The 138,335-nt window shown below is 37.9% G+C and overlaps 22 protein-coding genes and 1 long non-coding RNA gene across 32 annotated transcripts in view; 12 read left to right on the forward strand and 11 right to left on the reverse strand.

The window, feature by feature from the left end:
• The first annotated feature begins 325 nt into the window (after window positions 1-325).
• LOC126604299 (probable WRKY transcription factor 17) lies at window positions 326-2,266 on the forward strand. Its single transcript, XM_050271499.1, has 3 exons — window positions 326-1,173; window positions 1,579-1,704; window positions 1,822-2,266. Exons 1-3 carry the CDS (start codon window positions 434-436, stop codon window positions 1,970-1,972), a joined length of 1,017 nt encoding a protein of 338 aa, XP_050127456.1. The 5' UTR covers window positions 326-433; the 3' UTR covers window positions 1,973-2,266.
• Window positions 2,267-6,404: 4,138 nt separating this feature from the next.
• On the forward strand, window positions 6,405-8,004 carry LOC126601593 (putative receptor-like protein kinase At3g47110). Its single transcript, XM_050268320.1, has 2 exons — window positions 6,405-7,503; window positions 7,697-8,004. Exons 1-2 carry the CDS (start codon window positions 6,405-6,407, stop codon window positions 8,002-8,004), a joined length of 1,407 nt encoding a protein of 468 aa, XP_050124277.1.
• A 6,471-nt stretch (window positions 8,005-14,475) lies between these two features.
• LOC126604300 (uncharacterized) lies at window positions 14,476-16,974 on the reverse strand. The gene is made up of 6 exons (XR_007616557.1): window positions 16,874-16,974; window positions 16,693-16,790; window positions 16,331-16,428; window positions 16,150-16,247; window positions 15,051-15,974; window positions 14,476-14,965 (listed from the first exon to the last, which is right to left on the reverse strand). It is a non-coding gene; the product is annotated as an uncharacterized LOC126604300 (long non-coding RNA).
• Window positions 16,975-23,539: 6,565 nt separating this feature from the next.
• Window positions 23,540-27,078, forward strand: LOC126604301 (exocyst complex component EXO70A1-like). The gene is made up of 2 exons (XM_050271500.1): window positions 23,540-24,047; window positions 24,387-27,078. Exon 2 carries the CDS (start codon window positions 24,394-24,396, stop codon window positions 26,425-26,427), a length of 2,034 nt encoding a protein of 677 aa, XP_050127457.1. The 5' UTR covers window positions 23,540-24,047; window positions 24,387-24,393; the 3' UTR covers window positions 26,428-27,078.
• A 10,592-nt stretch (window positions 27,079-37,670) lies between these two features.
• LOC126604303 (protein OXIDATIVE STRESS 3 LIKE 4-like) lies at window positions 37,671-38,891 on the forward strand. The gene is made up of 2 exons (XM_050271502.1): window positions 37,671-38,207; window positions 38,317-38,891. The coding sequence occupies exons 1-2, from the start codon at window positions 37,909-37,911 to the stop codon at window positions 38,744-38,746; spliced, it is 729 nt and encodes a 242-aa protein (XP_050127459.1). The 5' UTR covers window positions 37,671-37,908; the 3' UTR covers window positions 38,747-38,891.
• Window positions 38,892-41,951: 3,060 nt separating this feature from the next.
• LOC126604304 (uncharacterized) lies at window positions 41,952-43,186 on the forward strand. The gene is made up of 2 exons (XM_050271503.1): window positions 41,952-42,338; window positions 42,830-43,186. Exons 1-2 carry the CDS (start codon window positions 41,991-41,993, stop codon window positions 43,010-43,012), a joined length of 531 nt encoding a protein of 176 aa, XP_050127460.1. The 5' UTR covers window positions 41,952-41,990; the 3' UTR covers window positions 43,013-43,186.
• A 17-nt stretch (window positions 43,187-43,203) lies between these two features.
• On the reverse strand, window positions 43,204-43,853 carry LOC126604305 (uncharacterized). The gene has a single exon (XM_050271504.1). The coding sequence runs from the start codon at window positions 43,582-43,584 to the stop codon at window positions 43,384-43,386; it is 201 nt and encodes a 66-aa protein (XP_050127461.1). The 5' UTR covers window positions 43,585-43,853; the 3' UTR covers window positions 43,204-43,383.
• A 1,136-nt stretch (window positions 43,854-44,989) lies between these two features.
• On the reverse strand, window positions 44,990-47,007 carry LOC126604302 (F-box protein AFR). Its single transcript, XM_050271501.1, has one exon. The coding sequence runs from the start codon at window positions 46,325-46,327 to the stop codon at window positions 45,182-45,184; it is 1,146 nt and encodes a 381-aa protein (XP_050127458.1). The 5' UTR covers window positions 46,328-47,007; the 3' UTR covers window positions 44,990-45,181.
• A 6,112-nt stretch (window positions 47,008-53,119) lies between these two features.
• Window positions 53,120-54,924, forward strand: LOC126604307 (54S ribosomal protein L24, mitochondrial-like). The gene is made up of 2 exons (XM_050271506.1): window positions 53,120-53,513; window positions 54,170-54,924. The coding sequence occupies exons 1-2, from the start codon at window positions 53,254-53,256 to the stop codon at window positions 54,624-54,626; spliced, it is 717 nt and encodes a 238-aa protein (XP_050127463.1). The 5' UTR covers window positions 53,120-53,253; the 3' UTR covers window positions 54,627-54,924.
• Window positions 54,925-55,761: 837 nt separating this feature from the next.
• LOC126604309 (uncharacterized) lies at window positions 55,762-56,533 on the forward strand. The gene has a single exon (XM_050271510.1). The coding sequence runs from the start codon at window positions 55,885-55,887 to the stop codon at window positions 56,296-56,298; it is 414 nt and encodes a 137-aa protein (XP_050127467.1). The 5' UTR covers window positions 55,762-55,884; the 3' UTR covers window positions 56,299-56,533.
• Window positions 56,534-56,778: 245 nt separating this feature from the next.
• LOC126604308 (uncharacterized) lies at window positions 56,779-60,110 on the reverse strand. Of its 2 annotated transcripts, none has more exons than XM_050271508.1 (2): window positions 59,889-60,110; window positions 56,779-58,416 (listed from the first exon to the last, which is right to left on the reverse strand). In XM_050271508.1, the coding sequence occupies exon 2, from the start codon at window positions 58,335-58,337 to the stop codon at window positions 57,018-57,020; it is 1,320 nt and encodes a 439-aa protein (XP_050127465.1). In that variant the 5' UTR covers window positions 58,338-58,416; window positions 59,889-60,110; the 3' UTR covers window positions 56,779-57,017. The 2 variants fall into 2 exon arrangements, with proteins under 2 accessions (XP_050127465.1, XP_050127464.1); XM_050271507.1 differs by having other exon boundaries at window positions 56,779-58,425.
• A 6,535-nt stretch (window positions 60,111-66,645) lies between these two features.
• Window positions 66,646-71,205, forward strand: LOC126604310 (E3 ubiquitin-protein ligase MBR2-like). Of its 2 annotated transcripts, none has more exons than XM_050271511.1 (6): window positions 66,646-66,810; window positions 68,520-69,722; window positions 69,853-69,903; window positions 69,984-70,082; window positions 70,330-70,494; window positions 70,836-71,205. In XM_050271511.1, exons 2-6 carry the CDS (start codon window positions 68,544-68,546, stop codon window positions 70,995-70,997), a joined length of 1,656 nt encoding a protein of 551 aa, XP_050127468.1. In that variant the 5' UTR covers window positions 66,646-66,810; window positions 68,520-68,543; the 3' UTR covers window positions 70,998-71,205. The 2 variants fall into 2 exon arrangements, with proteins under 2 accessions (XP_050127468.1, XP_050127469.1); XM_050271512.1 differs by lacking the exon at window positions 66,646-66,810 and adding an exon at window positions 67,162-67,491.
• Window positions 71,206-73,229: 2,024 nt separating this feature from the next.
• Window positions 73,230-76,039, reverse strand: LOC126604311 (uncharacterized). The gene has a single exon (XM_050271513.1). It carries the CDS (start codon window positions 75,030-75,032, stop codon window positions 73,776-73,778), a length of 1,257 nt encoding a protein of 418 aa, XP_050127470.1. The 5' UTR covers window positions 75,033-76,039; the 3' UTR covers window positions 73,230-73,775.
• A 1,138-nt stretch (window positions 76,040-77,177) lies between these two features.
• On the forward strand, window positions 77,178-82,793 carry LOC126604312 (uncharacterized). 4 transcript variants are annotated; one of them, XM_050271516.1, is made up of 13 exons: window positions 77,178-77,354; window positions 77,495-77,539; window positions 77,734-77,782; window positions 77,894-77,942; window positions 79,052-79,122; window positions 79,711-79,769; window positions 79,935-80,024; window positions 80,350-80,407; window positions 80,724-80,860; window positions 80,945-81,001; window positions 81,253-81,350; window positions 81,979-82,181; window positions 82,525-82,793. In XM_050271516.1, exons 1-13 carry the CDS (start codon window positions 77,274-77,276, stop codon window positions 82,581-82,583), a joined length of 1,056 nt encoding a protein of 351 aa, XP_050127473.1. In that variant the 5' UTR covers window positions 77,178-77,273; the 3' UTR covers window positions 82,584-82,793. The 4 variants fall into 4 exon arrangements, with proteins under 4 accessions (XP_050127473.1, XP_050127474.1, XP_050127472.1 ...); XM_050271515.1 differs by having other exon boundaries at window positions 77,180-77,354; window positions 77,498-77,539; window positions 82,516-82,793; XM_050271514.1 differs by having other exon boundaries at window positions 77,181-77,354; window positions 82,516-82,793.
• A 129-nt stretch (window positions 82,794-82,922) lies between these two features.
• Window positions 82,923-83,992, reverse strand: LOC126604313 (uncharacterized). Its single transcript, XM_050271518.1, has 3 exons — window positions 83,719-83,992; window positions 83,263-83,395; window positions 82,923-83,160 (listed from the first exon to the last, which is right to left on the reverse strand). Exons 1-3 carry the CDS (start codon window positions 83,880-83,882, stop codon window positions 83,104-83,106), a joined length of 354 nt encoding a protein of 117 aa, XP_050127475.1. The 5' UTR covers window positions 83,883-83,992; the 3' UTR covers window positions 82,923-83,103.
• Window positions 83,993-87,263: 3,271 nt separating this feature from the next.
• LOC126604316 (peroxidase 16-like) lies at window positions 87,264-89,451 on the forward strand. The gene is made up of 4 exons (XM_050271520.1): window positions 87,264-87,547; window positions 87,660-87,857; window positions 88,529-88,694; window positions 88,798-89,451. The coding sequence occupies exons 1-4, from the start codon at window positions 87,281-87,283 to the stop codon at window positions 89,202-89,204; spliced, it is 1,038 nt and encodes a 345-aa protein (XP_050127477.1). The 5' UTR covers window positions 87,264-87,280; the 3' UTR covers window positions 89,205-89,451.
• A 1,014-nt stretch (window positions 89,452-90,465) lies between these two features.
• Window positions 90,466-97,825, reverse strand: LOC126604315 (plasma membrane ATPase 4). The gene is made up of 17 exons (XM_050271519.1): window positions 97,685-97,825; window positions 97,444-97,538; window positions 95,218-95,337; window positions 94,894-95,130; window positions 94,039-94,800; window positions 93,823-93,945; window positions 93,628-93,732; window positions 93,399-93,543; window positions 93,115-93,279; window positions 92,488-92,726; window positions 92,303-92,335; window positions 92,133-92,214; window positions 91,891-92,051; window positions 91,602-91,775; window positions 91,260-91,442; window positions 90,980-91,161; window positions 90,466-90,801 (listed from the first exon to the last, which is right to left on the reverse strand). Exons 2-17 carry the CDS (start codon window positions 97,498-97,500, stop codon window positions 90,705-90,707), a joined length of 2,865 nt encoding a protein of 954 aa, XP_050127476.1. The 5' UTR covers window positions 97,501-97,538; window positions 97,685-97,825; the 3' UTR covers window positions 90,466-90,704.
• An 11,044-nt stretch (window positions 97,826-108,869) lies between these two features.
• On the reverse strand, window positions 108,870-111,940 carry LOC126604318 (COP9 signalosome complex subunit 5b-like). Its single transcript, XM_050271523.1, has 6 exons — window positions 111,442-111,940; window positions 110,739-111,020; window positions 110,507-110,654; window positions 110,323-110,405; window positions 109,395-109,472; window positions 108,870-109,285 (listed from the first exon to the last, which is right to left on the reverse strand). Exons 1-6 carry the CDS (start codon window positions 111,844-111,846, stop codon window positions 109,178-109,180), a joined length of 1,104 nt encoding a protein of 367 aa, XP_050127480.1. The 5' UTR covers window positions 111,847-111,940; the 3' UTR covers window positions 108,870-109,177.
• A 531-nt stretch (window positions 111,941-112,471) lies between these two features.
• On the reverse strand, window positions 112,472-126,064 carry LOC126604317 (protein KAKU4-like). The gene is made up of 13 exons (XM_050271521.1): window positions 125,668-126,064; window positions 125,211-125,278; window positions 124,350-124,465; window positions 123,766-123,851; window positions 123,542-123,660; window positions 122,976-123,158; window positions 121,522-121,741; window positions 120,838-120,887; window positions 120,622-120,664; window positions 120,419-120,497; window positions 119,751-119,836; window positions 113,245-113,344; window positions 112,472-113,166 (listed from the first exon to the last, which is right to left on the reverse strand). Exons 1-13 carry the CDS (start codon window positions 125,933-125,935, stop codon window positions 112,740-112,742), a joined length of 1,845 nt encoding a protein of 614 aa, XP_050127478.1. The 5' UTR covers window positions 125,936-126,064; the 3' UTR covers window positions 112,472-112,739.
• A 1,031-nt stretch (window positions 126,065-127,095) lies between these two features.
• LOC126604319 (uncharacterized) lies at window positions 127,096-128,190 on the forward strand. The gene has a single exon (XM_050271524.1). It carries the CDS (start codon window positions 127,415-127,417, stop codon window positions 127,871-127,873), a length of 459 nt encoding a protein of 152 aa, XP_050127481.1. The 5' UTR covers window positions 127,096-127,414; the 3' UTR covers window positions 127,874-128,190.
• Window positions 128,191-128,791: 601 nt separating this feature from the next.
• LOC126604320 (cytoplasmic 60S subunit biogenesis factor REI1 homolog 2-like) lies at window positions 128,792-131,433 on the forward strand. The gene is made up of 5 exons (XM_050271525.1): window positions 128,792-129,072; window positions 129,708-130,271; window positions 130,370-130,539; window positions 130,676-130,894; window positions 131,027-131,433. The coding sequence occupies exons 1-5, from the start codon at window positions 128,968-128,970 to the stop codon at window positions 131,184-131,186; spliced, it is 1,218 nt and encodes a 405-aa protein (XP_050127482.1). The 5' UTR covers window positions 128,792-128,967; the 3' UTR covers window positions 131,187-131,433.
• Window positions 131,434-131,878: 445 nt separating this feature from the next.
• LOC126604321 (uncharacterized) lies at window positions 131,879-135,187 on the reverse strand. 2 transcript variants are annotated; one of them, XM_050271527.1, is made up of 4 exons: window positions 134,950-135,187; window positions 132,783-133,827; window positions 132,393-132,429; window positions 131,879-132,280 (listed from the first exon to the last, which is right to left on the reverse strand). In XM_050271527.1, exons 2-3 carry the CDS (start codon window positions 133,676-133,678, stop codon window positions 132,393-132,395), a joined length of 933 nt encoding a protein of 310 aa, XP_050127484.1. In that variant the 5' UTR covers window positions 133,679-133,827; window positions 134,950-135,187; the 3' UTR covers window positions 131,879-132,280. The 2 variants fall into 2 exon arrangements, with proteins under 2 accessions (XP_050127484.1, XP_050127483.1); XM_050271526.1 differs by having other exon boundaries at window positions 131,879-132,185; window positions 134,950-135,185.
• Window positions 135,188-137,929: 2,742 nt separating this feature from the next.
• Window positions 137,930-138,335, reverse strand: part of LOC126604322 (uncharacterized) — a 6,289-nt gene continuing 5,883 nt past the window's right edge. For all 4 annotated transcript variants that reach the window (XM_050271532.1, XM_050271528.1, XM_050271529.1 and 1 more), the window contains one exon: window positions 137,930-138,305. In XM_050271532.1, coding sequence (XP_050127489.1) covers window positions 138,174-138,305 — 132 coding nt within the window. In that variant the 3' untranslated portion in view covers window positions 137,930-138,173. The remainder of the gene's footprint in view (window positions 138,306-138,335) is intronic.

Below are 138,335 nucleotides of genomic sequence, written 5' to 3' on the forward strand. Positions count from 1 at the left end.
TTAAAGCACGTGATGTACCATTTGTTTTTCCGTCACAACTAAAAATTTATCCTCTCTTCCCATCCTGGGTCCCAAGCGTGTAGAAAATTGTTTAGTTTATTCAGAAAAAGGTTATTAACACTCTAAAAATCTCATTCTACACTTCTTACTAGTGTATTTTTCTTTTTAAATTTAGAAAGTTTGGAATGTTTACAAAAATTTTGTAGTGTCAATAACAATTCCTTTTAACTAAATCCCATCCCTAAGAAATCTTCAAACCCCTCTCAGCCGTCCGATCTAAATCGTACTTTGACTCTCCCTCCCTCCCTCCGCCTTTTATATGATCCCCATACCCCTCAACACTCAACCGCCCTCACCCCAAATCTCAATTCCTCGCATGTCCTCTTGAGAGACCTCCCAACCTCGCCGGCCGGAGATTCTCGAAACCCAAACGATGGCGGTGGAGCTGATGAACTTCCCGAAGATGGAGGATCAGAAGGCCATACAGGAAGCGGCATCACAAGGATTGCAGAGCATGGAGCACCTGATCCGGTTCCTCTCTCATCAGCAGCAACAGTCAAACAACCAATCGGCCCGCGTCGACTGTACGGACATCACCGATCACACCGTCTCCAAGTTCAAGAAGGTCATCTCCCTCCTCAATCGGACCGGCCACGCCCGGTTCCGACGCGGTCCGGTTCAGCCGGTTCACTTCCCTACTTCTCACCCCTCGTCTTCACAAACACTCAACTTAGCTTCGGCTCTAAATCTTACTCCGACTCCGGCGCCGGCTCCAGTGACTACTCCGGCTATCGTCCCTTCGACTCCGATCGAGTTGAGTTTCGTCCAATCCCAGCCACACAGCATGACGCTCGACTTCACGAGGCCCAACGCCTTCACGTCGAACCCGAAGAGCGCGGAGATTGAGTTCGCGAAGGAGAGCTTCAGTGTCTCGTCGAGCTCGTCATTCATGTCGTCGGCGATCACCGGAGACGGCAGCGTTTCGAACGGGAAGCTCGGATCGTCGATCTTCTTGGCGCCCGCCCCGGCCGTTTCCGGTGCGAAGCCTCCCCTCTCTACGGCGCCGTATAAGAAGAGGTGCCACGAGCACGACCACTCCGACGACACGTCGTGCAAGTTTTCCGGCTCGGGATCTGCTTCCGGCTCCGGCAAGTGCCATTGCTCCAAGAGAAGGTACGTGTAATTCATTACCCGCGCATTTTAGTTTACACTTCCTGTTCCCAGCTAAAATACGCCTCTCGCACGATTACTGAGACGATAGGATTTGGCTGGTTTTTCCATTGTCTCACGAACCACGAGAAAATTAGTTGGACCATCCGAGGAAGCGAGTTGACTCGGACGACTCAACTCGGTTTTATTTAGTGGACCCGGCCCGTATCTGGGGTCAACGGTTTTGGTTGCTGGGCTTTAATGGTCGTAGCACGCGTTGACGCTGATACGTTAAGATGAGCCTGGCGTATTGTTTTTCTCCGCGCGTGGGATTATTTAATTTTGACCGACGACTAAAACCCCCTAAAATATTTTTTATATCCGCAATTTTAATTAATAAATTAATAGTTTTAATTTTTGGTAATTCAGGAAAAATCGGGTGAAGAAAACGATTCGTGTGCCGGCGATAAGTTCAAAAATCGCGGATATTCCAGCGGACGAGTACTCCTGGAGAAAGTACGGTCAGAAGCCGATCAAGGGCTCGCCTTACCCAAGGTACTTAATTTAAATCCCAGCCGTTGATTTGTAATCAAAATGAAAAATCGTGAGGTGATATATGATCGGACGGTGAGAATTGAATCCGACGTTTGCTTAATTGTTTTTGTTGAACAGGGGATATTACAAGTGCAGTACGGTAAGGGGGTGCCCGGCGAGGAAACACGTGGAGCGCGCTCCGGATGATCCGGCGATGCTGATCGTAACGTACGAAGGGGAGCACCGGCACGCGCCGGAGAACGTGGGGTTGGTGTCTGAGTCGACGTGAGTGAAAGTGGGTAGAAAGAAAAGAAAAGTGGGTAGAAAGATGGATTTGTTCCAGCAGTTTGAAGTAGTTGAGAGGAAGGTGGTGGAACTGGAATGGATGTAAATTTTTATTTTTATTTTTAAATCTTGTAGTTTAATTAAGTGGATAATGGGAAACAAATTGAGGGAAGAATCTCAATCTGTCTCAGCGGTGTTTAATTTAACTAATTTGACTTCTTTCCAAATTATTTAATTAATTTTATTGTATTTCATTAGGTGGGAAACTGGAAATAATATTTATTTTATTGGTTAATTACACTAATATTTCTTGAGGTTGAAGTTTAACGAGTTTTTACAAATCTTTTTTTACATTTAAAACATTACGCTAACATTTTTTCAAATTTTAATTCCTTTTATACAACGTTTTAGTAAAGTATATGCTCCTAAATTTATTAATTTATTCTTATTAATTACTGGAAACTAATTAAAAAACTTTATAATTATATATAAAGATTATAAAACACTAAACACTTAAAATATAATAATACGGAAGCGATCCAAACATCAACCCGAGGGTTTTGATATTGTAGTTTTAATTTTACTTTTGATTCATCGGGGCCGTCTCAAGACGATGAAGCTCTTGAGTTTGTGGTCCTCGTTTTTCATTTGAGCTGTCGTATTTTAATTTATGAAATGAAAGTAAAAAAAGTTGATACGTAATTAGGGGGAATCATGGTGACTTAATTGATATGGGGGACAGTTGGCGTTACAAGTCAAAAGCTCCCCCTACCTTCCAATGAAATTTTATTTTTGTGGGAGGTAGGCATGAAGGCACTAGACTTTCGGAATATGTAGAAGTATATGATGTGTTATTCAAGATTCATTTATTCCTTGATGTTCACCGTTTGAAATCATAGTTTGCTTTTTCCTTGATTGAGTTAGTACACAATGACGACTACATTGCCACGTAGTGTTAATGGATTGGTTTTTTTGCCTCTAGCGACTTTTCTGATCGGTTTGGTTTGAGCGATATTATCTTGGTTGTTTAGAGTTGAATGCAAAATTTTACCGTTCAACTATTTGAATCGTAAACTCATTAAATTCTGCTTGGACGCAGTGACTTGCCCTTGCCCACCACAAAGAGTTCAAGAAAGAAGTTTTGGATGACGAATCAGAGTAAAGTAAAGAGAGAGTTAAAGTTCATAATCACAAGTATATTCAGTTTGATTTCGTATAAGTGTTTAACCCTAATTTCAAAGGGACCAAATTGGCAACCGAATTGCCAAAGGTGGTTTGGTTTGGTTTCATAAACAAATTAATTTTGCCATGTGAAATATCAACCTAAATCATCTAATTGTTGCGATTGATTGATTGATTTTTTTTCGCGTTTTATTCAAAGGAAAACTAATGAAAATTGCTTGAAAACTTTGAGTTTTAATGATAAGGACAAAATAAAGGGTAAAGTGAATAGTACCATGATTGACTTTTTAGTGTAAAAATATGGTTTTTCGTTAAAGTGAACAGTATCGGGTGCTTTTCATTAAAGTTCCATTTATTCAATCTTTTGTCCACCCTAGGAGGTTTGAAGAGGCCATTTGAGAAGAATAGTGTCTATTTTTATTGACGATGGGTTAAATAGAAGTTGAAGCTTGTTACTGAAGCTGGGCTATATTCATGCTGGAAAAATAGCTGCACCGCAGACTACCAAATGGATGAAGATTAAGAAACATCTTGGGCATCATTTGGACTTAATCTAAATTAACATGAAAGGTGTCTTCTCAAGACGATGAGTAATGAAAGTTTGAAGCGAGGGTTAAACGGTGCGATTGTAACTTTGAAAATTGCAAGGGTGGATTGCCTGTGGTGAATAAGGCATTTATTTTCGACCTACTACACCTCAGGTTCAAACGTTCTCTCTCTCTTTCAAGTAGATTAGAATAGTAATAACGCAAGTAATTAAAAAAATAAAAATTACTGAGAAAATGTTTTTGAGGATGAGCTGATTCTGGATTCATGCCAATGGTGGAGCTTTTATTGCTTATATGTACTGAAATGAATGGTTTCTCCTATATATTTTCTTATATAATAATTAAATGTGGATCTTGAAACACAAAATCGAGTGGCTGAAGAAGCTGTCATATGAGCCCAGCCTTCTAACATGTGCTTGTAATTAAGCAAAGTATTAAAGTAATTAGTTGTATACAGGATTAAGTCAAGATGGTGAGAGATTTATTATCATCTCATACTAAACCCGAGCTCTCGGATAAGTACTAGTATGGCACACCTATCTTTGATAGGTGCATAGCAAACACAATTGTTGCTTAGATTAACAAAAAAAAAACAGTGTTTAAGCTTTTGCTAAATACGTTTAAGAACAAGTACATATATGATATACCCCGATTTTTTTTAAGTATTTAAGAAAGAACCTTGAAGGTGTAGAAGTAAATGTTGGAGCAATATTAGAAAATATGAAAGATAACAATATAATTAAATGATAATAATCATAAAGAAATTAATAACATCAATTATATATGAGATTAATATAAACAACTAGATAGAAAGTTAGAAAAACTAACAAACTCGGAATTTGACACACGAAATATAAGAGAAACAAAGTGGAGAAATCATATTTCTCAAAAGTAAAAACTAACTCTAATTTTCTCTCTTTCATGATGTTAAATAAAACTGAAGGCATTGATTGACGAAGATATGCATACATACCTCCTTTAGATGGCACCATTTAAAGTCCATACTCGATGTGACGCCACTTTGTATAAGATGGCACCCACTTAATGACAAATACGGTTTGATACAAACGGTTAAAGTATTTTTCATTCAAATATTGAATTAAATATTATAATTATTAATATTATAATATATAAATTCCAACAGTAAATGCTCGTAACAGTTTGAATTATACAACTTTTGTATCAATCAATTGCAACCATGCATTTCACCTTCAATTATACGGAAAAGGATACTCGCCCGATCATTTTTCTAGGAATTATATGATCGTGACCGTTTATCGTGTATCATACGGTCAGTTTTCGTTAAGTATCATATATATTTAATTTTAAATTTTAAATTTTGAAATGATTTTTAACCGCATGATATACCATGAATAGTCACAGTCATGATATTCCTAGGATCCAAAAAAAAAGAATCCGACGCGAATCTTTTTCCCAATTGTTCATCTATGTATCAATCAATCGCTACAAGAAAGTCAAAAATATTAGGTTGAGGACTTGATAGGTCAAGTCTATGCCTTGAAGACAACTTCTAGCTACACAAGTACAAGCAGCAATCCTTGACTGCGTCCTCATTTCTTACATTATAAATTGACCAGAGGTCAGTTTTTCATGCCTCAAAACGAAACTCACTACCCAATTTCACAACCCACTTCTCAGAAACTCTAATACCGGTTACCCCAAACAATTGGAAGCGATCGATCGTTGCCAATTCAACATACTCATTCTTCGTCCTCGAAGAAACACAATTGGAGGTACGTACCAGATCAAATTTTGTAACACATGTTGTGTTTTAACTAAACAGTAGATACGTGGTAGGGATATAGTTCAAACTCAAGTCTTTTCTCGAACTTGGGAGCTCAAAATATGGGAGTGTTGGCTGTGAGATTGATCTTAGCATATACAATTTTGAATGCATTTCTCTGCTGCTTGGAAGGAAATGAGAGAGATCGGCTTGCCTTACTAGCCATCAAAGCTCAAATAAAGCAAGACCCTCATCAAGTGTTGAGTTCTTGGAACGAATCCGTTCACTTTTGCAAGTGGTACGGTGTAACTTGCAGTCCAAGACATCGTGAGAGCGTCACCGTGCTCAACTTAGGGTCCCAAAACCTGGAGGGTTCCATATCTCCACACATTGGAAACCTGAGCTTCCTAAGGGAACTCCGCCTCGGAAACAATAGCTTTACACATCAAATCCCTGCTGAAATCGGGCGGTTGCGTAGGTTGCAAGTATTACTTCTGTACAACAACACACTCAGTGGCCCTATTCCGACCAACATATCCAATTGCTTCAACCTCGTCACTATTCATTTTGGTTACAACAACTTAGTGAGTAAAATTCCCTCAGAAATCGGCTCATTGTCCAAGCTTCAAACACTAGTTTTAGAGTTTAATTGCTTAACCGGAGAGATCCCTCCTTCCTTGGGAAACCCTTCTGCTCTTGAGATGCTTGCTGCATATAATAACAGCTTGTCCGGAAGCATCCCTAGTTCTTTAGGCCAATTGAAAAAATTAACCTTCTTTTCGTTGGATTTGAATCGATTGTCTGGCATGATCCCTCCTTCCATCTACAACCTCTCTAATATTGTTACGTTTTCTGTGTCGATAAACCAAATTCAAGGGAGTCTTCCCTCAAACTTGGGAATAACTCTTCCCAATCTCTAAAACTTTCACATTTTTACAAACCAATTTACCGGAGCAATTCCCATGTCAATATCCAACATCACAAGTCTGGCCAGATTCATTGTTGCAGAGAACCATCTATCCGGGCCAGTTTCGAGTTTGCGAAACCTTCATAACCTCCAACACTTCGCCATTAACCAAAACAATCTTGGAAGTCGTGGTTACGGTGACTTGAGTTTTATCTCAGACTTGATAAATGCCACAGAGTTAGGGCACTTGTTTTTAGGCACCAACAATTTTGGTGGGACTCTTCCCTCATCAATTTCCAATCTCACAACAAAGCTTCAAATGTTTGGGGTGCAAGAAAACCAACTAAATGGAAACATTCCATTCGGGTTTGGGAACCTGATCAGCTTGGAAGCATTGAGTTTGAGGAATAACCACTTCACAGGTAACATCCCCATTGACATTGGAAAGTTATCTAGTCTAGGGTTATTGGCTCTTGGGCGCAACGAATTATCCGGCAGCATTCCTTCCTCTCTAGGAAATTTAACCATGTTAACCACGCTCCAATTGCAAGGGAATAACCTTAATGGCAGCATCCCTCGGAGCCTAGGGGAATGCCGTCGGCTGGTCCAATTGAATCTTTCCCGGAATAACCTTGACGGTGTGAGACCTGATCAAGTTCTTGGCCTCCCTTCCTTGTCCAAATATTTAAACTTGTCTAAAAACCGCTTTTTTGGTTCCCTTCCCATGGAAGTTGGAAAGTTGAAAAGTCTAGGTGTGCTGGATGTTTCTGATAACATGCTATCCGGAGAACTTCCTAGCACTCTTGGTAGTTGTTTGGGTTTAGAAGTCCTACACTTGCAAGGTAACTACTTCAATGAGACAATACCTTCATCTATGGTTTCACTGAGAGGAGTACAAGATTTAGACCTTTCTCGCAACAATTTCTCGGGTGAAATTCCACAGTTTTTAGAAAGATTTGACTTCCTGAGGAATTTGAACCTGTCTTTCAATGATTTTTGGGGAGCGGTACCAACTCAAGGTGTTTTTAAGAATGCAAGTGCAAGTTCAGTTGTCGGAAACGCCAATCTCTGCGGCGGTGTTGCTGATTTCCATCTGCCCAAGTGCATCTTGAAAAAGTCCCAAGGGGAGAGGACTGTCTTTGAGATTGAAATTAGTACTCTCCATAGTCCCTGTCTTTATAGGAATAGCTATGGTGTTGTTCTTTCTAACTCTCCGTCTGTTAAGGAAGAGAAGCAAAAAAATTGCATTACCGAGCACCAACTTGACGAACTCTATTTTGCAAGTGTCATATAGTACCCTCCTCAAAGCTACCGATGGGTTTTCTTCAACGAATCTGATTGGTTCAGGTAGCTTTGGATCTGTGTACAAAGGAACTCTTGATGCTGCTGACGGATCACCTCAGCTTGTCGCCGTGAAGGTGTTTGACATGTTACACCAAGGAGCTTCTAAGAGCTTTCTAGCCGAATGTGAGGCACTAAAAAATATTAGGCATCGGAATCTTGTCAAGATTATAACAGCATGTTCAAGTGTTGATTTTCACGGTCATGATTTCAAGGCTTTGGTTTACGAGTTCATGGGCAATGGAAACTTGGATGAGTGGTTGCATCCAACTTCTGGAACACAAGAGGGTACACACTGTTTGTACCATACTTGACCAATCCCAAAACTACCGAGCACCGGCCAACGCTATACTGTCAAGGACCCAGAAGAGTTCCCCTCCGACCAGGAGGCCAATCACCACTCGACACGTGTCAAGATTAGAAGCCAATCAGAGCGCAGCACGTGTCAACATCAAGAACCAATCATAACATGACACATGTCAATGTGACAAAGCTACAAGTTTTTCTATAAATAGGGGTCATTCCCCCACAATATTGCCTAATGCCATTTTGTGTTAAATCATTCACAAGAACTCACTAAATTGAGAGCTTGATCCTTTGTACTTGTGTAAGCCCTTCACTACTAATAAGAACTCATTTACTCCGTGGACGTAGCCAATCTGGGTGAACCACGTACATCTTGTGTTTGCTTCTCTGTCTCTATTCATTTACGTACTTATCCTCACTAGTGACTGAAGCAACCAAGCAACCAAGCGAAGGTCACAAAACCTGACACTTTCTGTTGTTCCAAGACCTCCGATTTTGTGCATCAACATTTGGCGCCGTCTGTGGGAAGCGACACTTATTCCTACTCTCTTCAGCTGTGTCAAGCTGGTTTCTATCATTCGTACACTTTCTTTTGACCAGGCATCCCTCTCCAACATGGGAAGCGAAGGAAGCCACAGCACACAGAATGACACCCCCCTTGCACATAGTGCGAAACAACGAAAGAAGGAAGGAAAACGAGTTCTTCTTCAAGCTAAAGTCGATGAGTTGGAAGCTCAGAACAACAAGATAGCAATAAGGAATGAGGTCCTCCAGGAGCAATATGAGAAGCTCTTCGGGACACTCCACGAAGCTAGGCAAGCTCAGACACGCGAGCTTGTTGCCCCCGTGGAGGTCAACCATCAACTGGGTGCCCTCCAACATGGAGGGTCACATGCATTCGACATAGATATCCCTGATAGGGAACAGATTACCCCTCGACTTGATAATCAACATGAGGCTTCTCTTAACCCAGTTGCTTCGACCCGAACCATGAGAAGTGGAGGGAGACACCTCTTTACTGAAGGGGCAGAAGGATCGAAAGCAGTCTTTCGCGATTGTCGGGATTTCCTGAAGCAACGTCGAGAGAATTCCATCCATATAAGCTCAAAGATTAATGACCCAAGGATTTCTGAGAGACTCGGTCCCCTGCCACGGCCCAAGCCGGCCACCAATTTGGGGAAGGGGCAACAAGTCCCAGAGAGACATGAGGGTACAGGGGACTCAGAGGTGTTCCGACAGACATACCCTGGAAGCCAGTACAGCGAGTCCAGGGAAAAATCACATGCCCTTGATCAAACCTTCCTAATTCCAAGAGGAGATGGAGATTTACGAAAGAAAGCTCCAGTGACACATAACTCCGCTCAGGACCCCCTTGTCCTACAACTTCTTGAGGAAGTAAACAAGTTGAAGGCTGAACGTCAGGCTGAAATACCTGACTGGAACCAACCCAGGCCTGGCCCTCTTACAAGGAGGATCCTCAACACCCCCCTTCAAGCAAAGACAAAGCAAAAGCTTGGCTTGCAACTTTATACTGGAAAAGAGGACCCGATTGAGCACCTTAACCTCTTTGAGTCCACCATGGCATACCGGATGCACACCGACGAAGAGCGATGTCTTCTCTTCCCCTCCACCCTCTCTGGTGGAGCTCTAAATTGGTATTGTCGTCTTACACCTGAGACGGTAGACTCATTTGAGGAATTGAGGAAACTATTTGTTTCCCAACACATTTTCCAAACCGATCGCTTGCACTCTGCAGATGACTTGTACACTATCCGCCAGAAGCCAGACGAGTCATTACGTATGTATGCTGGCCGCTTCAGCCATGAATACTCCCGGTGTGCCGAGGCAGATGACAAGACTGCCCTCAAAGCCTTCACGGCAGGCCTACGTGATTGTTTCTTTAAATACATGATCAATGCCAATACTTGGAAGACTTACTCTGAGGTGATGGCGCAGGCTTATAACCATGCCTCCGCCGAGGCAAAGACATATCAGGGGAAACCCCCTACAACCATCCTTTATCAACAAGTGGGAGGTGGAAGCCAGACTCACCTAAATGAGAAGACCTCGACTTCCCAAACAGCAGTGGCACCTCCCCATGCCTTGCATAATGCTTCACCGAATCAACAGACATATCAATTTCAAGGCAAGAGGAAGGATTTCCATCCTCACCACTCTTCTTTCAGTAAAAAGAGTAAGGGACACTATCCCGATAACCAAGGGTATCGCCACAATAACGCTCGCCCCCAGGCAGTCAATGCAGTGGGTCAAACTCGCGTCAAGATACCCCCTACCCCAAGGTATGAGACATACACGCCCTTGAATGCCACATGCGCGGCCATTTACCCCAGCATAGCTCACCTGATACCAAAACCAAAGCCGAGGCACCCAGATTACACGCCCCCGAATAACGCGGGCACGTTTTGTTGCTACCATGAGCATAACGGCCATGATAGCGAGAAATGTATCATCCTCCGTGATCGTATTGAAGCTTTGGCACGAGAAGGAAAAATTGATCAATTCCTTCTTCACCCTCAAAGGGATAACCGTAACCAACGCCAGGTGAATGTCATATATTCCATAAGCGGCGGCACACCCATATCTGAATCTTCCAATAGGGCCATGAAAAACAGTGAACGAATTCTGAGGCCTGGTCACCAAGTGTTTCACGTGGAAGACATCAGGGGAGGGAAGTATCAAAAGCCTAACTGGGATCCGATATGTTTCTACCCTGAGGAAGAAAGAGGCATCATCTACCCTCATAACGACCCATTGATCGTGGAGGCTCACATAGCCAACTTTGATGTTCGACGAATCCTCGTAGACACAGGGGCTTCGGTCAATATCATGTTTGCCGAAGCTTTCAGGGCACTCAGTGTAGCTGAACACTTGCTCGATCGCTCGATTTCTCCTCTGATAAGCTTCTCCGGTGATATCGTGCAACCCTTAGGGAGCATACATTTACCCTTTACTATTGGTACAGGCCCTTACACGGCTACCATTACCACTAACTTCCTAGTGGTTGACTGCCCAACGGCATACAATGTCATATTTGGGCGCACAGGCATCAATGATCTCAAGGCTATGGTATCCACGCATATGCTGTTGATGAAATTTCCAACCCCCCATGGCAACGGCTACATCAGAGGAGATCAGCTTAGTGCACGATCATGTTACAACACTTCAGTTAAGCAACAACACTTGCCCGGACCCAAGGAAACCCTGTCTGTACATGACCAAGTCACAAAGACCAGCCTAGATGAAGCGAACTTGGATCTTCCTGATAGCAACAATCAACCCGATGATCCTCGAGATGACTCTTTCACCCAGCAAGCCCAACCTGCTGAAGAGTTGGAGAAGGTACCTATCTCAAGAGATTATCCAGATCGCATGGTGAAGATTGGCACCACATTGTCACCACCCCTTCGGTTAGCATTGATATCTTTTTTGAAAGAGAACACTGAAGTCTTCGCCTGGTCATACGAGGACATGCCAGGCATCTCTCCCGATGTCATCTGTCATCGTTTGAGTATTGACCCCAAGATCAAGCCGGTGAGACAGAAGCGAAGATCTTATGATGCTGAACGATACGAGGCAATGAAAGCAGAAGTTGAAAAACTCAAAGGCATAGGCTTTGTCCGCGAAGTCAATTACCCGACATGGGTAGCAAATGTGGTCCTTGTTAAGAAAAATCCGACCAAAGAAAGTCTTTTGCTTCAAAAGGTCTTGTGGAGAATGTGTGTTGACTACACCGACCTAAACAAAGGGTGTCCGAAAGATAGCTTCCCTCTTCCTCTTATTGACAGACTTATAGACTCTACGGCCGGGTGTGAACTCCTGAGCTTCATGGATGCTTACTCAGGATACAACCAAATCCTCATGAACCCTTCGGATCAAGAACACACAGCCTTCACTACCGACAGAGGACTATACTGCTACAAAGTCATGCCTTTCGGCCTAAAGAATGCAGGAGCGACTTATCAGAGACTAGTCAACTCAATGTTCACCGAGCAGATTGGGAAGAGCATGGAAGTTTACGTTGATGATATGTTAGTCAAGAGCAAACATGCTGACCAACACATCACCAACCTATATGAAACTTTCACTATTTTGAAGAGGTATCGAATGAGGTTAAACCCCAACAAATGTGCCTTCGGCGTAGGCTCTGGCAAATTCTTAGGTTTCATGATTAGCCAACGAGGCATTGAAGCTAATCCCGAGAAGATCAAAGCAATCCTCGACATGAAGGAACCGGTAACTTCAAAGGACATCCAGAGCCTTACTGGCAAGGTGGCAGCCTTAACCAGGTTCATTTCTAAGGCCACAGACAAATGTGCTCCCTTTTTTAAAGCACTTAAGGGAAGTAGGAAGTACATTACATGGACTGATGAATGTGCCGAGGCATTCAAAAACCTCAAGGAGTACATGAGTAAAGCCCATCTACTCTCCAAGCCCGAGGTAGGAGACATTCTCATTATCTACCTATCGGTATCAGCTTCAGCCGTAAGTTCCGTTCTCATTCGAAAGGATGGGAATATTGAGCGACCTGTCTACTACGCTAGCAAAGCCTTACAAGATGCGGAGACACGGTACTCTAACATTGAGAAATTGGCTCTGGCATTGGTCATGTCTGCTCGAAAACTCCGCCCTTACTTCCAAGCGCACTCCATCATCGTGCTTACCAATTATCCTCTTCGACAGATACTCCAAAGTCCTGACACTTCAGGGCGAATGATCAAATGGGCAATAGCGTTGGGTGAGTTTGACATCTCCTACCAACCAAAGCCAGCTGAGAAGGGCCAAGCAGTGGCAGACTTCATTGCCGACTTCACATATCCGGTTGACATTGCTTCTACACCTGAAGCAGTGGCTTCATTACCCCCGGAAGCTCAGAAGATAGAACCAACAACCCCAGCATGGAGTCTGTATGTTGATGGCTCATCCAACCAACAGGGCTGTGGAGCGGGACTAGTCTTGACTACGCCCGACAAAGTAGCAATGGAGTATGCTCTTCGTTTCAAATTCAAGGCATCAAACAATGAGGCCGAGTATGAAGCCCTTCTAGCAGGATTACGTTTGGCCAAACACCTCGGGGTTAAACAAATTGATATTTTCAGTGACTCCCAATTAGTGGTCAACCAGGTTACCAACAACTTTGATGCTAAGGACAGCTCCATGGCAGCATATCTTGCGCAAACACAACTTTTGCTCAAGCACTTCCACTACCAGATCACCCAAGTTCCTCGAGCGGCAAACAGTCATGCAGACGCCCTGGCTCGCCTCGCCTCGGCTGTGGAAGACAAGATTGGAAGAAAAATTCATGTCGAACTGTTGGCAACACCAAGCACCATGGCCGCAGAAGTATGCAACTTACAACAGGGGGATAGTTGGATCACCCCGATCTATAATTTCCTTGCTCATGGCACCCTCCCAAATGATAAAGTCCAGGCTAAGCAAATTCGATACAAGTCTACCCGCTACCTGATCATCAATGATCAACTCTATAAGCGAGGTTTTAGCCTGCCATACTTAAGGTGTCTTACGCCTGCCGAGGCGGAAATCGTCCTTCGGGAAATACATGAGGGAGTCTGTGGAGATCATGCTGGATCTCGGTCCCTAGCACACAAGACTTTTCGCCAAGGATATTACTGGCCAACACTCCACCAGGATGCCATCAAAGTATCCCGCTCATGTGACAAATGTCAACGATATGCGGCTATTCCTCATTCCCCTCCAGAGCCTCTTACTCCTATGATCAGCCCTTGGCCCTTCGCCCAGTGGGGACTTGATTTGATCGGCCCAATGCCGGCAGGGAAGGGCAAAGTCTGTTACGCAGTCGTTGCAGTGGACTACTTCACAAAGTGGGCCGAAGTAGAACCCTTGGCAACCATTACTGAGGCAAAGATAGAAGACTTCGTGTGGAAGAACATCCTTTGTAGATTCGGCATTCCCAATGCGATAGTCACTGACAATGGGCGACAGTTCGACAACAAGAAGTTCAGGTTGTTCTGCTCTAAGTTCAACATCAACTTATGCTTTGCCTCTCCAGCTCATCCCCAGTCTAATGGACAAGTTGAGGCCATCAACAAAATAATCAAGCGCACTTTGAAAACCAGCTTGGACAAAGCTAAAGGCTGTTGGCCAGAATTTGTACCCCAAGTTCTTTGGTCATATCGCACTTCATATCGGACTTCAACAGGAGAAACTCCATTCTCACTTGCCTTTGGCACAGAGGCGGTTGTCCCTGTTGAGCTCGAGCAAGCAACATTCCGAGTCCAGAACTACATTCAAAGTGAAAATGACAAACAACTCACCCTCAACTTGGATTTAGTCGAGGAACACAGAAACCAAGCTCACTTGAGGAATGTCGCCTACAAGCAGCGCATCTCCAACTATTATGACTCTAGGGTCAAGCCTCGTTCTTTCAAAATAGGAGACTGGGTCTTAAAGAAAAGATTACTCTGCGACAGAGTCCCGAGTGAAGGCACACTTAGTCCAAACTGGGATGGACCGTATGAAGTCATTGGCATCAGTCGCCCTGGCTCTTACACACTTAGAAGCTCCGATGGCAAGACCCTTGGCCATCCATGGAACGCTGATCACTTGAAGTACTACTACAAATAGACTCACGATGTACAAGTGTTGAGCTATAGCCGTTTGGCATCCTATGTAATGAAGGCCATTTGGCAATGAATTCAATAAAGAGGTAATTTAGCCAACTCAGCCCTCACTCTTTTACATTCATAGCAAGCGATGCCGGAACCCTTCTCAATCAGAAAGCAATCCGTCTTCCACAGTCACTACAAAACAAGCAAATGAAGACCGTGTCAAGCGCCAAAAAAAAAAAAAAAAAAAAAAAAAACAGCTTCATCCAAAAAGCTTCACCCGAAAAGCTTCACCTCCAAAGCTTCACCTAAAAAGCTTCACCCGAAAAGCTTCACCTCCAAAGCTTCACCCACAAAGCTTCACCTAAAAAGCTTCACCCACAAAGCTTCACCTAAAAAGCTTCACCCGAAAAGCTTCACTTAAAAAAGCTTCACCTACAAAGCTTCACCTAAAAAATCTTCACCTAGAAAGCTCCCTCTACATACTTTCACCATCAAAGCTTCACCCACAAAGCTTCACCCACAAAGCTTCACCTAAAAAGCTTCACCCAAAAAGCTTCACCATCAAAGCTTCACCTAAAAAGCTTCACCCAAAAAGCTTCACTTAAAAAGCTTCACCCAAAAAGCTTCACCATCAAAGCTTCACCTAAAAAGCTTCACCCAAAAAGCTTCACCCGAAAAGCTTCACCTAAAAAGCTTCACCCAAAAAGCTTCACCCGAAAAGCTTCACCTAAAAAGCTTCACCCACAAAGCTTCACCTAAAAAGCTTCACCCAACAAGCTTCACCCGAAAAGCTTCACCTCCAAAGCTTCACCCACAAAGCTTCAACACCAAAGCTTCACCTACAAAGCTTCAACACAAAACCTTGCTCCAAATAAACAAATTTTGTTCACAAAACCCAAGATGCCCTTGAACTTGTACAAAAACACTTGGGTAAACATAAACATTTTTTGTTTTACACCCACAAGGGCCCAAAATTTTCCTTCTTATTTATTCACTTATATATGTTCTCAAACATATTATAATAGATCCAACAACAAGCCAAAGTCCCAAATTTCATAATGGACAAAAGTACAAGCAATTCATCAATAATGAAGGTGCTACAAAAATTGGAATCTGCCCCAAAATAGAAATCCAACCCAAGAGACTTTTTCTCTCTCTCCCTCTTCCGCCTCCTTTCATCTATCAAATTTCTGCAACCTCTGCTCTTCTCCAATGGAGCTGAATTTTGGACACCCTATAGTTCTTGAGCATATGAACAACTTTCAAGAAGGAACCATTTCTGTTTGAGCGACGGAAATTAAAGTGTTGAAGCTCCAAACATGATAGTCGGCTTCTTGCAGATTTCGAAGCTGTTGTGATGTTTCGAAGATCTGGAAATATTTAACCGTTAGTTCATCCTGAATTTTTGATATGTTATGAAAGAGTCGATGAGGAACAACTTCAATGAAGAAAGCATACCGATCTGAACAAGAGAAAATGGAGTTTCGAAGCTCACAACAAATCTGACGGGTTGACAGACAAATAATAACCAGTCATTCATCATACCTGAATTTCTTGAGTTATACAGCTCCGAGGGATCTCAAATTTGGATATGTTGTAGTTAACAAGCTGAGGAACAACTTCAATGAAGAAAGCATACCGATCTGAACAAGAGAAAATGGAGTTTCGAAGCTCACAACAAATCTGACGGGTTGACAGAAAAATAATAACCAGTCATTCATCATACCTGAGTTTCTTGAGTTATACAGCTCCGAGGGATCTCAAATTTGGATATGTTGTAGTTCACAAGCTGAGGAACAACTTCAATGAAGAAAGCATACCGATCTGAACAAGAGAAAATGGAGTTTCGAAGCTCACAACAAATCTGACGGGTTGACAGAAAAATAATAACCAGTCATTCATCATACCTGAGTTTCTTGAGTTATACAGCTCCGAGGGATCTCAAATTTGGATATGTTGTAGTTCACAAGCTGAGGAACAACTTCAATGAAGAAAGCATACCGATCTGAACAAGAGAAAATGGAGTTTCGAAGCTCACAACAAATCTGACGGGTTGACAGAAAAATAATAACCAGTCATTCATCATACCTGAGTTTCTTGAGTTATACAGCTCCGAGGGATCTCAAATTTGGATATGTTGTAGTTCACAAGCTGAGGAACAACTTCAATGAAGAAAGCATGCTGATCTGAGCAAGAGAAAATAGAGTTTCAAAGCTCACAACAAATCTGACGGGTTGACAGACAAATGATAAACAGTCACTCATCATACCTGGATTTCTGGAGTTGTACTGCTCCGATGGCTCTCCAATTTGGATATGTTGTAGTTAAGGAATTAACGAACAACTTTCATGAAGACAACTTTGTGATTCGACCTACAGATGATGGTGTTATGTTGAAAAACAATTCCGGTTGTTAGGGGAAATGAAAAACAATTCCACCAAAGAAACATCATTATGATGTTTCATCATTATGGTGTTTTCATCATTATGATGCTTTCATCATTGTGATGCTTCCATCATTGTGATGCTTCCATTATGATGTTAATGCACCAACGGTTACACCTTCTGCAATTCCACTTATTCGGGCCTAGCAACCTTCATCAACAAAATCTATGAAGAAAAAGTCCGGGGCTACCACTTAGAAAACAAAAGAATGAAGTTTTGGTACTTACGACATGGACTATTAGCAAGACACCTCATTCGTCAACTCCCTCGACTAGAGACTTGGGGGACTCCCACCATATGCTACTACGCCTTGGTACTCAAAAGTTCGTGACTACTCAGTGACTTGGATTTTTCAAGTCTCCAACCGAGAAGTTTTCCTCACTCGGGAAATTAAGGGAACACTACCTCAAACTACATGCTTCACTCACAAAGCTTCAACAATACAGGTTTCAACAAAAGCAAAAATTCAAAGAACTTTATGAAGAAGGCTTTGGTGTATTTAACACAATATGTTGAAATGAAGCAAAGCTTATTTATTAATATTTTCGATAAGCCACAAATATGTACATATACATGAGTCAAAATAAACAAACAAAAGGGAGCATTCACAAAGGTTGCTTAGGGGAAGTCTCAGCAGTCGGTAGAGCCCCAGAAAGAGAAAGCACCGGAGGGTGGTTATCCGGAGCCTCAGTACTTGACAAAACCCCAGAAGGAGGAGGCATTGGAGGTTCATCATTTGAAGCTTCATTACCAGGTACAGCCCCAGAGGACGAAGGCAATAAATGCCTTTGGAACAAACCCACAAACCGCTGATGATCAAGTAAAACCTTACCATCAGATTCCTTCATCTGGTCAAGCTTCCTCTTCATGTTTGTAGCATAGTCATGGGCGAGCCGGTGCAACTGCTTATTCTCATGCTTGAGCCCTCTAATCTCCTGTTTGAGACTCATCACTTCAGCAGCCAATGATTCAACTTGGCGGGTTCTAGCAAATAGGCGTTGGGCCATATTAGACACAGAACCTGCACACTGAACACTAAGAGCCAGAGAGTCCTTAACAGCCAACTCATCAGACCGTTTGGAAAGTAGTCTATTATCTTTGGGAGTGAGAAGGTTCCTGGCCACCACTGCAGCGGTCATATCATTCTTCATCACAGAATCCCCAACGGTAAGAGGACCAGTAGGGGATATGAAGGATGGGCGCCATATGTTGTCTGGAGAAGGCGTGGCTGTCTCTTCTCCAAGGTTCAAGTCAAAACGACGGTCGGAGGGTCCAGACATTTTCAAATGTGTTGAAGAAGGAAGAGGTCAGACAAATCAAGATCTTAGAAGTGCAAGAAATGAGCTTCTACTGGTAGAGATTCAAGTGTGCTGTGGAACTTAATGCCAGCCTCTATAAAAATCTGCACTCGACGGAGCTTCAGAAATCGAAGAGGCGTTTGCTTTCTCAAAAGCTGGGCTGCTCAGAGACCACGAGGGCCGATCTCAGAAATCGAAGAGGCGTTTGCTTTCTCAAAAGCTGGGCTGCTCAGAGACCACGAGGGCCGATCTCAGAAATCGAAGAGGCGTTTGCTTTCTCAAAAGCTGGGCTGCTCAGAGACCACGAGGGCCGATCTCAGAAATCGAAGAAGCACCTGCTTTTTCAGCCTCGTCAGCACCTGTCACATGCACACTCAGCTTTGCGGAAATTACGGGCAATCTGTCGAAGATTTCTGGTGAAGTAGAAAGCACGTGAATCTTACTGTTCAATCACCGCTCTCCATATGCACCATCAACTCCTCGGGTACCACATATAACTTTGTCAAAAATCTCTGACAAAGTTTAGGCACGAGAATTTCGAAGTTCCAGCTACCCTACTATTACCCATAAGGGTAAAGGAACAGCACCACTGCTTGACAACTGGAAAGTCCCTATGTGTGTCGACCTCCGGGTTTTGCGGCAAGACAGGTTGGCAAGAACGTCCAACCTTTACTCACATTCGAGAAAAGACTCCCAACATAATTACTTTCTAAAAAACCGGAGTAGCACCGCTTTCCGAATCTCGAGAGTCAGATCCTCGACGGGATTGCTTGTTCGAAAACCGAAGAGGCACAACTCTCAGAACTTCGAGAGCCAGATTTCCTTAGATAAAGCTTGTCTGTAATCTTCACACGTAACATCAGCTTTCCAGATACCACATACCACTTTTTCAAAGTGCTCTGACAAAATTAAAACACGTGAAGCTGGCAGCTCCCACTACATTGCTGTGACCAAGAAGGGTAAAGGAATAACATTACTACTTGTTATTGGGAAATCCCTATATACATTGACCTCCCTCCTCAACGGACAGGCAAACCTGCAAAAATGCTCAACCCTTTCTCGCATTCGAAAAGGCACCCTCAACATAACCTCTCGAAATACTCAGCTTTATTTCCCCCCGATAATACCTCAGCAAATAAGCCACACCAAGAACAAGAGTATCTCATATCATCAGGGTCGAAAGCAAGAGTATCCCATATCATGCTTTCTCCCTATCTTTGTCTTTGTCCTTGTCCACACCTGCAGGATAAGGAGAAAGAGAGCAGTCAGTCGGAACCTGAAATCAAACCTCCAATTTGGAACTGACTGCCTGGAGCCTTTGCCTGGTTGCTTACTTAGCATTGCTCTCGAGTACTCATCCTCAACTGCTGTCAAGGTCACGAATTCCACCGGCAAATACCTCATGACAGTTGATCAGATATTGGCTCTTTACACTGAAGCTGCCAAGCGTGGATGAGTCACTATGAAGGAATGTTCTGAAGGACCATTTAAATGCAAAGGTTGCACACCACTTCTGCCATGCAAAAGATTGAAGCAGAAGGTTCAACGGTGATCTGAAACAGATCACTACAGCACGACACCTTTCCATACCACATTCATTATTCCGTCAACAGCAAAAGTATCCCATATCATCAAGGTCGAACGTACTCTAGATTTGATGGACTTGTTTTGACCCTCAAATTTTTGAGTCGGCCTTATACTCTGAAGGGCACCAGAAAACCCTCCAGCACAGTTCAAGAATAAGCCTGTGGAAAGTTACTTCTTCAAAAGCAAAAGTATCTCATATCATCTCTTATCCATTTGCTTCTCCTTATCCTGGCAGTTGAATGAGAGACAAGGAGAATGAGAACAATCAACCGGAAGCCGACGTCAAACCTCTGATCCTGGGTTGCTTACTTGGAAGTTTGACTGCTTACCTTGTCTGTCACCTCTTTCGGCAGATCTCCTAGCTCGGCGACTTGGGGGACTCCTACTATAGGGTTTGTATCACACTTGACTAAGCCCGAAACTACAACTAAGCTTCAAGTGAAATTGATACATTACCTTGTGCGTCAACATCAGCTAAGTACACCATTCCCGGATGGAGGAAAGGTACTTCCAGAGAAGGGCAGATGAAGATCAGACCACACTTCGGTACTTAGAAGTTTCGTGATTACTCAAGGGATTGGATCTTGCAAGTCCCCAACCGAGGAGTTTCCCTCACTCGGGAACTTAGGGGAGCACTGTTTGTACCATACTTGACCAATCCCAAAACTACCGAGCACCGGCCAACGCTATACTGTCAAGGACCCAGAAGAGTTCCCCTCCGACCAGGAGGCCAATCACCACTCGACACGTGTCAAGATTAGAAGCCAATCAGAGCGCAGCACGTGTCAACATCAAGAACCAATCATAACATGACACATGTCAATGTGACAAAGCTACAAGTTTTTCTATAAATAGGGGTCATTCCCCCACAATATTGCCTAATGCCATTTTGTGTTAAATCATTCACAAGAACTCACTAAATTGAGAGCTTGATCCTTTGTACTTGTGTAAGCCCTTCACTACTAATAAGAACTCATTTACTCCGTGGACGTAGCCAATCTGGGTGAACCACGTACATCTTGTGTTTGCTTCTCTGTCTCTATTCATTTACGTACTTATCCTCACTAGTGACTGAAGCAACCAAGCAACCAAGCGAAGGTCACAAAACCTGACACTTTCTGTTGTTCCAAGACCTCCGATTTTGTGCATCAACACACACACTCCCAAATATCTGAATCTTATTCAGAGGCTAGACGTTCCAATTGCGGTTGCTTGTGCGTTGGACTATCTTCACAATCACTGTGAGACGCCAATTGTTCATTGTGACCTCAAACCAAGTAATGTTCTGTTGGATAACGATTTGACTCGCATGTTTCGGACTTTGGACTAGCAAGATTTGTCTTAAAACCAACCGATAACGCACCAACAAATCATCAAACAAGTTCCATTGGGATAAGAGGATCAGTTGGTTATGCTGCTCCAGGTAAATATTCTCATCCCTTGTGCTTCACAGTTCCCTTCACTTCTTTCTTACTCTAAAGTAACTCAAAGAGAGCTATTCTATTTACATTTGAAGTGATAATTTGTGATGTCTAATTGAATTGTAGAGTATGGTATGGGAAGTGAGGTTTCGACATACGGAGATGTCTACAGCTTTGGCATTCTTTTATTAGAGATGTTCACCGGGAAGAGACCTACCGACAACATGTTTAGTGACGGCTTCAACCTTCATAACTTTGTGAAGACGGCTTACCTGGAGCGAGCTACAGAGATTGCAGATCTGCTACTTCTTCAAGGAGGTGACAAGGACACTCCCAACGATCAATGCAGCTCGAGAGCTCAAAAACTCGAGGAGTGCTTGAGTTTGACATTCGGAATTGGGATTGCTTGTTCTGCTGAATCCCCAACAGACCGAAAGGATATCAGTGGCGTCGCGTCTGAATTGCGCTCCATTATGAACAACCTTCCCGCATGAGAAGTTTTGTTTTATATGTTCTACATGAGATATGTTGCTAGATAGCTTATTCATATGGGGTCAAGCTGCTTGTACATATGTTGTGTTTCCTTTCATATGAGCTTAGTAAGTTTAATACTTTAAATTATGTATATAGCAAAGTTTCATTAACTGAGAATTAATTTAGTATTAGCTGGTTTTGACTTTGTTGCACAAGCAAGAAAAAGCATAAAAATGAGACGGTGCAATTATATGGTCTAGTAAGTTGGCCAGCTAACAGATGCTTGTGTTGAAGGCGGTTGATTGCTCTGGTGGTTAGAGTATTTCTCTTCAAACTATTGTGTTCCACATTCAAATCATTTCTTGATGTAGAACAAATGCCCGAGCGGATTGAACAAGAAATTGACTGTCAGAAGACAAAAGGATGCAGTGGGAATTTTGAGATTTGGGTCCGATCTCCGATTTGGGCCATGATACATTTTCGGAAAGAGAACAGCGCGGCGTTTTCAACACACAACTGCGTAGTGAAATATAATGGATTTTAGCGATCTGAGGTCGTTTAGGATTTCAAAAATGCATTTAAATTCTTGTGATAAAAATCAGACCTTTTGATTGTCCAAAGATGTTGTAAACAGCTTATTTAAGTCGTGGATGTTATCCATTGCACTCATCAATTAATCAAATTATCTTTTGAGATTTTTATCAAAATGGTGAACTCCAATAACTTTGGTTCTTCAAAGATTTAGGTTGGTAATCATTTTGTTTCGTGATGCGTTATTTCCTCTCTCTTTAGTCTAGATGACTAGTATAGAAAATATCGTTTGTAGTAATAATAATAATAATAATAAAAAGAATGTTAAAAATGAAAAATCTGTAATGTTTGTAAGTAAACAATACAATTGACGTGTATCACATTACCTGATCACATCTTGTGAAAAATAATCAAACAATAATTATTACACGAAAATGAATCTTGCAGGAATTTGGAAGTAGCATATTCTATAACAAACATATTGAACAATTTTTCATGTACTAACGTGACAAGAAAAAAAAGTTGATAAAAAAAGTAGAATATTCTTCATGCCTTCGCCCAGTACACTTTTCGTGGGTTCTCTCAATTATAAATTTATATCTACCATCCATGTGGTGTGGAGGTTGGGTTAAAAGTAACCATCCAACATTAAAACTTATTAAAAATGGTCATTTGAAAGTTTCAAAGATTATGACCACATGAAAAAATAACACAAACTTGCACCATAAGAAAAAGAAAATAAGAAAACAATACAACAGAAAGTTTGGACAAATTTCCCAATTTCCAACTTCCACCCACCCTTATTAAACAAATTTATTCATTTTTATTACATCTATGCCTTTTTAGAAACACGGTTTTCAGACACTATTTGATCACATACATATAAGAAACATTTTTCGTTGCATTCAAATTTTAGTCGCATCAAAAGTAAAAATCAAAAAATAAAATAAAAGAACAACTTATTAAGATTATAGAAAGAGGAGAATTTCTAGACACCCGTTAAATTGCCATTTGTCTTAATGGAGTATTTTTCCATGGGATTTGGATCCTCTCCTGGGCAGGGGATCCGAATCCTGCTGATCAGTTAATATGAACCATTAGATTTTGATCTTACGACTACAATTATCATAACTTTTAGATGAACTCTCTATTTATAACCGTTGAATTTCCCTTGTCATCTAGCCATGAGGATTCGAACCTCTGCTCAGGAGAGGATCCAAATCCTTTTCCATGGCATCCTATTTATAATTTCATGTTGCCCTACCCAACGGGCCAACTCTCCCAATAAATCAAGAATTAATGATTTCTCAAATCGTGTAGAAATTTGAACTTATGAATGAGTTTGATGCCCTTGGATTCTGTATTTGTGTGCAAAGTGAGCGGAAGAAGAGAAGAGGAGGCTGAAAAGAAAAAAAGTAAACAAATTGCAGAGGAGGGAGAGAGAGAGAGAGAGAGTGGCAAAAAAGCCTAAAACGAGTTTAACAACAAAGCAAAGAGAGAGCAGGGGGGTTTGCGGTTTTGCCTTACTGTCATGCACTTTGTCATCACTCTCGTCGGATGCGATTTATAGAACTCTGCAACTAGTGGTCTTTCTCTATCACTACATTCCTGATTAGGGCTTCTCTGCGTCCTGGGTTCACAAGCCGATTCGACTCGGCCGGGTGAACTGGATCTCTCTCCAACTTCAAGTGAGTTACCTTCTTTTTCGTTCCTTGTATGTCTTAACTCATGAAAATCTGGATTTGCTTTGCTTTTGCTTTTGCTTTTGTGGGTTCAGTGAGATTTCTCTGTTCTTTCTTGGCTTGTGGGTTTCGATTGGTAAGGACCCAGATGAGATTTTTTTTTTTTTTCGATAATTCCTAGAGAAATTGAGAAAATTTCACTTTATAAAGGAATATAAGAAAAGCCCAATTTCAATTTTATTGCATTTAGCTGCTTAAAGTTGTTGTTTTCTTTTTGCTCCCAATTTGTGTGAGACTTGTAGTTTTGCAGCTTTTGATTTTTGGGGTTTTTTTGTATGATATTAGGATTTGAATGGCGCATTCCGTGAATGATAATAGCATTGAGAGTTTGATATCTGCAAGCAAGGCATTGAGGCTAAGCTTACAGAAATCACAGGGCATAGGGTCGGCTCTGGAGAAAGCCGGAAACCGATTTGAAGAGATTAACCACAGGTTACCTTCTCTTGAAGCTGCAGTTCGACCCATTCGTGCAGACAAGGAAGCCCTTGCTGCTGTTGGTGGTCATATTAACCGCGCTGTTGGCCCTGCTGCAGCTGTGCTTAAAGTTTTTGATGCTGTTCATGGACTCGAGAAGTCTCTATTGTCAGATCCGCGTAGTGATCTGCCTGGTTACTTATCGGTGATGAAACGTCTGGAAGAGGCTCTGAGATTTCTGGGTGACAATTGTGGATTGGCAATTCAGTGGTTGGAGGATATAGTAGAGTACTTGGAGGATAATGCGGTTGCGGATGACAGGTACCTTTCAAATTTGAAGAAATCATTGAAAAGTCTCCGAGAATTGCAGAGTGAGGAGGAAAAGGCCGACCTCGATGGAGGGCTTCTGGAGGCTGCTTTGGAAAAATTAGAAAATGAGTTTAGGAGGCTCCTCACAGAAAATAGCGTGCCACTTCCAATGTCGTCATCATCTTCTCTTGGAGAACAAGCATGCATTGCGCCTTCACCGTTACCTGTTCTGGTAATCCAGAAGTTGCAAGCTATACTTGGAAGATTGATTGCTAATAACAGACTTGAGAAGTGTATATCTATTTATGTTGAAGTTCGAAGTTCGAATGTAAGGGCAAGTTTACAAGCTCTCAATTTGGATTACCTTGAGATATCAATTGCAGAGTTTAATGATGTGCTGAGCATAGAGGGATATATATCAAAGTGGGGAAAGCATTTGGAGTTTGCTGTGAAACACTTGTTTGAGGCGGAGTATAAGTTGTGTAATGATGTTTTTGAGAGGATTGGATTGGATGTGTGGATGGGTTGCTTTGCAAAGATAGCTGCTCAGGCTGGTATCCTTGCATTCCTACAATTTGGTAAGACTGTTACAGAGAGCAAAAAAGATCCGATAAAGCTTTTGAAGTTGTTGGATATATTTGCATCTTTAAACAAATTGAGGCTGGACTTCAACCGGCTTTTTGGTGGACCAGCATGTATTGAAATCCAAATCCTGACAAGGGATCTCATTAAGAGTGTCATTGATGGAGCAGCTGAAATTTTCTGGGAGCTACTGCTTCAGGTGAAACTGCAAAGGCAGAACCCGCCTCCTCAAGATGGGAGTGTTCCGAAATTGGTCAGTTTTATTACGGATTATTGTAATAAACTGCTTGGGGATGATTATAAGCCAATCTTAACTCAGGTTCTCATCATTTATCGAAGTTGGAAGCATGAGAAATTCCAAGAAGGGCTCCTTATAAATGAGGTTTTAGAAATTGTTAAAGCCATTGAACTAAATTTGGAGGCATGGATAAAGGCTTATGAGGATACCAGCTTGGCCAGCCTTTTTGCAATGAACAACCATTGGCATTTGTACAAGCACCTGAAGGGAACTAAACTGGGGGTTCTGCTGGGGGATGCTTGGTTACGAGAACATGAACAGTACAAAGACTATTATTTCACAGTTTTCTTGAGAGATAGCTGGGGGAAACTTCCAGGTCATTTAAGCAGAGAAGGTCTGATTCTGTTCTCAGGTGGTCGTGCCACTGCCCGTGATCTTGTCAAGAAGAGGTTAAAAAGCTTCAATGAAACGTTCGATGACATGTATAAGAAGCAATCGAGTTGGGTAATGTCAGATAAAGATCTAAGGGAGAAGACATGCCAGCTCATAGTGCAGGCTGTTGTGCCTGTTTACAGAAGTTACATGCAGAATTATGGGCCCTTGGTCGAGCAAGATGCAAGTTCAAGCAAGTATGCAAAGTACTCTGTGCAGACTTTTGAAAAAATGCTCATGTCTCTTTTTCAGCCAAAGCCTGTTAGATATGGCAGTTTCAAAGGTAGGCAAATGAGCGGGAAATTCAATGGAGTAGCAGATCTCCGCCGTACTACCTCTGCGGTTGTGTGATTGTCGAACTATGTGCATTGTGGAATCACATGGCAGGATTATCCTCCCCTTTACATGATTGGCCTTTCATCTTGTATATGACGACATTCTCAGGAGCCTGGAACTGAATACTGCTGTCCCATTGCCTGAGATTCCAAGATATGGCATCCCTGTAACTCATCTGAATGTTATGAAGAGTTGAACACTGTTTCCATTGCGCGCGAGTTCTAGGCCATGGGGTCTCCAATTCCATGCATGATGATGAACAATTATATAACCCAGTTGGACCCCGGCGTAGATAATATATTCAGGTATAGCTATCCATTTTTCGTTCTTCTCAGACTCATTGATTAAGTTATACTAGGTTAGGCAGCCGGAGAAACCTTATAGCTTTGCTAGATTCTGTGTACAATTCTTTCGTATAAAGTGCATCAAAGAGGTCTACCCAGGATTGAATTAATTACTTGTAAGAACATGGGAAAGCTTATAAGTTAGGGACCTTCATGAGATGCTAGTTTTTGTGCTCCGAAACGGCATTGTTGAGAACTTTCAAAATGCCTAAGAGCCAAGTGCTGTCGGAATGCTGTTGAGAATAAAGTACCTACTCGTTTTGATGGACCTGTGTACTTTAGCCTTCAGTAATTTGTCAATGGCGCTTCTCTTTTCGTTTCACTTTTCCGCCTTTGGTTCCAACTTTTCCTCTTTGACTCGAAACTTTTCTGCTTATGCTCGGTGTTTCTGTTCGTTCTTCTTATTAGACTTGCTGGGCAAGACATGAGTTGCTGTGTGCTCTACAAGTTTTAAGAAAAGAAGAGTAGGTTGCTTTGTAGGCGAACCTGAGGCCTTTGTGTTACAAACAAAGCCCTCTTCTGGATCACAAAACTGGCGTCATCGTCACTGCCATCTTTCTTGTTTTATTCCAGTTGATAAAATCTTGTTCATTGGGCCGGCTATGATGTAACACTTATACGTCTGTTAAATGAAAGTCTTAATTGTAGCAGTGATCCTGAACTCGCACGAATTATATTTGGTACCTCAACTCCACTTAGTGTCGCGTAATTGGTCCTTTCGTTAACTCTGTTAGTTTTTCTGTCAAATACGGGGAATGGGAGGGAGTTGGAGCTATTTATCAAGTTGAGGGACCAAAAAGTAACTCATGCAAAATATGAGGGACCTTTTCTATGATTATGGTAGGAGCGCAACGATCTAGCCCAATCGATTTCCTTTCTTTCAGTTATTGCCTTCTCGTTTCCTAGTCTATTGATAACAAAACTGATTCTTCACTTTTAACCCTTTTATCCATTCGAACTTCTTCTTTTCTTCGTACAAGCGTAAATGTTAAGAAATAAGAAAGGGTTTTGTGCTTTTGTACAAGAAGACTCCTCGTCTCTTCGTAGTAAGAAGGTATTGCTGACTTGTAAATCACAGTTTGATACGCATACATAAACGACTTACGTCTCGTAGCTTTTCAAACCGAATAATTCCATTAGGGACAAATCAGAAACTATTTCCATTCCAAAAATTCAAACATTTCTGCACAACTGTTTCTTATATGGAGACCAGACCAGGCCCACGGAAGAATTAAAATTTATCATCAATGGAAGTTTGTTCCCTTGGTTTATCTTCTTCCTATTTTTCTCTAATCTCTTGTCAACATAGCTAATCACTGAAATTACTCGACAGAAAAGAAGGGTAAAGTTTGTTAGGTTTTACACAGTGTCTTACGCTAAAGCAAGATCAGTGATGTTAACTACGCAAGTTTTCTTGTTTACTTTCTTTAATCTGGCCTGCATTATCTATAAACAATTGTCACCGGAAATTGGAAACCCTAATTTCCCAAAATCAAAGTTTGTGGTGAACACGATGGATGTATAGTAGTTTTCTTCCACTTTCTCTAACGTGATAGCAAGCTTGCAAATAGGGACCAGTTTGCAGGCACATTGGATTCACATAAGGACTAGTCAATGTCAACCCCATGGGAAGGAAGCCCTAAGCCACTTTGATATTTTGTGGTTGTGAACTTAGGGTTTGTAACGTGGGAACATTGGAAATTTCTTTTTAATATGTAAAATTTAGTAAAATATGGATGGTATTTTTAGGTCGTATGAAAATAACATTTTTGTTAAAAAGAAAAACGTGAATACCACGTTTAAAAGAAGAGTTACAGCGACTTTTAACACTTTTATCATCATTCACACTCCAATATATGTGAGAAAATGAAACGTGAATACCATGTATATCTTGTTGAAGTTGAGGCCCAAAACATTCTACACCTCCATTTCTCATATTTAGCATCAGCCTTTAAAAATGTTCTTAAAATAACATGTTACGTTTCGATATTGACCTAATTGTCAGGTGTTGATGTATGAAAATTTTGATTAATAAGTAAGTGACACATCACCAACACATGATTATTCAAAAAACAACCAATTAATCCTCTTTCATTTTGTCAAGGTTTAGGTTGCAGCATTCAATGGTCGGATATGGAGGAGGAAAAATAGATGATCATGATGGATGATGGATGATGAGGACCACAACAATAACGATAAGAGTTGCCAATAATGATTTGACACTGAAACACAGTGATGCATTGCATTGTTCCTTTTTTTGTTCCCTTACATCGGAGGAGGAGGGTGAGAATTGAGACATGTTTGTGCTGTGTTTCACTCAATCTGGTCATGCCTCGTTCCAACAACACTCGTTCTTCAAATATCTAGAAACATATGACAAGTTAAAAAGACACTGAAAATTACATTTTCTTTTTTACTTTTTCCAATCCGTAAAACTCTGAAAGTACTATTGTGAATAATGTTTTAACTGTCAATTAGTATTGCGGTTTGTGGTATTCTTTATAAGAAGTATTTTTGCTCATCACCATTTAGTGTGGTGTATACTTACCACCTTATTTATCACCGTTAGATGAGTTTAAATTTTGAGATTCGTGTAGTAGATAGGCACAAATCTCGAAATTTAAACTCATCTAATGGTGATAAATAAGGTGATAAGCATAAACTACACTAAATGGTGGTGAGCAAAAATGCAGTCATTTTCTTTGGAAGTAGGAGTGTTTTTCGGAAGCATCGCATTGGAAACAACGTTTCCATTTTCCGTTCTAAAATTTCAGAATCATATATCAGATTAGAAAAATAATATAATAAAAAATTCCCTGTGATTCTCATACAAGAAAAAAAACACTCATAAATCGAGGTAACACTACAAAGAAGAAGAGGAGAGGAGAGAGATGTATGATAAAGAAGTAGGAGAGAGAGGAAGACGAAGAAGGAGTGAGAGAGAAAGAAAGAGGTAGGCAGGAGGAGAAAGAAAAAGAAACGTAACGAAGAAAAAAAGATGAGAGAGAAATGAAGAGATAAAAACTCATCTTCAAACATAGAAATAATCATGACATCACTTGTCACAGGGATAAGTTTTGACAATCCATGAAAGAATAAAAAATGTTGTCTCTCTCCAAGTATAGTCTTACAATTTGGTTTTTTGTGTAATTTCTCTTCTTTCTTTTATCTAAATAAGTTTGGAACACTAAAAAATAAAAATAAAAAAATCAGTAAAATTCAGAATTCTCGAAATCTCTAAATGCATTCAAATTTTCATTTCGCTTTTCGAAAAAACTCAGATTCGAAAATTTTACCATTGTAATTGGAAACCCCGTTGCATTCCAACTTGCACCTCTAGTGAGAGATTTCAGATTAGAATATCATAATGACGAGTTTGAAACTAATTTATTTTTCATATGTTACTGTAGATAGATAATTGTATCACAAATTAATGCTTTGACTCACTTTAAATTTTGAATGGTATCTGAGATGTGAACCATATTGTTTTACCAACTGGGGGATATATGCTCTAGATATATTAACTTTGTCACTTACACGAATAAGCCATTATTATTAATTATTAATCATTATTAAAGGTTGGGGATCTTGCAAGGGATTTCTATACATGCGGTGGATATGCCCTTCTATGAATTTTAAAGGGGCTTTTAGATTTTAGTCTACTCAACGCAATAATTTTTAATTTTTTTTTTTAACAAACGATATTATCTCTATTGAGAGGATGAAGGGATCGACTAAGCTTACAATAGGCTAACAATAATGTGGATTCATGATTTAACGAACATTTTTTTAATCTCAGGGGTATATTTGGAATGAAAAATAATTGTATTAATGCATCAAACTGGGTCATCACACAAGAAAGAAAGGTTATCTCTACTTTTCTAAAATTAAAAATGCCTTGACCCAATTTATTAGTTCGATTTAATGGATGATAAAGTCTTTTTCTCTCCTTATGCGTGACAATATTTATTTATATAGGAAAAATTAGTATTCGGTCCCTAGTTCTTACTGTTCATTGACTAAGACCTTATTAGTTCTCAAATTTTGATTCAAGTCCCTAGCATTAATGTGATAATGAATTTACATGTTTATTATATAATTTTTTAATATAAAAATTAGTAATTAATTTAGGTTTAATATTCACACCTCTATTAAACTTCTAATTAATTTTCAATTCAAACATTTTCAAATAATAAAAAATTAAATTAAATTAAGTTTGTACCTATTAGTTATATATATATAAAGATTCTCAATTTTTTAATCTTAAATGTACCCATTCATATAATTTTTCAATTTTTTTAATCATCAATGTACCCATTCTCATATATATCAATTTGTTATATGTAAAATGTACCCTTTTTTAATATAAAATCCATTCAAATTTTTTAATCCATGTTTAAACTTATATGGGTACATTCTTTTTCATTGATTTGAGAATGTATCCATGTCTTGGTACAATAACTTTTTTTGTTAATTTTGGTTAATGTACCCATACATATATGTACACACACACACAATATAATAGAGAGTATAATTTATATTTTATTATTTTTAATCCCATAAATTATGGGTTTTATTTAAAATCTCATTAATATAAACAATTACAAATTTCCATTTTTTATTTTTAATTTAAAAAATATAGTAACTTACATTATTATATTAATGTCAGGGACCTCAATCAAAAACTAAAAACTAACAAGGTTTCAATCAAAGAATATTGATAGTTAGAGACCACATCCAAAGTATCCCATTTATATACAATGATTCTCTCTAGCCTTGCTCAAGCTTAAAGCAAAAAATAAACATGGTTGTGTATCGAGGAAAAAAAATGTGAAAATTACTTTTTGAAAAGAGTTATTACTACCATTCCGAAATAGTTATCTTACACTAAATATAGTTCAGATGACTATTTTAAAGTGAATATATATATATATATATATATATATATATATATATATATATATATATATATATTATGAGAAATGCCAAGTAGATTATCTCAAAAGTGAGGCTCTTTATCGCCTCATGTTTTTTGCACAATATTTTATAATGTAGGTACGAAAATTAATATTGAACGGTAAAATGTCAGAGAGCCCATGAAAGTTCCACTTTGAGAAATTAATTCACTTAGCATTTCTCTATTATTATACATCATATGGCATATCCCCAAAACCAAACTAGTTTACCATTATTGAATCTTTAATTAATAAACTAATTATTGTTTATGAAATTAATTAACTGGTTTATCTGAAGAGATAAGGTAGGCTTGCAAATGGCTAAACCATTGGTCATCCTCCTTACCTTGACCTCGTACCCTCCACTCAACTAATTTTCCATATATTAGATTAATAGATATGTTTATGGAAGACTAGGTTAGAATATCTGTCTGCCAATAAGGCAAAGTCCATCTTAATAACCAATTTCTTTATTTGCTTAAACAAATAAATAAAATCTTATATGCTTTTGAAAAATCCAGATCTCTCTACCTATATATTATTCAAGTAAATAATTAAGTTTCTAAATTTTGCAACTGGATCTGTATACCAACAACCTATATATTATTCAATTTACCCCCAAAAAAAAAGCTATATATTATTCTATTTAGCATGCATGGCTGGTCCAAGATAATTAGTGATGGTGCTCTTTTTATTGGTAATTATTTTTGCTCCAATCATTTATCATGTAACTATTTTTCAAGAAGCATTTGAATTTTTTAAGGCTCTCGACGTGTTTTCTAAAATAATCATTTATAGCAACAAAAGCTAATGAACATAAGTGTTGTTTTACACAATCAATCACTTTTAAACATGCCCTAAAGTTGATCGATCTTACATTGGTCATGATGTAACTAATGATGACATCTACATATTAACACCTGAAGTGAATATTTTCCTACCAATAACGCTATTAGAAACACAAAATTAATCATATTGCTCTCACCATTTCTAACAAACATTACCCGATTACTGTAGATAAAATCCACCTATATTAGAAAGCGAGTTAAACATTATTCTTTTCGTAATGATCAAAGCAAAAAAAAAAATACTCCAACAACCACAAAAATGGACAGTTGGGTCGTGACCCCTTCCCAATTAAAGTATAGCTAGTGTGTCCTGTCAATAGTCTCTTTGCCTAATCAAAGTTTTCTCAAATATTCGGACCGTACTGATATTTTTTGATAAAATATGGCCCTCCCAACTTTAAATTCAATTTTTTACCCTTAAATCAAATTCTACTTTTTCCAATACTTACTTGGAACAAAATGTATTGCGTGTGCCTTATTGGTTCATCCAAATTTTGACAAGATTTGAGTGAAATGATTATGTTGGTAATATTGCTAACTACCTTATCATCAATGTTGACCATCCATAACCATAAGTTATGACGTGTTTGAGATTACTTTTTGAAGGGTTAAAATTTTATGACATTGTAAAATCTTTATAACAATGTTGGGCATAAAAATCCAACAAGAGTTAAAGATCATCTATGTGTTTATTTTTCTTAAAAAAAACAACCATTACCGACATTGTTAACCAAAATAAACTGAATTCATGTGCTTTTTTTTTTAATCACTTACAACTTAAACATATTTACCAAAGTCCCAATCAAACTCTTAGACATATAAGTCATTGTTCATTATTGAAATTTAAGATTTGGGACAGGTTAAGATGGACCCAAATCCCTTGGGTTTTTCAAAATCTTATCTTGCTTTAAATATTCCCTCCTCGGCATTATTTTAAGCTAATCCAAAAACTAACCGATGGGTGGTGCTCTGCTCCCAACGCACTAGTTTTATGTTTAATGTTAGAGTGGCGACTCGATCTAGTTGTACAATTATTGGGACACCATCCGAGATATTGATATGACTTTTGAGGTGGAGGGCAAAATCGCAATAGAAGGATACAAATTTTGGGTGTAAAATATTTATGCTTTTTTTTATTTTTTTATTTCACACATCACGTCAATTAAAAGGTTGAGGGTAAGAGGTTGTTATCCTATATTATTATCGAGAAATGATCATCGTTGGATCTTCTTTGTACATCTATTTATCGTAAATCGTGCGATTAATTTTTGTTAAATACTGTTTATATTCAATTTTAAATAAAAAAAATTTACAATGATTTCTAACGCATGATGTACGATAGACGGATATGATTGAAGGATCCCTAAGATCCTCATAAAGAGGATCTGGCGAGGATCCTCCTGGATTATCACCATTAGAAATAAATCATTAGATATAATTGCTTCACATTGGAAAGTTGATTATTCGTATTTGAGGTGCATATCCTAGCACTTCATAATGTTGTCTGTGCGATAAGAACAGAGGAGTAGAACACATGAGATTAAGTAAGGTTTTCCCCAACGAGGTCACTAACAAATTTAGAACTTGTGTTATAAATGTATAATCTCACATAGTAGATAGTTTAGTAACGTTATTCTTCATTTGTAAGTGAAAGATTTTAATTTCAATTCTCATAAATGATGTGTTTGATACAATTTATTATATTACTTAACCTATATCTAGAACTCCAACCCTTGGGTTAAAACCTTTTTTTTTAACTCATAAAATTTAGGTTTTAACCCAGAAACAGTTTTTTTGTTTAAACCCTTATGGGTTAAATTTTTGGTCCGAGATTATTATAGAATAAATTTGGGATAATTTTATTCTTAAAGTAACTTGTTTTAAGAAAAAAATTATGTAGATTATTCTAATTTAATTTTATGAAAATTTTAACCTACAAATATTTAGATTCTGATAAATATTTAAAAATCACCAAACTGACACCATGAAACTCGTGGAATACTATAAAAGAATATGAAACACATGAAATTTTTTAATTACTTTAGCCATTGGATTTAAATTTGGACCATCATATCTTCATTTTTACCGTTAGATTTAATCATATTAGATTTTAGCTGCTGAATTTAAGGAATTTGTAAATATAAAACTAAAAAAAATCACAAATATGGTGGGCCAACCCATTAACCCATAGGGAATCTTGGGCTAAATTTGCACCATAAATGAGTTTTGGGTTAAAACTCATATTTACCCCGAGGGTTGTAGCAAGTTGGAAGAGGTTTAGAATTAAACCTACAATTTGTGTTTTACCTAAAGAGTTGGTGCAGGTCTTACATAAATATATTTGTTTATATATAAAAATGCATAAGTGGTCCAAATTCTATGTTTTGCAAAATGTAATCTTATCCACAAAGACTCAGTATTCATCTACCAATCAGAATATGAACAAATATATTTCCATGCATCGATGAGAGCAAAACTGTTTAAATCAGTAAAAAAAATTAATCAGTAAATATTTCTAACGATTTATTTATTAGAGGACTAAATCAGGAAGAAAAATAAAAATAATAAGAGAAATATCCGCGACGACAATTATTGTATATACGTAAGGGGCAATAAAAGATTAATTTGTTTTATTATAATATTTTGACACAAGAAAGTTTTGTGTCTAAATACAAATGATGTATTAAAGTATGTGGCTTGGTCGGCAGAAAAGAATGAAAGAGATATTACGATATAATCATTCTTCAGGTAAAATGGATAGGGATGCATTTAATCCACACTCACCGCCTCAGTTGCTGATGTATTCACAATATATTAGATAGGATTTTCTATTACTTTTTTTTATTTGACTTTTTTTATTGTTTGTTATTTTAATTTTAATTGATTAAATATGTTGTATCCAGAAGACTAGAAGTAATCTTATATACTCTAAAATACGGATTCGATCTTTGCCAATTTTCTTCTCTCTATCAACTAACTATTTAACACGCTAATAATTTTATTGTACTAAATAAATATTTGTTCTTCTATAAACGGAATAATGTACTTTGAATAATATCGTATTTGTTTGGTAAAACATATAATTTCTCTCTTCAATAAGACGACACTATTTTTTTTTTTTTGAAGGTGAAAAGAATTTATCAAGACACGATCAAAAGGTCACACACGCTAAAAGAAGCAGCACCACATAGTTTCACAATAAACTTAAAGAACACTTATTTTATGTTATTCTTACACAAACTCTTTTTTTATTATTTAGAGATGATGTGAACTATTATTATTCACGAGAAAATAAGAGGATTCGACTTGCTTATTTATAAGAGAGGATATATGCACTTTGTTGTAGTTGACTGACATAATTTATGTATTCATTTTTTGGCTATAATATTAAACATTATTATTATTTTTCTTTAAGGTTACAAACTCACATAGGAGGAAAAGAGGATTAAAACTCGCTCAAGTGTGTATATAGTAGAAATGCTCTCTACTACTACATCTACAAACCTCACTTATTATTTTTTTAAACATAACGAAGTATTTATACTATGAGGTGAAGGATTTAACCTAAACGAAAAAAATGTGCATAATTATGAGCTATTGACATTCTACCAAGAGTTTATAAACCCTAAAGTTGGCCATAAAAAAAGAAAAGTTCGGCCATTGTCTACTCATAACTTATTTATTTACACGAAAGATAATGTAGAAGATACATTTGTCAAATAATAGGACTACTCTTCTATAAGGTGGGAAGTATCCAATTAGGAGGTACCTATCTCAATAGACGTATCGTTACATTTGATCGAACTTTTTTGTCTATTTGTGATTGATTAATCGTTTTTGCAAACGTCAATCACCAGATAACTGTCAATCACAAGATAACGTTCTCTTATTGGTAAAAAATTAGCCAATTAGAAAGTCTGGTCGGAAGTTACCAATTAAAAAGTTAGTTCGGAAGCGACCAATCATAATATTATGTATCACGTGGACATTCTGTTCTAGTTATCCCACTTAAACTAGACATGTCATCTTACGACGCGCCCAAACTACATAAAAGGATAGCTTATTACGTAATAAAGAAAAATGTGAGATACAAAAAAAAAAGTCATAATTTAAAATGTCAGCGAAATTCAATTCAAATTAAATAATTGCATGGTTAAGGCATTCTCTTCACATCTCGAGTTCAAACATCCTCCATCCTCTTAATAAAAGAGAAAATTACTAATCAAATTTGAATTTGTTCAGAAACCGAAAGAAACACAAAAACCCAGTGCGTTTTGTATAGATCGAGACTTGTAGTTTTATTCTTTACTCATTCCATACTGGGCAGGAAATCGTTCGATAACACTTCCCCGATTTTGTTCTTAGACTAGAAAGTTCTTAATTAAGATATTATCTATACTAAAAGAGCGGGGGAGTGGGCTTGGTCTCATAATGGACTAACAATAATGTGGTTCAAATTCGTCTTTAGTTAGAATCATGCCTAAGACCTATCACATATAAACGAAGATGAATACCACTAAACTGTAATATTAAGTGGCAGAATAATTAGTAACTAGTACAAAAATATTAGCACTTCCGCTTGCTAACAACAATCTCACTTGAATCTCATTGTTTTATCTTCTCGACTCTCATTTGCATTCTACAACGTTGCTTAGTCATCATAACCAATTTATTATGAAAATATCAACTAATTTAAAAATTGTTTAACAGTTTATTATTATTTAATTTTCAACGTTAACATAAAAAATATGATTCGTTTATTTATTAAATAATCATTGATCGGTAAACGATTAAATGTTTGTTTTGACCAATAAAAAATAAATAAAAGACCAAAAATAAAGGATTTGTAATGCATATAAATACATATTATCTTCTCTTAAAAAGCGTGGGAACTAGGAAGAGTGTAGAGATATTGTATTGACATAAATAAGATAATAAGAGTTTCCGGAAATGGATTTTCTTGGTCACTGTCGTCGCCACGTAATCGCGAACGTGTCCGAGCGCGAGCGCGTGCGCATGCGTCCCTATTCGCCTACGGTGGACGTTAGCCTTTTCCTTGCCCCCTCAAAACTCATGCGACTCACTGTTGTCTATATATATGCCTATCCACCTTTACTCTCCTTCTGAACCTGTTTTTTTCCTCTTATCCTCCACCGCTTCCTTAACCTGCGCACGCCCTGGATCATGTGACTCTCCGTCTTCCTCTTCTTCTTCCTTTCAATTGATGAATACAAGCCCCGTTATCTGGAAGCTCAAACGACGACGCCGACGCATCGGTGAAGGGTAAATCCGTAATTCCCCCGATCGCCGTCTCGGAAACTCCCAGTTCGTTCTTTTCCGTTGCTTCGAATGGACGTCCTAGTGGGCCCCACCTTCTCCCTCGACGTATCGTCCTACGGCCCCGCGCCGAAGCAGGACAACCGCAACCGCGGCGGTCTGTACCTGAATCAGGACCGCGGCGCCGCGGTGGCGGAGGAGGCGTCGTCGGACAGCTCGTCGTCTATCGGTGTTCCGGATGACAGCGAGGAAGAGGAAGACTCCAAAGGCGATAACGGCGACGAGGTGCAGAGCAAGTTTAATGGTGGCGGAGGAGGAGGGTTGGGTTCTCTGGGTTCATTTGGATCACTCGAAGATTCTCTCCCAATCAAGTAAACCCTTCCAGATCTGCAAATATTAATCTCATACCGATCATTTTTACTGAATTTTCAGTTTCTGATCCGTCCCATAGTTAATTAATTTTTGTTTTAATTTTTTCAGGAGGGGATTATCCAACTATTTTTCAGGAAAATCAAAGTCATTTGCCAGCCTGTCAGAAGTAAGCAGCACTGTGAGTTCAGTCAAGGAGGTGGAGAAGCAGGACAACCCATTCAACAAGCGGCGGCGGGTTCTGATCGCCTCCAAGTGGTCGAGAAGATCTTCGTCTTCCTCCTCCCTCTACAACTGGCCAAACCCTAAGTCCATGCCGCTGCTAGCCCTAGCCGAAGACGGAGACGAAGATGACGACGAACACGACCGCGATCGAGAAGGCGAGGGAGAGAACGCGTCGTCGGAGCAATCTTCATCGGACGAGAAGGAGGATCAGGAGAGGAGGAGGCCCCCACAGAAACTGCTCGACAGGAGGCTGAAGAGCTTCAAGTCAAAGAGTTGCTATTGCCTCTCAGATCTGCAGGAACACGATGAGCAGTAACAACTGGTGGTATTTTTTTTAATAATTTTTAATTTTATTTAGTTTTAGGGTTGTTGGATGGATGGAGGGGTTTGTGTTGTTTGTACGTGGGCAGTCTGAAAAAAATTTATAAATATATAAATATATATGGCTAACTTTGTTTCTTCGTCGGGAGAGTCGTGAGACAGTAAAAGATCTTTGTTCAAATCAACGAAACTCCTGACTTGGGGCAGAAAAATCATTGTGGTCATTTTTTGTTGGTATAACGTTATATTAAAAAAATAAAATAAAAATAAATAAGTGAATTAACCATCAAAAGAAAGGAAAATTAACAAAAAAAATTAAAAAAACTTCACTTTTAATGAAAAATCATTTTAAAGGCAGAAGAATAAAGAATACCAAAAAAATGTATAAATATGATTTTTCGTTAAAAATGAACAGTATCAAAAGTATTTTGTTAAAATTCTAAATAAAAAAAGAAAACCGGCACTCATCTCGCGCCACGACACCATGTCACCAACAGACTCTCTAGAAGTCTACGCTTATCAAAATTAAAGCCCAAGTCAGTCAACCTAATACTATCTAAACAACCAAGTGACGTTTAGTTTTCCAAAAACAAAAAAAACAACCAAGTGACGACTAATGAGGTAAAAAGATACTTTTGCCCCTACATCTCGACGGATATGAGAACAACGATAATTGCTAACAATTGTGTTCAGTAGAGGTTTTTTTTATTCCTCGTGTCTGTAATAGGGTTACGTATTAAGTGGCTTTTTATTTTATGCGTGTAGGAGGTTTTCATACATGAGATCGTTTTAAATCAGAATGATTATTTAACTCTCTAGCTTTTGATGTAAATATTTCAATTCTTCTTTAGTAATATTTGAATTTCAACCAAAAAAATAAACAAAAAAGAACAACGATAATTGCTAATTGGATCGACATTGCTAACGGACTTGACACAGGATTATGATTAACAACTTTTCACCATAAATTCAGGTCTCCTCACATAATATTTTAGCAGTATGATTCCTTTAGTGTGTGGATTATCGTTTTTTATTTTTTGATTTATTTTTAGTGTTAATCGGATATGGATAAACGTATGGTGATCCGCTGGATCGGATGTGTGAAGTACAAAGACATGTTTGCCCCTCAATCAATTATTTAGGTCAATTTTTGGTATGGAATATTGACTATAAAATATTGCTGACCTTTTATCCTTTTTCCCATCCATAGAAAAGGGGAAATTGAAAACAGAGAGTACTTTTTTTTTCTTAGAAAAACTGGACTGAACTTCTGCTGTGTTGAGCTGGACATCCATTAGAATTTGGGATGCGTTTTAACGTTTGACATACATTGCTGAATCTAACTGTAGTACGAGCATAGAAGAACTAAGAGAAATTTAACAGATGAATATGAGCTATTTAAGAGAGAACGTTTAGTAGAATGACCCGTCAGAACGAGAAACGAAAAAAACACGCGCACATTAAAAGTCTTCGGTGATTTTGTGAGGCCCAATCAGCATACGCCGGGTTGGACGTGGTAAGTCACGTTGCCGCCTTTGTTGCGCAGAAATTGCAGGGACATTCCAAAGAACCATCAAGTCAACGAAAGCCGTCAATTGGAGGCTCTTGAGAACCGGAAGCGGCTGAGCCAACCAGAGAGAATGGTTGGAAGAGTCGAGCCTGATATTAATAGCGTGAGAAACGGAGGGAAAGGATCGGGGAAAAAGAAAAAAAAAAAGGTTTTGACGTTAGTCAAAGGGCTATGAGATACCATAAAAAATTATGGATTGCACAGAAGACCAAATCGAGGAAGGTAAAGAAGGTAAGTGGCTGAATCCCTCGAAAGTCTTGAGGGTGAATTATCATTGAATTATATACGAGTACGGTAGCTTGACTTACAACTTACAGGTATAATTGCTATACAAGAAATACATAAAGGGGATGATTTAATTATACAAAAAATTAGAGATTACGAAAATTATACGGAATCTTAAGAAATAAAAAAACGTATCCATCAATATCATCTTTCAATGGAAAGGTGGAAAACGAGCAAACAAGAAAACACAAGAAACAGAAGCTGATGGAATTAATCAAAACCTAAAAATAGTGAAAGCATTAGCCATGAAACCTAAGTTTGGAAGTCACTAGAATCTTTTGTTGGAGGGAGGATGGAGAGTAATGTTATTCATACGATGTTTTTGTACCACATTTTCATACCACCTTAGGTGGCATTTGATGTGGACAGCCACATCATTTGAATTAATCAGATTTTTAAATTTAGTTCATTATTTAATAAACTAATAATTAAGAAAAAACTAGTTAATTAAATGTTGATTGTGGTATACGAAGAGTATTTATCCTTCATTTCCTTGGGTTTTGCAAATTTTTCAAATGATGTGGGTGTCCACATCAGATGACACCTAAGGCACCTTATAGAAAAACATGGTAGTAATAACATTACTCAAAAGCAAATTCATCCAATCCCATACCACTAAGAGTCGAAGAACTCAATTTGTCATACTCATTCATTCTTGCGAGCGAAGCAACATGATGTGCTTCCTTTATTTTGCTTCATATCTCAACTACCTAACTTCCAACCAGTTTGCTACAGCTTGGTTGGAGTTAATTCCCCCACATTGTTTTTAGGTAAGAGCACGTTTTCCACTACTTGCTTTATAACCGTGTTTTTCTTTTAACTATTATGTTGGGCCTGGCCGCTGATGCTAAAATGTGATCAAGACAGGTTTGAAAAATTTAAGCTCAATCAACTTATGTCATGTCCAGGAGCAGAAGCATCTCCGGACTCGAAGAAGACCATTCAGCCATGTCCACGAGCAAATGCTACAGTCATTATATTTTTTGTATTTAGTACTACGGTCAAGTAATATTCTTCTTCATCTGTAAGTGAGAGGTCTTAAGTTTGATTCTCGCTAAAGGCGAATTTGAACTACATTATTGTTAGCCATTGTGAGGCTAATCCCACCCTCATTTCTCTTAGTATAGATAAGATCGTTTGTTAAAAAAAAAAAAAAGTGACATTGAGCTGTAAACGTGGGTTTGTCCAGTTGGTTAATAACATCTATATTCCCGTAAATTAGAACACCGTCCTGTTAAAAAGTGATGGCGAGCTTGGGTTGGGCCTGAAGTTGGGCTAAATACAAAAAGATCAAGTTTAGGCCCTACTCTTTTCACAGATGGGTCGTTCCTATACTGATTGAGATGTAGGACAGAGTGTGGATGCTCCAACTTGTACCCATACCATGGCGTGTCTACTCGCGCCACTTCGTCCCACCTCGCCCTCACTCTCAATCCCTCGAACCAGATTTGGGGCCAAACCTCCGTCCAACGCGGCCCCCGCCCCGAGTCGACTTATTCACAACTCGATGAGCCAACCCGCAGCCGAAGGCAATCCGGACGTCCCAAAGTCCGACACCACGGACGTCCTGGTTCAGTACGTCGTGCTCCGGCGAGACCTAATCGACACGTGGCCGATGGGCAGCGTGGTCACACAGGGCTGCCATGCTTCCGCGTCCGCCATTTGGTCCCACAAAGACGACCCCGTCACCCTCCAGTACTGTGGCCCGGAAAACATCGATTCTATGCATAAGGTAAATCCAAAAGCTTTAAATTGTGAAGGAAAAAAAAATTGGATTTTGTTGTGTTTATCAGTTTGGATTTCAGGGTTTTGGTTACCAAATGTGGAATGAAGGTGTGGTTCTTAGTATTTTTCATGTTCCTTTTACCGGAGCGGTATTCTAACGTAATCTAAACTACGAGGAGGGAAATTCGAACTTTGATGTTAATGTTACCTCTTCTTTAAAAAAAAAAAGGGTTTTAGCCTATACTGTGAATTTTGTCCACTTGGGCGCACAGAATGTATGAAATTCGTCGTGTCACAGCATAAAGTTAGAGTCTTTACAGAGGTAAACATGTACGGTAATATGAGGTTGCATAGCTTAAAGTTACTGTTCGTTCAATTGGGTTATTGAGATTTATGCTGGGAATTTTCTTGTTAATCGGTTAATTGGGTTTGAGAATTGCTTGGACTACTGCTGGTTTTTGTTTTGCATGTAGTGTTGTTATTTAACCTTTGCTGCAGGTTACTCTTGAGGTGAAGGGTGAACCCCAGATATTGAATTTGTCAGAGAAGCTGAAAGCAGGTGGCATAGCGCACAAGCTGTGGATTGAGCAACCCGAAAACTTCCCAACCTGTCTCGCCACAAAGCCCTACCCCAAATCCGCGGTATCGGCGTATTTTAAAAAGTTGAAACTCTGCAAGTGAAGTTACTGTCATCCTCATTAGTCCACAGCCATGAATTGTGTACGAGTTTCAAGGTTAACTTGTTCGTTTATGAATAGGTTCATAGGATTTTTTTTCAGTTTTTCTTTCAGTTTATGTTGAATGTGTTAGAACACAGTTGGAGAAATAGCAATCCTAATTGGTTAAGAAGTAAAATCCGGAAGGCGGTTCGATTCAGTCGGAAAATTCATTCATATTGTTTTGGAGCAAGAACGGGAGCAATCAGACGAAATTTAGAAAGAAATCGAAAACGATTGCAAGTACATGTTAATAGAGTCTGTCATTCGCAGTATATATTCTGCTATATATACAAAACCAAAAACTGTAAGCTCTCTACATATCATGTGAGTTCATCACTGCACTACCAATTTTCTAGCACACAAGCTGCAGTAGAGCTTGCGCTTGGTCCTCCAATACAGCGGCAGGAAGCAAAACCTCCAGTTGCTCTCGACATCCATGGCTTGCACCATTCCTCCACAGTAAGGGCATGCCCCCGGTGCCGGTTGCCTCGACAGCACCCTCTCCTCTTCATCACACACGAACACCAAACACATGATCGAATACCCTTCTTCCTTCTTCCTTTGACCTCGAGCCTTTCTAGGGTTTCCGGCTTTGCTTGCTCCTCCGCCTGTCTGCCTTTCTTTCCTGTCTCTGGTTGCTGCTACGAGATTTGCTCCAAGTGATCGGAAACTGAAACCGTTCGCTGGCTTACAAGGTGCAAGGCAATTCCGATTTATACAGAGAGAGAGGGAACTTCCAGAAAAACGTAGCTTAATCTGGAAGGTTGGAAGGCAGGTCCAATGGTTATGTAAAAACCGCGTATGTAGAAGATTCCAACCCCAAAGGTGACAAGTACAATTTACATAAGATAACAACTTTATGTTAAATCTATCTTATCTAGATATTATTATATACGCGTTGATTCTGTCTTCTGTGTTCCTTATTTTCCTCAAATGCGTGTCAACATTTGTGACTTATCTGTTTTGACGCAAGCGACTTTCGAAAATACTAGAATCAATCGTGCATGTGCAGTTTCCATGTTGATGCTATATCGATCGTCGCACTCACGCTTTTGCTTTTTTGATGAAAACTTCCTTGAAACTCGGTGCAAAAATCTACGGCGGTGTAATGTGAAATGAATGGTAATTTAAAAAAAAGGAATCATATCCCTCATCATTTTCATCTATCTCGCTACTATTCTCGTGCACTAAGTCACGAGTTATTGTTGTCACGCCTTGCTTTTTCAAAACATCAATGATGCTTGTCAATATAAATCAATTCAAGTGGATGCTTCGCAATCTTATTTAAAGATCTTTGGCTTTAATTGGATTGCTTTGAATTTTCCGTCCAATAATTGAAAGCATGAAAAAGATGTTGCAACTCTCAACCCCCTTCAAATAAGTAATTCAACTTTTAATAGTAAGAAAACCGATCTGAATCGACTCAAAACATAGAAAACCAACCCAAATGATTGGTTGATTCTATTTTATCTTTCAAACCAGCAATATTGAAGATAGGAGATTCGAGCACAACATCCTTATTTGGGTTAAACGATCATAACCACCAAAATTATAAGTCCCTTTTCTTAGTTGATTGTAGTCGAAATTTTTATCTTTGTCAAAAAACGATTGTCATCCATTATTTGTTTTCTTTTTTTTTACTAAAAAGTATGGCATCAATTCAGAAACTTAATTTGAACCAATGCAAAATAGGAGTATGATTCTCTCCCATTCTATTCTCATCCATTTCCCTCCTTTCCTCTCACTCATTGTTTTTTGTCTTATTATCTATATAAAAAAAATCAATATAAGATGTTGATGTGAATTAACCATGACCGTTCAAATAAGAGGAAAAGAAAGGGGAGAGAGATTAGAAGATGAGAGAATCATTCTCATGCAAAATCTCACACAAAGATTTGGATAAGATATGACTGATTTCATAGCCCACCAAGAGGGTTAATAAGTTAATTATAGGTCAGATTATAGTAATTTGGGTCAATTAAGTGCTCATACAAAGCTACAAAAGTGCTTCCATGTCTGCGGAAGAGCAAAGCAAATACTAGGCATAGCTAGCTGTAGAACAATATTATAACCAAACAAATATGGAAGTTATAACTTAGAAATTGTCTATATAATTGAACAAGTCAATAATTTAGGCGAAAAGAAGTTGACAACTAGAAGGAGAAAATCCCCTAAAAGCACTTGGAGCTGGCAGAAGCTGCCACTCAACTTTTAGCTCTGCTTCGCACTCGGACAGCCTTCCAATTCCCACATTCAACCCACTTGCCACCACACATATGTTCCCTTCCACCCCGCTCGCAGCAAAGGGACGTCTCAGTGCCTCACATGGGAATCTGTCCCCACCCACGTACCGCCACGTGTCCTTATCAGGGTCGTACGCCTTAATCGGACAGTCCCCATACTCCGATATCACCAAGAGCCTGCCGCCCACGACCACACTCACGCCCGTCCACCCGTCCCTCATTCCCGGCCTCATCTCCTGCCACGTGTCATCATCAGGGTCGTAGACCACACCACGTGGCGAGTGCATAAACGGCCACGTCCACCCCTCGGTCACGTACATCTTGTTGCCCACCACGTTGGAGTCATACTTGGCCAATCCAGCTGGCAGGGTGGCACATGGCGCCCATGTGTCTTTCACCGGGTCGTAACAGTCTACGGCCCTGATCGAACTGCCATTGCAAGCCTTGTCGCCTCCAACGGCCAAGATCTTTCCATTGATACTTCCCGCGTCGAACAATGACCGCGGGGTCGACATTGGAGTAGCTGTTGACCATTGATTGGTGGATGTACGATAGACGATGGTTGTCTTCATAGAGGATTCCCTGTCCGCCCGCACGCCGCCCAATACAACGAGCGTCCCCTCACGTGGCAGGGAAGCGCATGCGAACCCCGGCGGGCAAGCGGCCTTGGGACACGGCATGGGAGGCAAAACAAACCAACGGCCAGATCGCGGATCCAACGCTTGCCACTGCATCCTAGCCGTTGATTTGTTGAAGGCGAAAACGAAAAGATAAGGCAAAGGCAAACACAAAGACTTCTTGCAAAGAACAAAGCTAGGGTCTGTAATGGCTCTTTTCCATGAAGCAGAGACCGAACGCACCAGAGCCTGGTACGGATATGGAAGATAAAGCAGGCAGAGCTCAGCAACCTCATCCGGCAATCCGGGAATCAACGGCTCAGATTTCCTCATGCTGATTTCCTGTTTAGAACACTGATCGGAACCTGGGTTTGATCCAGACGATGTTCTCGGAGCCGCCATTGCCGAAATTCGCATACAAACACGTAAAACAAAACTACCCAGATGAAGAAATGATCGAAAACTTCGAGTTTCTTGAAGAATTCATGAATCGAAAAGTAAGTTTGCAAGGTGTTCGACACTTGGTCTAGCTGAAGGATTGTGGTAGTTGCAGAGCACACTATATGTATGAGTATTTATAGTGCGGAAAAAGAGATCATGGAGATCAAATTATGAAGTGTGATGACGAAGCGAAGATTCACATCTGTGGAAGAATTATTGGTTGGTCAAAAGGGTGGCTTAATTAAATCGGATTAATTTTGGTTAAAAGTGTTTAGGGGCTGTGATTGGGTTTCGTTTGTTGTTTTGTGGGTGTGCATCTAGAAACCGGAATACAAGGTAAAGAGTGACGCCACAGAACTTGAGAACACGCAGAGCGGCAGATCCGAAAGAGACTTGTGTGGGATTAAAGAAATGAGCAACGAAACGAAAGTTTGAGTAAAATCGGGCGCAAACAGAGTGACCAAAAATATTTTTAATCCGAACAGAATTGCGGGTTTGAATATAAACACAGTGACCAAAGCGGATCTTATAGCCAAGAGGAATAGAGGGGTGGTTGGTTTCTTGAAAATAATTGAATTCTTGGGGGGTTTTAAAGAATAAAGAAATGAGGAAGAGGATGCATGGAGACTTGTTTGGTGTAGTAGGGGAGGGTATGATGGATCCAATTGAGATACATAGTGGTGCTTGAAGATTGAGTGGAATATAAAAAAGATCAATTTGTGGGGTATGTATTTAGGTGTGAATATGAACTTATGGATAGACTAATGATCCCATTACTTTAATGACTAATTGACTATGATAATTGTAGTAGGGCCTCCTCTTTGTGGTTTTGATTAGATACCTTAGGGTGCATTTGGTACGCAGACGGGACGGAACGGGACGGGACGGGACGGGACGGAACGGAACGAAGGTGTAATTTTTGAAAAATACATGGGGTATATTTGTCTTAAAATGGTAAAACAGTGTGTTCCACAGACGTGGAACAAACCTGTTCCAGGGAGGGGAGGTGGAACGCAAAAACATCCAAAATCTGTCCCGTGGAACAGCCCGTTCCACCCATTTTTGACGTACCAAACGCGGGACGGAACGCCTCGTCCCGTTCCGTCCCGTCCCGTCCCACGTACCAAACGCACCCTTAATGTCGTGATATTTTGGTTTAGCGTATAAGCGTTTCATGAGAAATGTTTTTTTTTTTGGTTTTGTTTTTTTTTTGTTTTGTTTTTTTGAAATATGTCATGTTACTGATCACTTCTATGTGGCGTTGGTTCACAATTTTATCATTATAAAACTTTTTGGTCTTTCGAGATGTAAAAAGTACTTATGTTTTTACAAAACACCTGAAAGTACTTCTCGAAAGGTCTTCATAAAGCACAAACTTAGGGAAAGAGATCCGAGGATCTCTTCCTTCAAAGTTCACAGGATTAAGTCATGAGTGATCCGGATCTTTGAAATTTGATACAACGACTAAAAACAGAAAAGTTAATAAAAACTTTTAAAAGTTATAATAATTTTTTGCCGTTTGATCAAATTTTAAGGATCCGAATCACTTGATCTGTGGGTTTTGAAGGAGGATCTCTTCCCCAAACTTAGAAGTGATTCTTTGTGCTAACTCGGTATAAAGTGTTTTTAATTATTTAAAAAAGTTTCAAACTGTTTTAAAAGAATTGTCAAAACATGAACGGATCCTCTTTGTGAGGATCCAGATGATTCATTAATCATATTCGTTCATCGTAAATCGTACAATCAATTTTCTCAGATATTATTTGTATTTAATTTTAAATAAAAATTTTAAAATAATTTATGATCGTATGATGTACAATAAATGAATACAATTAGAAGATCTTCATAATCCTCACAAAGGGGATTGGAAAGGATCCTCATTCGTCAAACATTTCGGTGCCTTTATTGTCAAAGCATTTGGTTTCATCCATGTACATGTTCTAACCACATGTGAAGTTTGTGGCCTAAAATTGCCGAAGGGTGCTCCTTTCGGACAGATCCTAAATGAGATGTGCTATCCACACACCTCAAATTACTTCTTACATACTCTTGTTAATTTTTATCTGTTGATTTTTTTCAATTCATCTGACCCGACGGTCGAAAATTAGAAGGGTGTGTGAAAAGTAAAATGAGATGTGTAGATATCACACCCCATCCCAAATTTCATTAGCACTATGCCCTAAACTTGATGCTCACACTAATACGTGTCCTCAATTTCATATCGTTACTTAGTACTGTTGACTTTCGTGAAATACTTTGTAATATTGGGTTTTCAAGTTAAACCTGATTAGTTGTAATTGGTGTAATTGCAGTATTATGTATACATACCTCAACGTGATAACATATCATTCAGAGTCAAACAACGTTCTTCTTCTAGTACTACGGATTAATAATATTTTTTTGCATTTATAAGTTAGATGTCTTAATTGTGAATATAAAATGACGAGCTCACAACCAATATATTACATAATTCCCTTAGTGTAAAATACTCCGCCTCTTACAGGTAACAAGTTCTTCCTCAATACTAACAACATCTCTAAGAAAAGTTTTAGAATTTTGTTAAACTAGCAAGTGATTTGCGTCAAAATCTCCAACGACACACTGTTTTAACAAATTTTGATTACTTTATTATTCATACTTTAAACTTGACCCACATATTTTCTAGGACGATTTTATGCGCATTCATAGTATATAAAAAAACAAAACAGTATTCAATCTATGTAAATCTTAAACTTTTCTGATTGCGAGTTTTCATAGAAAGATGCAAACACAGAATTGAAAATTGTACATTAATCTGCATATAAAGTCAAGAATTTGTCGTCCACCATAAATAAAATAAAACGACTTAAACCTAAAGAGAAGGTATAATGTCGTTTTCTTGTTTTCAAAGAACATATGGGCTTATCTTTTACAGGTTTCCATGAGCTGTTTGTGCTGGTTATTTGGGCCAATTTGAGCACCTTAAAAACAACATTTAGTCATTCGAAATGGCAACAACGAATAGTAGATTGAGAGACTTATTATACTCCCATTACGCTACCGCAACATTCCAAATCAACAAGACAACGTTGTTTAGAAAAATTAAAACAGATGATACTGCATTATTAGCCTAAAACGTCACGATAAGCCATTCTCGAATGAGAGGACCATCCAACACCGCCCATTTCATGTTGCTCTTTATAGTGTGGAAGGTGGAAAAGTTGCTTTTACCTTGAATGGGAGGGACGGACAGGAAACTCAAAAAAGTAGATTATGATGTGTGGTTTTTCCAGGCATGTACTATAAACAAAGATTTGGATGATGCCTATTAATGGAAACAAGGTTTTTTTTTAAAAAATCACAAATGGTTTTTTTTATTGGTTTTGTGGATCCTATATGGGTTCCACCCCAACACACTAACGGATTTTTTAATGAAGTTAGACATTAAGGACAATATTGATAACCAAAGTAAGAGATAAGGGACTAAATTGATCAGTTTGAAACATAAAGGACTAAACTGATGAGTTCATAAAACATAAGGGAACATTAGAAATGGAAACAATGTGAGAAAAGGGTTAAAGGCGTAATTGAGAATATCACTTCAGCAATGAAAAAACGAAGACATGCATGCTTACCTTATAGCTTTAGATTAATAATCTTTACAACGTAATATGCCATACAGTCTAGTCTAATAAGAGAAAAACTCACAGTTTAAATAGTTAAGCTTCCACAGTATTTTACTAGAATAGCTTTTGCTCAAGGCTGTCTCTAAGATTTCGTGGTCTTGTGCGAAATTTATAAAATGACCTCTTTTTAAGTAGGACAATATATTGGTACTGGAAAATAATAACTTAAATCAAAACAACCTGTAGGACTCACTGATGTAAGTTTACAAGTTTCATTAAATAAGTAAAGAGAGCTACAAAAATAACCTTCACTAAATAATAAAAAACAGTTCAATCTTAAGCAACCAAATAAAAAAAAAAAAGCTACAAAAACTCTAACTTTAGTGTTTCACTTGAGTATATAGCATTATTATATAATAAAATTGAAAAGAAAATCGTTTTTTTAAGGTGTTGTTATTGACACTCCTAATATCTCATTGTGCACTCCAAATTTTTATATTTAAAAAAAAAATTACACTTATAAAATTGCACTATAAGATTTTAAAATGCTAATAAAAGTAATTTTTTTAATATATAACATTATTACATATAATTATAAGATACCAAAATTTTTTTGGGGCCCGCGATTGCACCTTTCACTCCCCTTCAACGCCACCTTTGCTTCTTTTGCTTAACTATTATCGCTGCTACTAGAAGCGTAACCCATAGATGTTTTCTAACACAATCAATTTCAATTTTTCTGAAAACGCTTTTAAATAACTAAAATAGTTTTTTTTTTTTTTTTTTGGTATTTAAAGTCGAATCTCCTTTTATGACTTAAGACTAAATTACAACATTGCTCGATAAAAAATAGTGGGGTAGGGGTAAAATAAGCATTAAAAAGGTCAAATGATCCATCCCACTAGAGTCTGTAGATTAAGCTACGTCTGATGTAGGTGCTACTTTGCTGTTGAATTTATTATGGCTCGAATCCTCTTCTTCAAAGTATTGATTGCGAAGCTCCACAAGAAGGATGAAGACAGGGGAAGCGTGGAACCAAAAAGACAAGGAAGAGCAATACTAAGGCAACTGGGGATGCTACTGCTAGGGTTTAGATCGACATACGCTTTGGTTTTGTTACAGTACAGCATTGACGAAATCAACTCCACCGCTCCAAATGATGCAGATAGTATAGGGAGCCTACGTTATAAAAAAAAGAAGAAACTTTCAGTTATTTCTGCAAACTCGAAAGTGCTTTTCAGGATCGAAATACGTACGTACGATAATATGGACATGCATGCATGAGATACTTACAGAGCCACGAATGTTTTACTACTCCACATAACGCGTCGGTAAAACAGAAACGGGAATGCAATCAAAGAAAACACGACGAGGAATCCGAGGGATAGGTACCCAGGAACAACAATCCGAGGATTACACGGGTACTTGCAAGTGACGACTACGCCTTTCGCATCTTTTGCGATGGGGATAACAGAAGGCTACGATAACCAAATTCAATTCAGTTCAACTTCAATCAAAGAAAAAAAGCAACCAAATTCAATTGAGTTCAATTTCAGAGGGAAAAAAAAGGACCAAAAAGCACTTAATAAGCAGATTACCATAAGATTTTCGACAAACAGATGAAAGGTAAAAATTGGAGTTCAAGGCTTTCAAATTAGTATGCAAATACAAACATGGACCAAAATTATGCGATCTACGTACGTACGCACCCTGTGAATTGAAGCAATGCCAGAAAATATTCCAAATATAGTTGAAACCACAGCCAATATTGGCACAATCCGCTTCACTATGTTAGGGCAGATAGTTCCTGCGCTAGCTTTGAATCACCTGCAAATAGCAACATAAAGTGCAGAATTTAAAAAAAAAAACGTACGGAATATCCTACTTTTAGTAAAACCCTAACCCTTTGTTCAAGCTTTGCTGATGGAAAAAGGCTAAAGAGTTTGCTAAAGAAGTAAAAGTGAAGCATATATATAAAATATGAACAAAACATACAAACCTAGTCCAGAAAGCTAACGATTTCTTAAGTACATGAATATGTAATTCTTTGTGCCTATATTATATACAACTAGTATTTAAACATGTTAGTGTATGAGTATTATTGTGAGTGCTAGAGACTGACTATTGTGTATCAAATTGGTATGGAAAATTCTGTTTGAATAGTTTTAAGTTGTCCTAACTAGTTTAGGATTGAAACTTTGTTTGAATCGTAAAACTTACCGCTCATAATTTGACTGGAATTCCATATATGTAAGATTCCTACATTGGTTTTCTTTGATCTTCGAAATAAACTTTTAGGGCTTTTGTGAAAAGTTATTGGCATGACTGATGGAAGGGTTAGTTGGGTGATTTTAATTGGAAATTCATTAAGATTGTTTAGTATAAATAATAGTCACTCTCACAATTGTACGCTTCATCATTGAACTTAAATCTTATTATTTGGTTAAGAGAACAAGTCGGAATAATATTCAGATTCGAAATCTCTAGTGCAAGAGAACAAGTTGAGCTACAATCTTCTTATAATTTTGATTTTCATTCTTCATCGTATAAAAAAACAAATATTCAATTTTCTCTAAAATATAAATTGGGCCATGCTAGGCCGAAGTGGGAATTGTAGCTGTAAAAGCCCAGAACAGAATTAAACTAACCGCATCTTTTGGAATTCATCATAATCAAGTATTTAGAAAAAGATAAGTTGTTCAAAAGATATTTTTTTATTATTACTTAGTATTACGGTATAATAATATTTTTTTTTCACTCGTAAATAAGAATTATTAGGTTTGATTATCACCAAATATGAATTTGAATTACATTATTACTAGCACGTTGTGAGGCTTATCCCACTTATTCACCTCTTTGTTGTTGATAATACCTTTTGTAATAAAAAAAATCATGGCCATTTTGAGGAACACCCAAACATTTTATGGTAGATATACAAGATTCAGCATATTTTTTTTGTCAAAAAATTCAGCGTTATTAATGTTAAAAATTAATATAAACAGATCTAATTATAAATATGAATTTCTATAAGTTCAAAGTGTTTTGAGAAAGAATTCCCTTTATTATGGAATCAACTCAATCAAGGGTTATCAAATAATCAAATCATTAGAGCCGTTGATGGAATATTGGAAACCAACACACACATAGATTAAAGTTGCACCTGCAGTGCTTATTGCTTCCCAAAACGCAGCGCGTTGGAAATATCAGAAAACATAGGAAATGAACTGAACAGTCTGAACCCTCAATCGCTACCGCAAAACCCTAGGAATTAGGAATCGAACACACAGTGGATCAGAAATGGCGTCGGTGAGGGGGAAGGAGACGATCAAGAGCGTGATGAAGAAGTTCAGCGACAAAACCCTAACGCCGCGGCTGAAGGAGGAGCTGAAGAAGAAAGGCACCATGGGAAGCAAAACTCTACCCACCCGATTGAGAGAGGAGCTCAAGAAGAAAGGCATACCCGATTCGAATATCATCATGGGTCGGGCCAAGCGCGGCATCTACGCCGGCCGCCACATCCAGTTCGGCAACCAAATCAGCGAAGACGGCGGCAACAAGTACGCGTTTATTTCCTCAATTTCTCTTTCGTTTTTCAATTTAATGCCAAAGGTTTGAGCTTTAGAAATAAATTTGTGCTCTAATTTTTGACAATGACAAAGAAAATTGTAAAAATTATATGAAATGTGTATAATTTTGGGCTTGATCAGTGACTTTGATTTAACTTCGTTTTAGTTATCGGGGTTGTTTCTCTTTTGGATGCCTTACATTGTATACTTTCGAACATTTTCTTTGAAGTTGAAATTATGAAAGCTATGGATTTGTGTTACCATTTGAACCGTTTTCGCGGTTTTAATTGTATTCTCAGAGCTATTTCAGCTGAGGCCTGAGCTGCCTCAAAAGTTATGGGTTGGGTTTCCTTTAAGAATTTGGCATAGCATACAGATTCTCCGAGTGTATTCGAATTTATAAAACAGGGCTGACTTAGATCACTCTAGGTTTGGAATGATTTGGTTCTGTTATCTTTTAATGTGTTGATGGGAACGGGATATGTTTAGTTATTAACCACCAGAACCGAGTATATAACGTGCAACTTATAGAACAGGGGTGACTTATGTGACTGCAATTTTGAATCATCTGGTTGTGTAATCTTTTAATTGAGTTGTCGGAATGGGTTATATTAACCACCAAAACTTTCCTTTGTTGGTGGTGACAGGTCGAGGAGGACATGGAAACCAAATGTGCAGGAGAAGCGGCTCTTCAGTTACATCCTAGACCGCCACATTCGAGTCAAAGTCACTACCCATGCTCTCCGTTGCGTAGACAAGGCAGGTGGGATTGATGAGTATTTTCTGAAAACTCCTTACCAAAAGATGGATACGGAAATGGGCCTTGTCTGGAAAGCCAGAATTGAAAAGCTATATGAGGATGTTGGGCACAGGCAAGTTGTGTTTATTAAACCTGAAGCTGAAGCCGAAGCCAACTTGGAACAGGGATTCAAAAACCTAAAAATAGATGAGAGGGAAGTCAAGAGACAAATGTATGGTTGGTCGAAGAAACTAAAACAGATCGAGGATGGAGCGAACAAACAAGTAGCTGATGTCATAGACGCAAAGGTCGAGGTAGGAATCTCTCATGTTGATGTTCCTGAGCAGTTGGTCGCAAACTCCTGAGTTTAGAACTCTTAAACCAGCTTTTTCGATGTTCTCGGTTTTGGTCAGCTACACCCCATTTTTCAGAGTTTTGTTTCTCTTCGGGTTTTTTAGAGATAAATTCTAGCAGTAGCCGAGCTTGTTCATGTTTTCTGATCATGGAAATTCATATGACATTCGTGTTGGTTTCACGAAATCATTTCTGTAAGTTCAAACAGAGTTTTGCACGAAATCATTTCTGTAATCTGCTCTCGATCGAGCCCCCCTGTTTTATCATTACATCAAGGAAAATTAAATTAAACCATGATGCACTTTAGAACTCGTCTCTCGTCTGTTCTGTTTTTTATGTCCTCATGTTTTCGTGTTTCTTTCAGCTCAAGGTAGTGCTCATGTTCTGTTTTTCTTTATTTGGTTGACGTTGAACACAAGAAACGCCAATTCAAAAAGTAACATGACTTTTAAGAAAAACAGGACATGAATGCCTTTTTAACAAACCTCTAAAGCACAAGTCTTTAAGGGGATATGCACAAAACTTAGGAGAGGTGGAGTAGGGGGGGGGGTCGATTAAATGTTAGTTAGACACAAAAAAACTTTAATGCTCTCTAATACATGTGGGCCCTATTATTATGTGTGGAACTCACTTGTTAAATAATATCAACAAGCGTGTCCATTTTGTGTGTGCAAAAACATAAAAAATGTTATATGTGGACAATAGTGAGAAAAAATAAAAGGTACACCGTATTAAAGCGGTGAGCAAAAACGAACTCATCTAACCTGGCTATTTTGTTTAATTTTATAACGCCTCTTAGCATTTGAAGAGTTAACTATTTCAAATCAATTGCAATTCAAACCTCCTGTAGTAACTTCAAAATTTAGAGCAGTTAAGCGACCACCAGTTAGGCCTCAGCCAACATAAACCCTTCAATTTCTTGTAGTGAAAGACTCAATTAGCAAAGTGGTGGGCCCCACGACAACCTTTCTTCTTCTTGATTGGCAAACAACCAAAAAGAACAGAAGAAACACACAAGCTCTGTCACACCTCCCATGTAACAAAAACACAAATCACATAGTTGTAATAGTTGTAATTCCTCACTAAAAATCCATTAAAAATAGCTGTAAACTGCAGCCTTCACGTTCAAACATGCCCAAATAGTTTCCCAACACGCTTTCAAGTGACCACATTAGCAGTTAGCTTGCTCAACAATCTTCTCTCTTACTTGTCTATAAAACCAAGCTCACATTTTCCGTAACTTTCTCACTTCAACACCATTAGCTAGCAATGGCTAGGGAAACCTTGACACTCGTAAGCCGCAGCCTCAAGAGGGCGGTGAACAAAATCAACCTAGTTCTACTCAGCTTCAAATTAAACCGATTGCGCTTGGCTTCGATCCTCGGTTGCTGCTCTTCTCGAGCTTCTACGAGGCATTGTTTGAGCTTCAATGACCGGTTGGGGCTGTACAGCTGCATTGAAGATGAAAATACTAGTACTGATGGGAATCAACGCAGTTTGAGAAGGGTTCAAAGCACAAGGACCCGTGATCCTCCGAAGGATCAGTCTTTGGATGATCACAATGGTGATGATGGTGATGTCGATCGCAGGGCTGATGTTTTCATAGCGAATTTTCACCGGCAGCTGATGTTTGAGAGACAAGTTTCTTTGCAGCTAAGGTACTGCAGACGGGATAATTTTTAGAGGATATTAGCTAGCTTGAGACAGAAGGGTGACCGGCCTATATTTAGGCACCAAGAAAATATCTTATATATAGAAAAAGTTCATTTATTTATTTGTTCTTGTTTGGATTCAATTTTTTTTTATTCCATATTTGAATAATAAAATTGTTGGTGGTTATTGGATACAATAATTCAGTTCTGTATTTGATATATCATATATTTTACAAATATATATACAATTACTCATCTATGAAAAATTTGCAGATTTTTTCTTACATTTTTGTTGGTGGAGAAAATAATTTTGTGTGATATGAATAACCATAGCACACATTTCAATTTTCAAATGACACGTGGCAGACACTCATTGGTTGTTTCAAAATGTTTTGTACAATAATTTTGTAAGTTTCACATCAAAGAATGGAGGTAAGGTTACACCAGAGTAAGAAAGTGAGGAAAAGTGGAGTCAATAAACTTGAGCTAAAAACTAAAAAAAAAAAAAAAAAAAAAAAAAAAAAATAATGTACAAGTGTATGGTATATCATAATACAGGTAAAAATGAACAAATTCATGCAGAGAAAATATGAAAGTCCCAATTACACCCTCCCCATCTTTCTTGCATTTCAATCCAGTCCAACTTTTTTTCTCTTCTCAATTCTTTTGACCTGACTTCACCACAGCATGTCAAACTATGTGTCAAATGTACAGAGTTTTTACAGCAACATATTATGAAATTAGGGTTTATCATTTGGATTCATAATCTATGACAGTCTCAAAGGCCCCAACCAATGCCTTCACCTTGTTCTTCCTTTTCTCCATCAACTTGTTTGTAGTCTCCTCAATCACATCATTGTATGCAGGAGCTGAGTCTTTCTTCCCTCCTCCTTGTGAAGATCCCCCGCTCGCTTGTCGCGGCTTTGGTTTTTCCTCTGCCACCTCAACAGCCGCCTCTCCTGCCTCCGTTGGCTTTGCTTCCTCAACTCCACCATCCACAACCACTTCTCTTTCCTTCTCATCCAATGCCTTTTCCTCAACATTTTTGCTTTCCTCCCCTTCATTTTCTTCTTTACTATCACTCTCTTTTTCCTGTTCTTCTTTCATCTCAACTTTTGTTTCCTGATCTTCACTTGCCACACCCTCTTCCTCCTTTATCTCGCCGCTCTCATCTATTTTTTTTGCATTCTCTTCCCCGTCTTGTTGATCATTATCCCCCGGCTTCTCTTCTTTTTCGGTCAATACACTTCCACTTTCTTTGTTTCTTTCCTCCACATTTTCCTTCAATTCCTCCGTATTACCATTTGAACCCTCACTAGCCTTCACCTTCTCATCCTCACCACTATTTGCTTCAGCCTCAGAAACACCAGCATCATGATCACCAAAGTGCTCACTCTCTTCGCCTTTTGGATCCGGAAGAATCACTTTATCATGCTCCTCAGTCGAAATCTTTCCTACCTCTTCAACCTCATGATGTTCCAAAGACACAATAGCATCTAAGTTCACTTCGAGATTAAGTGTATGCATTATGTCCTTGCTCTTCGGAGCTCTTGTTGAACCCGATGAACTCTCCTTCTTAACCGAACTGCTTGTGCTGCTCTTCTTCACACTCTTTGCAGGCAAAAGCTGCGGCTTTCCAGACCCAAAAGTGCTCGATTTCGTCCTCTCTATTCTTGGTCTCGGAGCATTAGAGGAGATTTTCGCTGAAAATGACGAAGATCGCAGTGGCGCATCCCTTCCCGGGGAGATCAATGCCTTCTGAATCCTAGAAGCTGATGGTGGCTTGTCAAATGATCTTCTTCTATTCAATGTAGGGTTTTGAGATGCTGCATGATCTTCAGGGCCATGTTTCTTGGCACCGGCGGACGACGACCTCAGCGAATTTTCATGCCTCGAGGCGCTTAACGTCGGCCTGAGATAGTTTGGGACTTGTTTTGCTGATGAGGTTGACAAGGATTTTTCAGTGACTGTAGTTCGGGACTTGGCGAGCCTTTTGGTGGTTGATGGGGATGATGTGCTCTTCTTCTCCCTCCCTGGAGTAGGGCTACTATCTTTAGATCTTGTTGCCATGTATACAAGGTTTTAAAGATCGACAATTCAATTTACTGATATATCGAGATGAGAAGTTTCAGATGCTACTACTACCTCCCTGCATTATCTAAAGAAAACAAAAGTTAGAAATGAGTATTAAGACACACTTAAAAACTAAAAACTGAAAAACATTACAAAGAAGAACCATGTCGGATCTTACAATCATACATATTAAATTGTAATTCATGAATAACAGCAGGAAAAATTTTAAATAAAACACAAGACTGATTATAAGTATGTCCAAACATTTACTATTGTAATAAGGGTTTAAGAAAAATCGATTATGTTATTAAGAAAACTTAATTCACAATATAATGTCTTTCAATTTAACATCATAAAGTCTTCAAACAGCATAAGAGATCCTCATCAGAAGAAAGAGAAAATAGAGCTAATAGGTATCAAATTTTTAACATCTTTGAATAGGTAACACTTAACTCAATATCTAACGCTACATCGTGTTACGCATTGTCGTAATTAAATACTTGTATCCCAAGAAATGATAGAAGTGGGCCTGAATGGCCCATCACCCCCCTTAGATGTTTAATGTCATTTACTGTTGTGACCCACGTAGCAAATAAACATGCAGTTCAGGCTCACCTAAGCCTGGACCAAATCGTACTGCATCAAATATGAATCTAAGCGCTGGACCTTTCATGGGGAAGAACGTATGATTAATCCGGGTCCATATATAAACGTTACCAATGGGGCTGAATTCAGATGGGTCCTACTCTCATATTTGGTTTGATAGCATTAATTTTTAGCACGGATACATTATCAATGTTTATATATAAGTTTTTCTTCCCAGTGTATGCCACCATGAAATATCACGATGGTAATATACTTGTGTGATAAGATATCACGGTGATAATGTACTCGTGTTATACCGTGAATTACATTCTCCAATCATTCAATGAGAGAACGTTTTTGTTTTGGCTAAGTGTGTGGGCTAACATGTCTTTGTGGATTCTCCCGTTCCTGTTTGTCATGCATTTTTCTTAGGTCTATGCTCTTTTCTTATGAACCACTTCTTGTTTTCCTTCTTTAATTTGTTTTGTTAAAGGAACCACATGTTTTCTGTAACCGGTGCATGTATTACCATTTCATTTAGAAACGCTACCTAATTTGATTGCCTAAACAAATCTCATATGGTTTTTGGTTGGTTTGTTTTAAGACCTCAGATCGTATAAATGGCAACCAATTGAAAATATTGCGCCAGACACTAATACAAACACATAACATTCATCAAACAAATACGAATTGTGCTCAACCCTAATTACCAAACAAGCTGGCTTATCGATAAAATGGATTCACCGTCCGAATCTGGCCAACCCAAACCATGCTCAACCCTAGTTACCAAACAAATACAACATTGACAATTGAAAACATATTATAGAGTCAACATTCACAAAAATTCTTCCACTATCTAAAAACCAAGATTGCAAGCAAAAACAAAAGGAAAGCATATGGCGTAAGGAATATATGATCATGATCGGAAAGAGTAAATTTGTAGGAACAAAAAGAATAACGTACCTTGATTGAATCCAAAGTTGAAGGAAGGGTAAACCAATCCAAAGGTACGTAATTTATAAGAAAATTACAGAAAATGAGAAAATGGTGTGGAAGGTGATGAATATATGAAGGAAGAGAAAGAGATTGATTGGAAGAGAAATAAAAAGAAGCGAAAATTACGTGCGCACAACTCAAAACTGGATGGTGGTGCGGTGGTGGTGGTGGTGCTAATCAGGGTTAGATGGAGGCCATCAAATCAAACCATCTAAACATTCTAATTTTTGTTTTTATTAGATCGAATAATATTATTCGAGACATGTGGCAGAAGTTGACCTTTTCTTCATAACTAATAATTTAATTGATAATTACAATATGATTTTCTTGGTATTAACGTAACAGAAGATCTTAAATGTGGACGTTAATCTAGTTTAGTGTTTCTATAAAGAAAACTGTAGTAGGGTTTCTAGCTCAAAATAAATTGTCCGGCCATACAAAACCCCGCTTTGTAAACGATCATTTCGTCTTAATAGCGTTTAGTTTTTACTTTGTTAGCGAAGATCATGAGTTCAACTTTTGTTGGTGGAAGTTTCTTCTGTTGTTTCATACAATAAAAACTCTCTCGACAATCTTAATTTTTCTAACATGAACTTGTCTTCTCCAACTTTAGTATGGCATGATTCTCCTATGGTAGCGGTTCGTACTGCTTTATTTTCAGACTATGTTAGCTTTCTTGGCTTCTGCTTCTCAAATTAATGTGCACATCGGCTTACATGTTTATCTCACTTTTTTTTCTTTCTTAACCTTGTGATGGTGCTTGTTTTGTTTTGCAAGTTTAGATCTTTAGATTCGGCTTTAGAGGAGTTAAGTTTCATGTCCCCCCTCTTTTCCTTGTATCTTTGTTTTTTATTTCTTTTTGTAGAAGGGTAAGGTTTATATCCCCCCTTCTTTTCATGTGTTTTTTTTATATATCATTTTTCTTGTATTATGAGAGATTAGGTATATGTACCCTTGATTAGGTGCACCCTTTATTCGATATCAATAAAATTTTCCTCGTACTGTCGAGGTTTTCTAGAAAGAAAAAAAAAGGTAGTACACGACCCCTTTGATTTACCAGTTAGCTCTTAGTCAAGTTATAAGATTTCAAGTTCAAATCTCTCTATCAAATATTCCCCATTGATAACGAAGAAAAATAAAGTATCCATATCGAGTTGGGTATCCATATTGTGGATCAACCATATGTTAGTTCTTAAACCCAATATTAAACGCGGGTTTGTATTAATATACATATTAATATTGAGTTCGATGCTCATATCCTAATAGAGCTAGCTCACCTTGTCGAATTAATCAGAACTTTTGAATGCGAAATTTGTATACATTATATGCACAATACTGTCAAATATATAAAAACGTTGATGAGTCAGTATCAGGTCAAATTAAGTTAAAAAGTCATGGCCAAAATCAATCAAAATAATTTCAATTTACAATCAATCAACTTCTAATTTTCCGTTGAGTATTAGTTAAAATTAAAGAGTTAAACACCAAAAAATCCTTAAAACAATTACAGAAATTGTGATCTAAAAATCACAGGGAAAGATAAAAACAATGTCAGAACGATCCATACGATGTCAGAACAGTCTATGTGCCCGCATTATTTTGCTCATAATCTGAAATAATGAGTGGATGCTGTAAAAGACGTGATCAACCAAAATCTAAACGTGTGCAAGAATGGCACTAATGATATCTCCACCAATTCGTTCACAAAACATGTGGAAAGGCCAGCTTCATCATCGATGGATGACAACAAATTGAATACAGTTCGTGCAATATATTATTGTTTCTGAAAAAAGGAAAGGTCATTAATATTTATTCTCATCTAACGTACAACAACAATTTTAATCTGGATCGCCCTTTCAATGGTTTTCTTAATTGAGAACAAGCAAAGGTCACATACTCTCTGTGTTGAAAAATATATATTTTTAAATATTTGTTTTTTAATTTTTTTATGAGAGGAGTTATTTATTTTTAACAGTTTGGCAGACATCCCAAGAAAAATAAGGGTTGGCAGTAAGAAAAGAGAGAGAGAATGAGTTGAGAGGGTATTGATAAAGTGATATAGCTGTGAGGTTTAAAAAAATCAGTAAAAAAAAATTTGTACAAAATTACTTTAACGTCCACATTGTTTTCTTTTATAATATCTTCTTTCAGTTTTGTATTAGAAGGCATAATAGTAATTTTATTAGTTTTTGGTTGACAAACAGTATTTTATTAATATTTAGTTTAGATGAAAAATAAAATTGGGACCTTTCTACATTGAAAGAAAATTTGTAACCAAATCAATAGTTTTTTTTTGTCAAAATAACTTCTTCTTTTTTCTTTGGAAACGCAATGATAGATTTCATCAAAATGAATAAAGGTTTGATATCACAATACAAGCACAAAAGGGCGGAAGTAGCACCCACAACTCAACCTTAACAATCTATTACAAAGAGATCCATCCGAAAGTCAAGAGGTTCCTCGAACCAAGACCGAGTGACAATATCGCATAGATCAAATTTTGCAAGGCGTTGGGCCAAATCATTAGCTTGACAACGAACATGGGAAATAGTTAGTGGTTCATTTTCGATAGTTGATCTTTAAAATCAATTTATATTATCTTTATTAATAAGTGATTTTCCAATTATGAGACAAATCTTGTGTAATATATAGTTGTGAGATGTGATTGTCACATCAACTTGCTATATTATTATGATCGAATGTTCACTCAAACAGCGCAATTCTCTTGCAAAATCCATCTCATACTAGACAAAACCCTAAAACCTCATCATATAATACATTAACCTAGGAGCAATTTTCATCTAATTTTGATTACAATTATATAATTGTGTAAGTTGTTAGCAGTTGCTTTGTATATCAGTTGTTTGTGTGGGGGTTAGATGAGAAGTCGAAGTAGTTCGAACGTAGAAAAGTGGTTTCCATAAATTTAATTTTGCTCTGCTTATAATTTGGACAAGAGTGTGCTGTTGAATCATTATCGGTTCCAAACCTAAACAAAGTTTATTACGTACGTGCACAAATATTATAAAAACCAAAGAATATTAGGTCCATTAAATAATTAATCAGATCACCACCTAGCAAAATGTAAATAAAATAAAAATAAAACCCCAACAAGAAAAGCAACATATAAAAAATATTGATGTGGCCCTATATTATCTTGTGGAATAAAGCTTTAGTCCCTGCTGTGTTCATTATGTTTTAAAGTCTAAACCCTAATGCTTTTTCTTATTTTTTTTTTTTTTGAACAGCATGCTTTTTCTTATTATTTAAACTATAATATATGGCAATTGCTCTCATGTAGTCCATTTGGGGCACATCCTGCTTTTCTTCTGCAGGCCATTAATTGTCCTTACTTAAATTAACTAAATAAATAAGTGATCAACTCTTTCCAACAAGAAAAAAAAAAATCATCAACTCGTAATATTATGGTTTTTAACTTTTAAGCATATTTAATTTAATTTAGTCGCTAAAAAACAATAGGAGGAACATAAAGTTACATCACAGCCTCACAGGTAGTAATGCTACACATGGCAAATTAATTAACTATTAAAATTTGAGGTTCGTTTTGGTATGTAAATTAAAAAATAATGATTTTTTTAAAAATTATTAAAAAAAAGGAAATCCAAGCTTTGTGATTTCTTAGAAGGACCAAGAGATAAAATTGAAAATGAATTATTGGAAATGTGGCTGCTGGGGTTTGAGCCCAGTTCTCCACGGCCACAATGTGGAATTCATACCACTAAAATTGGTGTTGAGCGACATACTAGCAAGGATGTCCGCGCAATGCTATAGGTTACAACAAAAGTTAATAAAAATATAAAGTTTCTTGATATGATAAATATTTTTAAAATTGTACCACAATCATTTATATCCTACAAACTATATAAAAGATTGAAGTTTACGAACAAATTATGATCTTCCAAGCCAATATATATCTCAAATACGAGAGTCTCAATAAAATTAAGAAGACAATTTCAGATTTAATAACAAGTTAACAGATTTTCAAAGTTAATGACTGCAATGTCACGTAAAATTTACCTTTATTAAACTTTTCTTTTAAAATAAAATTTTAAAAAGGTTTGTTGATTTAACTCATTTCGTGCAGGCCATGCATAAAATATTCATAAAAAACAAATTACAAGCGTAATGTTGCAATAAAGACGTACGTTAAACAGATCTGCTTGTATAACAAATTAAGATGGAGACACACTACGTGTATTTATTTGATTAGGGCAACCTAACTTCATCCTCTTCGTTGCGTAATTGATTATTATTATGGAGGTGGATTGTTTGTCTTTCTATTTCCATATTCTTCTCATCTCCTCCTGTTTGTGTGGTTACCATTAAGCCATATTAATATTTTATATTGATTTTTTTATAAAAATAATAAAACAAAAAGTAATAGGAATATAAAATGTTGACGTGGCATAACCGTAACCACACAAAACAGGAGGGGATGAGAAAATATGGAAATGGGAGGGCAGACAATCCACCTCCTATTATTATTGCGATGGATGAGAGAAAAATACAAAAGGAAATTAAACACACGAAAGATGTGCAAGCAAAACATCACAATCATATACACAATGAGTTTACAAACAAGATGCTTCAATTTATGTGCTCTGATTTTTCAAAATAACAAGAAGTTTTTATGTGTAACAACATGAACACTTGTCACGTGATGTATCATTGCACGTGTTATAATATAGATGAATAAAATGACTTATATGTCTCATTTTGAAGCAATCTTTCAATATACTGAGAATAAAATCACATAATGTCACTATTTCACTTAAACTACAACGCATGATCACGTTTGAAAAATCTCTCCAAAATAACCAAAAGCCTTGAAATGAAAATTTGAAATTGCATTCAAATACGCTTAGCCAAGTTGTCAACTTTGAATTCCTATAATTATAATTCAAATTAATTTGGTGTACATTATTCAATTTATCTTTCTTTCGTCAAAATAAAATTTTAAAATTGCATAAAAAGAGTTTCTTTGAAAAAGTATTTTCGTGGAATTGCCAAATATCCTTTAAAATGTAGAGAAAAAAAAAAAAGTAAAGAAATATATAATTGGGGGTCGAAAAAGTGATGAGTGTGGATCCACCAATATAAACGACGTCGTGATCACCAAATTCCTTCCCTTTCAAGTTTCAAGTTTCTGTGGATTCGATCCTTTACCAAATTCCTTCCCTTTCAAGTTTCAAGATTCTGTGGATTCGATCCTCTGCCAAATTCAAGGGTTTTGTTTTTGTGGATAAAAAACTTGTGTACTCAAATCCTCTTTTCTTTTTATTTATTTTTTAATTTTGATTATCCTTCTCTTCTTCTAAAAAATAATTTCTAATGAATGAGTTGAGTAGCAAATAAAAATGCACAAAACATCCAATCCAGTTTTTCTGAATAAAATTAGTGGTTAGAGTTTTTCCATGAACTCACTATGTTTTGTGTTGAGGCATTTTCTTCTCTTTTTAGTGTAACTTATGTATAACGATATATTTATATTAAAATGTGAGAGTTTGAATTAAGTCACTCAATGAACATGTAATATAGTTTGATATTGAACTCGTCGTTAACGAGATTCAAATATAACCTCACATTTAGAAGTGAATATGAATCTAAGTAGCTCATTACCATAGCTTAAAGTAGTAACATCTTTTGTAATATAAAAAGTAACTTGCGTATAATTTTTTATTTATATGTTACTATATTTGAGTAATACTCCTAGTTAAAATATTTTATTTACTAGGAAAAATGTTTAATTTCTTTGATTACTATGTATTTTAGATAAAAATGTTTATAGGTTCCAAAAGCACTTCAAGTGCTTCCTGCAAGAAGTACCAATTATGTGTTTCTTATAGGAAGCATTTCAAGTGCTTTTCCAATATTCACTTTTGCATTTTTACTAAGGATTGGTTCCAAAAATATTTTCACAAAAAAAAAAACGATTTCAACCATTTTAAAAGCAGTTCGAAATGAGTTCTAACTAAGACTTAAAACTTGTTCTCAATAGTTCGTTTATGGTGTTTCTATTCTTAGGGCAAATTTAATCTAAACCGCTTATACTTATTTTTAATTGCGCTCTTACTTATTTTGACGTAACATGAAGTTATATGTACACTATCGTTCAATCGCTGATGAGTTAGTATTCTTTACTATTAGAATATAGATTTATGAATGCGTATTAGATATGTATGGATAAATAGTGTATTTTTGTATGAATATGTAGTTTTCATCCACATAAGTTGACTCACTTATTCACACACTTCAAAATCCATCTATCTGAATCTGATAAGCAAAGTGAAAGAGACCCACTTCATCAAGTCTTCAATCTCAAGGCGGATTGTAATTTACTTGGCCCTAAAAAAAGTTAATTAAATAAAAACAGTCCTAGTTTTAATTATTTAAAAAAAAACTATAATTTGAGGTTGGACGGCGGCTGAGGTGGCGAAGTTGGTGCGGGGGCCGGTGAGGGGTGACATGGTAAACCAATATTTGACCATGTCGTCACATGCCTCCACAGCCGTCGATCATGGACTCTTTATTGATCCAACGGCTCATAATTCTCCGAGCTCATTTTCTCATTCGGACGGCACAACACTTGGGCTGTTGCTTGTTTGTTCGAATTAAGCTTCCAAAGCAGGAAAGAAATAAACTCCAAAATTGTTAAAAAAAAAAAAAAAATGAAAGTCCAATATTTCAAGGACTTCTCTTTAAGCCTTGAATCATTCCCTTCACACGGGCCTTTTCGCCTCTCTCTCACTCTTAAAGGAAAAGCCTCCTTTCCTTTCTCTCTCTAGAGTTTTAAAAAGCTCCAACTTTTGGCTTCTGGGTATTGGAAGGAAGAAGAAGAACAAGGAGAACAAGGAGGAGAAAGAAATAGGTAAATTTTAACTCCTATCTAAATTCAACGATTGTTGAATTGTATTGGGTTTTCTTCAGCTTTAAAAAAAAAAAAAATTCCATCTGGGTTTTATCTCTGGTTATCGTTTCTGGTTTGGGTAGCTGCTGCGTTTGCTTCTTCATCATCATCTTCTTCCTTTTTTCTCCAAACTTTTTCGTTCTTTTTAAATATATAATTTTTGGTGAGGAGTTCTGAATTCTGATCATTTTTTTCAACTGAGTTATCTTCCTTACCAATAAAAATAAGCACTTTTCAAGTCCAAAAGTGAAAATTTCTGTTGGGTTTGTTGGAATATATATGGAGGAGAAATGATGATAAACTTTCCCCTCCTTTTTACTGGTTTTTATTTTCTAAAATATTCAGCTTTTTCCTCTCTTTTTTCAAGTCCTGAAAACACGGGGAGGGAGTCTTTGATCAAAATAGAAAATAGGATCATTGTGTGGAGAATAATTCAAGAAAAAAAGGGGTTTGTGGCCACTTTTTTGGGATGATATTATGGGGCATGTGGCCATCTGGAGTCCTTTTTTTACTCCTTGCTTTTCTTCCTTTTTATGTTTTGACACAATCAAAATTCTGGGTTTTTGGGTTCTCTTTCACAGGAAAACAAAAAACATCGGATTTCTCTTTGTATCATCAATGACATAGCTAATCCCAACAGAGGTCTTAATTTGCTTATTGTTGCCTTTTAATGCTTAATCCTGCGTGTTTGGGCTTCTAATCATCTGTTTTGTTGCATGTTATATGTATTTTCTTTGTTTAATTGTTATTCTGTTTTCTGCATAGAAATTATGCTTGTTTCGATGTTTCATGGATTGCTAGTGCTCTGAGTTCTGGAGTTTTTGTGATGTAGTTTGGAGGTAGGATACAAAATGGTTGATAATGGTCATGACGTTTATGCATTTTTATAGAGTAGACATGAGTACAGATAATGAATTCCAAAATAGTTTGTCGAGGACAGTTTTAATCGTGTATGATGGAATAATCAACGAAACGGTTATGGTAAAGTAAGAAAATTCTCTTATAATGTCAATGGCATCTCAGCCGCTGTCGAATTTTTAAAGGTGAAAGAAAGGCTTATCCTTTATAGTAGAATAAGGATTCCGTGCCTCTGACTAGGAAACTTGTTTGTGGGGACTATTACTTCCAGCAGAGGAAATGCATCAGTATTTCTGGCCTCCAGCTTACTTTGTCATCAAAAGATCTGGAAATTTAAACCTTAATGGATAGTTGAAGTGAGAACCTTAATCAGATTCCAAGTTTTGCAGCCACGAAGTTTTGTTGGATTCTTCGTAACTTTTTGGTTTACATTGGATTCTTGTTACTTTCCGCAACGAATGAGTGACTCATTTCTCCGTTAACATTTTTGTGTGTAGTTTTGCCTACATATGTGACATAGTGTTTGCAAATGTAACATATGAAACATATTTTGTTTTGTTTATACCTGTCCGTTACAGTTTTCTTAGGATTATTAGTTTTGAAATGTCTGCAATTTTGTTTCCTTGTTTTTCCCCCTACCAAAAAAATTGCCAATTTTGAGCACCAAAGTTTCTTTGACTACCGTATGATACTTCACCATCTAGATCTAGATTGTCTATCACTAAAATTCTTGATGGAACTTGGAAATTGATGTAATTTTACTTGTAAAATGGTATCAATGATCTTAAATTTTTTTGTTACTGTTGTTACAGAATTGAAACATACGACCAACATACATGGATGAGTTTTCGGGTAAAAGAGCTGAGAATGGGCTCATCTCTAAAAAGGGATCTGGTCTTGGTTTGAGGGAAACCCCCAATAGAGACCGCAATGCTCAGCTCTGTAGCCGACTGGGATGCAGTGGAAGATTGAACTCTGTGAAAAGTGCTCAAGTTGAAAAGGCCAAACCTTCAAGGCCAGCATTTCGCTCTTCGTCAAGTGGGAAAGAGATAATTGGAAGTTCCTCGAGGTCTTGCGTTGGTGTTGGCAACACAAGAAACTCCATTGCAGAACCTTATAAAAAGCTATCTTTTAATTTGGATACTGATTCATCTGAAACCAGTAGTGTTCAGGATGATCCAGAAGTTTCAGAAATCGCTCCGCCACCTGGAAAAATTCAAAGAGGGTTGCACCTTGAATCTAAAAATTCTGTGTCTAGTGAAATCACCTTGATGGAAGTTGGAAGCTCCCATGTAGAATCAAATACAAGGTCTCGAAGGAGTTTTAATCAGAGATCTGGATTGCGCAGCCAAGATTCCATAGTGGGTTCCAGTGTTTCTACGGGACCTAAAGGCACCATCCAGACACGGGCTAGCACAGCCAGGAATGGTTTAAGAAGTCTAAGATGCAGTTCAGTATCTGACGTTGTCCCGTCCAGTTGTTCATCATCAGATTCAAACCTTGGTCGGAGAGAGACCATAAAGAAAAGAACTTCCGAAGGAGAAAGTAGTTCTGCTGCTAAGGGGAAGAAGATGAATGGGTCATCGTCAGCACAAAATTCCAATTCTAGCCATGGCATCTCAATTTCTGATTCAAGAAGAGCTAGAAATATGCCTTCTAACAGGGATAACAATGGTGTTGCATCAGTTAGGACTCGGAGAACTGTCACTGGTCACTCGAGGGGAAGGCTGCTTCCTAATCAAGGAAGTGGAAACAACTCATCATCCAATGGATTCTCTGCAGTTGGCCCACATACATCTCAACCTGAAATGTCTATCAACTCAAATGCTTCTAGTTCATCACAACAGTTATCTGCTGAAGTTCCTTTAATTCGGCAGAATTCTTATAGCCGGCCAGGTAGTAGCAGTGGTACTTTACATGGCATTCTGCGAGCTGGTGCTTCAGATGTTGGTTTTTCCCGCTCTCTAATGAATCAGGATGGACTGCGACGCTACAACATGGATGGGATAGCGGAGGTATTATATGAAATTTTGACGAATATTTGTGTGGTCTTACAACGTGTTGCCTTGTATGGGAAGGAGCACTAAAGAATTTACGTAGTTGTGCCTTCATTTCTTAATCTGTTTATTTCAAACAATTGTGCAGGTATTGCTAGCACTCGAGAGAATTGAACATGATGAAGAGCTATCATTTGAGGTGGTTATTAACTTATTATAGATTTTTGTGTTCGCATGATTGAATTTTTGTTCTTTAACTGATCTTTTTTCATATTTCAGCAAATACTTGTTCTCGAGACCAATTTGTTCCTGAATGGCCTAAACATCTACGATCATCACAGAGACATGAGACTGGATATCGACAACATGACATATGAGGTTTGCTATTGTTGTCCACTGCGATTCATTTCACAGAGAAATAATCCGTAGTATGTCTCATTGTTCATTTATGTTTGAATAATATTCTGACCTGGTCAGGGTGCATCTGAACCTTTTGTAATGATCAGTGCCTCTGTAATGAATCAATTCGAATAATCAACTAATGCTCCGTTTAAAATACTATAATGGGTTTAACTTTTTTATCTTCATCTGTTTCATTTACGGTATTCACCTACTTGGATGTCAGGAATTATTAGCTCTAGAAGAGAGGATGGGTACTGTCAGCACAGCATTGCCAGAAGAAGCATTGTTCGATTGCCTTAAGAAAAGTATCTATCAGTCTGCACCCCAAGAAGATGCATCTGTAAGCTGCGATGGGAAGAAGGAGGATGTCAAATGCAGTATCTGCCAGGTCCTTTTCCAATAGCTCTGATATTTTTTTCTTTTAAAACCAAGTGTAATTATGTAGCAGCACCTCTAAGTTTAAGAAAATTGGGCTCCTGATGATTATTTAATGCTATCGTAGAGGGGTTGCCTCCCGAATTTTTCACCCTGAACCTAAACTAGTGCAAGGCAGTTCCTCGGATAAGTTAGAAGTTATAACTAGCTCAGCATGCTTCCAAATGTTGTTTAACATGTCATAAAATTCAGTGTGGATCTAATCAGATATACTTTAGATTTGTTTCGGGTCGTACTAGTTGAATCTAATTCTCTATATATAGAGTAATACTTATCAGTCTTATCTTTTCATAGGAAGAGTATGTGGCTGGAGATGAAGTTGGACGATTGCGCTGCGAGCATAGCTTTCACATTGTCTGCGTAAACCAGTGGCTGCGGCTTAAGAATTGGTGCCCAATATGCAAGGCAGCGGCAGCACCAGCACCAGCACCCTCACCGTCGCCACCCTCCACATAATTCGGTCATTAAATCATTTGGAGGAAAGACTTCCTCATTGTATCTTTCTTCTTTATAAAGTTTACCCTTTCCATGTACATATTAATTCTCTTCCGTCTCATCTCATTCAACTAATAAATCCAACCTGTTGGGCTTACAGCCGGAATCCGCATTCACTTGTGGAACTGTGAATACATACAATTATACAAAGTGGTGCTGTTTCTTCAAACGTGTTTCTTTTTCGGTTTTCAGTTTACAAGGCATCGTTTTGGTGCTCAAGATGTCGGGTTTTTAGTTATCCCAACTATTTTTGGCAATGATCGTTACAGAATTCTCCATAATCTACAACAGAGCTCATTTTTTCAGTACAGTTCGATAATTTACCATTCGTTTTTCAAACTTCATTCTACTAAACCGACGCGTATTATCGGATGAGATGGCTGCCGTCTGTTAGTCATGGCATTCGAATGTCACCGGAATCTGATCTTGGACAAATTTTGAAAGGGGGTTGTAAAGTGAATAAAAATTCCGATTCGAGTAAGTAATTTGATGAGATTGTCCGACAGAACAATTTTGATGCTGTCATGTGTTTGTTCAAGTGACATGGGAAAAAGTTAGATCCTACGATTCGGTCTCCCTTGGAAAGGATGAGGCGACTTTGCTACTGCCCAGAATGGTCACATGTAAGGCCAACATTTGATGTTCCAAACTCCAAGAGATGGCAACAGTTCTCTGGTCCTGTATTGTACTTGTGCGTTTGTATGTTCAATCACATGCTCATGAGCTTGTCTTTTTAAGCAGCTCATATCGACCCGTTACATAACTTACATTTTCTCGAATTCTTGAGTACACGTCCAATAGTAGAACTCGAAAGTACATTATACTCTTGAATTTTTGAATTTTTACCCTAGAAACCCACATAAGTTACTTATAACCAATAAATAAAAAGGAAAAGAAAACTCAAGTCGCAGTTGTATACTCTTAAGTCTCTTTCATCTCATGGTCAGTCAAGTGGAGATTTTCTATAATGCTCTGGAGTATTATGTACTTTGGATTTTTAACTATTAGATCATTGTTCAAAAACACAAAAACTAAAATCTAACGGTTAAAAAACTCGAAATGTCCATTTCTCCGGAGCACCTTTAGACTATTTGTAGTCATGTGACCAGAGAAACAAAGATTGTGCGAGACATGTTACATAAGAGAAAGCAACATAAGACGAATAATGCAAATATGGTGCAAAACCAGGAAACAGCCCAAAAGTCGAAAGCAGTTTGCAAAATCCTGTGGTGCTATTTCAGGAAAATATCCAGAGCCTTTTTATCCACCGTGGAACTGCAATAACTGAGGGGTTTCCATAAGCTTCTACTTTCTCAGGTAAACATGGGTGCCGTCAAATGAAGCCACATATATCTGACTGGTCTTTTTCTTTCCACTGCAAACCTAACAACCAATGACAACAGTTCCAAAGACAAGTGAAACCTACGAAAATGATCCCAACACCCACATCATATATGTTGAAGAAACCAAGAAACCAATGTTTTTTTTTTTTCTTTTGTTTCTGAAATTCTGCTTTTGCTTCATTGTTTGTAACTGAAAAGTGAAAACGGTTTAACCGTCACGTCATTGGTCAAAAAATACAATAACCAAGATTCAACGGTTAAAACCAAGGTTGTGCTACTTATGAATCTGAAGCTTCCCAGAAATTGCAGAACAATGAAGGTGCAGAAAACTATGCCTCAAACGTCCTGTTATTGGTCAGTAAGTTTTATTACAAGATGATTACAGAAAACAATAGATGCAAATGAAATAAAAAATAAAAATGGAAATACCAAAATTAATTTACAGAGATCGATCAGAATTACCACGAGAAATTAACACAAAAAGGATGATCAAAGTTGAAGCTTGAAAAAGAAGAGGAGAAAAGAGGACAGAAACAGTGCATGTTGGTAAGCAAGGATTATACGACTGATGAAATGGAAAAGAAAGAGAACAAATGGGGCATATGAAAACATGTTTCGTTTCATCAACAGGAAATATAAAACAGCTTACTAATTACAATCAATTTGACAGTAATTAAGATTTAGAAATGTGAATTATTGTGTTTCTGTGCGTACTTGCAGAAATATATCAACAACTGTTTTGCATGATCAAAGGTTAAATATGCATTCGCAGATGTCAACCAGAACACATGAGCAGTGAACGATAATTTGGCAGTTAAATATTTTGAGTGTCATTTATGAACACTAAAGCTAAACTAATGCCGTCGAGGACAGCTCAATTGATGTCGATGTGTTATTGATATTGAAATTTAAATCAATTCTAAGATTCTAAAATACATACAGAGCATACTGCAGCTCTTACACAAGCAATTGTACCTCTCACCGAGCTACAGAACACAGTCCCTGCAAAATTTTCTTATATTTCTTCCATTGGCTGCAATTACACGAAAGCGTGAGATCTGGAGCGGTAGCAAATACAGCAGCATCTATGTTAAACATACAACAGAACAACCAAACATGGGGATTCAGTTTGAAAACACCCTTGAATGGCTGCAGTTAGATAATTCTGGATGGATCCTGGCGGCAAGAAAATACAGACATTTGATGCTCAAACAGATGATTTCACCGTGCAATACCCGGAACTTTACCCACTCAGGAACCATCCGGTGCGTCCTGGCAATGGGATTACAATTATTTGAACCAATGATCTCCAACAACTGGTGATCTCAGGACCTTTGAACCAGAACGGACTGACCCAACCACAACTTTGGGATGAACTTATCTTCACAAGGATCTTTCATTCCTCAAATGCTTGCATACAAATCTTCTCCAGCAGCAATGGCCAATCCTCTCCAAGTTGCTGTGGATTTAGCTCCATTGCAACCTTAAAATCAAGCAAAGATATTGAGCACCGAGATCTTTGCTCTTCCACGGGCCCACTGCTGCTCTGTATATGCATATGATTGCTTGGCCACATGCCGTTGATAATCTTTCCTTGAATCTGCTGCTGCAGCTGCTTTGGTGCAGCATTCTTTTTTGCCTCTGATGTAGACCTTCCTCCCACCAACTCAACGCAGGATCTAATCATTCGCTTTAAGTACACATCCAACACATTATTCAGCATATTGGCACATTCTGTAGAAACACCTCCAAGACCCTGTGCTGCAGCAATCTGCTCCATGCGTCTTCTAAGTGTCTCCGTATCGGACAATCCCCCACTGTCATAATAACTAACAAAATCACAGCTGCTACCAACTGGAAAAGCTTTGCGGGCCCCACCTACACTGGCTGGGTAGAATGGGATCCCCAGTGGCGCAAGTAGAGGACTTCTTGAGAAACTCATGCGGTTTGATTGTTCTCCTTCTTCCTCTTGATCAATAACAGCTAAGTCAGTCTGGTCTTTGCTGTGTATCCGCGGTTTTTCTATGGGCCGCTGAACTGCACCATCTCTTTCACTGCCAGGTAGCTCAGCAACTGGTTGGAAACGTTGCATTGGTCTCTGATGATCAAATGCATGCACATCCCCGTTTTCCACAATAAACTTACCGCCATTATCATCGGCACCAGTGGGATGATGTGATACAGTATCTACCTTCCCATTTGGTCCAAGTGGGCTTGGCCTATCCCTTAGCTTCCATTCGCGTATCCCGGACCTACCCTTTCGTGGGGACACTGGCAACGCCCCATTCGACCAAGCGGGTACATTTTGATTTTGATGCGAAAAGAGGCTTTGTTCCTGCCCATCTTCTCTACTTGGAGAACTGTTTGCAGCTTGTATCCCAGGCTTCGCAGGAACTGGTGAATGGACTGGTGGTGGGGTCTCGGCATGGCATGCATTCTTCAAGACTGACCGTATGAAATGATTGTGCAGTGGCAAGTTCTCACTCCCGAGCACCCGGTGACACAACTTGTCAAATTCTTTCTTGCTCAGCTTCTGACTCAACAACCTGTTCAAGTAATAAAAATACCGCCTTGACCTCTCGGCCCCAATCCTTTTCACTATCTGTGCTTTCAGATCACCCAAATCAATTCTAGAGAACTGCTGAGGTTGCATTTCTCAAGAAACAGATTCATACACCATCCACAAGAAACAACTAATCCCCCCGAAACCGCACCAGAAGCCAAAATTACCGTTATTACTGTTTCCAGAAAACCCAGAATTTGCACTCCTCCATATCCTTCATTGCAAATCAATCCTCATAACTCTGCATATGCCCACAAACAGAGGCAAACTATCTACCATATAAAAAAAAAACCCCAAAACCCCCAATCTAGAACCGGAATTCGGTTAACCCTGTATCCAAAAGACCCAAAATTGCCCCACCCACGAGCCATACAATGCAAACCCAAATCCCATCTTCTCAATCCCAAAACCCTAGAGATCAACCCAAGTAACAAAGCTCGCTAAATCCCAACAAAACTATACACAATCAAGCTTAATTAATAAAAATAACCTTTACAAATAAAAAACCCTAACTTGGAATCACCAAAAATTCGGGTTCGAACTCCTCGCAAACTTGAATTACACCACCCCGCCAATCCGAACCCAGATTTTAATTTCCCCCAATTCGCAAGCTTTCAACTTCAAGACGCGAAATTTGAAGTCGGGGGAACGAGATCAGTGACTTCGGCGTATTGAAGTTGAAGAAACAGAGCTCGAATTGCAGGAAAATCGAATTCGAACAAAAGGAGAAAGCGCAATGAAGCGCCAAAAAAAAAAGCAGACAAATCAAATAGTGAAAAGCTGGAAGAGTGTTTGTGAGAGAGGGGTTTTGGGAGATTGATTGAACTCTGACCTTATCGAGCTTCTTCGACGAATTGCAGAGAAAAATCGAACCTCAGTGACTTCGGAACTTTGCCTTTCGCTTTCTATCTCTCTTGGGCTTTTTTATTTTTGAAATTTCTTCACTGCTTTTTTATTTTTTTTGTATTTTTTGGGTGTTTGCTGATTTTTATTCGAACTTCCGCTCTGTGTAGCTCGATCGCTTCTGCTGATACTCTCTCTCTTTCTCCTTCTTTTGATTTTCTCTCTCTTCCTTCTCTTCTTTCTCGGTGTTTTTTCCTTCTTATTTCTGTATTTTTTGTTTTATTTTAAAAAATACTTACCATATTTGTTGTGTTTTGGGAAGTTTTATTACATTAAATTTGAAAATCTTATTTTTTTTTAAGAATTAAGTCTATGGAGTGGTAAATTGCTTTGGTGGCAATGATGTTTTACCGTAGTAGCGGAAAGTAATTATACTTATGCACCATGATGTAATGTCGATCTTTACCGATTCCTCTCTTCTAACAATTAACTATTTAACCTACTAACGCTATCGTTTGTCAAAACAAAAATCATTGCATCTCGAGTTCTTATCATTCTCTCTCTTCATTGTAGCTTAGAGTAGCATTCTCGTTTGTATTAACAAAAACATTAAGTCCACGTATCACTCTTAGTGTAGATAATATCGTTTGTTAAAAAAAAAAATTTGTTTGATAATTATTTTGTTTTTAGTATAAATTTAAACTTTTAATTCTTAAAAAAACAAAAAACAAAATAGTTATTTAAAAAAATGTACGTACAATATGAACTATTTGTAATTTAGGAACGTAAATTGATGGCCGTTACTTATCTTTTAAAATGAGCGACATATAATTTTTGAAGAACAAATATTTGATCAATTTAGTGACAAGAAACGTCAAGATGACGAGCAACAATGACGTCCAAATATAAATAAACCTTCTTTAACCATGAATTTCATTATTTATGTGACTTACTACTAACGCATATTTTAGCACCTCAGTTTTTTAACAACTTTTTCAAATTCAATTTTAAATGTACTATCTGATAAAATAAATAAATAAAAATTAGAATGCAACCAAAAATTTCTAAATTATATGATGTTATTCGAAAGCTTAGTCTTACAATATTTGTGAATTTGTCCAAATCTTGTACCTATTTCTTTTTGTTGTCTAAAAAAACAGAATTCTCTGTTTTTCTTGGTTAGGTCAACAAAATATGTTTAATTTTTTTTTTAGAAAAGAAAACTTATTTTCAACAAAAAAAATATTTATAACGGAGGTAAGAAAATAAGGTGAATTTCTTGGCGGCCCGTCTGCGAGCGAAGGACATGGAAGTTTTAACCTGGCGGCCCAGTTCGTTACCTGACTTTATTCTCGGGTTCGGGTCAAGTAATTTTACCCGACTTTCTACAAAATCCCTAATTTTTGTGATTCCGGGTTAGTCCGACCCATTCCGAGCATCTTCTTCTTCTTCTTCTTCTCTCTTTCCTCTCTCTCTTTCCTGTGAGGAATGGATTACAGCGACGACGCAGAAGAGCATTTCAGGCGGAGACCGAGGAAGATGGCGTATCTCGGAGACCCATCTCGCAGGGTCAGTTTTTTCTTTCGTTTGCAATTCTCCGTTTATTTTTACTTTAAATTGTTATGTTTGCTGAGAAATTGATTGGATTTTTCGATTTTTTTCTTCATATTTTATACGAATTGCTTCGCAATTTCTGTTAAATACTGCAGCAGTTTGAATCGTTGAGCGGACGTTCCTATGCCCCAGGAGAAATGGTATTAATTATCATTTATTACTCAATTTATGTTATTTTGCAGTGTAGAATTTTCAATTTTCAAGTTTTAATTTTTGAGTTAATTGAAGTGTGTTTTTGGTGATGGTCACAGTCAAATTGTTGTTACTTATTAGGGCTCTGGAACTCTGTATGTTTTTGTCACAAAGATTATACTTTTGTGTTGTTTTGTAACAGGGTTATATGCAAGAGGAAGATATTTCGTTAGACGCCATACGAGCTAGATGTGAGCAACCCTTTTCGTATTCGTATTTTATTGCCTTTGTTCTTTATGACAAACGTTATAAGAATTCTTGCTTGTTGTGAAGGCCATTGAAGCTTTTCTTGTATTTGACAGGGACAAATGTTCTCAAAAGGCATAGCGAGTTAGCGGAGCGTCTTTCTAGGTAAAGTATTCGTGGAGCAATTTGTTAAGTCTTTATTCACCATGTCGTTTTTGGTTATTGTGAGATCGTAGTGTATTTTTATGGAACTGTCATTGCTTTCAAATATTATGGAATGCTCGTATAAAATTCTTTTGAGTGACTTCAAATAATTAAGGCCTTTCTGGCGATGCTTCCTCTAGGCGCAAGGATATATGCTTTTTGTATACTTTGTTTCCTTTGTTTTCATTTTCTTTCTCATGCTAGAGTTTCACTTACTGAATCTATTTAGAGATTACTTGTGCAATGAAATAGGAGAAAAGAATATCGTCGAAGAGTGGAAGAAGGAAGTAACAAATCTACTAAGAATTCTTATCGTATGCCTATGTTTATAACTGCAGGCATTTTAGATGCTATGGCCTCACCCAAATGAAGTCCAGTTGTTCCTTTGATTATCTAAAAAATGTGGGTAGCATTATTTCTTCATATCTTTTTATTTTGAGTATGAATTTGATTATGATTCGTGGGTCACTGAAATTCCAAATATTTTTCGAAAAAGACTAACAAGTTTTTGAATAACCTGATAGTCTCCTGTGATTTTTGTGAATTTGGGACAATCAGCTACTTCGGGATTCTGGAATCAGTAATGCAATTTTATGTTAATATTCAAAAGAAATTTAATTATAATAAAATAAACCCGCACTATGGTTGTCGGGCTTCTTGCGATTAAATGTTAAAGATGTCTTAGCTGACTTTGTAGCAAAGAGTTGTCTAAGCTGTTTGAAAGTAACTTTAGTAGTATTTATCTTGTATGTGTAAGCATATATGTGCAATTGTACATACATATATTGCAGACACACACATGCGTATATACATGCTTACATATAAAATACGCCAGTGAAAAAAATACTTGGCACATGCACCTGTCTATGTTTATTTCTTTATGAAGTGTGGATATAAGCCTTAATAAAATAGGCGAAGAATTTGATGACGATTCTATGTGTGTGCCTTACTGCCTCCAAAGAAAAAGGCGCCCTTGTTCATCATTATTCCAGTTAGAGATAGAATCGTAATTATTGGTGGACGTGTATATTACTACTACTAATTTATTCATGATTCTATTGTTTTAACAGGGATGCCGACAAGATAATTTATGAGCGTCTACAGAAGGAATTTGAAGCTGCACGGGCTATACAAACTCAAGGTATCTTTTAAAAAGTGTTATGTTTAATGCTTCATTTCAAATGTAATTGGAATCAATAGTATCTAGCTTTGCATTATGTCAAGTTACTCTTTCTTTCCTTCTCATGTTCCTAAATGCTGTTGGAGGAGAGCACATATGTGGTGTGATACCTCAAGTCCCACATCATTTGTGCACTGTGGTCATCTTTGGTATATACAGGTCTAAGGAACCCAACCACTATCGGGTTGGTATTTTAGTTGACCAAAACCTGTCGTGGCGAAGTGTGTGATTGAACCTTCTCTTGATGAGGATACCAGCGACTGAAGGGGAAGACTATTATGGCCCCAGTCCCACAAGGGACAAATTAGTGTGCTGTCTTGATGGCTCACCTGTTTAGGAATTATTGTATTGCTCAAAGTTATGGTTCTTGATGGCTCACCTGTGATAATAAGCTTGATTTAAACAATATAACTCATCGAATATTCTGATTTTTTTTTTACCAAGTTTTCCTATTCATTAAGGAGTTGTGTATTGTTTGGGTTGACTTGTGTGAAAACTTTGGTTTATCTTTTGGTTTGAGTAAGAATTGAAATATATCCTTTGTTGCAGAGACTTATTTGGATGGTGAACAATGGAACGATGGACTACTAGCAACAATTAGAGAGCGGGTACAGTTCCATTCAATACTTTAAAGTGATTGAGATTTACTGTGGCTTCCCTAAACTTTTGATGTTAGAATTTGGTGATGGAATTGATATCTCGTTTTCATGTGTTTCATTTTTCATAGTAAATGTGAAAAATTGCCTAATCTAATTGGTCTAGACTTTAATCAGGTTCACATGGAGGCTGAAAGAAAGGCAATGGAGGGAGACGTAAACATGTTGCCTGGTCAAGAAAAAATTACGTATAAAATCGGAAATAAGGTAATTTTGAGAAGTTTGTTTCAATCAGTAACTAGAGGATTGTCCCTATGCCAGCAAAGAAGCCTTTCTGGTCGTAGAATAACTGTGCATTGTTGTCTATTGGTTCCTGATAATTTAATAATTGTAGATGTAATTTCTAATTGGGAGTGAACATAAATACAAACATTAATGCCAGGATTCATGGTGATTTGGTTATAAGTTATAACCTAGTTGTAGAGTTTATATATTAGATATAGCATACACATACGGTAATCTTTATTTCATAAACTTATTGAGTATTGTTTTTGTGAGAAGTTTCCTGAATATGGGTTTAATATGTGGACAGGTGATTTGCTGTTTGGAAGGGGCAAGAATTGGCATACTGTATGAGACATCTTATGCAGGTATGCTGCGAAGTAATTTATTTTCAATTAGTTAATATTTTCAGTGTCTACTATGGTATCATGTCATTTTTCTATCTGAGATCATTGTTCTGCGGTGTAAAATATTCCATAAGCAAACTGAAGGTAATAGTTGATAAAAGATTGGGGTGTAACAGTTAGATCTACCTCCAATAAGGTTGTAACACATTCATCAAGATGGTTATAGAAAATTACTCTAATTTTGGGAAAAAAATATGTGCTATAAGGTTGTAACACATTCATCACTTGGGCCTTTAGCGGTGGGGATGCTAACTCATCTGCATCTGCAATGACGCAGGAGAACCTTGTGACCTATACCATTGTGTGCTTGAGAGCAAGTCATTTCTTGAGAAGATGACAGTCCTCGAACACACCATTCCGTACTTCTTGCCAATACGAGAAGCAGAAAATGATCTTCTTTCCTCCAATGCTATGGTATGATTGGGTTTGTGCATTAGCCTTGCTGACTCAATATTGTGCCCCTGGTCTGATTATTTGTCGTTGATGATGTGCTTTCAGAAATTTATAGATTACATTGGAGAGATGTTACAGGCTTATGTGGACAGAAGGGAACAGGTATGCTGTTGGCTTATGTAAACTAAAATTTGTAATTATTAGAATATGCAAAAATAGTTAGTTAGAGGAGGGTGAAGGGTGGGTTTCCCTGCCTTGTTGCCAAATATTGAAGAGATAAACATATGCTGGATGAGATGTGCAAATTAGAGACGTGGGATTGAGGGGTGGGTGGGTTGGACACTATAGCTTTGTTCCATTACACCTATTTATTTAATTGTTTACTACTCTTAACTTCACTGATTGTCATGCAGGTTAGGCTTGTCAAGGAGTTATATGGGAATCAGATCAAAGAAATTCATTTTACCCTTCCCTACAGCTTAATCGTCTTTTCAAAACTTGATTTTGATTGGTTGGTGCTTTGTTCCCCTGCATTATACTGTGTATTTGGATTTTGAAGCATCAATGAAATAATATCTTGAGAGGTCGCACTTGGTGCGATGGCAAGTGCCTTCGCCCATGAGCGGTAGGTCTCGGGTTCGAGACTTGGGAGCAGCCTCTCCATAAATGGGGGTAAGGCTAGCCGACATTCACCTCTCCCAGACCCTGCGTAAAGCGGGAGCCTTGTGCACTGGGTACGACCTTTTAATGAAATAATATCTTGATGTGCTAAACACATTCGTAATGATATGTCAGTGTATTCATATTCCTTGCCAGTCCCTTTTAGAGTACTTGTATGAGCTGGGTAATTTGTTACTGACGCATCTGAGTTAACATATCTTGGTCTGTCTGGCACTTAATATAGCTCTGTCTTGAGGAGGACAATGATAAATTTGTTCACTTCTATGTATTCTTTTGACAAGACAAAAGTAGTTGATGGTAGCTTTTGCTTTATATATCCATTATCCCATGACATAATCGAATCAATTATTAGTTTACGTGTGGTTGAGTGCCATCTTGGTAGCAGGCATGGTTATGTATACATCATCGCGAGTAAATGTGTTTCCATCATCCTGAAGAATGTGATTTTCTGTTTGCAGCAAGGTGGTTGTGAAGCTTAAATATGCAGAGCTTGTTTCTGTGCTTCCAACTCATGTCAGTGTGGTAGCATGGCCAGTGTGTCAACCCAGAAAAAGCAGTCTAAATATATCATCCATGAACAAAAAGGAAAACGGAACATTGGAAGGTCCAACCACCCTCTTCTATGCAGAGGATGCTTTGCGAACTAAGAGCTTACCCGAAGGTATTCTTTCTGGTTGATGACTTTTTCACTTGCTTACTGCTCTGCCAATATAAATGATGTTTAAAATTTCGATGAACATTTCCCTCAACCCTACCTGATGATACTTGGCAAGCTCTGATAAAGTTTTTGGTCTTGGATTACATTTGAAATATAAAAAAACAAACTCGCTGCAACTTGGTTGCTAATGGCAGTAAAGTGCTAATTTTCTATGGAAACTTACAAACAAGATTTATGGATCGTAGACAATTTACCGAACAGTTCATGTGCATGCTTTGTGAGCATCTACATTTTCTTATTGTTACTTTTTCGTATTTGTTTTGTGATCCCACTCCAGCATACGCAGAAATAGTGTTGAATTTGCCCCAAACTCTTCGGGAAATATGCGAGGGGAACTCTTCGTAATGCTACACCAGTCGGAACATCTGGATTTGTACAAAGCCATAGCCAAAAGTGGTGCAGGAATAGCTATGGTTGTTTAGCAGTAGAGTACAATAGGAACATATTCGATTTCGGCAATTTGTATATTTGAGTTTCACCTGCTCATTCCCACTGGAATTCTGTATCTTGCTGCCTTGATCTATCTAAATTGTGTCATCGTTTTAGTTCACGCCATTTTAGACTTTGACAGCTTCTTACATTCTAATTGACTTCCGCTTTGCCTATAATATCCTCGTCGTCTCACCACCCAGCGCATTCTCATGAACTGCTCAACAGTGCCAGTACTGAGACACCGGGCAAACATTTCAATGAATCAACTTTTATACAAATGATAGGAGTTTGCTAAAATTTCAGTGAAGCATCGTAGAGTTGGAGCAATCTCCTCCGCTACAAGGACGATTACAGAGAGAGGGGAAGATTGGCCCGAGATTCCTCACATCCCCTTCAGGCACCCTGTTTTTCAAGGGGTTTGCTTCTGAAACTCCTAAGCAGGTTCATAGAGGCCTAGCATGTGCCCGTCAATACATCGCATGGCTGCAACCTGTAATGTAATCGTATTAAAATCTCAGCATCCAGGGTACCGACTAGCGATGATAGAAGAATAAATGATCGCAATGGTTTCGTTCAGAAATTTAGTCATCACCTTGCCGTGAACTTCATATTTGATAGGGCCATCGAGTTCAGCTCCCAACGCCATCAACTTGGTCACCGTTTGATTAATGTCTGGCACCGTGAAGGACAAAAATGAAGAGTTTCCGCTCTGCATCACATGATCCCTGTCAAACATTCATCATTAGCAGATGCCATTTCCTTCCAAACGCAAAGCTCAAATCCAATTACTGTGCCACATTACCAAAACTAGCATGAACCATAAAATAAATACAAAATTAAAAAAAAAAAAAAAAAAAAAAAAAAAACCAAGAAATTTTGATGTTTTACGTTGAGTTGGGTCTCTTTCAACTATACCCTTTTTACGAAAAACACGAACGAACGGTAACATTTGCGGCAAAGAACGTGTAAGCATCTGGTTTAGACAAATCATCAAACACCTGGTGTGCATCGAGCACCCAGTCTCGGAGAAGGGAGAGAGCGAATTTACTTGGGGGATTGCATGAGGGAAAGCTTGAGCGGGCCGGACTGGAGCTCCGCCCATCGAAGAGTGCAGACATTGACGGTGAAGTCCAACCCTTCGGCGTAAAACCGAGCGGCTTTTGGCACGTCCTTGTGCAGCTGCAGTAGCCACCTAAACGACGCCGCTGCCATTTTTCCCTCGCTTTCTAGGCTGTGTGCTGACCGAGGGAAACTGACTCAGTGTCACTGGTTGTCGTTGTCTTGACTGACACAAACGGCACGCCGCTTTGAGGGTCCCAATGTCAGATTAGGGCTAAAATTAGATGGGTGATTAACATATTATGAATGAGCCCGAATCTATATAGGTATAGCTAGACTTGAAATTTTGGACCCGACCTGTTAGTCCTACCCGACCCGATATGTTAATATTAGTATTTGAGTAAATACTTAATGGATCGGGTCGCTAACAGATGAACCCGTTAAATAATGAGTCACTTTGGGTCAACCCGTTAGCACCATTTAGTTGATAATGTTTTAGTAATTTTTGCAAAGTCTTAACAATAAAAAATAAACTCTATAAAAAAAAAAATTGTTAATGGGTCACCCGTTAAATAATTGTTAATGGATGACCCGTTAACTTAACGGGTCAGATTGAACCCGATCCAAACCTGATAAACCCAACTCGTTTACAGGTCTAGGTATAGCTCAGCTTATAGTGGTCTCCCCTCTAAACTATCGAATTTAAATCTCATCTCTAAACTATTGAGATAATTCTTGATATACAATAATTTTCTTTGTCTGAACGTTAATGTTTTGAATTTCATCTAACTTCCATGGCCGATCAACCGACTCGTTATACTTTAAGATCAAGTTGCGCCTTATCTTCGCTCGACTCCTATTTTCATAAATTTTCTTTTCCAATTTTTGACCTAATTCTAGACATGATTGCTTCTTTTAGGGTATTAAGAGATTCTACAAACTTATGTTTCATGTTTGAACTTTCAAAAGTGTTGGATGATTGTATCTTTAAATCTAAGTGAGAAATCAGTATCAATCTAAATATCAGACATTAACGTATGAATAAGAAATAAACTGCTTCGATATACCTATTAAAACTTTGTCTATATTTGTTTTGGCATCTCCTCTCCTCTTTTTGAAACTATGACAAGTTTTTTTCCCTTTCTATGTAAGAAATGTGAGAAATTTATTAGATATGATATGCCCATGACGCAATTGTCAGCAAATAGCATTTGGCAAGACATAGAAGGTTGCTTTTTTGCTTTGATTCAGCAATATTACTTATTGAACCATGTGGGCTGCCCTATATTCAAACAAAGATAATATTCCATTGTAACTAATATTTTATTTTCTGGGTTATCCACGTGGCAATGTTTGAAGGTTGCTATTGTGGAAACGAGCAATTTTTGTTCTATTCATACGATCACGTAGTTTTATTATTTCACTCAAATTATAACACATAAATTTTTTTTTTTTATTAATATACTCAAGAAGTATGGCATATCAACATTATTGTCTATTTTTATTACAATACATAAAATAATATACTATGTGACTTGTATTCTTATACCCATAAACAATTTCACTCTACAAAAAAGCAATACAACATTTCTCACTACGATTTTAATTGTTGGGTAAATCTTGTTGTAAAACTAACTATTGGGGGAGAGAGAGAGAGTGGCCGGCTATAGAAGACAGATATATTATTTTTTTGGTGAAGATAGAAGAGAGATTTGATGGGTAAATCTTGTTGCAAAACTAACTACTCGGAGAGATAGAGAGAGTGGTCGGCTAGAGAGGAGAGAAAGAGAGAACGGCTTGAGGAATTTTGGATGTAATTGTTTATGCTTTGTATGTTTATTTATACTAATTATGATAAATTTTACTTACCTACAAATAATACCCAAAAAAAAAAAAAAAATCTTCTAAATCCGATAGAATTCCTTCTAGTTTATAGAATTACACCAGTTATAAACCATTCTTTATAACCTACTTTAAAGCTTTATTTTTATAATCTTTATACACATCATTTGTTGTTCCTCAAGGACCACACGACAACAGGAATGAGAGACAGCAAATTTGGATTTAGCATGTCTTCTTTAGAGCAGTTATGGCCTTTTATGCATTTTTCTGAGTACTATCTGCTTGTCATGTGCCAAATAGCACATAGATTGGACAATGACACTCCCACAATACCCAATTACTTTACTTTAATATTTCACAATACGACAGCTTATGGAACAAAAACTTTAATAAGGCAGTATGATTATTTAAATGGTCATATAATCTCACAAAAGAACGGATTTTACTTTATTTAGGTACCATCCCAGCATACCTAAGTATAACTTTCAATGTGCATGAACTCTTTATATGTAAAAGTGATTGCCATACTGACTATCCCACCACCAAAGCTTAGTTATTCCGAGAGATATTTTCTCTCTTCCTATAGCACTCAGTTACATGATCATCACCACTTGATCTTCTTGAGGACTATAAGAAAATTACAATATATAATATAGAACAATATGTACGGTTGTATGGAAGAATCTAAAATTGAAAACCCTAAACATCCAAAAATCCAGACATCTTTATCAGCATGCCAGCGTGCTTGCCATTTTGTCACATCATTTTTTCAAATCCAACTCCTTTCCATCCAAGCACTCCCTTAGACCATCTCCAAACCTGGGCTAAAAGTCAAATTACCCCCCCCAAACACTCTCCAACTCATGTTAAAATTTTAGGCTAAATGCCAAATGTTATTTCTGGGCCAAATACCCCCCCCCCCCAGCTTTCCCCCGGGCTAAATGCCAAATGTTTATCGGAATTTAAATTTTTTTAGATTAAAATGTTCATAAAATTAATTTACAATAATCTACATATTTAAAAAAAATTGATTTAAGAAAAAAAATTAGCCTAAGTTCATTCTTTAATAATTCTGGGCTAAAATTTTAGGGCAGAAGGGTTGGAGCAGAAAAGATGTTTCTGGGCTAAAAGCCAAATTTTCCGAGTTAAAAAATTTGACTTTTAGCCCAAGGGTTGGAGATGGTCTTAGACCAACTCCAATGGTTGGGCTAAAAACTAAATATTTTAACCCAAAAAATTTAGCTTTTAGCCAAGAAACAGCTTTTCTGCTCCAACCGTTCTAACCTAAAATTTTAGCCCGGGATTATTAATGAATGAACTTAGGCTTTTTTTTGTTAAATTAAATTTAAAAAAAATGTAGATTATCGTAAATTAATTTTATAAACATTTGAATCTAAAAATAAATAAATTCTGATAAATATTGAAAATTTTAAATTCCGATTTCTGGGCTAAATTTCGGAGGGAATATGGCCTTGGTTTAGCATTTAGCAGTAGCCCAAATTTTCCCCTTGGGTTGGAGTGGGTTTGGGGGAAAATTTTGGAGGGTAATTTGGCTTTTAGCCCATCATTGGAGTTGGTCTTATGAGTTTTTATTTATTTATTTATTTAAATTTTTTGTCTTATTATTCTTTAAATTTAACTTCTCATTATTTTCTTTGAATATTCTTCACAGACAAAGCCACCTCACGTTAATTAACCTTTATATAGACATGCTTCACATGCATGACACTAACGCAATCAAGAACCTACTGTATTCAACTTTTCAAATGAATTCCAAAAGCACCTTCTATCTTCCTTTACTCTTTCTTCTCCTCCTCCTCAAAAGCACCTTTGCTCAACTTCATGTAGAGCACTACAGAAAATCATGCCCTAATGTTGAATCAATTGTTCATGCTGCAGTCAAGCTGAAGTTTGAGCAGACTTTTGTCACAGCCCCAGCCACTCTCCGGCTCTTCTTCCACGATTGTTTCGTTCAGGTAACTTTGATCTTTCATACATAAAACTTGCATTTTTTCGTTGCTTCGAAGTTCTTTCGTGCTATCAGAGATGTATGTGCAATGTGTGTGAAGTATTTTGTTTTTTGGATAGGGATGCGATGCTTCAATAATGCTAGCGTTTCGGAACAACTCAGCGGAGAAGGATAATTCGGATAACCTTTCACTCGCCGGAGACGGGTTTGACACGGTGATCAAAGCCAAGGCTGCTGTTGATAGAGTGCCTAATTGCAGGAACAAGGTTTCTTGTGCTGACATTCTGGCCTTGGCCACAAGGGATGTCATAAGACTGGTAAAACAAGCACAATTTTGTCTCTTCAACGCTTTAAGGCTTCGCAATTTTACAGTTTTACTGAGAAAAATGAGAACTTTTCATACACCGTAAAAATCCACAAATACTGCTGTTCAGTGCATAATCCATTTTCACCTCAATGTGGGGGGGTTTTTTTTTTCTTCACAATTTTACAGTTTTACTGAGAAAAATGATAATTTTTCATACACTGTAAAAATCCACAACTATTGCTGTTCAGTGCATAATTCATTTTCACCTCAATGTGGGGTTTGTTTTTGTGGGTTATGAACTTTTAACCTCTGAGGGTGAATCTTGGCGCAACTAAAAGGTTGCTCCTTTGTGACTAAAAGGTCACATGTTCGAGTCGTAGAAACAGCCTCTTTGCAAAGCAAGGGTAAGGCTGTGTACGATATATGTTCTCTCCCACTCTCTCCCTCCCAACTCTTGCAAAGCGGAGAGCCTTGTTGGTCTAAAGTCGCCTCTTTTTTATGAACGTTTAACCTCTATGCTAATCGAGTTCAAAAGCAATTTGTTCCTTTTTACTGCTTGAAAAAGGAATATATTTTTTCCTAAAGGTCACTGATTAAGTCAAAAGTTATGCGTGTTTTTACTAATCAAATCATACTAAGTAGAGAATTAGAGAAAGTTTAGCATATATTCTTTGGGTGCAGACTGGGGGACCATTCTACAAAGTTGAATTGGGAAGACTTGATGGGAGGACTTCTACAAAAGCAAGTGTGAGACAACATCTTCCCCATCCTGATTTTAACGTAGAAGAGCTTGATTCATTGTTCGCCAAACACGGTCTCTCTCTAACTGATCTTGTCGCGCTCTCAGGTACATAAAGAAAAGTTGTCACGCCCTGAATCCGAAAAAAATATTTTCACTTCATTTTTTTGTGTCCAGAGCATAGTTAAAATAAAACATCTATGTGTAACAGGAGCACATACAATTGGATTCTCACATTGCAACAGATTCACTCACCGGATCTACAACTTCAAGAGCAAGAACAGAATCGATCCAACGATGAACGTCGCATATGCAAGGGAGCTCAGAAAAGAGTGTCCCAAAAATGTAGATCCGAGAATTGCAGTTACCATGGACCCACACACGCCGCAGAGATTCGACAATGTGTACTACAAGAACCTTCAGCAAGGGAAAGGGTTGTTCACTTCTGATCAGTCCTTGTTCACTGACACCAAATCAAGAAAAATTGTCAACTTATTCGCAGCGGATGCCGCCGCCTTTGAACGAGCTTTTGTGGCAGCTATGACAAAGCTTGGAAGAGTAGGGATCAAGACCGGAAAGCAGGGTGAGATTAGGCATAATTGCGCTGCTGTGAACTAGATTATTCCGTGTATTTATGGTTTTGTTTGCAAAAATTTTATTTGCTAGGCTAATCCACTGAGTTCCATAAGTACTAGTTGCTTATCATAATAATCATCGTTATAGGTTTACCCGTGATTGTAGCTCTAGTGGGAGAGAGCATTTATCCGACGTCTACTAGGTTCAAATTTCTCTCCCTTTCTTGTGTCCCTTCCCTTGCCACGAAAAAAACAATATAAATAAATTACGATAAAACTATCTTTCATTCTTTGCCTCTGTAAAATAAGAGATTTCTTAGTTAGGGAGTTTCGTGTCCGGCCACCCGTGCGCCTGAGACACACAAGAGGATCGGACCTCCATCCACCACTAGACTTAATTGCAGGGATTCTCCTTAAGTTGTTTTGAGCGGACTGATGACGTGGCACGAAAACCTGCCCAAAATTTTCACATGTATGCTGGAATTGGATCCTATCCAGGCAAAGCCTCGGGATCCTCCTAACCGAACAACACGGGATCCAACGGCTACAAACATGGGGATTCCTCTAAAAATTATAATAATTGTAGCCGTTGGATCAAAATCCAACGACCCGTGTTGTCTAGTCAGGAGGATCCCGAGGCATTGCCTCGGAGAGGATCCAATTCCTTACATGCTATATCTTCACCCTTTCATTGGCTGTCATAAACTATAGCATTCCCTTGTTTTTGTTTTCTTTAATACAAGCAATATCGAGGACAAAGTATTTGAACTCGAGACCTCTAATGCTCATCTCTATATACCATCGCCTTATTTATAACATAATTATTACGTTAATAAACCACAAATTTTGTAGGGTAAAGTGTTACGCGCATACCTCTCACTTGCTAATTCCATTAAAAACGTTGTGAAATTAAAATTATTGTCCTTGGATTGCAAACTTTATTAAACAACATGAATTAAGCTGCAACAATTGAACAAAGTAAAACTTCACTAAACTACATGAGCCAAAATCATGCTTTGCCCAATAAGATAATTAATACTGACTCTAAAACACACAATTTTCTTCTACAGCTTTGAGAAAAGCTTCCAAGAGATGAAATATGCAATTTTTGGTTAAGTCACAATACTGTAATGATTTAGTATCAAACTCGTAAAATTCCAACACGGATTTTGCAAATTTCATATCGACCATCAAGAAAGTGAAAGCTAAGATTTATGTCCTACCCATAAAATATTGGATCCTTCCTTATTACTTGCTTTGTAGGCTCCTACTCTGTGCAGTAATAATGCAAAAGCAAGCAGCAGTCACATGAAAAGGTCGACATATGATTAAAAGCAACGAAGCTGTAAAATTCATGTTTTTAGGCTACGAAAGAGGAGAATCCTCTGCCCAATATTTAACATCAAAGGTAAACTAATTGCAACCTAATCTAAAGACACAAGGTTATTGCTATGCGCTTCATCATCATCGTCATTAATTTTCGCTTATCGCTCTTCCAAGGTAGAAGCTTAAGCCTTTCTGTGTTTCCCTTTTGGAAGGCTCGTCAAACTGTATAATGTTGTTGGATTGTATCGATGTCGAGTCCTTTGAGCTTCACAACTGACTCGACGTGACCCTTCAGAGTATGCAACTCCCGAAGCCTGCAAGAAAAATGGAAAACTCTCTTAGAGCTCGATTTCAATAAAGAACGAGTCGAACCAGCAAAGGGAAATGATGCAAGATGAAGCATTTTCCCGGAAACAAGACACAGAACCGGCAGATATCATTATCCAGACACGTGCGCTTCTTTATCTATGTACGAGTACAACTGGTCCTTACCTTGCAACCTCAGCCCTCCGCTTGGCTTGTTCTGCAATCTCGGAAAGTTCCCTGTAACTGTTCTTCTCATTGAAAAGGTTGTTCGTCTCAGGTGGCTGAAGACCATGAAGGGTCCTCTGTGCTGCAGCCCACTGTGCTTCTCTTTCCTCTTTTCCATAATCTTTCTTTGTAGTGAAGGCAGTCTGTTGGGAAGGCACAATAAGGTAAATTGTGGCAAGAAACATGAATCTAACTTATATAATGTAGAGTAGCGCTTACAATGTAGCGGAATGCAACATACCTTGTTCTCCAAAAGATTATTCCACGCTTTCCCGCTTTGAATGTATCGGATTGCAAATTTAAGCAAGTCAAGAGGGACATATGTCACTATACTGTAAATCCAGATGACACCAGCCCACCCCCAGCCAGCTCCCTCTATCCGTGCAAAACCCCAGTTTGCATAAACTGCTATGAGAGTTGCAACCTGCCATTTTGCAGAATGAGCTATTATAAGAAAAGGAAATTTTGATTTTTTTGTCATATGGCCTTGCATTATTGGAAATTACTACGATTACAAAACCTTTGCATCTGGTAGCGCAATTAGGAAATATTATAAACGTAAACGGTTGGCAAAAATGCTTACCAGTTGAGCAATCATGAAAGCTCCAAGTAAGAGAAGTCCAGGGCGTTCAACAAACGACCAGCTGCGAGACCTTGTGACGAAAATAAGGGCTTGGCTCACAATACTCACTTGTAAGTACAACGCTGCCATCATTTGCTCAGGCCTATTTCTCAAAGATCTCACATGAAACTTATCCTGCATTATGAAAAAAAAAGTGAATAAAATCAGAAGAATGAACACACTTGCCAAAACAACTGTGACCTGATTAGCTTATATATTAATGGAAAAAAAAAAAAGATTACATTCGTACCGAGAAGAAGTCGGTATCTCTCATAAGCCAGAAGAAGACTACAGTCATTAGTGCCATGTAACCTCCAAGGACAATACCAGTAGCAAAGATCTCCCTCAGTTTCCAGCTGTCTGGCAGTGGAGATGGCTTCACTCGATCCTTTGATATTGTCATGATGGTTCCTGGCAGAAACAAATCGGACACATTTAGAGCTATAGTGTTCTAATGGTAACCTATACAAACAGATAGGCGGATGATCTTACCGTCATTTAGGATGGCAATGATCAATACCATGAAGGGTGCAAAGTCAAACTTCCATATCAAAGCAATGAACATAAATCCAAACTGCATAAATCTTAGCAATGTGAGAACCAACACACAGCCTAAAATAGGAAAACACTAATATCTAAATACCGATCATTGCTTCACTTACCACTATACGTATGGTAATTGAAACAGCATAGATCTGCAAATGGAACAAAATAATTAGAATGGCCTGGGAAAATTTATAAAACACTAGATTTACCACTATACATTTACTCACGAAGATTTACAACTCTACGTATATTCATGAAGATTTACCACTATATCCACTCAATAAACATAAATGTAACTTACAGTATAGTTCTTCATCCTCTGGAATATTGCTCTGCTTGTCAGTACTGCGCTTATGATCACACTTAATCCTGGTTCAGTGAGAACAATATCTGAAGCACTTCTTGCAGCATCAGTAGCATCAGCTACGGCAATACCAATATCTGCTTTTTTCAATGCAGGAGCGTCATTGACACCATCTCCAGTCATTCCACAGATGTGCTTCCTCTCTTGCAGCCTCTTTACAATTTCATATTTGTGTTCTATAATATTAAAAAGATGTGTTAGAACAAGGGTCAATATCAAGTTCAGAACATTCATATACTGTGCACATTTAATTAATAATGAAAAAAAATAGTGGATAATTGTGAGTCTGTCGCCAACAAGTGCTGAATTAAATGTTGCTCTGTCCTCGGTACTTGTTGGCAACACTCACAATTATCCTCAGAACTGGAGTATTTCCAAAGCACTTGGTATTGGTTTAAATTATAAATCATTATGAATGCTATGAACCATCATGAGTATAGGCTGAATTTAAACCAATAACAAGTGCTTTGGAAATGCAAACTACTACCAAGAAAGCTTCTCATTAAACAGATTGCATGTTTAATTAGAAAGCAGAAAGAACAAAGAAGTTCCGGTAGAACCCACCAGGAAACACTCCAGCAAATCCATCAGCCTTCTCAATCAACTCGTCCACAGGGAGGGAAGCTATGGCTGCATCCTTGTCTTGGCCAAGTAATGCGGAAGACGGGTACATGTTTGTTCCCATACCAAGCCTCCTTCCAGTTTCCTTGCCGATGGCAAGCTGGTCCCCTACACAATGGGAAGAACAAATTACAAAGAATGAATAAAGCATCGAAATTCCCCAGGTAGGAGAAAAATGGGAGGAGGAACTACATGTAGTCATAGTTTAAAGGGGCAATGAAGCCTACCTGTAATCATTTTCACATTCACACCGAGATTGAGAGCTCTGCGAATTGTTTCTGCACTGTCATGCCTAGGAGGATCAAATAACGGCAATAAACCAACAAACTGCCATGGTGTCCCTTGACTCTCTTTTGTTTTCTCTGGTACTTGCTGGAGATAAATTAATGACAGAAATGATATCAGGAATTCAGTTGACACAACAATAAGCATATGATAAAGGTTTGTCTTTCAAACCTGTCTTGCAACAGCTAGAGAACGAAGTCCACGTTCAGCAAACTTATCAATCACCGCATGCACCCTTTTCTTGAAATCTTCCTTGCAGTTGCAAAGGGTTAATATCTGAGGATAAGAAATATCTGCATTTGTTATGTCCGGAGAGGGATATTCTTCCCCAAATCAATGGCTAGAATTGAGTTAAGACAAGGTTACCTGCTCAGGGGCACCTTTGCTAGCCCGATGCCAATTTCCATCGGAATCGATGTAGGTCAGAGCAGTTCTCTTGTCTACGGGGTTGAATGGTAGGAAATGGATTTCTCTTATACCAGCTCGTGCCTGCCCAATTTATTATACAACACAGAAGATTAGATTATGAAAGCTTGGACCAAAAAGTAATGATAAAGTAAAGAAAAGCGAGAGACCAATTACCTCCTTAGGATCAGCAAGCATTCCTACAATTGCAGCATCAATAGCATCCTGATTTTCAGTCCTAGAAGCCCTTGCTGCAAGAAGCATAACATGCTCTTTCTCCACACCCTTGGCAAACACTTCAATCAGATTTCTATCAACTGTGAGCTTGTTCAGGGTCAAAGTCCCAGTCTTATCACTGCAGAGGACGTCCATGCCAGCCATTTCCTCAATGGCAGTCATTCTCTTGGTGATAGCTCCTTGCTGAGAAAGCCTGTGGGAGCCAATAGCCATAGTGACAGATAAAACAGTTGGCATGGCAATTGGGATTCCTCCAATCAAGAGAACCAGCAAATTATCAATCCCTTGCCTGTACTTGCGCCTCTGTATTGGGTACATTACTATTATCTCAATTAGTATCCCCAGGGCAATTGAACAAATGCAGAAGTTCCCAATGGCAGTGAGAACTTTCTGGAAGTGCCCAACTTGATTGGTACTGTCCACCAGATGTGCGGCCTTACCGAAGAAGGTGTGCACACCAGTAGCAATAACAACTGCTTCAATTTCACCCTGTTTACATGTTGAGCCAGAAAACACTTCATCTGAAGGATTCTTAGTAACAGGAAGGGACTCGCCAGTAAGGGCAGATTGATCAATTTTCAGAGGATCACCCTCGAGAAGGCGGGCATCAGCAGGAACAATATCTCCCAATTTGATACTGATTATGTCTCCAGGCACCAAAATTGAAGCATCTTGCTCAGTCCATCGACCATCTCTAAGAACCTACATCCGGTGACCATAAAAAATCAGGAAACTATTCATAAGAATATTGGCAGTACCAATATAAGCATTGTTCAACAATTTATATTTCTTCACCTTAGTCTTGGGAGCTAGACCGGCCATAAGGGCTGCAGCAGCATTACCGGCATTGTTTTCTTCGATGAAACTGATAGTAGAGTTAATGACCAGAAGAACAACAATGCCAACAAAGTCCTGCCAATCAGGAGGCCTTCCATCACCATTTGCCAAGACAATAGCCATCAAAGCAGCAGCTTCCATAACCCATGACAAAGGATTCCACATAAATCCCAAGAACTTGAGCAGTTTGCTCTCCTGTTTACAGAAGACAAAATCATCACAGGTCATACCAAAACAAAAGTTGGAACAAAAGATTTCAATATGTCAGAAACTGTAACAAACCTTTTTCTCTTCTAATTTGTTTGGTCCAAAGACTTGAAGCCTGTTGGCTCCTTCGTCTGCAGTCAGACCTTCTCTTGTACATTTCAGCTGCTCAAAGACTTCCTCTATCGGAATCCGTTCCTGTGAACAAAATGAACAAATAAACATGAATCAACAGCTCACTTCTTAGGGGTAACTGCATGCAACCAACTGTTTTCTGCAATATGAAATTCAAACAACACCTATTTTCTTTACATGAAATTTTCAGATGATTCCTATAACAGAAACATTTCCATTTCAAAATTTATCTGAATCGTTTGAATGCAGCACCGATATTTAAACCGCATTTGTCATGATACGTTCGGTTCTACACACATACAATTATTTCAAACTAAAAACTTACTGTAAGAATTCACCAATGCACCATAGTTTACTTGTAATTAGCAAAAAAAACAGTTGATGATATTTTAAGATTTTTCTTCAGTCAACAAAAACCTCAACAGTTAGGATTCACAGATTAATAGTCAGTAGATTCACGAAATACATGTGTGGACAGATGGGATCTGCTTTTGGATCACTGCCTCATGTGAACCTTAAAAAAACGCAGGTTCCACGAAGATAAAAAAACAATTGTTTCAAGGACAAAAAGTCAAACACTTCTTTCTCCCTTGTTGACTTCATGACGTAGTAAAATAAAATAATTAAAACAGTGAACAATGATATTTCAACTGCTCATGAACACACTTTTGACCTTATCTTGCATAAACCAAACAAGAACACGGGTAAAATTACAATCATGAATACTAACAACAGCTCTTTTTACCCTACGCACACGCACCCATGTTTATGTCACTTGTTTTTATATTTAGGGTAGTGTTATTCATACGCTTATTTTTACTTCTCACATACTTTTGTGTTAATTTTCTGTCATTAATTTTCTTCAGTTCATTTAATTTAATAATCTACACTAAGAAGCAAGGGATGAGCTTAGCCTTAATGTAGTTCAAATTGGCATGTGACAAGAATCGAACATAAGACCTCTCACTTACAAGCAAAGAGGAATACCACTAGGTCGTAATACTAAATAACAGATAACACTACCCTTTATTTATTCACCGACCAGAAAAAAAATAGTGTGAGATTATCATTTACTACACAATTTAGCTATTCCTCAACAGACATTTAACGTTTGACCAATGAAAACAAAAATTAAAGAAATATATTAAATTATAAATGAAAGATCCAAGCAAATATCAAATATGTAATACAAGGAAGGCAATCAAAACGCCCAAATCCCAAATCAAAAAAGCAAATAAAATACGCCCAAGTATGGAATAAAATCAACACAGGTCTTCATATGGAATTGTTCAATCTGACAAATCAAAAATTATTCTTTTCTGTATATAAAACTATTTAAGCATCACCAAAAAAAGAGGTGCGTATCAAACACGCGTCAAATAGGGCCCGTGAGGGTAATTTAATATTCGGTTGCCAGCCATGTTCTCTGGTACATCAGCGTTGCGTTGTCAAGCCGCTGATTTCATGCGATTTTCGGGTGCGTATCTCACACACTCCTCCAAAAAGCGCAGACCATATAAATTTTTTAACAAACATTTTCCGAAAGTAAAAACCGAAACAGTCTTTTTTTAAATTATAAACAAATAAAAAGTGCTTGAGATATGGTAGGGAAGCATCTGAGCCGTTCGTTCTGGGCTCTGGTCTGGTCCCACCGGAAGGGGAGTCCAAACGGCCCCAACGATTCAGATGGCCTGAAAGTTTGGTGTGTCGTGTCTCTAAGACCATCGCCGAAATGACAGACCAAAAAAAACAGATAAGTCACGCCGCCGATTTAACCACGAAAAATAAGAGATAATTTATAATTTTTTATAATATAAATATTTTATTTTCGAAGAACTGAAAGGACGATGCGAAATCTCCTGCTACCCAAACTGTGATCGTAAAATATCAACAACCGTTTGGCAGGCGAGAAAATTAGCGAAATAAATAAATAAAAGCAAAATGCATCGAAAAATTGAGAAAGAAAGCGGAAAAAATTATAAAAAAAAAAAATCTTCGAAGCGAGTGAGATGAACTCACGATACTGATACAGAGAAAACCAAATTCCCCAAAAATTCAATTAGATTGGAATTTTGCTTTCCTTTTAGCTTTTTTTCGCGGAAACCAAACACATGCAGCAGAGTTCAAGAGAGAAAAGGAAAGGATATAGATATGGATATATGTATATACCAGATCGACGGACTCGTTTTTGATCTCTTCGAGGCTGATGGCCTTATCGCTGCCCATGGTGGAGGAGTCGCTGGGGAGCTCGGAGGAGGTCAGAGCTGCAGTGAGAGAGGACTTGATTAGTTTTTGAGCAAAAATAAGAGAAAGGAGGCGGAGTATATGTAGTCTGAAATAAAATAAAGCCCTAGAGTCTAGAGAGAGAAAGAGAGAGAGTCCTAGTGAGAGAAGACGTAAGGTCACCTACCATGAAAAGGTTAGAGAGGATGAGGGGAGGAGGGAATGGGGGAATCGGGTTTTCGGGTCTCGGAGCCCGCGGCGGGGGCGGGTGAAATGGTGGGAGTGAGTGAATGAATGAAGGAGAGCTAGGGAGTCCACACTGGCTTGATTTATATACACCTGAGTTTGGGAGTAGGTGGGGATCCACGAGTGGGCCCATATGCGAGCGTCTTTGACCTGCCACCCCTTTGCGCAATGCGGCGCGTGGAGGAATACTGTGGGGACTCCGTGACGGTCATTTTTCTTCTGTTTTTGTTTTGTTTTCTTTTTATTTTACGAGCCGTGATAACAATAGAAATATCAAAATTTTAATTCAAATGATGTCTCAGTATAAGAAATAAATATATTAATCGATACTTAAATAATAATTTAATTATTTACAACCACGTTATTTGATTTGAACTCACACGATCTTAGAAATTTAATTTCCTACTTTAGAGATGCTCACATCACTGTTGATACCATATATTTTTTATTGTAAAAATTAGCGTACAATATACATAAAGATGTGTGATATCCATACACTCATTTTTACTTCTCACACACCTTTTTATTTTTCGGCCGTTTGATCGAATGAAATAAAGAAGATCAATGGACAGAAATTAAAAAAATGTGTGATAAGTAAAAAATATCCACACACCCCTACATAAATGGGTGAAATTCCATATGAGCCATGGCTATTATGGCATCCATGCGGATCTGCCCCTGGTCTCAACAGTGATGTTTGCAAAAAAAAAAAAAAAAAAAAAAAAAAATCACTGCTTAATCCTAAAGTAAAAAGGGGTTTTGAGTTTTTTCCCCATGCATTGGGGGAACAAACATTGATCGATGGTTGCAATAATTTGTGGAGATAATATGCTTAAAGTTAATTTGCAAACATAATGCCAACATGTTGAAGGTTTTCCATCAAGTCAGCTTATTGCATGCCGTCTCCATGCTGAAAATAGTCAAGCATAAACATGTCCCAATTTTTGTTCTGGTTTTTTCGACCCAACTTTTTATTTTTATTTTTAAGATAAGTTAGGAAGACTAAAATTTTAAATTATTTTTTGTAGACCACGTGATGCGGCAGATGATAGTTGGTCACTTTTTTAAGTCGTAATTTATCCATATTATAAGTTTATAGCATGAATGGAGTCATACACAAAATAATATTCCGGTACCACAAAATAATTTTTTATTTTTTAGGTCATTCAATATGTTATAAATTGCTATCACAAAATAAATTGGTCTTTCATTTAGAAATTGACTCATATGTACTACCAATGGACAATTAAAATATCACAAAATTCAAATCGAAAAACCGCATCATCATCCATTTGTGGTTCTAGTGTTCCACTATGAAAGGCGCAGTTTCCGAGCGTTAATTAGGTGACAGAGTCATCACAAAACTCTTATACAATTTACTTTTCTTTTAATTAAACCAAGCTATATAGAGATCATTTAATTGCGATCATGTTAAGAAGCTTTTGAACATTTATTTCTTTGCTTACCAAAATTATTTGGAAAGTTATTTTCACACTCTTATTTTGTGTATTTACATTGCTTTTATGTCTTCATGCTCATTTGATCCGTTCAACTGCTGAAAATTAGAAATACAAGAGCGAGTAAAGAAATCGAAAAAAGTGTGAAAATTGACATCCAAACTTTTTTCTATGATGCTACTCTTCTGTAAGTGATGCATTCTCTTGGTGGGGAGAACTTTCTTCTTGATCTCATTCATCTCGGGTTGAAACCCTCTTCCTAGTGAAGCTTAGAATGTATCAGCTATTGGGTTTTTTCCAGCCCATGATAAGTTGTCCTACGTCTATAAGGAATTATAGTCTTAGAGGATTAAATTGTTTTCCCAATTGGAGTTGTTTTCCCAATTGAAGTTGTTTTCCCAATTGGAGTTAGTTTCTCAATTGGAGAAAGATTCATAACTAGATGCCAATAAGGATTAGTAATCCTCATTGAAGACAACCTTTATTGTGTCTATATATCGTACTAGTATGAGGAGGAGCAAAACAATAAATTGTATACCACTCAAGGGATTAGAGTGAGATAATATTGTAAAGTGTGTGCGATAGAAAAGAAAAGAGAGTGTATTTCTTGTTCTTGTTCTTTTAGGTTTTTCGTCAAGTCATAGTTCTAGAGATTTGGCAAGATTATTGGTTGTACTCATTATTGATATAGTGAAAGATTGTTGTTGATGTCACGTGGACGTAGGCACATATTGCCAAACCACGTAAATTCTTGGTGTTATTTATCTTGGTTATTTGTTTTCGATTTCCGGAGTTTGTTCTATTTTTTCCATTCTTAAACGTGATATTCTTAACATCAACTTGTCTAAAAACAAGTGATTTTAACTCTATTTCCACCTTCCACACTTTTTTTTTGGCTTCTAATTACCAACTATATTGAATAGAAGAGCAAATAAAATGAAAACACATGCAGAAATCACACCTCAAAAACAGTAGTGCTCAAACAAAAAAAAGGAATAAAATTTGTTTTCTAAAGCAATTAAACATATAATTTAATCACTAACGTATGCAAGAAGCATGGGAATTGGAAAGTGGCCAACAATTTTCAGAAATATTTCTTTTCTTTTCCTCTTCATCTTCATTGAAGAGAGTTTCTTTATGCATTATTCTTCCTAAAAAGATGGTGGCAGGTTTTAAAATCGAAGAATAAAGGTCAAATTTAACATATATATTATTTGGAGAATAATATTAGTTAATGAGACAGATGACGCTTTTTGTAGTGACGAAATATGCAACTTTGTATTGATTCAATCCTCACCGATTCTTCTTATTTCTAACGATTAAATATCTAACCAACTAATGTTATTGGTGTACTAACAAAATTTTTGTTAACGAGCGTACATTTTAGACATCAACTAATATTAAGCGAAAGATGCTTCAAAAGTTAAACTAGAGAAATATCATTATCTATCAACATAAAATACCTCGTGCCATCAATATTAGTCAGATCAAGGAGTTCATTTTGAGTTGTCAAAATGGTTTTCGATTTTGATGAATTTTTGCAGGGTGATTTATGCATAAAAAATGAATGTTCAACGGTCGAATTATTAAAATTCATTATAGATTGAGCACTACTTGTTGTCTCTCAAATAAATTTATTTAAACAATCCAACGAAATACGACTAATATATAGTATACGTGTTATCATAATATAGTTGTACATATGTATAATATTAATAGGTGTTACAAGTACACTTTTTTTTAAATACATAAAAGTGTTACAACTTCACTTGTATTATGAAAATACATATATTAATGATTAATTATAAAAAAAAAGTATGTTATGCACGTAACTATATTGGACAGAAATATAAAATAATGGACAGTTAAAGAGAAATTTGCTAAAAAAAAATAGTTCGAGTCATTAATTTACAATAAAAATTGGGAAGTTAAATACCAAATTCAGGAAATATTTGGGCAATTTACTCTTATTTTCTTTGTTATAAAAGAAAGATTAATGATAATCATACCATATTTTTGTACTATATTTTCATATTATAAGTTAATAAACTAATAAGAGTAAATTTTCTTTGTTACTAATTAATTCATACCATTATTACTCGTGTCATGTTCCGATCACAATGAAAAATTTATCCTCCCAGTCCTCCAAAGGCAATCACAAAAGATTTTTCATATTAGTTTATTAATTTATATGTGCATTTTTTTAACAATTTAATTATGGGTAGTACTATCAAGACACTCATTTTTATCTTTCACACATCCCCTCTCAAATTTTTTTCCGTCAGATCGAATTGATTGAAGAAGATTAATAAACACAAATTAACAATGATGTGTGGAAGGTAAAAATGGTGTGCGAATACCCTTGCATTATGTGTGTTACAAAATAGGCGTTTCAGAGTTATTCTGCTATTTTCTAGATAAAAATAATACTCTAGCCAATTTGACCATACAAAACTTGAGCATTATTTGAAGGTTAATTCACAAAATTATGTATCCTAAAGGGTCGGATTATCGTCACTTAGTACTATAATCTAGTTGTAGTTTTTTCCATTTTATTATGGTGGTTTAATACCAATTATGAAACATATGTTTGGTTTTTCTTTGCATAGATATGCTTCTACTATAAAAAAGGCGACCCCAACCTAACAAAGCTTCCCGCTTTGCAAGGGTCAGGGCCAAATTCCTCTTCGGTTTGCGAGTGTCAAGGAAACCTGTTGTGAACAAGACGACCCCAAACCAACAAGGCTCCCTTTGATATGCTTCTACTATTATTGTGAACAAGAAAGCCAAATTCTTCTCTTGCTCCTAAACGAAGCTTGACTGCAAATGGATTAGTTTCAATGGTTTTTTAAGATGCAATTATTACCTTTGTTTCTTCTAACCCACTCATGTTTGTGTTTAATTAATCTTTTTGAAGGTCAAGTTAGTAGTAACTAATATAGCCTCCATACTAGAAAATGACCATAACTGATGGAGAGATTGGAGTTGGGAAAAAGAAAATGTAATGGTTTTTTAATTGAAATTGCAGTATTAATTAATTGTACGAGGCAGGACCATAATATAATATATATTGCCGTAACTGGAATTTTTCTCGAGGAATTGGTGCGCATTTTCTTATTTAAATTAATTTGTTTTTGTGTGGTGATCAAAGATTTCAAAGGCTAATTGACCCCTTAATTTTTTAAGGACAAGGGCCCTACACCAATTTCCTCTTATTTGGGGAGGGGGTTGAAAACTTAGGGAGCTGAAAAGTCTTAGTCTTTAGCATATCTGTTTAGTGTTTAGTGTTTAGGGTTGGTAAAAACATTTGTGATTACTGATGTTAATAGTCAGAGAGAAGGAGATTCTATTGGATTGGGATTTAAATTTTAAACTCAGGTACTTTAAACATGTAATAACTTGGTGCCACTAAACCAAACGCAAATATAGCAGATGATGCTTCACTACAAAAAAATTGCCTCTCCATGCTTTCCCGACGACAATGCTGGCAAAAAATTTCATCGGGAAAGGTCAAATTTCATAGTGGATGATCATTTTGGCTTTTTAGTTTTCATAATTTTTTCCTCAAAAGCAACTTCTCCTTTTTTTTTTCTTTTTTTTTTGTAGTGGATAACCATTTCGATTTTTACTTTTTATTTTTATGTCAAAAATAGAGGAAAAATACATCAAATAAATGAGGGTCATAGAAGAATTGTTCGATAGATGTATAAGATACGTATAACCCAAAAGAAAGATATTGATATTTAATTGTTCTTCTTTAAAATCACGGACTTTATAGCCATATTTCATATGGATAGTGCTATTCACCCATTCTCTTTTTACTTCCAACACACTCACTCTTGTTAACTTTTGTTCATTGATCTTCTTCAATTAATTATTTGATCTGCAGGTCAAAAATTAAGAGAGATGTATAAAAGGTAAAAATGAGTGTGTGAATAGAACCATATATTCCATACGTCTACAATCCCTTGGCGTGATGATTTTGTTGTCGGACTATTTGTATGGCCAAAAAACAGTCATCGGTCTAAACAATATGAAATCGAACACTTCCAGTAACATAATAAAAAGAAAAGCATACTTAAAAGAAGAAAGAGGGTATTAGATCTTATGTAATATCCAACGGTTTAGATTTAGTAGCACAAACAAAGAATATTAGGTTTGGTCAAAATAGTACAACCACCGTACTTGTGGAGGTTTTGACTCGCACACTTTGGACATTAATCATAGAGAAGCATCCTTCAAAACTCTTTTGCTTTTGGACTTGTTGGATCCTTCAAACTTAATTGAAAAAAAGAATTAGTGTAACACTTTAATTTTAGAGTAATGATAGAGAGATTAAATTTGTAGACTAAATTAGTAAATCAAATGAGGTGTCACCAATAAAAATTGAGCACGTTTATTAACGATTAAGTAATAATTAAATTATCAACTTCTATATCATTTAGTTTACAAAATTTAATTTCCTTAACATTACTCTTAATTTTATAGTGAGCGCTTTTATATGTTTATGTTCAGTGATATAACACTTTACACTTACACTAATATAAGAAATTAAGCGGATCTTGGCGTAAGGCAGTATACTCCTTCACCCATGTTTGAATATGTATCTCCATAATTTAAAAACTCGCTAAATGGCTAATATTAATCAAATAAACTCATTGATTGACTTGATTAATTGAGAGTTTAAATAAACAGATTATATTGCATTGACTGGGGACGTTCATAGTGATTGAGGGGGTCGAAGACCAAGGAGTGGGTTATTTATTAGTCAAAGCATTATTCTTACGACTAGATCCAATCTCTTGATCCTTACAAAAAAATAAAAAATAATTTCACATTTTTTCCTTCAAGAACGAAGAATTAGAAAAATCCCATTAATGACAACTTTCTCGAAACTTTCAGGAAAAGCATGAAACACAAGAGACTCTCGAACAGTACGATACCTCCGTACCCCATAATCAAAGGGTCGATCTCTCTTAAAACGATGATGGATGATGCTAATTGAGAGTGACTTACTTTATTAAAACAAAGAAAAACAACCCCTGATTTTTCGTCAAGAAGAAGTTTCCAAATGACTTTCATCACCTGCTTTTCTGTCGGTATCTAATTGACAAAGTCCTTAACCCCCAATTTACATTCAGTTGCGGACACATGGATCGATGGAAATATATTTTTACTTATTTATCTTAGCAATTAGCGTTGCTTAATTTTCAATTCAGCCATTAGTCATTTCCTTAGAGCGTAAATCAAGCAAAAAAAAAAAAAAAAAAAAAAAAAAGAATTGGAATATTGTACTTGAAGGCTGTACGATGCATCGAAAGAACGTGGACCGTAAAGCAATGAACTTTCCACCAGCAAAAAGTCAGTTTACAGTTCAATTGATTAGGACTAATTAATTTTTTTTATTCTCTATTTTGATTGTTTATAAGGATATTTAGTTGCAGCCCGTACCACACGAGAGATGACAAAAAACTCCGCGGAGTTCGGTATGGAAGACATTAAACGAGTATGAGGTGGGTTTAGAGTTTTTTTTGTTTAAATCCGAGTCAGATATGGAACGGTGATGATTTTTTCATTCTTAAACTCAAACCTGACCGGATTATATATGTATATTTATATAATTTTACGAATTAGTATTAATAAACACAGAAAAGTATGCGGTTTCACGTTAAGTATAGGGTTTTCGTCTTTAACCCTAATCTTATCCCCCATAATGCATCTACAGTTTCTACCATAACTTTTATGGAGAAAATTTTATTTTATTTTATTTTTATGTTAGCACAAGGTCATGTACGCTTTTAGCTAGTTACTTATGTTCTGTAGAGAGCATTAAGTCTTTCGACATGTAATGAAGAAGTGATAGGTTGGTTCACGGGTGCGAATTTGGAGGTTCATTCTCCTGCGGGGGCGGGGGTGACGGCGGAGAATCCCTGTTTAAAAATGGATGCGATTATGGGGCAAATTAAAATACAATAGAGGTGGGGGATGGAGGTGGCACTGCCAACCCCAGCCCGCCCCGCCCCGTTGCCAGCCCTATGTACCACCTACAAATGACTGTAGTCCTAAAAACTCACATGATTCAAACCATCCTCGTCTTGTAGAGAAAAAAATAACGTAGAATTGTTCTTGTCAGATGGTAAAGGTAACTGCTGAAAAACTAAAACATGATACGTTCAAAGTTTATAATTTGTTTTTTATTTATAATTTACAGAGTTATGTTGTCACTCCCTACCATCACATGCCAAGAAAAACTATGCATAAACATGGTTTTTTATTGAATGATAATTATTACTAAGCAGCATCTTTGCTTTGCCACTCAAAAGTTCAAACCCTAGCTAGCTATATCTATATATGTAGTTCAATATTATTCTGCAAAATGCACATCAACGTAACGTAGTACACTGGTCCAGGGTTTTGGTTCCTGCAGGGCCCACCGCCTACTTCGTTTACGTCCCTCCAAATGGAAACCTTTACGACCAAATAACAGGAGATTATTGACATGGAAATGCAAAAGCAGACAATACTGGGAGAAAAGAAAGGTAGAGAGCAAAGATGCCATGAGAATAATTGGCTCTGCTGCTCCTGCTCAAGATATGAAGGCCTCACAGTGCTTTTTTCCACATCACTAGGAAGATGATTCTCGGAAGTAGGCATGGCCCTTGTCCCAATCTTATAGATAACAACTTATCTTTTATAGTATGGATACACTGTTACCGTAACGTTCTGCATCAATAATTAACCTATATATATGAGTTTTTCTCCATACGTAGCGTATACCATTAATACGGAACGTTACAATAAGAGTGTACATGTACCATGTAAGTTGCTCTTGGGAGAAACTCTTTAATTTACCCTAAACTGCAAAATGTTTTACCAGGAAATCAGAAATGTTCTTGGTGCGATAACTGTGAAGTCCCTACTTGTAACTATTTTGCAGAGTTGATAGGGATTGGGCAACCCACTCACTAAGTGGGATGAGCATTTCATGAGTATTCCTTCTGACTACCTCTCCCTAGCTACCTCCACTTTTAAGAAGGTTATCTGGAGCTTCCTTGGTTACAACCCTCCATTGGAAATTCACATGAAGTTGAAATGAGTACGGTTAGCAAACACTAAATTTGTTCATCAAATGATGCTTTTGGTCGATTCGAACTTAAGTTATTAAGACTTCTTAGTGTTCCTAACCTTCAATAAACTGATGTTTTCAATAAACTGATGTTTTCAAAACTTTATTTGTATCAAATGAATAATATACTGAACGCGTATACTAACATATTATTTAGTGAGCAAATCTGATGACTCTAACATTATCGTGATTCAAAATTTTGTATAAAACTAATAGATTTTGAGCTTAATCATTGGTTAGTATAATTTTTCTGTGGTTGTCTGGTTGGAAACTTATGTTCCAATGAAGACTTAGTGACCCTCTTCCTAGGACACGTGAAGAGTAAGATGTAGCAAATTCCAAATTGGGGTCCTCTTTTGAAGACTTAGTGATCCTCTTGAAGTTGACTTTGTAATAGGACCTTGATCTAATTGAGAATTTTACACAACTGCCATGTTTACACACCATATTCAGCACTAATCTACACTAAGGGGAAGAGAGGATAATTAATATAAAACGCAGTGTGTTGAAGAAGAAGATCATAATTAACCACTAAGGTAATCCACCACTTGCTAAAAACTATATTAAAACTAAGTACAAACAATATTCAGCACTAATCTACACTAAGGGAAAGGAAGGAGAATTAATTAGGAACGCATTGCGTTGAAGAAGAAGGTCCGAATCACCAAGACAATCCACCACTTGCAAATAACTACGTTCTTAAGCCCTAATCATATAGTGCATATATATTTTGAAACATGTTAGATTTCACTTTCAAAAGATCATCACTTGATTAAACCATTGCTGCTTTTAAATTTAGGAGCAAAAAGAAGACAAGAAAATGAATGGATTGATCCCAAAGCATCTCCCCATCTATATGTAATTAGATGGGTTATGGAAAACATTGCACACCATGAAAATTGAATGTAGCTAGAGAGATGAACAATTCAATCATGGGACATGAAAGGAGATGTATAGGTGATAAGAAGTTGGGCAAATATTTGATGGGATCACATGGATGAATGTGAGACACCAATGAAAGATGTCCTTAGCCTAATGTAGGTAGCAGACCACACTTGGTGGTGGGAAAGTGTACAAATGTAAAGCATTAGATTTTTGTATTTGGAAAAGGCCTAAGCTCATGAAATGTTTCCAACTATTAGGGTACAAAGATTAGAGCACACAAGGGCATACACCTAACCCTAGCAAGTTAGTGGTGGAGGGTTTTTGGCATGTGAAGTTGTCACAAGTGCAGAGAAAGTTGTACACAAAACACAAGGCTGGCGACATTGAAAGATTTAGGACCATTGCCTGTGAACCGACCTTTTTGTTATCTTGTAAGAATCTAATCCTACCCAAAAAATGGTGGAGAGAGAGAGAGAGGAGGTGGGGGGAAAGTCATGAAATCCATGATTTGCTTGCGGAGAGTCCACAAAAGAAACCCACTAAAGAGATAAAAAGTGGAGGATTTGTTTAGGCTTTTAGCTCATGGAGCTTTTCTCTCTCTCCATAGTGGGATGGTGATTGTGAATAAGATGGTTTTGAGGTCCCAACTTTGCAGCAGCAGCAGCATCGTCTGCATAATTATAATCTCCTGCAACTAAACCTACACAAAGTGGGAAAAAGACCCACGAGCCTTCTGTTTTCTTTGCATGTGAAAGTCACCAGTGTATACATATACATATACATACACATATATATATATATATATATATATATATAATTGTGTGTGTGCGTGCGTATGTATATATACATAAAGTGGGGTGTCTGTTATTTCCCTCAAGAGTCATTTAATTTATTTCCTCCAATCTTATTTGATACTTGTATAAATAGCAATTGCATTGCCTTTGCCTTCCTCATCCTTCCAATTTTCTTGCCGACTGCCCATTTCTTTTGTACCTATAATTTTAGGTCTTTTTTGGAACTTTCTTCCTTAAATCTTTTGTAGCATGCATGCTGATGTTATGGTGCTCCATCTGTTAGAATTTCCTACACAATTAGCAGTGGACCAGAGCAAATAGTGATCCACTTGACCATCTCAGGTCAAAATTTGTACGCGAGGGGAATTTTTTGTGTAAGTTGATGTTTAAAGATGATAACTAATTTAACCCAATAAGAGTTTTATAACTTTTTTTGTTTGTGACCTAGTTTTGTTTTTGTTTGATAATGTGACCAAGTTAGAATATGGCATGTTAGTTTGAAATTGTAGAAAATCAGAATTTGAGAGACTCGTTACATGTAAGGAGTCAAACAGTGTTAAAAAATGTAAGTAGTCATTCTTCCTTACAGACATCAGAGTTTGAGCAACTCATTACATGTAAGAAGTCAAACAGTGTTAAAAAGGAAAACGCCGCCATGCTATGTTATATGAGTTAATCAAACCCGAAAAAAGGGGGGAAATTTTGGATATTCAAAGATTTTGAATAAAAATTCAAGCTTACAACACCAAACCATTTCTTAAATTCATATATTTCCATGAGGCAGCTGGGGGCTCAGAAATTGCAAGACTAGCTGTTGGTTATTGACTTGTTGCCCGAGTAAGAGTTGAAAAAAACCAAAGCAAATGCTAAAGGTAACATGATTCACCATTTGAGCCCCAAAGGCTACTTCCAGTATAATGATTAATTCTGTCAAACCATCCACGAAATACAGTATATAGATACTAGGACTAGCAAAATGGGAATTCCGGAAGAAAAAATAAAAAAATTACGCGTCAACCCCTCGAGGATTTACAAATGTGGAGCAAGTAAAAGAATTTCAGCAACAAAGGACTCAAAAAATGGGGATCATAAACAGTGATCCGGACTCCATCAAGTTTTCCTTCAGGCAGTGAAGCATCTCCGCCATCAGTTTTGCCGCCAGAATGCCAAAATCAACTTTCAACCATTGGTTCGAGGTCAGATGATGGTTCTGTGAGAGATGGTTGTAGGAGAGATCTGTTGGATTGCCGTACAGAATTGAATAGAATGTCCTTGATAACCTGAGCAAAAAGAAATAAGAGCAACTCTGTTAATTAAGGACAAAATGGACGTTACCCACTGCACAAAGCAAACAGAGGATATATGAAGATTGGCACGGCCAGGGGTTACCTGTGACATCAGACCATGCACCTGCTCGACAGTTATCTTTGCGCTGTCATGAGTAATTTTGGCAAGTTGGGATTCTTCCTGCAAATTCATGAAGCCATTCAAATTCAATCACCAGCTATATAGGTAATCCGCAACTCGAATGGTGGTTAAACAGTAACAAGATTCTCATTATGTAACATTCTTCTCTCAATCCCAAACCTGTCCTGCACAGGAATGAAATCACCCAGGCATGCATTGTTACATTATCTGGATCCAAAAGGCCTCTATATGGGGACAAGCAGGACCCACATAAAAAGGACAGCAGAAGAATAACTATGGGTGCTCTAATTCTAAACAGTTGAATTTGTTGAACAAAAAAGTTCTCTATTTTAGTGAGTGCAGGCAAACAGAAATCCATGGCTGCTAAGTTTTAAAACAGAAATCAATGTTGCAGAGAAGATTCAAAAGTGCTGTATTTTTGTTTCCTGGTTTCTTTTGTAAATATAATAAATAAATAAAACTTACAAAAGACTGTTTCTAAGCTGAGAACAATAATCAAGAATAGAAGAAACAACACAGAGGTAAGTCCAAATGATTCTTTATCTTTTTGTTTTTCTTCTTAGTATCTACAGATATCGGTAACATCTATTTATTAATTTGGTTTCATGAAATAGAGAAGAAATATAATTCAACGAAAAGGGATAATGACATCATGTTCACACATCACATTTGCATGTATATCTACAAGCATAGTCATATAGAATGACGCAAATAGTAAAGGTGTGTATTTGACAATTTGTATAGACTACATGAATATAAGGAGTGGCGCTCTGTGTGTGTGTGTGTGTGTGTATGAGTAACAGTTATAGTTGTATGGGTCAAAATCCATATAAAAGACAGTTCTTCTAAGTCAAATGAGCGAGAAACAGGGAAATGGGAAGAGACTTACCTCTCTCTTTCTTTGTGGGGGTGTAATTAATGGTCCAAAGCGAGAATGAGCCAAATGATTCTCTGCTTGCTCTAGCTTTTCAGCTGGCATGATGCAAAGGACACAACTTAGTATTCAGTAAATAATCTATCAAACATGTACGGAAAATACTTGAATAGGTAATCTGAGACGGGTAAGAAAGTACCTAGATCAGAAATTTGTCCAGCGACATAGTCTCCATTACCCAATAAAGGAGAGGAAGAAAGAGTATTCACCCAATACTTGTTCCAAAGCAGGTCCAAGAGGTGGGTGTCAAGAGAAGACTTGAAATAAGTGATATCCAGAGAATAATACTGCATAAACAAATACAAACTAAGTTTTAGACCCACTACAAACCAAAGTTCCGCATAAGAACTCTAGAATAATAACATTATAACCTGTTTACAGTGAACACCAAAGTCCTCAATTTTGTTCAGTGGAATGGTCTGATACTCAGAGACGGGTTCATCTGGAGGGATATATCCTTTTGGGTACGTCCTGAATGCACCAATGTCAACTTTTCCAGCAGACACTGTCCGAGTTGGATCAATAACAACAGCCAAAAAGGGCTCCTGATATTGCTGGTTCAGCATCTGTGTTGAAACATCAATACCCGAAAGCCAGCATCCATAACCCGGATGAGAATGGTACCACCCAACCACATTCTCCAACCGCCCCGCCTACACAACAAAACGCTCAGTAAGCGCATTAACCTTGCACAAATAGAACTAATACATGGACTCCAATACAAGAACTCAACTCGACAAATTACAATAAAAAAATTGAGAACTATATGTATCACAAAAACCTTAGTAAGAATTCTAGCAATTCATTTTCTCAGCAACTTTGTATAAAATAGGGCTATATAGACATGTATTCAATGTAATAGTTTGCTCAGAAGCCAGCTCTAGAATTTAGGATTTTACAGTGGCACAAGGGTTTTTCCATACCACATTGAACAATTTTCACCAAAGCAGCAATTCAATGACGCAATAGCCCAACAAAAACAGCAATTAGGGTTTCTGAAAGCCCAAAAGTTCAAGCTCTGAACAATGAAAAATACTAATAAATTCGAAAAAATAATCTAAAAAAATCACAGACCTGCTTGTTGGTCTGGGAGAACTCCACCATGTACTCATACGCATCGGCCTGAGCATTAACCCTAGTCTCAGTCCCTTCAACCGGCAAAGCAAAAGCATCCATGACGATAATGGCGTCGCCGTCGGTCTTGCCCTGCATGAGGCCCATGACCTCGATGGTCCCGCCAGAACGGGCGTGCACCACCATCTTCAAGAGCGCGAGGGCGGAGATCTTAACGCGCTTGAAGTAGTGGGGGTCGTTGGCCCAGGGCTTCTCCTGCTGGAACTTGGCCTGCGCTGCCTCGTCGTAGTAGAATATGGCGTCGGCCTTCGGGTCCGCCTTCGGCTTCGCAACGCTCGGCGGCGTGTCCATGGGGGTTATGTTGTTCTCGAGCTCCCATGTCTGCTGGGCTAATTGCGCATCCATGGTGTTTGTGAAAATGTCTCTGAGAGTTTGATCTTTGATGTGTAGACGACAGTGACTAATTTTTTGGGCAAGTTTTAAGGGTTTAAATTTTTTTTTTGAACAAATGCTTTAAATGTTAAAGAGAAAGTGTTCACATATTTTAGTGTAGATAATATTTTTTGTTAAAAAAAAAAAACTGTTAAAGAGAAGGGATCGGTGGAATCGAATCCGCCGCATAAAGTGATTACTTAAACCACTTTCAGACCATTTGTGCTAAAATAAAAAATATTTACTTCTAAAGAACGATATGTTACTTTAAAAGTTTAAACTAATTTACAAAGTAGAGATTTGGACTTGAGTGTTCAAGGAGTTGCACTTCCGTTCTAGCCAATGCAACTACGCCTATGTTTGTTGGAGCAAAAGATTATTATGAATTGTTTTGTTTATTACAATTCAATGTAGCATACTAGCCTAGAACTTTTAGTCAATTCTTTGCACTTGCAATCGCCTTTTTGGTTAACAAAGGGGGTCAAAGCCAATTAGTGTAAATCATACGAAGGTCGAGAGGTCCCAGCAGTTTCAGACACTTTAACAATTGCCTACAAGGAGGATGATGCTCGGAAGAGATCCAACCGAGATCCAACGATAAGCTCGAATTAGTCAGTTCATAAACAGGAAAATCATTACAATTGCAAGGTTCAGCAGACATGAGAAAATTAGGAACACTACTCAAACAGGTGGTTTTCACACTTACAATCAACTAGGAACACTACTCTTAAGTCAAGCCAAACGTGGGCTAAAACCCGTGGCGTGATTCCTACCCTGTTGACCTGGAACCCAAACAAAACAAAAAACACTTGCCAAATTACATGGGTTAGTACGAAATAAATTACACTGTAAGGTACGATTCAGTGTTATTTGCCCCGTGACCGGCCTCTCCTGTTGTTTCTGGACTGTCTTCTTCCCTTCTGCTTCTCCACAACAGTGTCAGTCTTGGCTACCGGGCTTGGCTGGGTCAGCTCCTGTGATAAGTCATCGGGCATGCTATAGCTGTTTTGGGAGCCACTGGCAACAAAATCATTGTCCTTTGTGACATCGATATAAGTTTCAATCAGTTCGTGGACCTCAACAGTAGCTTCATTCAAATACGCGCCATCGTTTTCCATTGTGCCACCAATATCATTTTCGTTTTTGTTGGTGACCTCGACGGTAGGTTCATTCAAAAACTCACGGATGTCATCTAAAGTGAGATCTGTAGCAGCGATCTCATGACTTGGGCTGACTGGATTACTTTCCCCGTTGAGCATGGCGTTTTCTGCTGTATTCAACTGTGCAGACAAACTGAAACAAGGAAAAGCCAATGCAATAAGATTATGCAGATAATGCAGCACCAAAACAATGACGTCAGCGACCGCTTACCCAGCCACTGAAGAAGGGAAACCATTTGCAGTATAAGCACTTCTTGATGCAGTCACTTCTGTCATCGAGCATGTTGCATCGTGTAATTTTGAATCTGGAACTGAAAAGTAAATTGAATATAAATACGAACGCCTGATGCACAACCAAATGCCTAGTCAAATATCAACTACTATTTAACAACCGAAGTTCAAAGATTTATGAATGCCAACTTTCAGACAACAACAACAACAACAACAAAGCCTTTTCCCACTAAGTGGGGTCGGCTATATGAATCCTAGAACGCCATTGCGCTCGGTTTTGTGTCATGTCCTCCGTTAGATCCAAGTACTCTAAGTCTTTTCTTAGAGTCTCTTCCAAAGTTGTCCTAGGTCTTCCTCTACCCCTTCGGCCCTGAACTTCTGTCCCGTAGTCACATCTTCGAACCGGAGCGTCAGTCGGCCTTCTTTGCACATGTTCAAAATCACCGGAGCCGATTTTCTCTCATCTTTCCCACAATTTCGGCTACTCCTACTTTACCTCGGATATCCTCATTCCCAATCTTATCCTTTCTCGTGTGCCCACACATCCCACGAAGCATCCTCATCTCCGCTACACCCATTTTGTGTACGTGTTGATGCTTCACCACCCAACATTCTGTGCCATACAACATCGCTAGCCTTATTGCCGTCCTATAAAATTTTCCCTTGAGCTTCAGTGGCCTACGACGGTCACACAACACGCCGGATGCACTCTTTCCATCCAGCTCGTATTCTATGGTTGAGATCTCCATCTAATTCTCCGTTCTCTTGCAAGATAGATCCTAGGTAGCGAAAACGATCGCTTTTTGTGATCTTCGCTAGATTGCTCCGGTCATTAATGTGGATAAGTATATAAATAGATAGAGATAGGAAAGCAAACACAAGATGTACGTGGTTCACCCATATTGGCTACGTCCACGGAATAGAAGAGTTCTCATTAATTGTGAAGGGTTTACACAAGTACATAGGTTCAAGCTCTCATTTAGTGAGTACAAGTGAATGACTTAGTACAAATGACATTAGGAAATATTGTGGGAGAATGATCTCGTAATCACGAAACTTCTAAGTATCGAAGTGTGGTGTCGTCTTGACTTGCCTTATCTGTCTCATAGGTAGATGTGGCATCTTCTCTGGAAGTACTCTTCCTCCATCCAGGGGTGGTATCTTTAACTGGTGGAGATGCACAAGGTAATGTATCAATTTCACTTGAAGCTTACTTGTAGTTTCAGGCTTGGTCAAGCGCGATACAAACCATGTAGTAGGAGTCCCCCAAGTCGCCGAGCTAGGGGGTCTGCTGAAAGAGGTGACAGACAAGGTAAGCAATCAGAGCTCCGACTGATTGTTCACCTTCTCCCCATCTTGCAGCAGCATGAAGGATAAAGAGAAGAAAAATGAGAAGAGATGATATGAGATACTTTTGCTTTTGAAGAAGTAACTTTCCACAGGCTTATTCTTGAACTGAGCTGGAGGGTTTTCTGGTTTTCTCCAGAGTATAAGGCCGACTGAAGAATTTGAAGGTCAAAACAAGTCCATCAAATCTAGAGTACGTTCCACCCTGCTGATATGGGATACTTTTGCTTTTGACAGAGTAATGAATGTATCGGCACGTGTGCTGTTACGCTTGTCTCCACATGCTTCCTTGTATCCTTCGCACTTGCCCTATCTGTTCCTCAAGCAGATGCGGAATCTTCCCTGGAAACATAAGATGTTGAAGATGAGTACTCGAGAGCAATGCCAGGTAAGTAATCAGGTAAGGGGTTCCAGGCAGTCAGTTCCTGGCTGGAAGCTTGATTCCAAGTGCTGACTGATTGCTCTCTTTCTCCTTGTCTTGCAGGTAAAAACAAGGCCAAAAGAAAAGACAGGGAAAAAGCATGATATGGGATACTCTTGCTTTTAACCCTGATGATATGAGATATTCTTGCTCTAGTATAGCTTGTTTGCAGAGGTATTATCGGGGGGGAAAGAAAGCTGAATATTTCGAAAGGCTTCGTTGGGAGTGCCCTCTCAGATATGATGAAGGGTTGAGCATTTTTGCAGGTCTGCCTGTCCGTTGGGGATGGAGGTCGACATATATAGGAGTCTCCCTAACAACAAGTAGTAATGCTATTCCTTTACCCTGCTTGGTCATAGCACGGTAGTGGAAGCTGCCAGTTTCACATGTTTTAACTCTGTCAGAGCACTTTGAAAAAGTGGTATGTGGTATCTGGCTCTCGAGATTCGGAGAACGATGCCTCTTCGATTTTTGAGAAAGCAATCATGCTGGGGGTATGACTCTCGAGATTCGGAGAGCAGTGTCTCTTCGATTTTTGAGGAAGTAATCATGTTGGGAGTCTGGCTCTCGAGATTCGGAGGGCGGTGCCTCTTCGATTTTGGAGCAAGCAATCTTGTTGGGAGTGTTGTCTCGAATGTGAGTAAAGGTTGGGCATGTTTGCTAGTCTACCTTGCCACGAAGCACAAAGGTTGACACACAGGGACTTTCCAATTATCCAGCAATGGTACTGTTCCTTTACCCTCTCTTCGATTTTGAGAAAGTAGTCATGTTGGGAGTCTGGCTCTCGAGATTCGGAGGACGGTGCCTCTTCGATTTTGGAGCAAGCAATTTTATTGGGAGTGTTTTCTCGAATGTGAGTAAAGGTTGGGCATGTTTGCTAGTCTACCTTGCCACGAAGCACAGAGGTTGACACACAGGGACTTTCCAATTATCCAGCAGTGGTACTGTTCCTTTACAGTTGTAGGTAATAATATGGTAGCTAGACCTTCAAAATTTATGTGTCTAAACTTTTGTTAGTGCTGTTTCTTTGCTATTCTTTTACCTTTCTTGGTCAGAGCGATGTAGTGGGAGCTGCAAGCTTCACGTGCTCAACTTTGGCAGAGAACTTTGGCAAAGTTATTTGTGGTACCCATGAGCTATTGTTGCGTGTGGGAAGTGGGTGATTGAACAGTAAGATTCATGTGCTTTCTACTTCACCAGAAGTCTTCGACAGAATGCCCATAATTTCTGCAAAGCTGAGTGTGCGTGTGACAGGTGCTGACAAGGCTAGAAAAGTAGGTGCCTCTTCGATTTCTGAGATCGGCCCTCGTGGTCTCTGAGCAGCCCAGCTTTTGAGAAAGCGAGCGCCTCTTCGATTGATTCGGAGAACGATGCCTCATCGATTTTTGAAAAAGCAATCATGCTGGGGGTCTGGCTCTCGAGATTCGGGGAGCAGTGTCTCTTCGATTTTTGAGAAAGTAATCATGTTGGGAGTCTGGCTCTCGAGATTCGGATGGCGGTGCCTCTTCGATTTCGGAGCAAGCAATCTTGTTGGGAGTGTTTTCTCGAATGTGAGTAAAGGTTGGGCATGTTTGCTAGTCTACCTTGCCACGAAGCACAGAGGTTGACACACAGGGACTTTCCAATTATCCAGCAATGGTACTGTTCCTTTACCCTCTCTTCGATTTTTAAGAAAGTAGTCATGTTGGGAGTCTGGCTCTCGAGATTCGGAGGACGGTGCCTCTTCGATTTTGGAGCAAGCAATCTTATTGGGAGTGTTTTCTCGAATGTGAGTAAAGGTTGGGCATGTTTACTAGTCTACCTTGCCACGAAGCACAGAGGTTGACACACAGGGACTTTCCAATTATCCAGAAGTGGTACTGTTCCTTTACCCTTGTGGGTAATAATATGGTAGCTAGACCTTCAAAATTTATGGGTCTAAACTTTGTTAGTGCTGTTTCTTTGCTATTCTTTTACCCTTCTTGGTCAGAGCGATGTAGTGGGAGCTGCAAGCTTCACGTGCTCAACTTTGGCAAAGTTATCTGTGGTACCCATGAGCTATTGTTGCGTGTGGGAAGTGGGTGATTGAACAGTAAGATTCATGTGTTTTCTACTTCCCCAGAAGTCTTTGACAGAATGCCCATAATTTCCGCAAAACTGAGTGTGCGTGTGACAGGTGCTGACAAGGCTGGAAAAGGCTGGAAAAGTAGGTGCCTCTTCGATTTCTGATATCGGCCCTCGTGGTCTCTGGGGAGCCCAGCTTTTGAGAAAGCGAGCGCCTCTTCGATTTTTGAGATCGGCCTTCGTGGTCTTTGAGCAGCCCAACTTTTGAGAAAGCAAACGCCTCTTCGATTTCTGAGATCAACCCTCGTGATCTCTAAGCAGCCCAGCTTTTGAGAAAGCAAACGCCTCTTCGATTTCTGAGCAGGCGCCTCTTCGATTTCTGAAGCTTCGTCGAGTGCAGATTTTTATAGGGGCTGGCATTAAGTTCCAAAGCACACTTGAATCTCCACCAGTAGAAGCTTCATTCTTGCACTTCTAAGATCTTGATTTGTCCGACCTCTTCTCTCTTCAACACCTTTGAAAATGTCTGGCCCCTCCGACCGTCGTTTTGACTTGAACCTTGTTGAAGAGGCAGCCCCGCCTTCTCCAGACAACATATGGCGCCCATCCTTCGTCTCCCCTACTGGTCCTCTTACCGTTGGGGATTCCGTGATGAAGAATGATATGACCGCTGCGGTGGTGGCCAGGAACCTTCTCACTCCCATAGATAACAGACTACTTTCCAAACGGTCTGATGAGTTAGCTGTTAAGGATTCGCTGGCTCTCAGTGTTCAGTGTGCAGGTTCTGTGTCTAATATGGCCCAACGCCTATTTGCTCGAACCCGCCAAGTTGAATCATTGGCGGCTGAAGTGATGAGTCTCAAACAGGAGATTAGAGGGCTCAAGCATGAGAATAAACAGTTGCACCGGCTCGCACATGACTATGCTACAAACATGAAGAGGAAGCTTGACCAGATGAAGGAAACTGATGGTCAGGTTTTACTTGATCATCAGAGATTTGTGGGTTTGTTCCAAAGGCATTTATTGCCTTCGTCTTCTGGGGCTGTACCGCGTAATGAAGCTCCAAATGATCAACCTCTGATGCCTCCTCCTTCTAGGGTTCTGTCCAGTACTGAGGCTCCAAATGATCCCCCTCCGGTGCCTTCTCTTTCTGGGGCTCTACCGACTGCTGAGACTTCTCCTAAGCAACCTTTGTGAAGGCTCCCTCTTGTGTGCTTATTTTGACTCATGTATATGTACATATTTGTAGCTTATCGGGGATATCAATAAATAAGCTTTCCTTCATTTCAACGTATTGTGTTAAATACACCAAAGCCTTCTTCGCTAAGTTCTTTGAATTTTCTTTTGTTAAAGCTTGTATGTTGAAGCTTTCTGAGTGGAGCATGTAGGTTGGGGTAGTGTTCCCTTAATTTCCCGAGTGAGGAAAACTTCTCGGTTGGAGACTTGGAAAATCCAAGTCACTGAGTGGGATTGGCTATATGAATCTTAGAACGCCATTGTGCTCGATCCTGTGTCATGTCCTTCGTTAGATCCAAGTACTCTAAGTCTTTTCTTAGAGTCTCTTCCAAAGTTTTTCTAGGTCTTCCTCTACCCCTTCGGCCCTGAACCTCTGTCCCATAGTCGCATCTTCTAATCGGAACGTCAGTAGGCCTTCTTTGCACATGTCCAAACCACCGTAACCGATTTTCTCTCATCTTTCCTTCAATTTCGGCTACTCCTACTTTACCCCGGATATCCTCATTCCTAATCTTATCCTTTCTCGTGTGCCCACACATCCAACGAAGCATCCTCATCTCCGCTACACTCATTTTGTGTACGTGTTGATGTTTCACCGCCCAACATTCTGTGCCATACAGCATCGCCGGCCTTATTGCCGTCCTATAAAATTTTCCCTTGAGCTTCAGTGGCATACGGCGGTCACACAACACGCCGGATGCACTCTTCCACTTCATCCATCCAGCTTGTATTCTATGGTTGAGATCTCCATCTAATTCTCCGTTCTTTTGCAAGATAGATCCTAGGTAACGAAAACGGTCGCTCTTTGGTATTTCTTGATCTCCGATCCTCACCCCTAACTCGTTTTGGCCTCCATTTGCACTGAACTTGCACTCCATATATTCTGTCTTTGATCGGCTTAGGCGAAGACCTTTAGTTATGAATGCCAACTTTCAGACAGGATAAATTATTCAGTACAAAATAGAACTACGTCACCCAAGCAACATACATAGACCTCCATCCAAATAAAACAATGACAATCTGGAATTATATTACTTGCTGACACAAAATGGTGAGAATATCATGCATGGCACGTCAAGTAAAATAGTTTTAGGTAATAGCTCATATTATTCCATTGGAAATGAAGACCACGTGAGTTTAACTTGTCCTCCCATAGTATCAAGTCTTTTGAATAAGTCCTAGCTGAATAAAGTGTTTACATTCTGATTTTAAAGCACATATTTAGCAATGATATACCACCGAACAGTAAATACACAGTTCGCACTAGTTATTTAGCCAGACAAACAAAATTCCTTTGCAGCATATACATATTCATACAATACATGTGAATGCCCAAATGGCCAGTGCAACATGAAACATATAACCTGTACAATAACAACACAAATGTGTCTGCTTAGTGCTTATATAACCCAAACAACTACAGGGTCGAAAAAGTTCACCTTGTATGGTTCCTCCGACCACTGGATTTTGTTGTTCAGACCCACTTGTGTCCTTATGTCCATCAAAATCACCACCACCAGCATCACTGTGATGGATAAGTGGATTTGAATATTATAAGCCAAAACAACTATCGACCTTATCGGGTACAAAAAGGCAAAATAAAAGAGGAGGGGGCCCGAGGGAAAGATCAAAATCACCAACCCAAACTAGTCACAGTACAGAATGGGAGTTAGGCACAGCTTGGCCCTTGTATCAGACATGCTCAACAATAGTAGTTACTGAGTTACTACAAAAATATGTGGACGCTAGAAAATGAAATATCAACTATTACTTACCCATTTTTAAGTTTTATTTAGAACTGCTCCTCAAACACATAAGCCGTGTTATTTGGAGACAGAGTAGATGTTACCCGATAAGTATTGACATGTCTTATCATGTTTTGTTCAGATGACACCCTTAATCAAACTACAAGTTGACATGCATAACCAACAACTTTAGGTTAACTACAAACTGATGTTTAAAGAATCATAAACTTGCTGTTTCAAATGGAACCTGTATTCTAATAACGATTTTTGTATGCATTAAATGATTTGTGAAGAAGCTATAAGAATTAGTTGACGGAAGTTTTATTTGGCTAATTAAGCTACAATTGTGTGAAGGAGCTAACCTTGGAGCGGTCTTGATATATTCAGATGCCTCGAGTCGTTGTCCAGAGCTAAACATCTCCTCTAAGGCATTCTGATTACCTATTCGATAGATAACTTAGTGAGTAAAAGATGAATTAGATGGTATAATATACCCATATATATGCAGTAATATGCACAATAAGCATGATCGCTATCCATTGGAGAAAGATAAAGTGAAAATTACAAGAAGCATCACCCTTGCCATCCATAGAAGCGGCATCTGAATCCTTCACAAAAAGAAAAGAAAAGGTTATAAAAAGATATCTACTAGCTCAATCTTTATCAGACTTAAATTGAGCTTAAAGAAAATTAAACAAACCATATGTTAGTAGTCAAATTGCAACAAAATGATATACATGCATAAACAGTTCTGGTGAATTTCTTCAGAACTGATAATTACCAGAAGTGGCAAATCTTCTTTCTGCAATCCATACTGTGTCTTCTCTGAAACTGAAAGAGCAGAAGATGAGTTCTGCATGTTAGATTTCCAATATTTCAATTTCCTTGTACTCTAAAAATTAAAGGGGATGTTATTGGCTCTCCAAAATGGTCACCTTGCACTACTTTTTTGTTCATTTTTCTCTAAACTCATTTTGGTTAAAGCGTATTTGGAAATTGTTAAGACAACTTTTTTACTGGTTGACCTAAGAGAATGAGAAACCCTATTGTGTCTTTGCCAAAAAATGAAACAGAGGTCCCACATGTTAGATTCCTATATGTTAATTTCCTTATATTCGAAAAGTTACAGGAGAGTGTTATTGGCACTCCAAAATATTCATTTTGCACAACTGTTCTCCACAATTTTTCTCCTTTCTTGATAATATCAGTTTCATAGAAGTGTTACTAATAATTGTATCAATAAATTTTGAGATTAAAATAATTAAAGAACATATAAGGGAGGAGTGTGAAGACTATTTTGGAAAGCCAATAAGGGATCCCATAAACTATAGAATGATGCAATTTATTCATCTACTGAGGACAAGATTATTGGACTAAACCAACAAATTTACTTCATGCCAGTAAGAAAAGATACCGTCAGAGCCATTGGACACAGTTATTCCTAAGGACAAGTTCAAATTCAAACCTATGGCATATTTACAATTGTGAAGTTTATCTCCCACATCATCTTCTCGTTGGCCACCTGGCAAAGAGCCCAAGACACTTCTTTTTTCTAAAGCAGATGCGGACCAATCAATTCTGGTAGAAGGTAGGGACCTCAACAATTCTTCAGTTGCCTTAGATCGCACTCTTCGTATTTCCTCCTGAATATTCCAGGACCCAGTAGCAGGGGCGTCCCTTTTCAGCTGTGCATTAAAATCAATTAGCACAATCATATCAATAACCAGAGGCATTCCCTAATTTCTGTTTCACTCACTTAAAACACAGATAACAGAAAGAAAGAAAGAAAGAAACATGTGAGGTTCAACATCAACGTCCAAGGTTTTACTTATTAAGTTGCATTTTTCTTAATAAATGGCCACTACACATTTACGGGTCAGGATCGTTCACATGCAAATCCTATGGCTCCCTATTGTGCAACATGGAACTGTTCAACATTTTCCACCCTACTCAGATTTGGAAATCAAAAGCTCCTCCAAAAGTCAAAGTGCTTGCGTGGTTAGTGGCTATTGGGAAGGTCAACACCTGTGGTCAAGTTCAAAAGCGAAGGCATTTCATTTGCATTTCTCCTCAGCAGTGCAGTTTGTTAAATCAGAGGAGAAGAGTGTTAATCATGTTTTTCTCCAATGTTCTCACTCGATACAGCTGTGGTGGAAATTGTTCAAGGAAGTTAGAGCAAGAGGGTTATTCCAAAGGGATGTTTTGAGCTTCTAAACACCAAGTTTGAGGCTTTAGGAAAAGGGAAGACAGCTAAAGCTTTGTGGAGCTGTTTGGTGTTGGCAGTTTTTTGGAACATTTGGTTGGAGAGTAATAGAAGATTTTTTAAGGATTATAAGGGAGTGGAAGTAGAGGAACTATGGGGTAGAGTTAGATACCGGGCATCAGTTTCAAATGACTTCAGGGATTATTCTCTTTCTTATATAGTGATGGATGTGTTAGCAGCCGTAAAATGAATTTGGTTCAGCTTAGTTAGTAACTTAGTAGTAAAGTGGTCCTACTTGAAAGGTCTTGGCTAGTTTTTCTAGTTGGTAGATTTCTTATCCACTTGTTGTAATTCCTTCTATTGTTTTAGTAAAATTCTGTAGTTTCTTAAAAAAATAAATGACAAAAAATTCTGTCATGCTTCAACATGTTCCCAGATGTGAGTGACAATGCCGTCATTGGACCCAACAAGTTGTCTTGACACGTGGATACCCACTCTACTCCATCTTTCTAGGTTAATGTTTGGCTTGTTTGCCAAAATATTAAATCACTAACTTTTTCAAGGGTTTCTCTGCATTTTACAACTTTACAAACTATCCTTGATTACAAAACAAGTTATTTTAACTTTTTCAATAATGTTCGAGTCTATAATCTAAATCCTACCTGTCACAAACCCAAAAGCAAAAAAGATATGCCGAGAAAATTTCCAAATGGTACCTTGGATGTAGGCGCAGAATTGCCACCAGTTGAATATGGGGTTTCTTCGTCGAAATGTTGCATCCCTATTGATGACGGAGATCTCAGTTCTCCATGCTTAATAGAAGGAGATGCCCATGAAGGACGTGCCCGCATATACACTTTGGCCACATCCACTGGTGAACCACCTTCGTCTTCACCACCCTGCACCAACAGAAACAAATTGAAAATGTGAACAAGGTAGTATTCTCCTTTTCTTTCTTAGAAAACATACTGGTATACTGAAAAGTAGGTACACTGAAAGTACTAAATTGTAATACATCAGACTTTGGTGTCTCAACAAATTGCTAACATAAGCTCAAGGAGAAGGTATATCATATATCTTCAGTGTAGTTTTCTTTCATCAAAAGATTAGAAAGCTTACAATTTCTTATTTGATATAAAATGACAACTTATAGAAGATTTCATCCCAAAGACAAAATGCCAGACATGAGGAAGAGACAGAGAGCACATGACACCCATGATATAATACCAGGAGGAAGGAGCACTGATAGCCATGATTTAATACCAGAGGAAAGAGCACTAACTTGAGGAAACATGAGAGAGCTCAGGGTGTGGGTTCCATGATCCAAAACTGGCTTTGAAGTTGATCCCAATCTCTTCTCACTCAACCATTTTTTTGCCTCCATAACAGGAGACTCTACATCTGCAATGCAATTAACACCAAAATTCAAATGTCGAAAATTGGTAAAATTTCTAGACCTGTAACCGTAACCACTTTCACTGGCAACTGTTTTGTTAGGTATCTCACCTGGTCTTGTATTCTCTGCATCTTCAGCATTTGTAAAACCTACAACTCTTGATTTAATAATCTTTATTAATCTATCACATTCTTCCCTGGTCAAAGGCAACGTTGAAGTCAAATAACTGATTAATAAGGATAAAGAATAATCAGCAGAAAGGTTGCATGATACACAACATTTTATGGAAACCTCTCTTGTACACAGATTTCAAACCAAAACAGTACATAAATCATACAAACATTATACTCATGGTAAGGTGCTTAAATTGATGACAAGGTCAATCATCAATGACTCAATGCAAGTCCTAAACTTTAAGTGTGAACAACCACAGCTAAGCATAAATCCTTAAGAAAATATTCTAGAAATCAAGGTTCAATAACCTGAGATTCATTGAAGTAGAATAAGAACTTATAGAGCTCAATGCAGGAAATAAATTAGGATATTATAAAGACACAAACAAATGTCTAACAAACATTACAAGTCTAATATAAGAAGTGGAAGAAGAATGAAGCGAGCAATAACCAAGAAAATCCAAATGTGAAATATAAAAGTATAATGTTTCATCTTGAATATCAAGGAGCTGCAGCATTACCTCGAGAAGGTCTCCTTGATAAGCAGTTGTTCAATTACATGCTTGTTGTCGCTCTTCCCTAGTGTTGATGGGGGATCCTTCCCAAGGAACTTGATCTCTTCTGATGTCCCATTCCTCTAATTCAACAACAAAAATCAGCATTGCATGTCTAATACAACAAAATGAAACTCCCAAATCTAAGAAAAAGTGGTTTTAACTACAGGCACTTTGTTACAGTTCAGAGTCCCAGGACAGCCCTGAAATTTATCCCTCTCAAAATTCTTGGTAGGCCCATATCATTATCATATCCTTTTCTTACTCAACTAAATCGCTTACCACAATCTTTTCCATAACTTTAAGGGGTGTGCTATCCACACACCCCAAATTACTTCTCACACACCCTTGTTAATTTCTATCCGTTGATCTTCTTCAATTTATCCAATCCGACGGCCGAAAATTAGAAGGGTGTGTGAGAAGTAAAATGGGGTGTGTGGATATCACACCCCAACTTTAATTAACCTATTGGAAGCATCCTTAAAGTTCCGCCTGCACTGCTATAAGAAATTACCACAACCACCTTTATATTCTTTATCAGCCCCACAACCCTAAACTTTTGCACCCCGAGTATACAAATTCTAAACCAATTTTCTACAACCTCTGTTTTGAACCATAATTCATGATCTAGTCTGCTAGATCCCACTACACGAGTGAAAGTACGCTCATGCTTCCTAAATTCGTGCATTTATCAATGGGCATGAAATTACTGTTTAAAACATCTAGTACAACTGTACAAGTTCTTTCAAATGCTGAAAAGAATAGCACAATTATAAGCATAATGATGCCTTCAACACATCAGAACAATACAACACGTAGAACTATTACCTTATTCAATCCATCATCTTCCTGAGTCGAGATATCTTCATCATCATCATCATCATCAGCCCCATCCTCTGAAAAAACATAGACAAGAACTCTAGTAAAAGGCCACGAAAACCAACAGTCGAGCATTCTATTTTCTTCATTAAAGCACAAAACTTCCATACACTTCATATATAAAATAAACCGAAATCTGCAAAAACTTGGGTAATTCGAAAAAAAAAATTGCCACTGTATTTTAATGATCTCCAAAATTCGAAGCATGTAGCACACAATTGGAGCGGTAAACAATCTCTAATTTTCTTAGCACCAAAACCTAATACACCTACACATGCCACATTGTAACTATCGGAACTGAGTACACTATCGATTTCAGGCATTCCTACTCTGAAATTACCAGAACATAGACAAATTAAGCTTCATGCAATCACTGTAAACACATACAAATGCAAAATTAGATTACCTGAAGAGGAAGAAGAAGATGAGGAAGAGTCAGGACCAAAGACGGAGGAAATAATCTTCCCGGCACCACTGGCAATCTTACGAGTAGGCGAGTAGATGAGCCTGGAGAACCAATTAGGGTTTTCGGGTGGTGCGGGATTGACCAACCTAGGGCGGTCGTAGGGAGTCCTGGCACCGGCGGACCGTCGAGGACGGACAATTTTCCCGCCAGATCGGGAGACTAGGGCTCGGCGAGATCTGGAAGTGGTAGCGGTGGCGATGGTGGCCATGGTCGCTCTCTCATGTGCGTGGAGGCAAAAAGGGAGGGAATGGAAAGTAGATAGAAGTCCGTTGTGGAGGTTAAAAATGGGAGTTGGGAGTTTGAGTGCGCTTTTGGCAAAATCTGTCTCTTCAGAAAATTCTATTCGTGGAGGTTTGTCACCGTTATTACTATTTTTTATTCGGACCTACTATTTTTTATTCTTTTGGATTTTCAATTTTGAACCCTTTACTTGAGTTAATTGTTGTTGTACTCATATGTCTCAAATAAATGATTTGGCTTTTTAGCAAGGTGATAGTATTAGTGGATTAGTTAGTTATTATTATTATTTTATTTTTTTAAATAGGATAACCAGTGGCAAATCCTAGTTATCCATTCATTTCGGAGACCGAAAAGAATTACAGAGGCATTTCAGCATTTTCCTGATCACAAATCTAGTTTCCACACCAGCAACGAGTTTTGAACACGAAACCTCCGGTTTTTTATTTTTAGTTATTAGAGGAGACTGATATTTGAATAATAAAAGACTTATCTTTTAGCACCAATACACTACTTTCTATTATTGTGGTAAAACATCATCTGCATATAATAACAATTGAGGTGGATAGGAAGGAGGTATACCTCACTACTGATTATGGCATGTATATGGTCAAGATTTATTAATCATAATTGAAGTGGATAAGGAGGTGTACCTAAGTGTTGTTCTTCGATTTTGGAAAGAGATGTGTTTATTAATTAACTCAAATTATAATATGTACTATAAGTACTATAGTCTAATATAATATATCAACCATATCAGTCTTTTTTATCTATTTATTAAAATTCAAACTTAAGTGTAAAAAAAAAGTATATTAGTCTAGCACTTTAACTTTTTTTTATAAAAACAGCCTAACACTTTGACTAAGACCATATTAGTATATGCTTACCTATTTTGTATGTATGAACACTGTATGTTTTTGTGGTGAGAGCCTATCGTTTTTTTGTGTGATAAAAAAATAAATTAAAAACAAATTCTATTAATACATAGTTTAGATATATTATAAGACTTTAATGAGTTTCATTTCTTTCAGTTTTTTTATTGGTTTCGGATAAGTTTTAAAAAAGTAACATTTTTTTCACCAATAAAAGGGTGAAAAAATTAAATTAAAAATAAAAGTTATACCAGTGATTCTTAAAGAAAATTACGATTTTGCCTAAAGATTCGCTCCCTGGATCCCGTCCGTTTCGCTCTCTTCTCCTGATCTGTCTCCCGTCCGTTTCGCTGTCTCCCTCTCTGTCTCTCTCTCCATCCATTCGCATTTGTCGTCCCCTCTCTCTCTCTGAATTTTGGGTTTTGGATTCTCTAGCTTTCTGGGGAAATTTATCTTTCCCCCTGAAACACAATGAATCCGCAAAATTCCCAATCGCCTCCACATCTCCATTGACCCCTTCTTCCAACAAATTTCAATTCCCGATCAATCTAGAATATCCTCTTCGATTGGACTCGGGGATGACGCGGGAGGCTTTGCTTCAATCGCCACCGCTAACCCGGCCTCCGCCTCGCGAGAGGCGCAGGGTCGGCGAGGTGGCAGGCGGCGCCGCGGCTGAGTGTGCGGCGGTGTGCTGCTGCTGCCCGTGCAGCGTGATGAATTTGCTGATACTGACTGTGTACAAGGTCCCGAAAGGGATTTGCAGGAAGGCCTTGGCCCACAGGAAGAATAAGCGGCAGTGCTTGGCGGCCCAGAGGAAGGCATTGTTGCAGCCCAGGCCCAATGGGCTCGCCGGCGGCGGGCTTTATAGCGACGACGACGACTTCTTCAGGAAAGCGAGCAGTTACAGCGACGGCGACGTCGACGACGGGAAGGGGAGCGAGGATGAATCTGAAGCCGCTGAGTTGTTGGAGAAGGAGATATGGGACCGGTTTCACGGTGCCGGATTTTGGAGGAGTGCTTCTCGGATAGATTCGTGATGATGAATGTCGTCGTTCTTGGGACTCTAATGTCGTTTTCGTGTGGTTATGACATGTTTTTTTTTTTTTGGTCAATAGTGGTTATGACATGTTGGTGAGGACTGTTTTGCAAATTGGTAAATGTGAATTTTTTTTTAGATTATTGAAGAATTTTAAAAGAACAATAAATCTAAATTCGGGTATCATTTTGGATTTTGAGTTAAATTGGCATATGATATATGTAGATTAAGATAATTGGTCGAAAAAGTGTATCTGTTTATTTCATTAAGTCGGGAATGAATTCGACTTGAAATTTATAAACATTTTGTTTCACTTTTTTGAGACGACCATTTTATTTTAATGATGGTTGAAAAAGAGTTTGGGTATCTTTCTTGTGAGTGTGACATACAAATTCAGTCATGCTCTAGACATTCCATGATTCAAACGTCCAAAGTGTTGGAACAATATTCTATAAAATAAGACTGTTTGAGATTGTGCTTAATGTTATACGAAACTCAGGTGCAAGTCAATGTTGTGAGGATCTATCCATACATATTTCGTACATTAGAATGAGTTTCCGATACCAAAATGAAACGCCTCCTCCCGCTATCAAGGAGGTAGTAGAAGTGTTCATGTCACTACTACTAGATGGTTTGAGGACAGCTTTGCCAATTAAATACAAGTAATGAAAAATGTTTTGGAGTAGGAAAAATCTCAATTCCTCCCTCCAACAGCTACACATGTATTCCCTTTTTACATTGAAAAAAATATCTCAAGTTCAAATGTTTTATTTCCATCACTAGAAAAATCACGAGAGCAAACATTTAACGCTTTCATGATATTGGGCCTCAAACACGTGAGCCCAAATATGACTAATGGGCCAAAACTCAGGCCCATGGGGGTTGAATTTGGGATACGCCTTCCCTGAAGCTGAAGCTTGCGCAATCAAACACCTGGTGGCTGGTGGACGACACTCTTCTCTTTCATACACCGTTTCAATTTTCACCAACTGCGAGCCGTCGCACGTTTTTCTTTGATCCCATAAAACCCACCCGCCGCCTCCTTCCTCCTCCGTCGTATCCCAAACCACAGAGAGAGAGAGAGAGAGAGAGAGAATGTCAGGGCTAACATGCAACTCTTGCAACAAGGAGTTTCTGGACGACTCAGAGCAGAAGCTCCATTACAAGTCAGAATGGCACCGCTACAATCTCAAGCGCAAGGTCCCCTCTCTTTTTCTTCTCTCCTTACAGCTTAATTTCTAGGGTTTTGCTTTGCTTTTGATGTTTTTTATTCGATTTATTGCCATTTTGAGATGGGAAATCCGAAGGATCGGAAATTCCCAAATGCTGGATTGAGGAAACGAATTCCAATCTTCTGGAACAATATAAAGTTCGTGTTTGTTTGTTCGTATCTTTGATTCCAAACAGATGTTTGAAAATTTTGATTGCTGATTGAATTCTAGACCTGCTGATGTTGTAATATGTTGTTTTATGAGCAGTTAATAGTGTATGTATGCATTTCTGATGAAACTGAGCTGAATATGTATTTAAATTCACTATTTCCGTTTAGTTATTATCATGTTCATATATGATGATAGATTCTGCGTAATTAGTCGTTCCTTGGTCTCAATTCTTGCCACTAAGTTTGTAGCAATATGCTTGTATTTTGAGTTTTTATTGAGTTAAATTTTGATTGATTATGCATTATGTTGTTTTGGTACTACTCGGTTGGCGAAATGTTTTCGCTTGATATGTTGTGATGTGTTATTCTTGCTTTGTGGTTTACCGGCCTATTCAATGACGGACATGTTTTGATGAGCTTTAATATGTTATGAAATTTTCTTGAAAACAATCAGATAGCTGGGGTTCCTGGAGTGACAGAAGCGTTATTTATATCGAGACAAGCTGCACTTGCTCAGGAGAAAAACAGTTTGAGTGAAACCCCGATGCTCTACAGTTGTGGTCTTTGTGGCAAAGGGTATAGAAGTTCTAAGGCTCATGCTGAGCATCTCAAGTCACGAAGTCACATTCTGCGGGCCTCCCAAGGGGCCAGTGAACAAGAAGAGAAGGCAATAATTAGGCCGCTTCCGCCTCGTGTTGTTAACAAAGCTCCCCCGAAAAGAGAGGCAAATGATGAGGAAACTGAAGAAAGTGAAGATGAGTGGGTGGAGGTTGATCCTGATGAAGATTTGGCAAAATCTTTGACTGATATGAATGTGGATGAGCATGCATCAGAAGAGGATATGGATGAAGATGATGACTTTGAGGATTTGGATCCAACTTGTTGCTTTATGTGTGATCTAGAGCACGATACCCTAGAGAGCTGCATGGTTCACATGCACAAACACCATGGATTCTTCATTCCTGATATTGAGTATCTAAAGGATCCAAAAGGCCTCCTTACTTATCTTGGTCTTAAGGTACCGAAACATGTTCTACGTTCCTTTCCTGGATAAACTTTTTCCTGTTTTGGATTTCTCTTTAGTAATCCGTTGGCTGTTCCTGTCTTACTTTTCAGGTTAAAAGGGATTTCATGTGTCTGTACTGCAATGATAGGCGCCATCCTTTCAACAGTTTGGAAGCGGTTAGGAAGCATATGGTGGCCAAAAGCCACTGCAAGGTACATTATGGCGATGACGACGATGAAGAAGAAGCTGAGTTGGAAGAGTTCTATGATTACAGCAGCAGGTTTTGTCCTTCCCATACGTTGCGTTTATTTAATTCTGTTTATGGCTATTTGGTCACGTTAATGTGTTCTAGGTATTACTTTGCTTCTATACATGTTGGAATATCTTAGCTGAACTGCTCTTCTCTCGGTTTTCAGTTATGTGGATGAGGCTGGCAAACAACTGGTTGTATCCGGTGATATGGCCAACAGTGTAGAACTTGGGAGTGGTGGCTCTGAGCTCATCATTACTAGAAGATCCGATGATGGTATATCATCCAAAACACTTGGTTCCCGGGAGTACTTGCGCTATTATCGCCAAAAACTGCGCCCATCACCTGCGAATGGTGCCGCTATTACAGCTGCATTAGCCTCAAGGTTTGTGGGTCTTGTCTGTAGTTTTTAAAAAAGAATTTGGATTGAGTCGATTGATGCTTCCCCTGTATTCAGCATAAACAATATACAAAGAAAACAAATCATTTGACAGCAGAATTGTTTTCTTATTTTCAGGTACAGGAGCATGGGGTTGGCAACAGTGCAGTCAAAAGAACGAATGGTCAGGATGAAGGTACTGAAGGAAATGAGGAGATCGGGAGTGGAGGCAATGCGCAGTAAGATGGGAATGAAAAGCAATGTCATCCGGAACCTACCCAAGAACTGCACATATTAGTCCTCAACACCTCATATCTCTGGGGTTGAACGGGTATCGATATGTGAGCCAGAAGTTTTTGATGAAGTAGTATCTTGGGTATTCGTTTGAGTATTCATAGCTAGCAGGTGGCAATATTTTGTTTGCATGAACTACAATTTTACCAATTAGCAATGTTATGCAAAATATTATGGCGTGAAAAATGGATATGCGTATTTTAATGCAAGTCCTCCTGCTGCTTCCCTTTGCAGTATTCATTTCTTTTAAATGTCATGTGAAGTAGAATTTCAATGTCTAATTTGAGAGATGAGATAAGGCCACACCTCGAATTCGAAGATGTGACTCAAATATCGACTCTCTTCGCCTGCTTTCGGAGGCGAACGGCCAGTGATCCAGAGATCTCCGATTAGGGAACCTCCTGTTTTGATCGGAATAAAATTTGGAATGGCTACCGCGACGATAAGAATCATTTGAAAAATGACTCGTAAATTAATCATAAATTGATACCGACTCCTCAAAATTTGGTAGCTTCAACTCCATTAACAACCGCTTATGAATCTTTTACTGGATTACATTTATCTCGAGCTGTGGTTTGAAACCAAAATTCTACGAGTGTTTCATTTCTTTGCAGACAAAGCAGTTCTTCATATGTATGCATGTAAGGAGTCAAACGGTGTCCTTGTTTGATAAGTACGTTGTGCCTTTGCACCAAGTTGCCGAAAAACAAAAAGTAATTACATACTAAATTACTGTCCAAAAACATCATTAGTGAGAAATTGATCAAGATTGCAAACAAGGAACATAGAGGGAAAAATAATAATCATGTCCTCGTCCACCTAGGCAAGAAAGAATGTACAATCCAGATGTAGGTTATCTTTTACATGTAAAACCACTCAAGAGATGAGAGCCACAGCAAGCATCCCAGCATCCCATCCCAGTGCCAATCCACTTCCTGTGTCTTCCGATGGATCTCGTTCTTTCCTTCCTTCCTTCCTTCACTTGTTCTATTCTAGTTACGCCCTGCCAGAAGATACAATACACGTCGTATGAAATTGATAGATGTGCTGTAAGATGGGTTTATTATACGAAAGACGAGAGCTTGAGGGCGACGAAACCTAACGCCACACAGAAAATGAGTCGGTCTTTTAGATATTAAGGCCCAGATTAGTTTGTGAAACAACTTTCTATTCTGTGAAAACTAGAGAGTGAACGAATGTGTAAGCATACCTAATTGTCATAGAAGCGAGAACGACGTCTACGGGAACTGCAAATAAAAGAGAAATATGCATAACTGTTAGGTAAAGCCAAGAAACAAATGAATTCTACAATCTTTTACGGAAGTTAGACAAGAGCCGTAAAGCTCAGCAGTATGTACATGTGCCGGTACTGAGCTCTCCAAGCTGCACTTAAAGAGATTCCTATTGGCACAATCAGTCCAACAAGGAAATGAATCAAATGGTGCATTTGTATAAGGGCATATCAGAAAAGATGGATTAGATTTCTCGCCGTAGTGTAATAGTCATGACTTTAACTATCCATGCAAGAACGATGATTGCTCGGCGATACATAGCATAACATGATAAGTTACAAATTTCATTTTAAAGAAACATTACAGACCTGCGATAACTAGAGCCACCTCTGGAGGGGCCAGTTGTACTCATAAACTCATCATCCATCTCATCTGCCCTATACTCTGGGAATTCAACAGATGTCACAGAACCTTCATCAGAATTTGAATTATCATAGCTTGCTCGGCGACTTCCTCTTCTTGTGTCACCAACTCTTGACCTTCTTCTGTTTCTAGAATTCCTTAAGTTATCGAAAACCTGATATAAGATGCAGGAGGTCCACCAGTTGCGTTCATCCCCATGGAAGTCCTCAAACTCATCCCCAGTCTCATCATCACCATATTCAATCACATAGTCTCCTAAAACCACCCCGCGAGGGACTTCTGAATGTATAGTGCTCAAAACATCTATGATCTCGGAGGACTGCTGGAAATTTTCCCAATCAAGCTGCCGAGCAGGATCAATCTTTGAAGGACGAGAATGAGGGTGCTCCAGCTGAGCATGTTTTTGTAATTCCAAATACGAACCCATAAATGTACAGCGATGCTCCTCACAACAACGCTTCTTCACATCGAGTTGTACACGAGCCTTGTCAACAACAACCCACCCGGTAACTTCCCCCCTACACAAAGGACAAGTAGGCTTGCAATCATCTTCTGATGCCTTTGGCTCAGTATTTTCCGCAGGATTCACAACTGGTTTTGAAGGAGATGACATACCATATGCACTTTTGAAGCGGTCTAAACAATTGGAGTGTAAGTGGTCTGTGTCACAAACAAAAGGACGGCACCCTTTCTCATAAGATGAGCACTGAAGTAGTACACTGTTGTGAGGAAAGTCCAAACATATAGGACAATTCACGTCTTCCCAGTTTATATTTAACTCAATATCATCCATATTGATTAAACAGGGTTGAAGCCCTCTTTGATTAGCTTCAAAGGCCATGACGGGGGATATTGCTTAGAATTAACACAAGCACATGGCATGCGCCGGATCAGAAGCACCACTTAAACAATGGAAACTCTGAGCATAGACTAACCAATCTCCCAGGTTAAAAGCCACTGATCCAATATGATAGCATCCTACATGAGGCTCTGCACAGTAAAGGATCACGGTAAGTATGAATGAATAGAGTACGGCAAAGCTAGGAAGATGAAGAAATGCAAAATTGCTCACCATATTCTACACTCTTTGGAAAAAGAAAAAAAAACTTCAATAACCTAGAATTAAAAACAAAATTTCCGATGACTATGGCTATTAAAGCACATTAGAGGAACCATATAAATGATATATATTGAGAAAGAGGGACCACGCACGCGAGTTATGAGAAGGATGAGTTTGTAGACATTACTCTAACAAGGATCAGTTGTAATGAGCCAAGTAAGACCAGTTTTCAAAAAAATATACTGAAACCAGTACAACCCATCAAAAAAACTTTCTGTTAAATTAGCATATTACCAAAAAATTTATGATCCAAATGCGCAGCAAGGTCACTAAGGAAAGTAAAGTATGTTCAGTATCCTTTGAATCGAAAGGAACCAGGTCAACCGTATGGATTTAGCTAAGCACAGTAACCAAACAACATAGAACACAATATATATAATCTCAATTCGTTTGTTTCCTTCTTCTGATTTGGTTTTAATAGGTTACGCTGTCTGCTTGTCAAATTCTCCAGGTTGAACGTTGATTAGTTCAACCCTTAAGAAAAGTCAACAGAAGCAAACAGCCATTACAGAAAATCAATTTCCACAAGCGATTCCTTAAACCTACTTAATCAATAATATATCATCCAATCAAATTCAACAACCAAATATCTTGACACATTAGAACAAGCAAACCCAAGTAACTATATCGAATTAGAAAACATCGATTAAGCTGCATGGATATTAAAAATAAATTAATCAGCCCAAAATCATTCAAATTAAACAAATTGATTAACATCCAGCATAAACAACAAAGAATCACAGTTGTTCTGACAAAATATGAATTAGAACCGGTTAGTAATCACAAAAACTGATCAAACCAAAACATGGGTTAATCAGTCAACTGAGAAATCAGTGGTGAAAAGTTAAAAGATGAAAACTTTACTCTAATGGATATCCAGTAAAATCAACAAAAACCAATAAAATCAACCCAAATTCACAACCAAAGTATCAATCAGAAAGGGCAAAAAAAAACCCAGAAAACAGAGAGAGAATTGGGAACCTGGGTCTCACCTAATATATAAGAATCTTCGATTGAAATATGGGGGAAAACCCAAAGTGGAGATTGAGACCAAAGAGGAGGATACAGAGGGCCTCAGGAACGAGAGAGATTTTATTTTATTTTTTTGGTCTTTGTTTAAAGTTCTATGAGAGTAAAGAGAGCATCATTTCTTGGTCTCTCTTTTGTTTATGTTGTGTGTGTGATTGGGAGAGGTCAGCTTTGGGAGGAGCAGGTTGGTAGGGTCTCTCTCTCTCTTTTCTATTTTTTTTCTCCGTTTTCTTCTTTTCCAAAAGATGGATATATGAGATTTTTCAATATTCCCATCACACGAAGTGGTACATCATGTATCCCTATATAAATAATAGGTTATGTGTGTTAAAGGTTAATAACTTAAAAATTAAAAATTTTCACCACTTGCATAAAAAAACGTGTTGTACCATCCGTATTTCCGTCGCAACTACAAATTTTCCGATATATATACCGAGTTCCGTTCTTTTGATCACTTGGTAATTAAAAAAATTCATGATCATCCATTTTAAAATTTGTTAAGGGGTAAGATGTAAACATTCAAAGCACGTTCACTCCACTTTTGATATCAATTTAACAATGAGTGACCACACATTTTTAATTAATCAGATGATCAAGAAAACGCTTACGTATATCATAAATATTTATATATACAAGGTAAAGTTACACATCGATTTTTCGAGTAAATGACTGTTATGCCCTTTTGCTTTGACCAAAGCTCATGTGAGAGTGACAGAATCCATTAGCATTCACACTTTGTGATGTGGGGAGTGGAGTGGACTACATGGAGAGTTTTACTTAATTCAGCAAAATTATGGACAATTTGTTACTAAAATTTCACAGTAGTTTAATATGGATATGTCGACGCCGACACCTGCATAGTATGGTGGTTTATATATTTTTTTTTATTATGAGAAGAGACACGAAGAGAAAGGGAATGAAGAGAGCAGAAGGAGTTAACATGTAGTACTACAGTGTGGTGATATTTATAATCGGTTTTGCATTTATTTTAATTTTTTTTCTTTTTATCATTCTTTATTACAATTTGGTATGTGTGAATTTAATATCCGATGTGATTTGTTTTAATAACGTTTTTCTTTTTCTTTTTCAAGTTAAAATATCATATTTAAAAAAAAATAAAAATAGTTTTATTTTAAATTTTTTTTCTTTTTATTATTCTTTATTACAATTTATAATCAGTTTTATTTTGGGCTGAGACATATTTATAATCAGTTTTGTCGACGACTAAGTAAAAGATAGTTTTATTTTGGGCTGAGACATATTTATAATCAGTTTTGCATTTATTTTATTTTTTTTTTCTTTTTATTATTCTTTATTACAATTTGGTATGTGTGAATTTAATATACGATGTGATTTGTTTTAATAACGTTTTTCTTTTTCTTTTTCAGGTTAAAAAATCATATTTAAAAAAAAAAAATTTATATGGTTGATCAAACATGAATTGAAGTTATCTGTGATGATATTCTTCTTTATTTGGAACTGAGAGGTCTTAAGTTCGAATCTCGTAAATCATGATTTCAATACCAAATTAGATTGTCCGTTGGGTATGGTTTAGTCGAATTATCTATCTTCTTAATGTAAAACTATATCGATGTACTTAAAAAGAAAAAACATTAACTGAGGTTGACAAAAAAAGAAAGGAATGGATTGACTTTCAAAAGGTAGGCGTGTGAAATTGTGATTTGTGAGGCGACGGGTTGTGCCCACAGGTTGGCGGTACTGCATTTGCATTTGCCTGCCTGGATAGTCAAGCCTCCTCGCACAGTCGCACCTTCTCCAAAGTCAAAAGCTACTCTTTTGTCCTTCTTTTCTTTGGCGTAAAACCACGGACTAAAATATTTACGTTAAAATGACATTCTCAGCGCGTAACATTTAATACTACGAGTTTTATACAAGATTTAACTGTTATAAAAATTTAAAATTTTTATATGTAAAATATAATTATTAATTTTACAGATCACTCATAGCGAAAGAAAAATTAAAAAAATACAGGATATGACTTTTAAATTTTAATTTTAGGTCGAGAAAATTTACGTGCATAACATGTGACACATAAAAATGACTTTCACAATACATGCGCACAATCTTGATATTGTATATCAATGAGACGCATGTGTAAACTTTATTCACATGATGTTGTATGAAAATACGTGGTGTCTTAAAAGCGGATAAATACTGTCGAATCAGATATGACAAACCTCTTTTACAGTTCAGTCACAATAACAGTGTACTTATATCAACTCTTAGTGTTCAGTTATTGTGTGAGAATTGTTCATATAACCACAACAACCTCAAAAAAATATGCATATAAGAAAGTGACATTGGTGGTTTTTAGTGCTTAAATATAAAAATAGTTATGTTTGGAGGAATTAGACGTGCAAGTGTTAAATGATGATGATTTTCATGATTTTAGTCCCATTGTTTAATTAGAGAACAATTCAAATAACACGGCAAGTGGCTGATTCCAATATCTAATATTTTAATTACAATAAACGAATGTGAAAGAAGAAGCCAAGTCGATTTTATATATTTATTTGCTCAATTATTTAATTTTCTTTTTCATTAATATGCCATCAGAAGAATTTCATAGAAGATCCCACGGTAATATCATGGATTTCATCTCGTGCAAACGAAAGAGTTGAGAAAATTTATATAATCAATTAATTAATTAATTAAATAAAAATGTTTTACGAGGAGCAAACGATAGTCAGCCGATATTATTAATTAATTTATCACAACGTGGAGAAATGATTCTTTTAACTAACTAAGTTCAAGCTGTGACAAGATTAAGAACCAATACTCACGGACTTCTAATTCGGAGACCAATAATTAGGCTAAAATCTAGAAACCAATCCTCCTACGACTGCAGTTAAGAATAATTACTGTAAGAATGGAGGATTTGAAATGCCGTCGGATGCAGGGATAAACGCAATTAAAAAAAAATTATACACGAAACCCTGATTAATTTTCATTTCACGTAATTATTTGAAAGAACCAAAAAAAAATTGCAAATTACCTATAGGTCCTCAACAAGGTACAAACCACTTGGTGTGTGCATGTGTATATATAGTTTATGAGCCGAGACTGCTGAATGCACATACAACAACCGAACCTCGAAATTCCTATCAAACCCCAAAATTATGCACCACTACCAAAAACTGACCTAATCCCCGTAACCGTGCGCGAACTACTTCTGCTCCTCTATAATCCGGGTTACAACACCGACAGCAATGGTGCTTCCTAACGCCCTTAAAAAGGCCCTCCCAAGGGCTCTGGAGTTGGAGAACTCTTCAACACAAACCGGTGCATGAAGACTGACCTGAAATACGGGCAGGAAAGGATCGGAATA

This window comes from Malus sylvestris, chromosome 15 (assembly GCF_916048215.2).
Source record: "Malus sylvestris chromosome 15, drMalSylv7.2, whole genome shotgun sequence".
Classification (NCBI taxonomy): domain Eukaryota; kingdom Viridiplantae; phylum Streptophyta; class Magnoliopsida; order Rosales; family Rosaceae; genus Malus; species Malus sylvestris.

Coding starts and splice junctions, on each gene's coding strand:
- LOC126601593 (XM_050268320.1), top strand. CDS start 6,405: ATGTCAATATCCAACATCACAAGTCTGGCCAGATTCATTGTTGCAGAG. Junction 7,504..7,696: donor TGTCTTTGAGATTGAAATTA/GTACTCTCCATA, acceptor TGATTGGTTCAG/GTAGCTTTGGATCTGTGTAC.
- LOC126604317 (XM_050271521.1), bottom strand. CDS start 125,935: ATGGCCACCATCGCCACCGCTACCACTTCCAGATCTCGCCGAGCCCTA. Junction 120,498..120,621: donor TGGCAAGGGTGATGCTTCTT/GTAATTTTCACT, acceptor TCTATCGAATAG/GTAATCAGAATGCCTTAGAG. Junction 119,837..120,418: donor TATATCAAGACCGCTCCAAG/GTTAGCTCCTTC, acceptor TATCCATCACAG/TGATGCTGGTGGTGGTGATT.
- LOC126604320 (XM_050271525.1), top strand. CDS start 128,968: ATGTCAGGGCTAACATGCAACTCTTGCAACAAGGAGTTTCTGGACGAC. Junction 129,073..129,707: donor GCTACAATCTCAAGCGCAAG/GTCCCCTCTCTT, acceptor GAAAACAATCAG/ATAGCTGGGGTTCCTGGAGT. Junction 130,895..131,026: donor ACAGCTGCATTAGCCTCAAG/GTTTGTGGGTCT, acceptor TCTTATTTTCAG/GTACAGGAGCATGGGGTTGG.
- LOC126604304 (XM_050271503.1), top strand. CDS start 41,991: ATGGCGTGTCTACTCGCGCCACTTCGTCCCACCTCGCCCTCACTCTCA. Junction 42,339..42,829: donor ACATCGATTCTATGCATAAG/GTAAATCCAAAA, acceptor CCTTTGCTGCAG/GTTACTCTTGAGGTGAAGGG.
- LOC126604302 (XM_050271501.1), bottom strand. CDS start 46,327: ATGCGAATTTCGGCAATGGCGGCTCCGAGAACATCGTCTGGATCAAAC.
- LOC126604305 (XM_050271504.1), bottom strand. CDS start 43,584: ATGTGTTTGGTGTTCGTGTGTGATGAAGAGGAGAGGGTGCTGTCGAGG.
- LOC126604299 (XM_050271499.1), top strand. CDS start 434: ATGGCGGTGGAGCTGATGAACTTCCCGAAGATGGAGGATCAGAAGGCC. Junction 1,174..1,578: donor TGCCATTGCTCCAAGAGAAG/GTACGTGTAATT, acceptor TTGGTAATTCAG/GAAAAATCGGGTGAAGAAAA. Junction 1,705..1,821: donor AAGGGCTCGCCTTACCCAAG/GTACTTAATTTA, acceptor TTTGTTGAACAG/GGGATATTACAAGTGCAGTA.
- LOC126604308 (XM_050271508.1), bottom strand. CDS start 58,337: ATGGCAACAAGATCTAAAGATAGTAGCCCTACTCCAGGGAGGGAGAAG.
- LOC126604303 (XM_050271502.1), top strand. CDS start 37,909: ATGGACGTCCTAGTGGGCCCCACCTTCTCCCTCGACGTATCGTCCTAC. Junction 38,208..38,316: donor GAAGATTCTCTCCCAATCAA/GTAAACCCTTCC, acceptor TAATTTTTTCAG/GAGGGGATTATCCAACTATT.
- LOC126604315 (XM_050271519.1), bottom strand. CDS start 97,500: ATGGGCAGCGATAAGGCCATCAGCCTCGAAGAGATCAAAAACGAGTCC. Junction 95,131..95,217: donor ACAAATTAGAAGAGAAAAAG/GTTTGTTACAGT, acceptor TTCTGTAAACAG/GAGAGCAAACTGCTCAAGTT. Junction 92,052..92,132: donor CATTGCCATCCTAAATGACG/GTAAGATCATCC, acceptor TGTTTCTGCCAG/GAACCATCATGACAATATCA.
- LOC126604313 (XM_050271518.1), bottom strand. CDS start 83,882: ATGGCAGCGGCGTCGTTTAGGTGGCTACTGCAGCTGCACAAGGACGTG. Junction 83,396..83,718: donor TCCCTCATGCAATCCCCCAA/GTAAATTCGCTC, acceptor AATGTTTGACAG/GGATCATGTGATGCAGAGCG. Junction 83,161..83,262: donor AATATGAAGTTCACGGCAAG/GTGATGACTAAA, acceptor ATTACATTACAG/GTTGCAGCCATGCGATGTAT.
- LOC126604309 (XM_050271510.1), top strand. CDS start 55,885: ATGGCTAGGGAAACCTTGACACTCGTAAGCCGCAGCCTCAAGAGGGCG.
- LOC126604301 (XM_050271500.1), top strand. CDS start 24,394: ATGGCGCATTCCGTGAATGATAATAGCATTGAGAGTTTGATATCTGCA.
- LOC126604318 (XM_050271523.1), bottom strand. CDS start 111,846: ATGGATGCGCAATTAGCCCAGCAGACATGGGAGCTCGAGAACAACATA. Junction 110,655..110,738: donor TTGGTGTTCACTGTAAACAG/GTTATAATGTTA, acceptor TTGTTTATGCAG/TATTATTCTCTGGATATCAC. Junction 109,286..109,394: donor TGCATGGTCTGATGTCACAG/GTAACCCCTGGC, acceptor CTTTTTGCTCAG/GTTATCAAGGACATTCTATT.
- LOC126604319 (XM_050271524.1), top strand. CDS start 127,415: ATGACGCGGGAGGCTTTGCTTCAATCGCCACCGCTAACCCGGCCTCCG.
- LOC126604311 (XM_050271513.1), bottom strand. CDS start 75,032: ATGCAACCTCAGCAGTTCTCTAGAATTGATTTGGGTGATCTGAAAGCA.
- LOC126604321 (XM_050271527.1), bottom strand. CDS start 133,678: ATGGCCTTTGAAGCTAATCAAAGAGGGCTTCAACCCTGTTTAATCAAT. Junction 132,430..132,782: donor GGTGGCTCTAGTTATCGCAG/GTCTGTAATGTT, acceptor TTTTATTTGCAG/TTCCCGTAGACGTCGTTCTC.
- LOC126604312 (XM_050271514.1), top strand. CDS start 77,274: ATGGATTACAGCGACGACGCAGAAGAGCATTTCAGGCGGAGACCGAGG. Junction 80,408..80,723: donor GTATGAGACATCTTATGCAG/GTATGCTGCGAA, acceptor GCAATGACGCAG/GAGAACCTTGTGACCTATAC. Junction 81,351..81,978: donor TCAAAACTTGATTTTGATTG/GTTGGTGCTTTG, acceptor TTCTGTTTGCAG/CAAGGTGGTTGTGAAGCTTA.
- LOC126604310 (XM_050271511.1), top strand. CDS start 68,544: ATGGATGAGTTTTCGGGTAAAAGAGCTGAGAATGGGCTCATCTCTAAA. Junction 69,723..69,852: donor ACATGGATGGGATAGCGGAG/GTATTATATGAA, acceptor ACAATTGTGCAG/GTATTGCTAGCACTCGAGAG. Junction 70,083..70,329: donor TCGACAACATGACATATGAG/GTTTGCTATTGT, acceptor CTTGGATGTCAG/GAATTATTAGCTCTAGAAGA.
- LOC126604307 (XM_050271506.1), top strand. CDS start 53,254: ATGGCGTCGGTGAGGGGGAAGGAGACGATCAAGAGCGTGATGAAGAAG. Junction 53,514..54,169: donor AGCGAAGACGGCGGCAACAA/GTACGCGTTTAT, acceptor TGGTGGTGACAG/GTCGAGGAGGACATGGAAAC.
- LOC126604316 (XM_050271520.1), top strand. CDS start 87,281: ATGCTTCACATGCATGACACTAACGCAATCAAGAACCTACTGTATTCA. Junction 87,548..87,659: donor TCCACGATTGTTTCGTTCAG/GTAACTTTGATC, acceptor TTTTTTGGATAG/GGATGCGATGCTTCAATAAT. Junction 88,695..88,797: donor TGATCTTGTCGCGCTCTCAG/GTACATAAAGAA, acceptor TATGTGTAACAG/GAGCACATACAATTGGATTC.